General features: G+C 42.4%; 1 protein-coding gene across 5 annotated transcripts; it reads left to right on the top strand.

The window, feature by feature from the left end:
• The first annotated feature begins 29,389 nt into the window (after positions 1-29,389).
• On the top strand, positions 29,390-143,809 carry PRICKLE1 (prickle planar cell polarity protein 1). 5 transcript variants are annotated; one of them, XM_044226997.1, is made up of 9 exons: positions 66,479-66,558; positions 81,633-81,693; positions 132,405-132,590; positions 134,344-134,457; positions 135,096-135,233; positions 135,838-136,041; positions 137,487-137,673; positions 138,613-139,476; positions 141,516-143,809. In XM_044226997.1, exons 3-9 carry the CDS (start codon positions 132,459-132,461, stop codon positions 142,373-142,375), a joined length of 2,499 nt encoding a protein of 832 aa, XP_044082932.1. In that variant the 5' UTR covers positions 66,479-66,558; positions 81,633-81,693; positions 132,405-132,458; the 3' UTR covers positions 142,376-143,809. The 5 variants fall into 5 exon arrangements, with proteins under 5 accessions (XP_044082934.1, XP_044082932.1, XP_044082935.1 ...); XM_044226999.1 differs by lacking the exons at positions 66,479-66,558; positions 81,633-81,693 and adding an exon at positions 29,390-29,515; XM_044227000.1 differs by lacking the exon at positions 66,479-66,558 and having other exon boundaries at positions 81,672-81,693; positions 132,408-132,590.
• The last annotated feature ends 370 nt before the right edge of the window (positions 143,810-144,179 follow it).

Below are 144,179 nucleotides of genomic sequence, written 5' to 3'. Positions count from 1 at the left end.
TATACTGTTGTTGGGGATATAGGATTTTGAGGGCAATTTGACAAAACTAACAAAAACCTTAAAATCCAATATACCCTTTGCCCCAGCAATTTAACTTTGGTGAACTAGTTTAAGCACCTAGTCACAAGGGCTCAAATGTTTTACTTTAAGGATGTTAATTATAACATTATCAATAAGAATGAAAAATTAGAACTAACATACATGGTTAATAGCAGACAAGTAGTTGAATAAATCATAATATATCAGTCCACTGAAGAGCCATGAAAATGTTGCAGACAAAGAAAAAGGAAATGACCCAGAAAGAGAAGTCCATAATATACGATCACATATTTTTGTGGGAGGAAAACATGACTGAAAGGAAAGACCATCCCAAAATAGTCACAGTGATAATCCCTTTTTAAAATTTTATATTTAATGTAATTTATATATTTTTAAATTGCTTTTTTAAATTTTGTATTCTTATTTTTGTATCTTTTTAAAGATTATTAATTATACAAGTTCCTCTACTGTTTTTTTAACATCTTAATTTTATTTTTTTCAGTGTTCCAAGATTCATTGTTTATGCACCACACCCAGTGCTCCATGCAATACATGCCCTCCTTAATACACACCCATCCCCCCACCCCTCTCCCTTCCAAAACCCTGTTTGTTTCTCAGAGTCCACAGTCTCTCATGCTTCGTCTCCCTTTCCGATATCCCCCAATTCACTTTTTCTTTCCTTCTAATGTCCTCCATGTTATTCCCTATGTTCCACAAGTAAGTGAAACCATATGATGATTGACTTGCTCTGCTTGACTTACTTCACTCAGCATACTCTCCTCCTGTCCCATGCATGTTGATATAAAAGTTGGGTATTCATCTTTTCTGATGAAGGCATAATACTCTGTTGTATGTATGGACCATATCTTCTTTATCCATTCATCTGTTGAAGGGTATCTTGGCTCTTTCCACAGTTTGGCGATTGTGGCCATTGCTGCTATGAACACTGGGGTACAGATGGCCCTTCTTTTCACTACATCTGTATCTTTGGGGAAAAAAACCCAGTAGTGCAGTTGCAGGATCATAGGGTAGTTCCATTTTTAATTTTTTGAGGAATCTCCACAGTTTTCCAAAGGGGCTGCACCAACTTGCATTCCCACCAACAGTGTAAGAGGGTTCCCCTTTCTCCACATCCCCTCCAACACCTGTTGTTTCCTGTCCTGTTGATTTTGGCCATTCTCTCTAGTGTAAGGTGGTATCTCGGGGTGTTTTGATTTGAATTTCCCTGATGGCTAGTGACGATGAACATTTTTTCACATGTCTGTTAGCCATTTGTATGTCTTCTTTGGAGAAGTATTTGTTCATGTCTTCTGCCCATTTTTTGACATGATTATCTGTTTTGGGGGTGTTCACTTTGAGGAGTTCTTTATAGAACAGTTTTAAAAATTGTGCTCCATTCACTGTAATGTCCTGGCTTCCTTCATGTCCCCATTGCTGCATTCACCTTGGTTTAAAATCATTTAAAACTTTTTCTGGGTGAGGACTCTGTCCTGTAGCAAGATTAAAAGAAATGGGAGACTGTTTTAAAAAAAACACACACAACTTAAAAATATATAGATATAGATATAGATATAGATATAGATATAGATAGATATATATAAAAAACATATATATATCATATTTATATATGTATCTGTCAACATTCAGAAGAAGCAGTCTGATTTTTCTGGCCTCCAAATGCTACGATTGCAGCTCTGTGCTGACTTTTGCACAACTGTCAGGTGTCCTAACTTTCTTTTAAACTTCCTACCTTGAGAAACTGTTGTAAAAGAGCAGAGTTAGATGTCAATTCAGATTATTCTAAAAAATCTCTCCTGTTTCCCACATAAAGGATGAATTTAGAGAGCCATAGGCTTTTAAGAATCCAACAAAGACTTCACTGAGTGTTGAGAGACTCTCCAAATACAGTTTATAAAAGAGTCAAAGGATCTAATTTTGAAATTCATTTGACCAGACAAAATTGAAAGAATAAAGGATATGAAACAGGGAGAAAAATATTATGGAAAATGAATTTCTTTTCATGTCATTTAAAGGAAAGTTTATGAATACAAATTTTTTAAAGATTTTATTTATTTGTTTGACACAGAGAGAGTACAAGCAGGGGAAGCGACAGGCATAGGGAGAGGGAGAAGCAGGCTCCCTGCAGAGCAGAGAGCCCAATGTGGAACTCGATCCCAGAACCTTGGGATCACAACCCAAGCCAAAGGCAGACACTTAACCCACCGCCACCCAGGTATCTGGAATGCAAATATTTTTAAGATTTTTATTCTTGCATTTCTTTAAGAGAGAGCTTGCAAGCAGGGGGAGGGGCAGAGAGGCAGAGAATCTTCAGCAGACTCCACACTGAGCTCAGAGCCTGACAGGGCTCCAGCTCATGACCTTGAGATCATGAACTGAGCCAAAACAAAGAGTCGGGGGCTTAACTGACTGACCCACCCAGGTGCCCCTGAATGCAAATTTTTAAAGACATAATCATATATTCCTTTTGCAAGTCATAATGAATTTTAAGGTCATCCAAACTCATTTACTTGAAGATAAAATATCACCCCAGCAACACACATGATAAGATGTCTCTGAAGGTAGAAACCCATTTCCCTAGAAATGAATTTATTTTGCAGTTAAATAGTAAATGAGGGAAGAAACAAGGCTCTATAGAAATGTTTGCTTCAGGGCCCAGATTTTAAAGTTACAGCTATTGCCTCTGAAGGAGGACTATACCTGGAAACTGAAAATAGGAGTTTGGGTCCTGGTTCTGTAATTTTTCAGCTCTATTGCCTTGGAAAAATAACTTCACCTCCCTAAATATCAAAATTTCAATCTTAAAATATGGATAAAATCGTGACAACTACACAGTTGTAAGCACAATGGCTGGTACAAATGGGCTACTCAATAAATATTTGTTAAATAATGGTATTTATGAGATTACTTTGCAAACTGTGTCAATAATAGCACTTTCTGTTACTATGGTAACAGCACCGACACACAGTACTTAGTTGTTTTTTGTGTGATCCGCCTCCGCCACCAAATGCAAGCTCCATGAAAGCAGGAATCTTCATCTTTTTTAAATCTGTTTCTTGATTGTTTTCACTTTTTGGAATTTAAAACAAGGCCATCAGGGCAGAGAAATGAAAAATGATTGTGGAAATATTTGTGTTTCAGGTTCTCTCTTCTCATATAATCTTGAAAGCCAGACAGAGGTAATCTATAGCAGAACGAGCTCCTGGCTCTGAATTATCATGCCTTAACACAGTGAATGCAATTTTTCTCTTAATAAAAATTCAGTCTTTGGGGGGAGCCTGGGTGGCTCAGTCAGTTATGCTTCTGCCTTCAGCTCAGGTAGGGGCCCTGGGATCCAGCCCCACTCCCTGCTCAGCGGGGAGTCTGCTTCTCCCTCCCCTTCTGCCCCTCCCCCTGCTTGTGCTCACTTGCACACAAGTGCTCCCTTTTTCTCTCTCTGTCAAATAAATAAAATCTTTTAAAAAATAAAGAAAGAACTTAGTTTCAGGGCCGGGGGAGGGTCTGGCTGGAAGGCCAGAGGGTCTGGGTCGGAAGATCATGCCACTCTTGATCTCAGAGCTGTGATATGAGGCCCCATATTGGGGGTAGAGATACTTAAAAATAAAATCTTAAAAAACACAAAAAAGAATTTGGTCTCGATCCCTGTAAGATGTGTTCAAACTACAGCGGTACACATCTTGTGATGAGAAACCTAGGAAAGACTTAAGATAGACCAACTTCTATTTTTCAGTGAGAAGCTGATGCCCCCTCTCCTTTAACAGAAGCTCGACGAGGGCAGGGAATTTTTCACCTAGTACGCAGCTTATAACATACCATGGTCCTTCAATAAACGGTTGTGCAAAAAGGGGTCTGGGAGATGAGCTTTCTTCTGATTAGGTTTCAGAACATACAGCTGCTCCTGGGCAGTGAAAAGAGAAGTCCATAAGAGGAGCCCAGAGTCCAAGAGACAGATACCATAATCTCAAGGTGGGAGATAGAGACAGCACGCTAAGTGCCACAAAAGAGAAATACTGCTGTATAACTGAAGAAGAGAAAATATATTGCATGTATCATTGTTAAAGAGAAGCAACAGAAGCCTGAAGGTGATGGAACCACGTTTTTTAAGCAGGCTGTCACTACTAACGTAAGAAGAACACACCCAGAAAATAAATCAGCCAATAAGAAGGATTTGGGTTTCTGTTTTTTGAAAGACTTCGCTAAAAAGGGTCAACCTGTCTCCAAGTAATTTGCTCTTGGTCACTTGGAATAACTAAACAAAGAGGGAGAAAAGGTAAAATCACATCTCCTCACTTTCTGGCCGAAAGCCGCTTGAATTTTACCTATTTCAGTCAGCAGCATTTGCCAGGAAATGAATCCCTTTTGTGCCTCAGACCAGTTCAGTTGTCTTAAGGCTTTCTTCATGTGCATTCTAACTTCGACAGATAATTAAACAGTAGGTGGAAAACTGCACTTACTGAAGTGACAAGGTACCTTTTAAAACACCTTCCAGATACCTGAAAAGCCTCTCTCATCTGAGAAGTTGAGACTTCCTCAGTTTCCCTAATTGTTGACACCTCAAGGAGGTAATTAAAGTTTGTTCTGCTCATTGCGCAGTGCTCTTAAAAAACAATGTTCCTTTCAGACTTTGAGTGTAAAAAGAACATAAAGTTGCATTTCCTTTTAAACTGAGTGCAACAGACTCCTAGTAAAGGCTCCATAGAGACTTCCTGTAAAGCAAAGAGTGTGAAAAGGCCCAGAGTTTCCTGCCACACAACAGCAACGTAGATTAAAATAAAGACCTAAATGATACACCTTGTTAACATGTGCTACAATGCTTTATCAACACTATGGAAATTGGAATGTTTTCTTTTATCCTTCTGAACTTTCCTGAAATGACTACCCAAATTCCCTTAATACATAGGCAGGAATGCACTTGGCAAGCTTTCCAGAGAGAAAAGAAAAAAGAGTTCAGCTTCGAAATTACTTGACATGATTTAATGGGAGTCTTAGAGAAAATGGAAGCCATTGGCCAAATCTCGGGCTGTGTGATTGTGAGGAGGACCTAGGTACCACAGAGGACATCAGCTGGACCCGTCACTGGTAGAAGCAAACAGGTTAGTGCAGCGTGTCAACAGCAAGTCCATACGGTGATGACTGCGAGAACAGCGAGGGGGATAAGCTGGGGTCTGGCCTCTCAGACATTTCCACTGAGGCTCGCTAAAGCCAGCTCCACCCCTCAAGTCCAAGCCAAAGCCCTATTCTCCAAAGGACGAGCAGCTTTCTCATATTAAACAAAACTCAGAGAAGCTGAGCCAAAAAAATGCTCACACAGTAAGACAGGGCTTTACCTCCAAAACTGTGTTTCAAATTTAAAATATTCTCCTAGAGATTACTTTGAACAATTAGTTATTCTTTTGGAAGATACTGTGTACTAAATATAAATGATCTTTGAAGAAAAAGAGAAAGACCGTAATTACTGAACTATCCTGGTGTTTGGACAGGAGTTGTGGCTACAAGAAAAAACAAATATGGCAACGTTGGCTGTCCCCGTCTGTGACCAGGATGTGGCAGACATACACTTTGTACCATGGTCACTCAGAGCTGCAAGTGGTCCCTTCTCGTTTTAACTTCACTGTGATTTAATGGTAAAAATTGTCATTCAGAAGGGAATGGGTGGTATGAAACCCAAAGCATCATATTTTATTTTTTGTGTAGACCCTTCTCTTCCAATTAGATGAGTAGTTGATTTCCCGACATGCCACAGGTCTCTGAGGAATCATCAATCAACTGATCGAGTGATTTTATTTTGCAATTCAGCATTTAAATAAAAATGGAAGAGGGAATTCCTCCAAGAAGTCTAAAAAATGAGCCTTGGTTAAATGATATTTGAAATAAAACACAAAAGTACTAAAACAATTCAAGTTACATCCCCCTACTCCACTTTCATCCTGACATTACAATGACTGGGGACAGGGGAAGTAATGACATGAAAAACGATGTGGAAGAACAAGCAAGAATTTGATAAAATCAGGTTATTCTTTTATTTGGACTTAGCCAGTTCATCTGCCTGATATTCTGACCTGTAGGTTTATACAAAGATTTTTTTTTTTTAAGATTTTTTATTTATTTGTCAGAGAGAGAGGGAGAGCGAGCGAGCACAGGCAGACAGAATGGCAGGCAGAGGCAAAAGCAGGCTCCCCGCCGAGCAAGGGGACGCCTGGGTGGCTCAGTTGGTTAAGCAGCTGCCTTCAGCCCAGGTCATGATCCCAGCGTCCTGGGATCGAGTTTCTTTTTTTTTTTTTTTAAAGATTTTATTTATTTATCAGTGGGGGGGGAGAGAGCGAGCACAGGCAGACAGAATGGCAGGCAGAGGCAGAGGGAGAAGCAGGCTCCCTGCCGAGCAAGGAGCCCGATGTGGGACTCGATCCCAGGACCCTGGGATCATGACCTGAGCCGAAGGCAGCTGCTTAACCAACTGAGCCACCCAGGCGTCCCATATACAAAGATTTTCTTAAAGAGAGCTGAGGTCTACTGACCAGTGCTCTAGTGCTGGAAGCAGAAATCTTTTTTCTAAAAAAGTCTGATTTGGGCCAAGGAGTACCTGTAGGATCAAGTCACAACATCTTTTAGCCTCATATAGAAAATGTAGTTAATAATTCAAACTTCACAGTGTTACGTTGAAGATTCAATAAAACAATGCATGTGAAAAATGTTTGATTAAATACAAACCATTTGGATTGGATGTTCAATTCTAAATAAGGGTCCCATTCAGTTGAAGGAAGGCTAGATTATAGCAGTCAGTTCCTCACTTCCTGCAACTTTGTCTGGGAGCCTCTTGGAAGAGGGAGAAGGGCTCAGAAGTGAGGGGTTCTGTTGGCTGAAGGGCAATGTTCAGCAAGGCGCCAAGGGCAGTGTCCTCAGATTGTCTTATAAACCAAAAATATACCTGGTACTTATTACATAGCATGCATTTTTAAAAGCATTTTGCATATATTAGCCTATTTATACCTGACAACAACCATGTAAGGCGACAGTACCAATTCGATCATCCCCATTTTACAGCTGGGCAATTGAAACAAAGATGAAAACACAAAGAGATTCAAGGTCATATGGCTATGCAGAACCAGCATGCAAACCCAAGCTCTGAGGCTCAAGAGTCTGGGTTCTTCTCACTTCTCTTGCCCCACACCAGCATGGAACAAAGAGGTCACGGCTGCTGGATGTGAGGTCTTGGGGACAAGAGGCAGTGGTGAGGCCGTGGGTCATCAGCAGTGGTAGAAGATTAAAGTGCAGAAGGAAAAAGCAGTATCAGGGCAAATTGCATTGAGCCCAGCACAGGGAGCAAGGACAGAGGCTGATACACAGGTACGGGCTGGGACAAGACATTTCATAAGGACCAGATGCTCGGTCTGTGGCCAGCAAACACCATGCTCTGCAGGTAAGGTGGGAGGAGCCCCTGCCCCACCGCCAGTAGGGCAAGGAGGAACCAGGAAGACAAAACACTACTGAAAGCAGGACAGACTCGGTGCCTTTCACCTGCAAAACCAAGTGTTTCCTTCCTTGAGGAGCATGGAGCCTGGAGACCTAGATCTATTCATGTGGGGAAAGTACATTTATAGGTTTGTATCTGCCAAGGTCCTTTACTTGATGTTCTCTTTACCTGGAATATTCTTTCCCAGATCCTTTCCCTCATCTTTCTCCCATTTTGTTCAGGTGACTGTTCAAATGTCACTCCTAGGATGACCCCCATTGTTCTCTATGCCTTTGCTCTGTGTTAATACACCAAGTACCAGCAGTAATCGCTTCACTTACCTTCTTTCCTCCAACTAGAGTGTAAGCTCTTTGAGCAGAAGTCTTGGTCTCCTCTATTGCTGCATTTTCAATGCCTAAAACTCTGCCTACTGTATGGTAGATGCTCAGTAATATTTGTTGGCTGACTGAATGCATCAGAGAGGTTCATGTCAACTCCACATACATATTTAGGCTAAGTGAGCTAGAAGGGAACTTAAAGTCCAATCTAATAAATCCGAATTTTTTTCTTTTAATCAGAATACTTTCTTCAAAGACTAAGATATAATCAGAAAACAACAACAGCTCCGCTTGAATCCTGAAAGTGAGGGAGAAGAATGTTCTAGAAAGAATTATAGAGAACTATTTGGAAAACATCTAGACCAACTGCTTTATTTTTTTAATTGAGGAAATTGAAGCCCTGAGACGTTATCTAACTCGCTGAAAAGTTACTAAGTCCAAAAGTTAGTTTTCATGAACCCCCACCTAAATGAATACTGGTTTGCAAGTTAGCTGTTTTGTACCAAGCAGAGTGCAGGTTCTGTGGAGAAGCAAGCCCCCTGTTTAGATTTCATGTGACAGTTACTCTGCCTGCAGATGCCAAGAGGCATGGAATGTTCTGAAAATTATAAATCCAGGCTCTGGGTAAAATTTTCTCCTTTTTATTAGAATGACAAAATTTGGCACATCGGCTAATGGCACGACCTGAGTTTCTTCTACCTTCTTAAGACTGCTTCCCTTACCAAGCCCTCACGTGCACACCCAGGATCTTTGCCTCATCTCTTTCTGCAGCTCAGCAATGCTCCTTTCTCCCCTGGCCCTCCCCTCCTCCAAACAATGAGGTGCTGCACATGTTCCACATCTGTCAGAATGCCCTCTGGCTACAGACTCTGAAATACTTACCCATACAGTTCTCCCTGAGCATGTGCCTGTAGTTCCTTCAATCCCTCTCTCTGTCTCTCTCTCCTTTGTGTCTGTCTGTCTGTCTGTCTCTCTCTCTCTCTCTCACACACACACACACACCCCCCACTCAGCTCATGCTATAATAGGCTTTTCCTTCAAATCTTTGGCATCTAAGTCTCCCCTCTTTTGATCTTTCCTCCTCTTCTTCTTCCACCCCCTCCCTGCTCTCCTCCTCTTTCCCCTCTCCTCCTCCCGCAGCCAGGCCTGACTCATTTGCCACTTTCCTCCATTCCATGGTTCCTGCAGATGGCAGGGGGAGTGGGACCATTGGCCATGAGTACCAAGTGATACGGTATTATGGAAAATTCTTCTCTAAATGAAACTCAGCCATCTGGCAAAACGTGTAACAAGGGGAAACCAAAATGAGAAGGAAAAAAATCCATGAAACATTTGCTCATTTCAGGTCGGGAAGGAAGATAAAAAACAGAAGATCATCTACTCAAATCCATCTAGTTAACATTGAAATATAAAGTAGAACCACTGGGATTAGTGATAGAAACACCTGTATCCCAGTCTTGTGTACATAATATTTAAATTCAGGATGTGAAAATAAGTTTTACCAGGAGACACTTGTAGGAGATAACATTTTTAATGGAGTTAGCAGGAGAGGAAATTTTCACCTCTGCCTGGTGTAATCTGTGAATTCCATTCCTGTGCCTTGATCTTCCAAAGTGAAAGTAAAAACTATGCTAAGATTTTTCTTTAGTTTCCTTGTTATTTTCTAAAAAAATATTTCAATGTCAAAATAAAAAATTATCTAGCATTTATTCTTTATATCCATATTCTAAATACTCTGATTTTTAAATATTCTACTCATGTAACCTTCAATCAGAACAGAAGGTCAAAGGATAGAGTTAGAAACATAATATATTCTTTCTCATAAAAACTATACATCAACCACAATGAAGATTTTTCCACTTTATCTTCAACTGAGACAGAATTTTGGCACAAAGCAGAGAAAGAATGTGCTTTATGAAAAACAGACAATGCTGACTTTTCCATAACTTGGCTCTATCAAGTAGAAAGTTATTTTCTAGAAATGAAAATACAAGACCATTTATGTTTGAATAACAATCGTATTTGAAATCACTTCATAATTGGGATGTGAATTATCTATGTCAAAAGTGGGGGGAAGGGGGTGCTGATTATCAAAAGACCTTCAAGCCTCTCTTAGTTCCCCCACTATGCAAATAACATGACAATACGCAAATTTTAAAACATCCTAACTGGTCCTTCAAAACCAAATCATTCCTGGCTCCTAACAACGGTATGTGTTCTATGGAGGGATCCAAGATTTAACATTTGATCTTCCCAGGAGAACTGGGATCTTTCTGTTGGGCACACATTTCACATATACGAAATTTCAAACTTGGACTCTTGTCTTTTAAAATCTTATTTCTCTCCTGACTGTAGCTACATCAGTCTCTTTACTGTTTGTTGTCACGGGCTCTTATCTCCAACGTCTCACACATACCACAGAGTTTCCCTCAAGGAGAGAGTCTGTGACTATGAATGAAAAAGAGAAGAAACCCCCTGTTTCCCACCTTGATGATGGACTGCTTGTTGACATGTTTCTCCCTTCCTCCCTCTTTATCTGTTCTTGGCATAGTGGCAATGCCAGCTGAATCCTGGGTCAGGAAATGTGGAATAGTTGAGATTCTTTTGATTAGAAGCAACAAGAAAGCCTCACACTTGCTCTGGCAAAAAAAAAAAAAAAAAAAGAAGAAGAAGAAGAAGAAGAAGAAAGAAGGTGGGGGAAGGAGGAGGAAAAGTAGTGAGAGATTTACCATTAAGATACAGAGGTGATTCACACAACCCAAGGATAGGAATGTGGCCAGGCATAAGGAAGAATGAACAGGAATGGAAAAATGGTCAGAATGTGTCCAACTCTCCTCTTCTGTATCATCTTAACCTGCTACTTTGTCCACTGGATGAATATAAAATGGTCACCCATAGCTCCCAAGTTAAAATATTAAGTTTCCAGTTTCTCAGAGACTCTTCCTCAGAATCCCACGGAAAGGGTTCAGATTGGCCCACCGCACAGCCTTGACCTAATGAGTGTTGGCCAGTAAGGCCAGGGTTACATTGCCGTAGATCTCCAGGAAGCCCGCCATTCCCAAGGGGTGACTGAATGGTGATTCACTGGGTAGACACCAGAGAGTCACCAGCTGGTGACTGAACCAAGACACTAACCAGGAAACGGGGGTGAAATGACAGGAAAAGGAAACTGGCATTTGAACCATTAGAAAAATGTATCTGTGACAGGGCATCCAGAGGTGTAAACCACATGAAACCCCAATACAACAGAAAGATTAAACGTGTAACTTGGGTGACCCATAAGGAAGCACTTCTCATCTTTTTTCAAAAATTCCCAAGAAAATGATCCCACTGAATTACAGCTGACATAGAGTCAGGCCTGTTAAACTGAAGATTTTGTTTTAAACTTGGTGTGAGAGTAGGGGTCAGTGAGGAGGAGGGTGGGAGTAAAGGGCAGCTTGTGGAGAAAACATCCGAGTGAGGTGGAGTTGTGCCCTGGAGACCGAAGGAGGGGGAACTTCTCCCTCAGGCCCTCAGGGAGCCTCTGTCATCAGCAGCACGGGCTTCGGTTCACCTCAGTCTGCTTCTTTGGCTGTGGTCCCATCTGCCTAAAGTAGCAGCAGTTAAAGACCAGGCTCTCGGTAAAGACATTTAACATCTCCCAGACCCAGAATGCAGCGCCCTGGGTGTTGTAAGTTCCTGCATGTCTGTTCCATATCACCACAGCAACAGAGTCTCCTAAATAGAAAGGAGATGTTGAGAAAATGAAGGGTCTTTGCAAAGGTGAAGGACAGTGTGACATGTGACACAAGGCTGTCACCTCGTATGAGCATTACCTAAGAGATCATTGTAGGCTGAAACACAGCAGCCTGAACCCAGTTGCGTAAAAGGATAGGGTCTTGTGGGTAGGACCTTTTTAAAGTTAGGAGTGGCCTTAGAATGTCTCTGGGAACCAACACGCGATCTAAAAATGTATACTTAATGTCTAGTAAACATAGTTCTGTCCCAGAACGCTAATGTCTAAAATTAGAGCAATTGAACAAGAAGCCAGCGTTCAGCACACAGTACGGAGAACTTAGCTTTGGGCAGGCCGGCCGCATCCATGTGACCTGTTGCGTGGGCCCAGGAGGGACGCTGCAGTGTCACCTTCTTTCTCTCTGTCCCAGCAGACCCTCGTGCCCCATGGGAAGGACGGCAGCAACAACAGAATCTTCCCTCTGTACCTCTCTTCTCCCCTCTTAGAAGCTTCAGTTGTAACAGGAAGTGTTATTTCAGAGAACCGGAGTGGAAGAAAGCTAACTCAATGGAGACAGAGCAAGCATGAGTCCATTTATAATAGAGGAATGATGTTGCTGACTTTCTGTTCAGAGCAAAAGTCTACAGGTGATATTCCTAGTCAACTTGGTAATGCAAAGCATGCTTTAGAGATCATGGGAACTCCCACCAAAGGAAGGTGAACTTCATGGGCTTACTTGACTTCTTGCTCAAGATTTTCCCTAAGGCCCTAGAATCAATTTCTCTCCAAAGGGAGTACTGGCTGTACTGGATGTAGAGCCTTGTTCAATACCTACAAGATAAATAGATATATAAGTATATCTACTTATCCTATCTCTGGGGAATATCAGTGTTAGCAAAATCCAAAGAGGCTTTTTATCCAAGAAACAGTCCTTCAATCAGTCTGTCTTTCACTGATTTATCTAATACCATTTTTAAAAAGACTGGTATCTACTATGTCCCAGGCACTGTACTAGATGTTGGCAATGTGACAACAAATAAGAAAGACATAGACAGTACTCTCAAGGGGCTTTCAGTGGGTGGAGGAAAAACAGGGATAGAAACAATGTACAATATTCCTAACTAGAAGCCTCTTTCACTGCAACCCTGCCTAATATTCCTAACCCTACCGAGCAGTGTGTGGCATATTTTCCACCCACCCTGCACAGACAAAAGTTGGAAAAAATGACTTTTTCTGATCACGAAATTATAAAATATCAAGATAAAACATCACCCAAAATATAAGGAAAATGGAGCAGAGAAGGATAAAGAGTGACTAAATTACCGTCCGCAGAGAGAAGAGTTGCAGGTCCCAGAAGGTTGCAGGTCACAGAAGCACCAAGAGATGAAACGTAATTTCATTCACAAAGGAAATGTGTAAGATAGAAATAGTAAGTTTTAGCAATGAAGCACATGTCTAAGAGCCTGGATGTGGGACTAGAGTAAAGAACAGTCAAACAAGCAATCCTAAACCACAACCTGGATGGTACTACTCCCTTAATTGAAAATCATCCTTGGAGGGTGGCAATCATTTTGCAATGTACAAATGTATCAAATTGACAGGTTGTACACCTTAACCTTACACAAGGTTACATGTCAATTATATCTCAATAATGCTGGAGGGAAAAAGTAAAAATAACTAAAAATCTCCCTTGGCTCCTCGTTGCCCATGCAACAGAATTTAAGCACACATACTCACATAAACAGTTCATGCATTCATTCAGCAGAACCTACATATGCTATGTAGCGATCTAGGCAATGCGAATGCAAGGCTTTGATTGCTGCCCTGAAGATTCTCAGTCCAAATGAGAACATGGGTTAAAAAAATAACTGTGATATAATGTCCTCAGAGCCATCATCATATTTACATACAATGTATCATGAAAGCACAATGAACAGAAAGCTAAATCCTTTTCAGGGCAAAAGGGAAATAAGACTTTAGACAGAATGGATATTCACATAGAGACTTGAAGGATAAATGGGAATTCTTAAAGAGAGGAAGAAAAGGCAAGACAGCAAATTAGGTAAAGCAAAGGGAATGAAGCATGGTTTTGCTTATTCTTTTTATGGAATTATCCAGTCAGCCAGCCAACTCAGTCAAGGAGGCTATGCCTGTCTACACAGCCTGCACTGGGCAAGTAAAACTCTGGGCTTTAAGAAATTAGTTTTTCTAGGAATGTATTCATGTTCCAGCCTTTGCCTCTTTGGAGAAGATTTCTCAAAAGTATTATCCAAAAGAGCAGAAGACTGTGTAACCTCTGACGATAATGAGTTGTGTATACCTATGCAGGTTAAAATATTACCAATGTATTTATTGTGTGGTTACTTTTTAATCCAAAAATCCAGGGTGTTTTTAATAAAAAGTGAAAGGAAAAGTTGGCCATTATCTAAGTGAGCTGATATACGTACAGATAATCTTTATTACATAAGCAAAAAGAGATAATTTGGCAATAATTGAGTAATTTAGGCTGTGTACATAACTGAATGGTAAGATTTACTGATTCAGCGAAAGTATTTCAGGTGCCAGATTTGGTGCCAAATCATTGAAGAGACCCAGCTGTCCCTCAGAGAGCATGCATGCTAGGGAGACAGACAGATAATAAATAGGAATGAAAGTAATCACAAGTGCCAGGAAGGGAACGCAGAGCAATGTAATCAGCAGGGAGGTGCTTTGCTCCTGGTAAGCAATACTTCAGCAAAGATCTGAAAAGGAGACTAAATCATTTGTACTCTTAGAGCCAGATGTTCATTTGGGCCTCCACATGGATTAAATTAATAACTACAGTATAAAAGGGGAAAGAATGCATTTTGAAGCTGGGTGCACGAAATCTGAGCTTTGACCGCTTTGGGCCAGTTACTTCTCATTTCTGGGCACCTGCTTCCTCCTCTGCAATTTGGCCATAAGAATACACACTTACCTGAGCCACTGCTGGAACCAAAAGAAGAAAATAGAAGAATGGTCAGATCTGTTGCTCTATAACTCATTTCTATCACCCAGCAACCCCGGAACGTAGGTAACATCATTATTCCCATTTTACAGATGAGAAAGCAGAGAACATAAATTAGAACTGAGGTTTCGATGAGGGCAGTCTGACTGCAGATCCCATGCTTTTTAAACTCTACATTATGCTGCTCCTGTATTCGCGCTCTGTATTCATGCCTAGCAGTCAGGGCTCAGTTTGTCTTCTTCCCTTCACTTTGGACTAATACAGTTTTAGAAAACAGAAACCCTTTTACAAATCTCCATACTAAGAAAATAATGTATGAGGGGCGCCTGGGTGGCTCAGTGGGTTAAAGCCTCTGCCTTCCTCTCAGGATCCCAGGGTCCTGGGATTGAGCCCCACATTGGGTTCTCTGCTCAGCAGGGAGCCTGCTTCCTCCTCTCTCTCTCTGCCTGCCTGTCTGCCTACTTGTGATTTCTGTCTGTCAAATAAATAAATAAAATATTTTTAAAAAGAGAAAGAGAATAAAGTATGAAAATAAAGAATTAGCTAAGGAATCCTCATCACTGATCTCCCTGATACGAGGAAGTGGAGATGCAACGTGGGGGGTTTAGGGAGTAGGAAAAGAATAAATGAAACAAGATGGTATCGGGAGGGAGACAAACCATAAGAGACTCTTAATCTCACAAAACAAACTGAGGGTTGGGGGATAGGGAGAGGGTGATGGGGTTATAGACATTGGGGAGGGTATGTGCTATGGTGAGTGCTGTGAAGTGTGTAAACCTGGCGATTCACAGACCTGGACCCCTGGGGCTAATAATACATTATATGTTTATAAAAATTTTTTTAAAATATTTTAAAAAATCCTCATCACTACTAAAGAACATTAAAAAATGTTTAGTGTTAATGTCCAATAAATGTATCATATAGCCATAAAAATGGTTGTAAAAGATTAAACAGCATGAAGAAATGTTCATTATATATTAACTGAAAAGCAAGTTTCACTTGGCCAGTGTGATCAATTTTTGTAATATATGTATGCCCAGGAATAAAAGGCCAGAAAATACACTTTTTAAGATTTTATTTATTTATTCAACACAGAGAGAGAAACCGAGCACAAGCAGGCAGAGCCACGGAGGGAAGGAGAAGCAGGCTCTCCTCCCCTTATGACCTGAGCCAAAGGCGGATGCTTAACTGACTGAGCCAACCAGGCGCCCAGGGAAAATACATTTTCTTTGTACTTTTCTAGATCTTTCAGATTTTTTATAATGGACATGTTCTTTCAGTACAAGAGAAACAATAGAATGGAAGTGATCAACACACTACTCCTGTTAGAATGGTCTGTTCATCTTTGTTTATTCATATAATATTTTTCCTTGTGGAATAATCCTTCCCTTAACAAAGATAAAGCATTCCAACGATACACCGCATTGTCTGAAGGTTAGAGACCAGAGCGGATAAATATAGACTACACTGGCATTTGTACCCTCCCCAGTTCGGCCGCAATAGGACCCCTCTCCTCGAAAGCCCCTCAAGTTCATTGCTTTCCCCACGAAGGATCTTATCCATCCCTCGGACGCAACACAAGGGGCAGTCCAAATGTGCGTTTCTCTGATAGGAGGAGCATCGGGTTCCTTGACACTTAAAACAGTTAAAGCGCTCATCTTTAATGTGGAGCAGAGCTGGGGAATGGGTTGTTGGAATTAGGCATGTTAATTTAGCGGCCGTCCTAGCACCGTGAGGAAATCGGACCTCATTTTATCTGACTTTAACTGGAAATCTCATCAGCATTCCTCCGACTGCAGCTGCAAATGATACCTTTATGCTTCGAGAGCCCCGTAGCACACTAACCTATAAAACAGATAAATGAGAGGAAGCATTTCTGCCTCACACGGAAAAAGATGCTTTGCTTTACAAAAGATTCACCTCGGGGCTTTTTTAATAGATGGACCCCTGTGAACAGCTGTTTATTTGTTTACAGGTCATTAACTATTTGGCTGAAAAACCCGCTGAGGCCAGGGTGGGTTCAAGAGCCAGTGACGCTGTAAACTAGAGATCAATTAAACGCGGAAACAGAGCTTTCCGGTGGAGAATCCCACCCTCTTTTTCCTGGCCTGTGTGTGGGAAGGAGCCGCTAGAGAGCCAAGAAAAGACAGGACAGATTAGGAAGAAAGTGATTTTGGTGTAGTTCTGAGAAAGCTACGAGGGGTATTTGCATGTAGTGGGGGAGGGAGAAGAGGAAGGGCAGGAGGGACAGACACGGAGGTGGCTCCCCCAGACCTCAGTGGGAGGCCGGTCCCTTAGGCTCTTCCTGGTGGCTGAGTCTTTGTTGCTCCCGGCAGGACTGCAGTGGGAGGAGCTGTGAATTACAGATCCCGGTCAATGCCCGGCTCTGCTGGGGAGGCTTTGCAACAAGAGCTCTTGTTTTGCAGATCCAGAACAGTCCCTAAGACCCATCTTCAGCCAGAGAAGAAGGGCCCTAAGAAAGATCAGTTGCGGGGGCACCTGGGTGGCTCAGTGGGTTAAGCCTCTGCCTTCGGCTCAGGTCATGATCTCAGGGTCCTGGGATCCAGCCTCACATCGGGCTCTCTGCTCGGCAGGGAGCCTGCTTTCCTCCTCTCTCTCTGCCTGCCTCTCTGCCTACTTGTGATCTCTGTCTGTCAAATAAATAAATAAAATCTTTAAAAAAAAAAAAAAGAAAGAAAGAACGAAAGATCAGTTGCGGGGACTCTTCAACCCCTACTGTAATTAACAGGTCCTGATTTTTTTTAAAAATCTGTCACTCCATTCAACCATTAAAAGCAAACATGAGATACAGTCAGTTTTCCTTCTCTCATTTCCTCTAAATCCCATGCCAACTTGAGCTTTGTCCTCAACAGACCTGGGTCTCACGGTCTATCATCCCCCCTGGAAAGCTGGCTGGGTTTAGGTTTAACCACTCAACCGTTGCTTTCTGTTTCACTTAATGAAAAATTTAATTTTTCTGGCAATTATTGATCTGATGTCAGTCCTTCATTCTACGGGCAATGATTTATGGCCAGATTGCATGATGTGCATTGATCCAAGGCTTTTAATACTCCTTTACGGTGCTTATTTTCCTACTAGTCTGAGAATCAGAGCTGGCGGGATCGCTTTCTGACGGCCATAGCATCACTCTCAGGGACACCTACCGGAGTCAACCAAAAGCTCCCCTTAGTTTCACTAGTACCATGGACTCCTTGGTACCAGCTCCAAATCCAATCCCACTCTGACCACGGGAAGATAAGGATCCTTGTTATGCTGATTGAAGGGCACAACTTCTGCATTCCAGGACTGGCCTCTAAAAGCAGCTGAACCTGCTGACCAATTACTGTGTAGAAGAACAGCTAACCAGTAATTATGTTACACCAAACTCGGCTCTTGTTAGACGCACGTCCCATATAAACGAATAACAGCAAACAGTTGTATCCGAAAGAGTTCCCCCATTCAGTTAAACAGGGATTCATTGAGGGGCTGAATTATCTTGGAACCAAATCAGGTTGTAGTCCTGTTTAAAATTAAACATGATTCAGGAGTTAAATCAAGATTCCCCGAGGGCACAGATAAATGGGGTTTGGGGTGACTGCTTCCCTCAGAACACTCCAGGCCGGAGTCTTCTTGTTTTGTTTTTAATGGACTAGAATTTTAGAAATTCAGCTAAATGTTTCCTTAAATTCTTAAACAGATGCATAGATCAGAAATCAGAAACTCCTTTACATTGTCCATGGATGTTACTGAGTTTATTGTCCATTATTTTACTCAAGAGCCTTTGTGTAGATATCCTTTGGACAAATCTCTTTAAAAGATTACGATTCTCCTCCCTCCAAAAAAAAAAAAAAAAAAAAAAAGCAAGCCTTTCTTTTGTGATAAACCTTGATCCTTGAAGGTTTTCCAAATTGTCATATTTCCTACTTTATCTTGGCAGCTAGAAAATAGAGCACCTGGCAGGGAAGCCTGGGTGGCTAGGGGAAGGGGTGAGAGAGAGCTGTTTTTATTGTGTACCTATGTACATGTTTCACCTTTTGAATTTTGAAACCTATGCATGTATGATCTATCAAAAAAAATTAATAAAATTCCAGCAAGATGGAACAATGGCAACTAAGAAGACTCTTCTTTAATTTGCTATTATTCTCTTACTAGATTGTTTTGCTTTGTTTATTTTTATACTAGCCTTATATGGCAAAATTCAAAGTTAATAATTCTTATTGGAATTAGACTAAATAAATATGCAAATACATACATACCCCACACCCATACACAAAGTCACACATTCCAGTCCTAGGCTGAAAGATCCCTAGAAAGCTGCTACTCCCATCCCCTGACCTGATGAATGGGAAGGACAGGCCAGAGAAGATTTGTACTGTCTCCAGAACCCATAGCCCCATAATTCCCAGTCCCTTGCCCTTTCATTGACATCGAATATACATTGCAAATCAACCAAAACGATGACTTGCTTTATAAAAGTACTACTGCATACCACTTGGAAAAGCCTAATAATTGCAAAAGCGAAAGCTATCTCCGAGAACTAGTTTTCATCTTTATAGGAAAATGAAATGAGCCCAGATATGTATTTTTTTTCTCCTGCAGTGCTATTTATATTCAGCAACTTGTGTTACTTTGAGGGAAAGGACATTAGTTTTGTCAGTTTCTGCTCTCCTGGTTCCTCCCTCGCCATCCCCAGAAGCTAAAACATAAACCCCTTCAGGCAGCACCCAGTGTCCTTCAGAGTCCTACTTTCCAGCCTGGACCGTCAGCTCTCCACACGACTGCCCATTTTCTACCATGCCAAACTACTTCTGGGCTCCTGCACATGCCCTTTCCTAGGGTGTTTGCTTGCATCTGTACACACTGCCCCCTCTGAGGGACACTGCTCTTCCACCGAAAGCACCCCTCCCCGGGAATTCTTGGGGGGATGACTCAATGTCACTTCCTTGAAAACACTCACCTGACCTCCCAGGTGTCATTAGCCGCTCCTTCCTTTGCTCTCCTGCTCCCAATAACATTTTCCAGAGGCCTCTCTCTGTTGGGTGAATATTAATGACATTTGTCTCCCTAATAAAAGTGTAAGCTCCAAGGGTCTTTTCCATAGTTGTCTCCCCATTGACTGCCTAGCACTGTGCTTAGCATACAGTAGGTGATCAATAACTGTTCTCAGAAGGAAAAAGTGGGAGAGAGGGAGGAAGGGAAGCCAGCATTTGGGGATGCAAACAGAAAAAAGCCAGCCTGTATGTTCACCTTTGATCGTTGTCAAGGAATAGAACATTTCCACAATGGCTAGTGGGCCCGGAGTTAGGTGCTTACAAAGAAACTTAGAAAACCATGCAACATGGACCTTGAGTAGGAAAGCAAGCAGATATACTCCTTGCTGCCTTGTTCTCTTCGTTCTTTTAAGACTGATGCCTGAGAGCTACTCTTGGTGGAGCATTCCCTTCCACTCACATAAAGGCAGGGATGTATTTGTATTAGCCTTTGGTATTGAGCGAATGTCTTAGAATATACTTACATAATAGTTATGATACACACAACTGAGAACAGTACTTATAAGCCCATGATTTGTGCCTCAAATTCGTTTTACTGGCCAGCCCCTCATCTCTTCACTTTACTGAATGACAACAGTTTCTCCACCTGGGGACAAAAAGAAAAAAGTACAAGTCTGACAGCTGCGTTCTAATCCCCACGGTGCCACGTGATGGTGAGCACATTTTTTTTTTTCTCTTTCTCATCAGTTTCTTGCTCTATCAAATGAGACATTGGAACTAACAGCCTGTCCTAGATCTAAAACCTATGATTTTGCATCTCTAGGGTACATCAAGAATATGGAACTACATGCTTAATAAATATGAGTAATCGACCAATATTGGTTGCATTTAGAGAGTCCAGGCACAGTCTCAAATTCATAGGCATATGTGAGGGATATAAAGCAATTTTGGAAATGACCCTGCCCTCAAAGGGCCAATAACCTAATCAGAACTTTGAAACACACAAAGCATGCCAAATGTCATAAAAGCAAACATGCAAAATGCCAGATGAGGAGGAGAGACAGTAAAAACTTTGACACCACACAGCTGGTATGTTAGCAAACCTCACTCACAGCAGACATGGGAGAGGAAGAACCACAGAAGTACTCTGGACAATAGCTTCTCCAACTTCTGATGCTCATAAATCAGTGAGTCATCATGGTTTACTGTTGGATCTTTTATTTTATTTTTTTTTAAAGATTTTATTTGTTTATTTGACAGACAGAGATCACAAGTAGACAGAGAGGCGGGTAGAGAGAAAGAGAGAGGGAAGCAGGCTCCCCGCTGAGCAGAGAGCCCGATGTGGGACTCGATCCCAGGACCCCGAGATCATGACCTGAGCCGAAGGCAGCGGCTTAACCCACTGAGCCACCCAGGCGCCCATACTGTTGGATCTTTTAAATCAATTTCAGCATCAAATTTAAACAGGGGAAAGAAAAGAAAATGCAGTCCTCCAGTATGAACCCTCCAGACCTTAATAAAAGTCATGTCAGTAATAGTAACGATAGCAATGACTTGCCGAATGCCAGTCACTGGGTCCGCCAATGGGCACTTGCACTACAAAGAATCAAATGACTCAACTCTGTCTCCAGTGACTTTGCTCCCACGTAGAGTGCTTCCCTGACAGACTCATCCCCCTCCACTGTGGGGAGAGAACAGGATCAGTGTATTCCTGCCATGACTGTGACCAGAACTTCTTTTCCTTTGGTTCTGTTTTCAGAGCCACCTCTCCATTCTCCTCCTTACACTTGGCAGCCACACACCTTTCCTGATTCTTGCAGCAAATCCATGAGGGAAGCCATAAACGTCCTACTGTATTCAGGTCTCTGGCAGGCTCCACTGACCGGACTGCCTGCCTATTCTAACCAATGTAATGAGAATAAGAGCTACAGCCGCTTCCAGACAAACTTCGATTTCAGATTAGACAAGATTTCATGCAACTTACAAATACAGAAGTTTTTGTGTCCTGCGGAAGCATGGGCCGGGATCTCACCATCTTGAGTCATCCCCTTGGCGAAAATATACTCCTGATTCTTTGAGTTCATTTTCAGCTGCTTTCTCGGTGGGGCATTCATTTTTTCTTTCCCTCATATTGAATTATCCTGCTTTGATGGCTGAAATAGTACTTTTTAGCAAGAGTGGGTTGTAACTCTGCAACTCTGTAAAAAAGGATTAAGTGCGTTGATTTGCTTGGCACCCTAATTTCCTCTGTTTCTCTGTAAGGCTCCTTAAACTTCATTATTACACAATGTAGAAAGCTAAATTAAAAGAGAAATTCCCTGTCAGTTAACTCACCCTGAAAATTAAAATATTACCGTTTGATTATTGGTTTAGTCTCCCATTTGCCTTTTAACCTAATAGAGTTAGTAAACTAATTTCCTTTATACATTTCACTCCGTCACATCGTGAGTGACACATTATTCTGCTAATGCTTTTAGACAGTAATGTAGAGGGGAGTGTGCTGTAGTCACAAGGGAAGCACGCTAACATGAAAGGCTAATTTCCAGACCCATGACTGGCTCTCACTCACCAGAAAACCACATCCTGGAGCAGGGTGCTAGCCTGGGAGCCAGTTCCCAAGGGGGTCATGGAATGTGTCTCCAAGTTGCTCCCGCTATCCTACCATGTGACTCCGTGTCTGGATTTTCAGAGTGGGTGAGCACAAGGCAATAGTTTCCTTTGTTGTTGTTGTTGTTGTTGTTTTCTGCTCATGGACGCGGCATGTAGGTATCATTCCCCATCTTCCCCCTTCCCATCTTCAACTCCAGAAGAAGATGGACTAGAAGTACAGCAATCTCTGTTTGAAAGTTGTTCCTTTTGTATATTTATAGCCCATAACCACAGGATTGAGCATGTCATTTTTTTTCCCCTTCGGCTTGCTTGAGTTTTGTTTTATTTTAATGCCCCACAAATTCTGGGCTCGGGGTGGGAGTTGGGGGTTGGGTTGGCGGGGCATGAGTAGGAGTTAAGGAATTATTTAAACTCTGACATCTGGGAATTCCTGCCCCAGACAAAGCATGAGGGAGGGGAAAAGCTAATTCAGACATTGCAGGTCATTCTTGAAGATATTTATGGAACGCCATGTGCTATCTATAGGAAATCTCCAAGCCTACTGCCAAAAGAATAGGCAACAGTCTGAAGCAGGAATTGCTACTTTTTATAAAATGGAGAGAATATGTCAGGAAGCCTAAGATCTAGAGTCTGAGAAGCCGAGGATTGATTTTAATCCTCCTCCAGTGATTCAGCTAAACGTTCCAAAGTTCCTTTCAGATGAAAAGAGAGAAAATAAGTCACCATTTAACTCAAGATATTTCCAGAAAGGTCATTAGAAGCCGCCATGTCACTCTCTTTAGTTTTCATAAGCTGTCAGAGAGAATAAATTAGTTGTGAGTGTCTCTACATTGCGCAAAGAATATTTGAAATAAAACAGGGTTAAAAGCTGTGAGCAAAAGGACATTTATTTTTCTTCTTTCTCTCAAACTCACAGGTATGTAAAATTGATAATGTCCGGTTTGAAATATAAATAAGGAAGACAGAAACAGAGAACCAAAATACACAAACACCAAGCTATTCTCCAGTCCCAGCCTCTCTATTTTGGGGTTGGAGGTCCAATTAATCTTGCTCCCAAAGCTGGTATCTGCTCTGGGCTCCTCCAAGCAGCAGCTCTGCCTCCCTCATGTGCAGATAGCGCTGGATTTCACCCTGCTTTCTTATCTGGCCACTGGGACTCTGGTCTACCCTTGAACTCCAGCTGCCTCTTCCTGGGAGGTTAGACCCCGCCGCTAAACTCAAGTTGCCACGTCACCTAGCCCACTGCCTCCCCATCTAGGGCTGTCTCTACAGCCCAAAAATCTGTCCCTGAGTTCCTTCAGACTGTGGACCACACTAGCCTTGGCTGGATGGCTTTAGGGATGGGCTGACCAGCCCTCTCCATCCCCACCTCACTCCTTCCTTTGCCCCCTTCATTGGGGCCCAGGAGTCACTTGTCATTTCATGTATATTGTGTCTATTCTGTTCCAGTGACTGTGCAAGGCACTAGAGGTACAACATTGGATTAGGCAGAACGCCGCCCCCAAGGAACAGACTAGTAGAAAAGACAACAGGGGCACCTTGGTGGCTCAGTCAGTTGGGCATCTGAGTCTATTTTGGCTCATATCATGATCTCGGGGGTCGTGGGATGGTACTCTGCATGGGGTTCTGTGCTGGGAATGGAGCCTGCTGAGGATTCTCTCCTTCCCTCTCCCTCTGCCCCTCCCCTTTCCATCTCTCTCTCTTTCTCTCTTTCCAAAAAAAAAAAAAAAAAAAAGAAGAAGAAGAAGAAGAAAGAAAAGTGGACCCCAACCCCGCATTCTCCTCCCACTCATTTTTGAGGTGGTCTTGGATTCTGGCACATGTCCTGGGTCAGGTTTCACAAGAGATGGTCAGTTTGACTCAGTTAACTGTTAAAACCTATAATCCCTTTTTAAATGAGCAACATAGAATGGTCGAGTATTACTGAGGAATAATCATTTCAGGATCACTACTGGCCAAACTCCCAAAAGCCTGGTGCACATTTATAGAGGATTGCCTGGAGGGCATGCAGATTAGCACTTTATAGAACTACTGTCAACTGTGGGACTTCGTGAGGTCCCTGAGGCCCACCCGTCAGGACATGTGAGGGCCTCCAGCAAACCTCTCCTTTAGGGGTTTGATAGAACTATGAGGGGTCCATGAAAAACAGTTTTTCCTGGGGAGTCTAAAATTTAGCAGAAGAGGATAGGTACTACTCTGTTCTTGAAATGCCCTCTTCTTTTGAGTTCTTTAACACCCTTTTCTCCCTAGCTCCTTCCTGTATCTTTAGCTTCTTCTTAGTCATTTTTCAAGGTTACTCTCTGTTGACGTCCAAAGCTGAAACCATGGTCTTCCCCTACCAAAGCTTATTCATGACCCAGCCTCTGTCCATGTCTCTAGGCTCTTCCAAGCCTCCATCATCACTCTCCCCTTAAACCCCAACCTGCAGCCAGACTGGACATCTTTCGGTTTCTCAGATTCACCATACTTGCCCTCAGACCCTCACTTTTACACAAGATGTTTCCCTTCACCTAAATTGCTTGAACACTGACACAAGTGCGTGCAAACGCCTATAGGCACACGCACGCACGCACATGCAACTTTCCTTAGGTTAGTTCACCCTTCAGATGCCTCTTCTTCCAGGAAGATTTCCCTGACCCTACCTCTGTCCCTCCCAACTCTAGGGCTTACCCCTGTTGTGCACTACTAGAATGCTCTGGATTACTAACTTCTCTGTAATTGTGACACACTCCGAAATATCTATCACGAAGTGAAGTGAATTCAGTTTCCCCTTCTGAAAAATGAATTTTCTGAAAAGTGAACTGAGGGATGTCCTCTCAGAAACAGCCCCAAGAAACACATTGTTGTGTGCTCCGCAAAGATGTTGTCGAGGATGTTGTGTATCATTTGTCTGGAGCCGCCTTCATGATGACCTGGAGTGGGTGCTTCTTTCCATTCTTTGATTTAGTAGTATTGGGCGTTTCTCCTGAAAGGAGTATTTTTTTATCTTAGAGATGTTTTCAATTGTGTAACAATTCTGTTACCCTATTGGCTGCTATAAACCTAAGAATTAAATTGTGTCCCACTCTTTATGGAGTTAATTTTATGAATTTGTCTCCTTTCTGTTTCTCATTTTATACTTACTTTCAAATGAAAATTTCAAGCGAACTTGCTGTATGTTATTGCTGTTTAATTTTAAATGGCTTTAAATCTTTTTGGAATAAGGTCAGGTATAACTGATCAAATAAACAAATGACGGGATAAAAGGGTAGAAAGTTGAACAGAGAAAAGTAGCCTCCAAATGGTGATACCAGTTAGTATTTTTTAATTGCAAGTCACTTAAGCCCCAGACTTGCTGAAAAGATAACAACAAATATCAATTTTATCTGAAACCTTCAGTGGTAGTTTGTTTTCATGCAGAGTTCAATCCAGGGGCTCAAAGAAGATCCATAGGGATAGAGACTTTGTTTGGTTTTACTGTTGAATTTCCAGCAAAGAGATCACTGGTATATAAATACTAAATAGGTATTCATTCGTTGAATTTGTTGCTGTGAAATTTCTAAAAGTTCCTGCAAAAGTTCCCGACTTGGGTCACATGCCCATCCCTGGACTAGTTTTGATCAGGAGGATCCAGACCTCTAGTTTTCCAGGGCTGGGTACCCATGGGCCCGGGATAAGTCTCCAAGGAAACCATGGGCACTGACAGTGGGGAAAAGTGGTTCCCCAAAGAAAATCTGGGGTATTACAAAGGAGAAATAGATGCTAGGCAGGCAAAACAACAATATGCATTTCAATGGACCATCAAAAACGTGATGTTTAGATTGAATTGTAAAGGATAAGCAGGAATTAGCTAATAAAGAGGGCAGTTATCAGCAGGTAACATTCTAGGTATGTTCAAAGCACAAGAGGCATAAAATAGCTTGACGCTTTCCAAGAACTGTAAATTGTTTAATATGGTTAGAGCAAACAAGGGTGGGGACCAGCGGGAAAATAAACTGGAGAGATAGAGTACAAATATGACGGACCTTTTAGGCTAATCCAAGGAGGGTGTGCTCAATCTAGAAAGCCCCGGGTAGGGATTTCCTAGGAAAACCGATGTAGGATTTCTAGCAAAGGAACATGCCTTATAGCTAAGCCTGTGACCCCCATTCAAGGGTCAAAACGATTTGCCCTGGAAACACTGCGTGGAACTGAGTCTTCAGGTCAGGGAAAGAATCCCCATTGTGGGCAAACACAGGGAACAGTGACCAAGCAAAGCCTAGCAATCAAACAGACAGATTCAGAGCCTGCCAACATTGTCGGTCTTGCTTTTTTAAGGTTCAAGCTACAAAGACTCTATCTACCTCCAAACAAGATGACATACTGAGGTACTAGGAGGGGACCACCTCAACAGATGAATGTCTGAAGGACACAATTCAGTGCATAAAGCTATTATTTTAAAAAAATATATATCATTTGTTACCAAGGCTTTAAAACAAAAGTGAACATGCCCTAAGTAAATTTATTTAAGTATGGTACCATATTGGTTTGTAAAGGCAAAGTAACACCAGTAATATAAAAGACCCAGAAGCAACCCAGTGGTCCGCAATGAAACATGCTTTTTTTAGATTAAATTTTAAAATTGTTCTTTTCTACCTTGCAGGATTTCCTATGGAGGCAGGTGTAGAGAAGGGTGGCTATGGCATTATATAAATTTTCCATGTAGTGAGTCTTTTCTGCACACCTAGCATTCAGTCCTCTTTGTATCTATCTCTCTGAGGTAGCTATTACTCTCCTCATTTGCAAATGAAGAAACTAAGAATCATCTCAAGATTAACGACATTCTCCTGGGCTACATTTAGTAAGGAGAGGGGCTGAGATTTGAATTCAGACCTCTCTCACTGCCCATCGTCACACGCACCACCCAAAGTAATGTTATGAGAGTCCTGGTTGAAGACCAAGCATTCGCATTTGCACTGGATCCCAAAGATGCTGCCCAGCTCACTGTCCAGAAAGGAAATAAGCCTCTGAAGGGAACAATAGTGGATTCCCTACTGTGCCCAACATGTTTGATGCTCAGTAAACAAAACCTTTGTGGCATCGTCACAGAGTTGTAAGTCCTCTGATAACAGATTCATTTCTTATCATAAGAAAGTAACACTTTCTCCAATTATCAGGGAGGTGCAAGTGCAGGCTTTATAAATATTCTCTCCATGGGCTTCTTCATACCAGTTCTGCCTGCTGCAAATGCCTGCTGGTCCACTGAGGAGGACTTCCTCATGAAGATGCTGCTGGGTGATGCTCCGTCCTCAACTGATTCTACTTCACCTCTTTGTTTAGTTTGTTGGGGAACTGCTTTCGCTTGAAGGTCTTGACTGAGAGACTAGGCAGACACTCACAGATATTAACAAAGAGAGTGGACTCTGCCCTTAAACCTACTCATTTTACTACCTCCATGGGTGAAATCAATCACGTTGTCAATCTTCTTGGGCAGTTCTGGAGGTTAGACAGAAGCTAAAAGTTTATAGCTTCATAGAAGCATTTGTAACCATGGCAAGATAAACAGGCAATACTTAAAAGGCTAACTCCAATAAAATGCTGAGGAGCTGGACAGCCTAGGTTGTGTTTCCTCAGATTCCCATCAGTTACAAACACCAAAAGCAAGTGGAGTTATTTCAAAACCCACAGCCTTGTTTCCTGAGTGATCTGTGCTCAGAGATCAGAAACCCAGCCTGTGTATCTAGAAGGGAGAGAGTTTCTGTAGTGCCAGAGATGTGAGTCAGACTTGGAATTACAGGGCACAGGGCCAAGGTGAAACATTTCCCTAGATTTGCTCTGTTTCCTCCTCCCTTTGCCTTTAGATGTTATTTCCTTACGTCCTCTTTTTTGACTCTATTTTTTTGCTGAGTATTTCCTTGCTTCACTTCCAATGAAAATCGAAGAAACTCTGAAAAATTCTGAGATGGGCAGTTTTGATTTTTTTAAAAGGAATAAAAAATGGTTCTTACACACACACACACACACTCCTCTCCTGGAGGATGATACAGTATCCTAGAGGGTTGTGAAAGCTGTCCACAGATCAGGGAAGCTCCAGCTTCACAGAGACACCTGTCGTGTTGGGGTTAGCAGCTGCCGTCGGGTCTGCCCTCTGCGTCCTGGGAGGAAATTGTACCCACACGGTGTGTGCCTTCACTGATCTGGAACTGGAAATGGCGACAGGTTCTAAGGCAACACGAATATCACGGCACAACTTTCAAACAGGCCGAGTCCCAGTTCATCCTGGGAGAACGTGCCTGAGAGCCCAACCCTGGGAATCGGGCAGAGAGAAAACCTGGAGAGTCGCTGGCCAGCGGAAAAAACGATCGTCGTGATCAAATTAACAGTGTGAACACGACTTTAAGTAAGCCCTGCTAACTTGGGTCAGGCTCTGGACATCGAGGGTGGGCTGAGGTTCTCCAACGCACTCCCTACAGTTGAAGGTTTTCTTGGAGATGCTGGGACCGTCGAGGAGGGGACGGGAAGGAACTAGACGCAGCCTGTAGGATTACACGAGATAGGACGGAGTCCAAGTGGGTCCCCAGCGGGGCGAGGCGCGCAGGAAGGGATCGAAGAGTTTAATTAACTACCTTCCCCCCCAGCACACACACACCAAGTGAAAAGAGACCCACAAAGGCGATCCCCGAACCGTTTGATCAGAGGAAATTGGGTTTGTCTTTCCCCCCACTTCACCCTTCCTGTCTTTCAATCTATCAGGATTGTTGGTTAAAAAAAGGGGGGGAGGGAGCAAAAAGTCGGGGGCGGGACAGAGGAGACGACCGAGCAGCTCTTGAGAACCTGGGCTGCGCCTGGGTGAACTTCGTCTTGCAGATAACCCGCCCCTCGCTCGGCTCCGCCGGCTGCTCAGCCCGCTGGTCCGGCCCAGCTCGCCACCCGCCCGCACGCCCTGCCTCGCCGCCCCGCGCCCGCGTGCCCGCCGGAGCCCGGCAGGGACCTGGCGGTTCGGGGCCGAGCCGGGGTGCGCGTGGGCGCGCGCGCCGAGCGGCCTGGATCCCGCGGCGGCGTCCGCGCTCCGCGTTTTCGCTCCCGCCGGGCCCCGGAGGCCGAGGGCGGGGTGCGCGGCGGCGCCGCGGCGCGGGGCTCGGGAATCCGAGCGCACTCCGCCTGCAGCCCGCTGTGAGCGCCGCCTCTCGCGGCCGCCGCCGCCCGACAGCGCGCCCCGGAACATGCCAGCCTCGCGCCTCCCGCGCTGACTTCCCCGAGGGGCGCCGCGGTCCGCACGGCGACTGGCCGGGCTCTCGATGCTTCGCTCGCTGCCCGCCCTCGCCCACCCCTGACGCGGCGGACCGCAGCTCCGCAGACCTGCCGCGGCGCGGAGGACCGTCCAGCCGACTTCTCGCTCCCTCGCGCGGGGTGAGTGGCAGCCCGGCCCTCGCCGGCTCTGCAGAGGGGCTGCGGCGCGGCAGTGGGGGGCGAGCGCCGCAGGGGAAGGGCCGGGCGCCTAGGGTGTCGCTGCGGGGTGCCTGTGACACCCAGACCGGGAGGGCAGAGCAGAAAATAAGGGAGAAGGGCAGAATCGGTTGGTTGGGCTGTGTAGACACTGAAAGCGGATACGGAGCTGCAACACCAAGAGGGCTTCAGATAGGCTGGCTGCCCGCGTGGCTCCTGTTTGCTGCATCACAACCAACTCTTCCCTTGATTCTCTTCTGCGTGCAACCCCGTTCGGTGGCCCCGGAGTTGGGGCGATGAGGGACGCAGGGAAGCGAGGGTGCGTTGGCATGTGTCCGCCGCTTAGGATCGCCTGTCACCTACTGGCGTCCGGAGGCAGGGAGGGTGCTCCGGAACGCGCTGCGGAAAGGGCCGATTGCTTTTTGGCAGGGGTGCATTAGCTCCCCCGCCCCCTCCCGCCCCGACAAAGGTGTTTTCTGCATGTAGCACGTATGTGGAAAAGAAGGGGAGCGTCTTCCTCCCTTTAGGCAGAAAAAGTTGGAGAAACTGGGCATGGTAATAATTAGCAGGACTGGGACTCAGGATGCAGCAGAAAGCTGTTAAATTTTCATTGCCCTCTAAGAAAAAACAAACGACATCGCCAGTGACGCTCGGCAGTGTCATATTATTTCGGGGACTTTGGAAAAATTGCCCACAGATTGTCTTCAGTAGGCTGAAGACTGAGGCGGGGGTGGGGGAGGATGGCCGGCAGCACACGGAGTGCCGGCTTGCCTAAGGAGGATTCGGAATCACAACCCAAACATATTTGGTTGCTGCTTTTAGAAAGAGTATGGAAGACAGATCTGGGCCATGAACCAGGTGAAGAATACACCCGGGAACCTGCCGGAAGGGGATCGTGCTCAGAGGAGTTCATATCTATTTGTGCTATAAAGAGCAGGCATGCATCTATGACTTTTAGGATGGATTTTATGAAGGACAGCTTCTACTCGACCAAATTGTATGTGAGCACGCCTTGCCGTTGTGTGTACCTCCTCCTCTTAACCAGGACTTCAGAAGGCTGTGCCTGCAGCAGCTGGCCTTATGTAATTGATGTGATTCACCATCAGATATTTTTTTAACGTACTTTCGAAGGAAAGAGAACTTCTCTCTGCCCCTTCAGACAGGCCCAAGGTGTAGACCGGCAAGGGTTGCTGAATGTTTGCCCTGGTCCGGCTCCAGATGTGTGAGCTCAGCTGTTGCCTGTCACTTAGGTGACAACTGGCCTTTTCCCACTAAGCCTTTGCTGTCTCCATTCTCCTCAGTGAAGTGTCAGTGTTCCGCCGCCTTCTATTATCAAGAGTGGACTGCAGCCCCTTGGGAGGCGGCGGTCTTATTTGACCATCCTCAACAATATGTGTTTTCAGACTCTAGGAAGGAGGGGGAAAATCCCATGACAGCAAGATAGATACATTTTGAATTGAGCACCAACTTAATCCAAAGATTTTGCTTTAATCAAGACAGCTCTGGAAGGATGACGCAATATTTGTCAAGCCTTTTTCCCTGGAACAATATTTACTCCCACCAAGGGATTTTAAACTTAAACAGCAGCCATTTATCTTGCTGTCTGGTGGGGCCGGGTTCAGTTTGCCTCCAATGTGGTTCTAGCCTAGGTGGCTGGGTTTGGCCTGGGACAGGAATCTGTCATTGTAGCCCAGCTGGAGCTTGAAGAAAGCAAAATACAGCACCTGCTGGTACCAGAGGGTTTCTAAATGCCATCAACTGGCGAGTCAGGAAACACAGAAGGAGATATTTTACAAGCCCTACCAGAAATGTTTATACAAAGGATTTAAAGGTTAACAATGCATGTGCTCCACATATTAAAACCAAAGGTTCTAGAAATAAATGGACATTACCCACAGTTAAGAGTCAGCTCACTTGCTGATGAACTCAAAAATCTGTTTTAATAAGTCATGGCTAACAATACTGACTCATTCTTGCAAATAAACCTAGGAAAGAAGGAAGGAAGGATGGAGGGAAGGAAGGAGGGAGGAAGAGAAGAAGGAGGGGCAGAGGGGAGGAGGGGGAGGGAAGGGGGGAAAACTGGATGGTGCACAGAGGGTAGCCATGTTGATGTGAGCAAATAGGTTTGGGAAGTTCATTTTCCCATCCTTTTTTTTTTTTTTTTTTTTTAAAGATTTATTTATTTATTTATTTGACATACAGAAATCACAAGTAGGCAGAGAGGCAGGCAGAGAGAGAGGAGAGAGAGGAAAAAGCAGGCTCCCCGCTGAGCAGAGAGCCCTATGCGGGGCTCCATCCCAGGACCCTGGGATCATGACCCGAGCAGAAGGCAGAGGCTTCAACCCACTGAGCCACCCAGGCACCCCCATTTTTCCATCCTTAATGTGGTACTTAGTGTTGATTTTTCACTGAGTGACCCTCTTGGTTTACAGGTTTTCTCAAAAGAAGAGTGATATGTCAACTAAAATGACAGAATCAATCAGTTCTGCTAGCAATACCAATGAAACCTAAAAAGTTTATCATGTTTTAGTAAGTTCCATGGAACCACCATTTGTCTCTATAATAAAGGGGATTGCAGTGAGTCAGCTTTGGTCATGCAAATAAAATCTGGTATCATCTGGGAAGAAAAAAAAAACTACTTAAGGGGTTAATAGCTAACTATTAAGTTTAGAGTCAGATGTGGATAAAAGTATGGTTGCTACTAATACCCTCTCCTATGATGGTTCTGAAAAGACACAAAAGAAAAGAAAAAAGGTTAAAATTTGAGGTTTCTCTAATGAAGGATTTTTAAAAAGTTAGCTGAAATCTGTTTTTAAAGGTCACATTGTACAATAATTTTTCTAAAAAGTTTTATAATTACTTGAAAGCAAAACATAAAAGTTGAATATTAGGAGTGAGTGTTCATAGTACTCATGAAATGAAATAAGAATCTTTAAAAATTACTTTCTAGTCATTAAGTAACTTTTAATGGCCTATATCTGTAGTTTGTGTTTTCCAATATTATGGGGAAATGATTTTCAGAGAAAAAATATCATAACCAGTATTCTAGTTGATTGCAGTTAATTTCCTGGTTAAAGTAGTTCATAAAAGGGAATTTTTCTTCTTGAAGAAGGGAAGTAATTTAAAAAGTCAAAGTGATTCTCATCTGTGCATAAAAATGTTAAAGATGCCACTGGACCAGGATAGGTTCTGTCTTCTTGGAAAAGTAGTTCTCTTTTTTTCTCCTCATTTTATATTAAATAATATCAGTTGTTTAACTCTTAGGAGTGTGAGAATATTCAGTTTGCTTAAATCCCCATGTAATTATTCCCTAATAAAGAGGAGTTAGGGAGGTGAGTGAATTGCATTTCTTGGTTGGTTGGTTGGTTGGTTGGTATTTTAAGGGACCATTAGTGCTTTTTCTTCTGGTCACAGAATAAAGTGTTTCCATATTGTGCGCTAATATCTTTGGAAGGCTGGTGTGAGAGCAAACACGTTGGGAGAAGAAAGTACAATAATCTGGGTGCCAAGTCCTGCGTTGTTGCAGTTCCTCGAAACCTCAGGCAGCTTATGGAGCCAGCGCTGCAGAACAGAATTCCAGGGACAGAAATGGCACCAGGGAACCGCAGCAGCACCCACCTCCCCCACCCCCCACTTCTGGACTTCCCCAATCTCACATACATGCAAGTGCACCTCCTCAGCTCCCCCAGTAACCGAGGTCCAGGAGGATAACACTGGTGTCGGTGAGGACCCTTGGGAGCCAGGGAAGAGGTCTGGCCTCAGAGTCCTTGGGGGATCCAGTGAAGCCTGGCCTTCCCTCATTCCCCTCTCTCCTGAAGCAGGGATGGTGGTAGGAGACCCACTTTGCAAGTTGGAGTACGCTGATGTCATGACACTTCTGGCGCGGAGATATGACAGAAGAATCAGATCACTTTCCAGTGTGCCAGAATGACACAATTTTTCCAAGAGCCAGTCCTGAGCCAAGGGTCCACTGGCACAATATTTCCAGTTACTGAGAGGGGATCAAAACCTCTCAAAGAAAATGTAATAATTCTTCTTGTGTCTCTGTTTTGTTCTCTTGTTTAGACTGAACCCTAAATGCGTTTTGGTCCCTTTTGAAGGGACCTCTGTAGGAACAAGAATGAGTGCCCAGCCTGAACTGATCAGAGCTTTCCACCTTCATTTCCCTAGAAAAAGAGATTTTCAATTTAAAATACAAATAAAAATGTCAGCAAAGCAGATGCCAGTGTAAACATTTTAAAAACGTAAAGCTGTAAACTAGCAGGCAGCTGTCATTTATCTTTATTTAACTCCCTCCTTACCCCCCCTGCGCCCCCCCCCCACACTGTCCATAAGTTTGGTCCTAAGTGATCCCACTGACCAGTTAAACTACAGTTGCATTTTTCTCACTGGTGGATTTGAGGTAAACTCTTGGGAGAGATGCCTTTCATTTCTAGTGGATTGCACTTCAGAAAGAAAAAAAAAGTTAAGGCTGTGTTATTTCAGTTGTTCGAGTACTGAAGTCACACACTCCACAGAGTTTTGTCCCGATTGCTGATTTATAGCACCCACCAGCTTTTGCTTTGTGTATGCTCCCCTGTTTCCTTCTCTTCTCACTGGGTCTCTGGAAAGAAAGATTTGTCAATAATGCAGTGGAAATACTGCAGTCAGATGCAGACCCATAAGCAGACACCTCAGTGCAGTGAGCTCTCACTCAGCTGCCCTTCTTTTATCTGAGGCACAGATCCCACAGCTCGCAATTATGGTCTTTGACTTTGGTAACAATTCTGTTTGAAATGTTTCCAATTACACACAATATTGGCGGCATGTAGCAGCTGCATGCCAAAAAGCATTTCGAAGCATGTTCCAAGAATCAGGCTGTGATTGCTTTTAATTTAAATAAAGGCTATTTGGTTTCCTGTGAAGTTTTTTATACCACCACCACCCCCATTTTTGTTGCCTTTAAAAAAAAAAGTCTGATATAAAGTAGACACCACTTCCATGATATAGTATTCTCCCAGGTTTTCTGGAATGGCCTTTGGGTTTGAGCAAGCATAACTGAACTGTTCATTAAAGGAAGTTTTAAAGAAACATCGTATAGTAGTTTGGATCTTCCCAAAGAATAAGAGGGGGAAGGGTTATCTGATTGCATATTGTAAGTGGCTAACGTTTTCACGTTCCTACCCCCCTCACCTCCTTCCTTAGCAATCTGTCATTATAATTATCTTTTTAGGTCACTGGAGACTATATGATACATTGTCCTTTCTTCAGATTCTTCTATTTTACTTTTGTGAGCCCATGATCATGTGTTAAAAACACATTAAGGGAGTAGAGAGAGATCAATAAGAATATTCTTTAAAGGGGTTGGGGGAGACCAGCAAATAATTCCACCATTCTGTAGCCACCAAACCCTTGAGCTCGGCCCCCCCTCTGTGGGCTTGAAATTTCTGAACACTGAAACCTTTTAAAAATGGTAGTGGTTTAAATCTTTTAATAGCTACCAGGTACACTTGACTTATTAAATCTGAAAATAAGAAAATATACACTCTCAGGACTTGGAGTGAAGGGATTGGTTACAAGACTGGGGAGTTCTGTTTCCAGGCTGGTTTGTTGGCCCATTTGAAACATAACACCTAGAGCTAGAGGGTATCCAGTAACTGAGGTGCTAAGATGGTCCTAATTAAGGTGTTTTCACATAGGCTCTTTCAATCCTGGTAAAAAACATCCTATAGAGTATAGTGCTTCTTTGGGTTGAACAGTAGTTGACTTGCATAAATGCCAACATCTCTTCTGGCATTTCTGGAAATCTTCCATAGTGTAATAAATAGTGCTGTATAATCCAAATTTGTAAATGCCATGTTTCATGTAGCCCCTGTAGAGACAGCTGAAATTAACCCAGGCTGCTAGGAATCATTGAGATCGAGGAGGTTAGGTTACTGCCTCAATCCAGGGTACTATCACCAAGGAATGATAGTGGAGGTCTTTGATCCAATGCAGGAGGTGCGAGGGTAGGCTCAGTATAGCAGTGCCCTGGGGAGAAGTGCTCACCAACTGATGCTTAGACTTGTCCTTTATCCTTGCAAACTGTCTTTCAATTAAGCCAACCTTCTTAGAGAAAATTTGCTCAGCTCGAGGTAAAATGAGGTCTATGTTGCTTTACCAGCTGAGCACCCCAGCCTGCCAGATACTTGCCCCACCCAGGCCCATTGCTATAGTGACAAAGCCCACAGTAACTATGGCTGAAATAGAAAGGCTATTAAAACCCTTTTCTATATTGGCCACCTCCACCGCCCTAGTTAAAATGCTGTCTTCTGGGTGCGCAAGCACACAGAATTTGCACACAAATACAAATGTATACACACCATTCTTTCAGTCTAAAAATAGGAAACTGCTTTAAACCATGTTACAGTTTCACCAAAAGCATTTGCACTTCTTTTTTCCCCCTTTTATCTCCCTGATAAGCAAATAATACGGTAATCTTCTGAAGACACTCATGACTTATTAGCTGTAATTGATATTTCCAGCTATGTTATTTACATACTTGAATAATCTAAGTTCCTTAGTTAGGATCTGGAAAAGAGCTAGATAGTGTGGCATTTTGTTTTGTTTTAAAACATCAGTTCCAAACAATTTAGGGAACGGTTAGATTTTATGTGAGAAGACTGCTTAGTGCTCGAGTGTTGAAATACTTGCTATAATGTGTGTCAAAAAAAAGACAGCATTTTAAATTCTTCCGTGACTATGTAATTAATAAGTATGTTTGGTGCTTGAAGTGTGTGCATGTTACATAATTTTTAGAAAGAGATAAAGTTAGGTCTGAAGTACATTAGAGAATCACAGATGTTTCTTGTAAGAAAATACATATGCTTCAGAGGAATTTTGAACTGCTTTCTGATGCTTAGCTTTGTTCATTGCAAGGATCATATGAATAATTTCATTGAGTTCTTTAGTTCTTATTTACACAAGCCTCAAGAAAGGAGCTGAAGTGATAAATAACTTGCTTCCCTCACCTCGTTCTAAAATGTTTTAGCCTTTTATGTTTTTGTGAATGTGAAGGGAGGGAATAAAATATACAGAGAAGATGTTTGTGTTTAACTAACTTAATCATAGAAGTTCTCTTTGTGGGCCTTCTATAAGCTTAAACAGCTTGCCAGGCTAATAGCCAAAAACATGTCCTTAAGTACTGCCAAACGTGTTAAAAGCAGACCAGGCTTTCTTCATATTGAGGTATTAGAAACCTTTTTTTTTTTTTAAACCTTCTGAATTTTAAGGAGTAAGCCAGAAAAATCATTCTCTTTTTCTCTGCCTCCTTACCATGAAAACCAAAATTATGATTCATTGCAGTGCTGAAATGAGAAACTGATAAGAATGATATTTATTTGATAAGGGTTTTTTTGTTTTTTGTTTGTTTGTTTTTAGAGATTTTTATTTATTTATTTGAGAGAGAAAGACCCAGCAAGAGAGGAAACACAAGCAGGGAAAGTGGGAGAGGGAGAAGCAGGCTACCCTGCCAAGCAGGGAGCCCCATCCCAGGACCCTGGGATCATGACCTGAGCCAAAGGCAGCCACTTAACCACTGAGCCACCCAGGTGTCCCTGTTTGAGAGTGTTTTAAACTAGCTTGACTTGGCTGTTTAAGGAGGAAGCAACGAGGTTACTGTGGTGTGTGATGGTTTTTTGTTGTTGTTGTTGTTGTTAATTAATTATGTTTGTGTTGACCATAGACACTGGCTTTTTACTTTGGTTCAGTAACTTTTAGAAAGTGTTGGTCCGTTTTATCCTGTTTCTTCTTGAGCAGAGCTTCAAGAGTAGATAGAGGTGATATGGCATAATACTGCAGAAAAAGACAGTTTTTCTGTAGTCTTTTTCTGAAAATCAGAAAAATTGGACTGCAGTATAGCTGTGTGATTTTGGGTGAGCCTCTCAACCTCTCTGGGCCTCAATTTCCTCACATATAAGTGAGGGAATTAGGTTAGATCAGTATATATTAAGCAAAGGTTTGAATCCTAAACACCTATGGGACTTTTTCAAAATACAACTACGCAGAGATTTTCAGGCAGTGGCTCTTGGGTGGGGTCTTGCATATTTAGCTTGGAAAACCTTCTTTGGTAATCCGAAGCACAGCTGTGCTTAAGAGCCACTAAATTAGATGATCTCTAAGATTTCCTTCTGATTCTAAAATGTTATGCTTCTAATCCTATGAGGCTGAACTAAATTTCCCTCCTTCTTTCCTTTCTTCCTCCTTCCTTTCCGCACCTCCATGTTTATTCCTAACGTTGCTGTCCAAAATGTATACACATCATTCTAACCCATTTCCAGGAATATCTGTGTTCCACTCTTGTAAATAGATGGTAATTAATGTGAGGGAGGGACCACGTTTGTTCACCATTGTGTACCCAGTGCCTAACACAGTGCCTGGCCCATGGTAGATGCTCCACAAATATAGAGAGCCCAAGAAGTCTCCTGACATCTTGAAAATGTAGTATAGTGTTTTCAAATAATATCCCCAATATGCTTTTCGTCAACCTTTTGGATAACTTTCCAAATTTAACACAGTGGATATAATTGTTCATCTGGAAAGCAGCATAATGAATACATATTTCCCCTATGTGTCCAGACTTTGGGGATACTCCATAGTGTATTGATTGCTTATCTGTGTTTTTTGTTTTTTGTTTGAAATCAGATTAACAACTGATTTCATTGCTTTTAAATTCAGAAGTACAGAAGTAACAAGTGTTGGTGAGGATGTGGGGAAAAAGGAAATTTGGTGCATTCTTGGTGGGAGTGTAAGTTGGTACAGCTGCTGTGGAAAACAGTAGAAGAGTCCTAAAAAAATTACAAATAGAAATGCCATATGATCCAGATCCAATTCCCCTCCTGGGTATTTATTTACCCAAAGAAAACAAAAACACAGATTCGAAAAGATGTATGTGTACACTCCTGTGTTGATTGCAGCATTATTTACAATAGCCACGATATGGAAGCAACCTTAGTGTCTATCAATAGGTGAGTGGGTAAGGAAGGGGTGTGTGTGTGTGTGTGTGTATGTGTGTGTGTGTTTAAAATGTATAATATAAATAATGGAATATCACTGAGCCATAGAAAAGGATGAAAGTGTACCATTTATGACAATATGATTGGACCTAGAGGGTATTATGCTAAGCGAAATGAATCAGGCTGAGAAAGACAAATACCATATGATTTCATTCATATATGGAATCTAGAAAAACAAATGAGTAAATACACAAAAAGCAGAGTCAGATAAATAGAACAAACTGATGATTGTTAAAAAGTGGGTGACGGGAAATGGGAGATGACAGACTTCCAGCTCTGGAATGAATAAGTCACAGGAATCAAAGGCGTGGCCTAGGGAACAGAGTCAGTGATATCCTCATAGAACTGTATGGGGACAGATGTGGTAGCTACACTCCTGGGGAGCACAGCAAAACATACAGAGAAGTTGAAAAACTAAGTTGTACACCTGAAACTAATGTAACATTGTGTGTCAGCTATTCCAGATTCACAACACAATTTAATCAAAAAATAGTAAGGGGGAAATAAACAAAATAAATTCAGAGGTACTTCTGAAAAGGTATCTGGAGGTTGGAAAAAAAAAGTGCATATTATTTAAAAGTGTAATTCACTTTCTGTTAAAAAAAACAGTTTATCTTATGAAAGACATAGTTGTTTTCCGTGTGGCCTTATGTTTGGGTGCATGTATGTGTTGAATGAGTGAATGAATGTCTAGTTTTCTGTGGTTCTCTTAATATGGGTCAGTTTAAGAAATACAACCCAACCATTATCACCATAAAGGTTTCAGAGCTTCTCTGACAAATTCACAACTTCATTACAATTTTAAGTCTTATTTTTAAATATTTTTAATTACAAAGGTTAAAATTAAAAAGAGGGCAGTTGGGTAGCTCAGTGGGTTAAGCCTCTGCCTTCTGATCTCAGGGTCCTGGGATTGAGCCTGGTGTCTGGCTCTCTGCTTAGTGGGGAGCCTGCTTCCCCCCTCCCCCCCCCCCCGCCCAGCCTGCCTCTCTGCCTACTTGTGATCACTCTCTCTGTCAAATAAATAAATCAATAAATCTTAAAATGTTTTTAATAAATTCTTATCAAGACAGATTTCTTAATAATATTTGATTAAGCCCTTTGTCCTTTTTAACAAAAGAGAAATGCCAATTCCCATTTTTTTGATTAGTGAAGTAAGCTAGCTAATTATAACTTTTTTATGGCCAACAGTTATTTTGATCTTTTTATAGACATGATTCCATATCATATTTTATGATACTCTACATATACAGAGGTTCTTGTCCAAACTATATATATATTTTTTATTATAGAGAAGATAAATTAGAGAGTCTCAATAAAGTGTGATAAGCACACTCTGTTTTTCTCAAATAACTGTGATGCCTCTGAAAGTTTTGTTATCAAGCATTGATAATTCAATAAGAATAATTGATAATAAATAATAAAAGTTTATAGGGCGCCTAGGTGGCTCAGTGGGTTAAGCCGCTGCCTTCGGCTCAGGTCATGATCTCAGGGTCCTGGGATCGAGTCCCGCATCGGGCTCCCTGCTCAGCAGGGAGCCTGCTTTCTCCTCTCTCTCTCTGCCTGCCTCTCTGCCTACTTGTGATCTCTCTCTGTCAAATAAATAAATAAAAATAGTAAAAGTTTATAACAAATTTTTGGTTGCGTAGTTTTATAAAAGTTGATCAAAAAAGTTTATTGTCCATTTTGTTTCTTTGCTTTTTCTTTTTCAGTCTTTGAAAATTTGGATTATTTCCTATCATTATCCATTGTTACCATTACTATAGAACATAGAGTAAATGAAAAGAACTTAAATCAGTCAGTATCACTACTGGCTGTTTCTATATAGCACAAACAAAATAAATTTATACTTACCTCTTACTTGATATTTTTTGTTGTTAGATGTTGCCTTTCTTGTGGGTGGGGTTTTCCTCTATTTTATTTTTAATTAAAATGGGAGGACTTTAAAAACTCACCTTTTTTTTTTTCAAGATTTTTTTTTTTTTTTAAGATTTTATTTATTTATTTGTCAGAGAGAGAGCGAGCGAGAGCGAGCACAGGCAGACAGAGTGGCAGGCAGAGTCAGAGGGAGAAGCAGGCTCCCTGCAGAGCAAGGAGCCCGATGTGGGACTCGATCCCAGGACACTGGGATCATGACCTGAGCCGAAGGCAGCTGCTTAACCAACTGCGCCACCCAGGCACCCCAAGATTTTATTTTTTTAATTGACAGAGAGATAGAGTGTACAAGTAAGCAGAGCGGCAGGCAGAGGGAAAGAGTGAAGCAGGCTCCCTTGCTGAGCAGGGAGCCTGATGCGGGGCTTGATCCCAGGACCCTGGAATCTTGACCTGAGCTGAAGGCAGCCGTTTCACCAACTGAGCCACCCAGGTACCTCAAAACTCACCATTTTAAAACCTGGGTGACTGTCCAGTTTCCTTTGAACTTTCACTGTATAGGCATGACCAGTAACAAAATCAGCTACTCCAGCTCTTTTTTTCCCACTGTATGCCCATTGCCAAATCAAATAATCAGGACTCAGAGTGGAAATTTCTACCTGCATTATCTACTTGGGTTGTTTGCACAGTGCAACTGGAAAACTCTCTTAGTCATTAAGTGAAGAGATACTGTGAGGCCTTTTAGTCAGAAAAAAGATTAAGCTGTAGCTAAACAGGGTTTAAGGATCATTGGAGAGAAATTGAGAGCTGGTGCAAAGTATTGTATAAAGCTTTATTATTTATAGATTTCACTTTCCTGATGTTTCACAGCGAATCTCCTTGTTTGACTAGACTTGACAAGCTAATAGAAAAGGACAAGTGTAGGTTTTTCCACGTGGGATCATAACTCTTTGCATCATTTCAGATCTCTGCTCAGAAGTCATCTGATACCAGGGAAGCCTTCCCTAGTCACCGTGTATAAAACAGCAGCACTCTTGCCTGCCCAGCCATCACCCGGCACCTCTGAGACCTCCTCACCCTGCCTTACTGTCCTCCGTAGCACTTACCCACTATCAGACAGAAACTTACTGTGGCTGGCTGCTCCATGAAGTCTCTGCTGTCCACTGCCTTATCCTCAGTCTTAGAGGCACATAGAAGGTGCTTATTAAATAAATTCCTGCAGAATGAATGACTGCAAAAACACAGGGAGCTAGCTGTGCTTCAAATGGGGAGACCCCCTTCTAATCTAAGAGTGGATTGCTCAGCAAGTTAGAGAGCTTTATGCTCGTATTCTCATTCTTATAATGAAATTAGCAGGTGGCTACCCTTGTTGTACAGGGTTGTGGACCGTTTTCTTGTTTCTGCTTTTGTTTTTATTTTGTGGACTGTTTTAATGTTACATATAAATAAAGACAAATATAACCCAGTATTCTGTTTTTGGCTGAGTGAAAATTTTCAGAACAAACATTTTTCCTGTGTGTTGTTTGAGTCTGTGTAGGTTTTTTGTTTTGTTTTCTTTTTGCAGCTAAAGTAAAGTTTCTGAGCTGTTTCCTTTCTTAACTGAATAAAGCCAAAGGAACATGATAAGAGTATGAGGAAAAAGGCAGGTAGAATACCACTCTTCCCCCACCCCCCATAAAGTGATCAATGAAGTGTAATCAAATAGCAGACTTTAGCTATATTAATAGAAGATTGAATATTTGTAGCAGGGAAGCTATGTGACCCCTCTTCATAATATATCCATACTACTTAATAACCTTTACCAAAAATAGAAGCATTATCTTCAAACAAATTTGTGCTGTTTCCTTGTATGTTAAAACAAGGGTAGTGGCCCATCTTTCACTCAAGAAATCCTCTGGCTTAAATTGCAGAGGTGAAAAAGCTAATCCTTTAAGTGATTTCAACTAGTTTACTTGGAAACCTGGTTGCTTAAAATTATTATTTTAATGTCTCACCTTCCAGGGCTAAATAGGCAGTAGGTCAAGTTTCCTTTTAAGGAGTAGAGCCCACTTATTTGTCCAGAAGTTATTATGTTTTAACTGGGGGGTCTTTACTGATAATAAGATTAATACCTCAAACAGACACAAAGCAGTTGTAAATTCATCTCATTTATCTTTGCTGCATCTGTGTGAAGGTTTAACCAAGGTTTTCCCAATTTACTGTTGAAGGAGCTGCTTGTTAGTTCAAGATGTACCTTCCTAAGGATCTTTGGCTTGGCAGTTCCTAAATAAATGAACGTTTGTAGTTCACTTTTCAGGGGAAGGAAGGAAAAGGAAGGAAAGAAAGCAAAGAAAAGAAAGGGGGAAATAAGCAAACATTGTGACTGATGATATTTTGTTGTTTTGTAAATATTGCTGTTTATTTTCATCTTTTGGGGGCAGAGTATGACCCTGTGTGTGCATAGAGGGGGGAGGAGGGGCAGATGGAGGGAGATTTTTTTTTTTAAAGATTTTATTTATTTATTTGACAGAGAGAGATCACAAGTAGGCAGAGAAGCAGGCAGAGAGAGAGAGAGGAGGAAGCAGGCTCCCTGCTGAGCAGAGAGCCCGATGTGGGACTCGATCCCAGGATCCCGAGATCATGACCTGAGCTGAAGGCAGCGGCTTAACCCACTGAGCCACCCAGGTGCCCGGGGAGATTTTTTTTAAAAGATTTTATTTATTTGAGACGGAATTACCAGTTGGGGGGGTGGGCAGAGGTGGAGAGAGAGAGAGAAGCAGACTCCGTGCTGAGCAGGAAGCCTGATGTGGGGGCTTGATCCCAGAACCTGGAGATCTGACCTGAGTCAAAGGCAAACCCACTGAGCCACCCAGGCCCTTCTTGGGGGAGAGAGAATCTTAAGCAAGCTCCACACTCAGCGTGGAGCCCAGCGGGGTGGGGACTTGATCTCACAACACAGAGATCATGACCTGAGCCCACATTAAGAGTCAGTTGCTTAACCAACTGAGCCACCCAAGCACCCCTATGTTCATTCTGTATTAAATGCTTTTAGGTAATTATAGCCTCTCCTGCCACTAACTTGCATGTGATCTTGGATAAGTCACTTAATTTTCTGGACTTTTTAGCCACTCTGTGCCTCAGTTTCCTCAATTATAAAAGGAGGGTCCTAATGAATTTTTAGTCTCAAAATTCCCTAATTCTAAAATACTGTATTTGGAGGCTGTAACTTCAAGGGGAGGATTGATAATAAATTGGAGTAGATACATTTTTTTATCATTAATTATCCCTACCTAAGATCCTGGCTAGAATTATTTTAACAGTTAACTCAAAATTATTCATATTAGCCAGGTGAAACTTTAAAAATAGATTTCCTTATTCATGATTCCGTGTGGGCAGTTCAAAATTCAACAATAGTTATATTTTAAAGACCTCAGAGAACGTATACGTCCCTTACCAAAACTCTGATTTAATAGGTTTTATTATAGTTTAATATGAGGAATTTAAAAAATATAGTAATGTTAAGAGCAAATTATTAATCTAATATAGTTCCAACAATGGCATGCTTATGTTCACACTAAAAATTGGAAATGTGAGCACTGTGTTTCTGCATGGAAATGTGGAAAACTTGTAAAGTGGAACTCAAAGTAGCATGATTCCTTATGTAATCACATTGTGATTATAACTTTTTCTTAACATGTGTGTGTCCATTGACCAAACTGGAATTAATTTAAGGAGGTTTAGAAAGGGTTTACTGGAAAATAAAAAGAGCCTAACATCCATTTTAGTGGCATTCTCATATTTTTTGAAACCATAATAATATTCTTTTCCTCCCCACTCTCCAAATAAAAGCTGGTGAAAATACGCAGCAAGTGGTGAAACTCTTTCAGTGTTAATCTTAAATACTACATGTTGCTGTATATCACCTTACCTGTTGGCCTGGGTGTTCCATTTTTACAGCACTGTGATTAATTAACTCGGTAACTTTTAAGCAAATTCTTAGGGCCTTGGATCTCATTCACATTCTAATTAGGCTGAGCCCGCAGTTACAAATGGCCCATGGGGAAGTAGTCTAGCATCTGTATTATATCTGAGAAGATGGAGTTCATGAATTGTTCAGATGAACGTGGCAATGAGCCGTGGCACATCTCTTGACAGGGTTGGAAGGGGCTATGAAGGGCTGTTCTAATAGGAAGGACTGTCTATATAAATGTGACATTAATAATCACCAGTTTGAATCTGGGTCACTTCAGCCATGACTCCAAGATCAAACGCCATCAGCTGGTAATGAGTGTGTGAAAGAACCATTGTTTAATGACACCTTTGTGGGCCTTCCCAGCAGCCTCTTAGAGGGTGGCCCAGAAATATACCCTGGTTTGGGAGGCTGGCCCTCCTGGTTGCAGAGAGGTCTTGGGAATAGTTCATGCTGGTTTCTACTGTTCTGGCTCCTAAATCGGATGTACAGAACCTTTCCCCTTCTGCCTCTTTCCCTGACTTGTATATATTGGCTTCCAGGTGATGGTAGCTCTTTCGCATATTGTGTCTTTTTTTTACCCTAGTCTCTGAAAGTAAAGAGAAATGGCATTGACAAATACATATTAACCATTTCACATGAACTTTTTTTTTGTTTGAACCATTTTTGTTTTTTTGTTTTTGTTTTTGTTTTCAGAAAAATAAGAAATGTGTTTTTTTGTTTGAACCATTTTTGTTTCAATGTGGGGCATCATTTGCATTTCAGCACACCTCTGTGGACCTCTGTGGACCTCCGTGGACCTCCACAGACCTCTGCGGTTCGCTGGGCACTGGGTTAGGCTGTGAAAGTACACGCATCCAGTAGGGATGGTTCTCGTTGACGGAGCTCGCGGCCGTGTAGGGAAGGAAGGCACACTGAAGCTCTTCCCTGTGAAACGCGGCGGTAGAGGCAGGAACAGAGAAGCATCCTGGGTGTAACAGCAGGACTGAGGCGAGGGCGGAAGGCACGGGTCCTGGGCGGCTTATTAAGGAAGGCTTCAGAAAGGGGGAGATGGCTGAGCTGGATGTTAATGATGGAAGAGGACTGGGCCGTGCCGTTCGGATTGGAGAGTGTGACTCATTCTGGGCAGAAGGAAGAGTGGGGGCAAAGGCAGGAACCATGATACTCCAAGGATTGCGAGTCTTTATATGTGGTCTTAAGGTTAATTACGCTCCTGGTCATGCACTCAGTGTCCCCTTTATGGAATCTCAGTCAGAAGTAAGAGATCGATTTGACAACTTTAATTGGGAATCCCATCTTTCTCCTCTGTGGTTGATTTTGCTTCTGAGTAAGGTGTATTTCCCTGGCTGGCCTACCAGGTAGTTACACCCTGCCTTTCCTTGTTATGTTGGTGCAATCTACATTTATTTACTCTTCATTTTCACTGCCAGGTTTCCATCTGAGCCTCAAGTGTTTAGACAACATTATATAATGAGATTGTACTTTTATGACATTAGCTTTAAGTACTGTAAGACTTTTCCGTGAAAGCTAGTGGTTGGGGGTACGGGGAAGAGCCCTGAATGTCACCAAGTGGCCTCCAGATGTGTTCTCTTGTGTTGGTATCTCTGTTTTCGTAAGAACTTTTTTTAAGCTTAAAAAAAAATCTTACCAAGCAGAAAGAGCAGACAATAGACTCATAGAGAATGAACTATTTTCTTCATTTCCTGATTGTTTTCTTGAACTTCTGTTTTAAACATTATGATTCAGCTGAAAAAAAAAAATCCATCACATTATACTCTCCTTTTAAAAGCAAAGCATGTATGTTTGTTTTTCAAAGATAAACTCACGTTTTAGGTTGGAAGGTTCCACTGTGTGTCAACATGGGGTTCTTCAATATGGTGACATAAAAATTATGATTTAGCATCTTTTAGTATTTCTCCCATCTAATTGTTAATCAGTATGTTTTCAGGCAGTCTGGCATGTGATAAATATTTTGTAGCATATGCAGCTGAACATGCCAATTTCAAAGGTCTTTACAAGCTTTAATTAATTTTCACAACAACCAGACGCACTCGGCTTTATTGATGGGAAACCCACAGACAGTGGAGTTAAGAGCATTGCCTGGATTCCTCTAGCAAAATGGTTTTCCAGCTTTTTGTCTGATAGGTGAACCCTTTTCTCAAACACAAGATAGTCTGAAACGCCAACCTAAAAAGTAGGGAGGTCGAAAAAGGTTTTGTTCTAGGACTGCCAAATTTATCAAACTAAGGAAACACCTAAGATGCCTGGCTAATTTGAATTTCAGATAAACAATGAATACTTTTTAGTATAAGTGTGTCCCAAATACTGCATGTCCTTAAAGCCATTATTGGTGGTTTATCTGAAATGTACATTGAAGCAGACATCATGTGTTTCACCTGGTAGCTCATAACTACACTCCCAGTGCCTCGTCTCCTCCACAGCCGGGGGGTGGGGGTGGGGGGTTGTTGAGCCCCCAGTTCCTTGAAGATGGTTTGAAAAAATCTTTACCAGTGCTGAGAGAGAATTAATATTATGTTTTCATTCTCAGTCAAAATTTAGGGAGTAGTATCCCTTCAAAGGCTGTCTTAGGAGCCCCTGGGTGGCTCAGTGAGTTGAGCACCCGACACTTGATCTTAGCTCAGGTCTTGATCTCAGGGTCGTGAGTTGAAGCCCTGTGTTGAGCTCCACATGGGGCTGTGGAGCCAACTTAAAAATGAAGTGAAAGCTATCTTAATTTTGGGAGGAGAGAGAGAGAGAGAGAGCAGGCACACTTAAGCAGAGTGGGGTACAGAGGGAGAGGGAGAGAGGGAATCTTAAGCAGGCTCTATGCCCAGCAAGCCAGGAGCTGTTTGTGGGGCTCCCTCCCAGGACCCTGAGATTGTGACCGGAGCTGAAATCAAGAGTCCGTCGTTTAGCCAGCCAAGCCAACCAGGTGCCCCAAATGAAGGCTATCTTAGAGAATCTCCATGATGATGCCTCTCCTACAACACACGATGATTGTAACGATCATTGCCCTTGCTTTGTATTTCTTAGTTTTCTAGAATAAAATAGTTTCCAGTCTTTGGGAGCCATGTCTGTTAAGTCACCTGTTTGTAGACACCAACAGTTGGACTGCCGTGAGTAAGGAGGCCTGATGGTGTCATCAGAATTTCAGGTGGGCCAAATAGAATCAGTGAAGAGAAGAATGGGTGGGAGCTCTTGGGTGTGATTCTGCAGCACCCCGGGGAGAGGTGTCTCGAATGGGCTTATCCTTGTCTTTTGGTTGGTGTGTATATTTGGGTGGTCTTGGGTTAAGGATATTACCCATTAAAATAATTCAGTCATTTTACTCAAATATGATAGAGCAGCCCTTGGATATCACTTTTCTTTCTCAAGCTGACTGCCCCACAGAATATTAGTTTTTCAATTATTGTATTTCTCAGTGTAAGTGAGTACTGTCTAATTAGTGATCAGAAACCACTGACTTCGTTTAGGGCGGTGCAACCCTCTGCTGCCCCAGCGACTCCTTGGAGGGCCCCCTCCCTGGGTCTGTGGGACTTGGCTGTGAGGCCCTGCATGGGTGTCCTCTTGACTCCAGGTATTTGTTTTGTATTTGCAAAATGTTACTAGTGGTCAGATTAAGAATGAGTATGGTTTTTTTTTTGTCCCGTTTTCAACTTTTCCAAAATTGGTGCTGTGTTACTTTTAAAAATAAGAAAAATAAGTGTTAGTGATATAATTTAACATTACTCAAAGAAAAAAAGCCCATAAACAGTGATTCTACGTCTAAATGTTCCAAAGTAGAGATGAAGACGATCGGGTTTATAGAAAAAAATTTTTAAGCTTTATTTATTTGAGAGAGGGAGAGAGAAAGTGCATGTGAGTGTGGTGGGGGAGGGGCAGAGGGAGAGAGAAACTCAGACAGAAACCTCACTGAGATGGGAGCCCAACCCAGGACTCCATTCCAGGACCCCAGGATCAGGACCTGAGCTGAAACCAAGAGTCAGACACTCAACTGACTGCACAACTCAGGTGCCCCAGTAATTCTTTTTAATTTGCAAATGCTTATATATTTTGAAAGTTAATTGTAATGTAAAATCTACCCAAACTATTTACACTTAGAGTTTATCTCTCATTCATTCATTCATTGATTCAACTAGTACTTATTTTGTTAAAGATTTTTATTTACTTATTAGAGAGAGGGAGAGAGAGCCAGAGCGAGCACACAAGCAGAGGAAGCGTCAGGCAGAGGGAGAAACGGGCTCTGCGCTGAGCAAGAAGCCCTATGCGGGAATCGATCTCAGAACCCCGAAATCATGCCCTGAGCCAAAGGCAGATGCTTAACTGATTGAGCCACCTAGGTGTCCCTCAGCTAATACTTACTGAAAAAGCATACTAATAGACCTAATTCCTATATATCACAAGAAAAGGGGGGTGGTGGAAGGAAGGAAATGGGGTGAGGGTCCAAAGATAAGACCTCGTGATTGGCATCCTTATTATGTAACTGAGCCAAGCTGGGGGAAACCAGGTAAACCTGAAATAGGGAGAAAAGATGTTTGGCCCCAATTAACAAATGAGCCCTCTGATGCTCAGTGAGGTGAGTGTGACTTCTGTGAACCTCCGTGTCACCCTCAGAACACAAAGGCCCAGGCCGCCCCAGCGACTCTTAGGTCTTCATATTCTTGTGCCATAACCCCAAGCTTTCGTCCTGGGAGCTGGATCTGACACCCCATCCGAATCCCTGCTCATTTCCAAACACAAGGCCGGCGACGGGAGGTTCACCTGCTTGTCCCCAGCAGTTTCGGACACAGCCTGGATTTGTGCTGCACGGCTCGCCTTCCCTTAGGCTGGTTCCAGGGATTTGTTTTGTTTTTTTTTTTTTAAGATTTTATTTATTTATTTGACAGAGAGAGATCACAAGTAGGCAGAGAGGCAGTCAGAGAGAGAGAGAGGAGGAAGCAGGCTCCCTGCTGAGCAGAAAGCCCGATGCGGGACTCGATCCCAGGACCCCAAGATCATGACCTGAGCCGAAGGCAGCGGCTTAACCCACTGAGCCACCCAGGCGCCCCCAGGGATTTGTTTTTAATCAACTATATAGCATAAGCTACAGGGACATTTTCTTTTTTCTATTCGCTTCTTTTTTAATTCTCTTGGAGGAAATAGTCTGTAATTTTTTTTCTTAGAATACCACTTCAGGGGCGCCTGGGTGGCTCAGTGGGTTAAAGCCTCTGCCTTCAGCTCAGGTCATGATCCCAGGGTCCTGGGATTGAGCCCTACATCGGGCTCTCTGCTCAGCGGGGAGCCTGCTTCCTCCTCTCTCTCTGCCAGTTTCTTTGCCTATTTGTGATCTCTGTCAAATAAATAAATAAAATCTTTAAAAAAAAAAATACCACTTCATAACATCTCTTAAACTGGTCTTTCTTTCTTTTTTTTTTAACTCTGAAACTTACACTGAATTTATAATATGAAAAGCCCCAAAGCCCAAAATATTAGTCTTTCTTTTCTTTATAATATTAACACATGCAAAAATCAAGCCATTCATTATGTTTACCTCCTTTTACGGTCAAATAGGCTACATTGTTCTCTACATTTCCCCATGGCCAGATGAAGGTGGAATTTAAGAGGCCCTGTGAGGGGGATTTGCATGATAAAAGCTAGGAAATTAAAGGTTTTGTACTTGCTAGAACGACCTTGGGGGTCAAGGGTAAATTCACACAAACTACTGCATATTAAATTAAACTGAGTTGTTGTTGATATTAGTATGTAAATGTGAAAATAATCTCCCAATATACAAAATAGTTACTTTAAAATAAAGCTAAATATCTTTTTCTTTTGACTATATGTGTTAAAGTTTATATAATAATTTTCAAGACCATACCGAGCATGGCGTTTTTCATTTGTTAAGATGCGCATTTGCATTTGGAAATCTGAAATGAATATAAAACGCTTAACCTTCCATTTTTCTTATGCATAAACTAGGTGTCTTCTAGAAGGGAAATAGGAGTGCCATTCAGAATTGCCTAATCATAAGTGTGTGACTTGTTGGAATCAGATAAATATCTTGATCAGTTAAGCTGCTGGAATGTTATCGAAAAGTAGTACAGCTTCTTTCATACGTTAGGACTCCTGTGAATTTTATCACAAAGTCATTTCATACCCCATTTGGAAGGCAGCCACTTAAGCGTGGAACATGACAATTGTTTAACAGTGCATAGTAAAAGTTAAATAATTTATGACTCATGGAAGAGAACTGTATCCAATTGAACTTCCATGGTAATTCAGGTAGGTGGACATAACCACCCAGGTGTCTTGGAACTATTCCAAGGCTAATGAGCTCACAAGGCTGAAGCCTCCTTTGCTGTGCCTCCCTTGTTAATTTACTTGTCCATTAGCCCAGTGCCCCCTAACATCTTGCTGGGACATTGATTTTACATGGATTCCCAAAGGAATGCCTTGGGTCACGCAGGGAGTATCTAGTCTATAGCAGGTGTCCCTGAGAGACTCTGATTCAGAATCTGTGCTGCTCAGCTGATGATACAGTCTTTCAGCCATGCTAGTCAGGGCAGAATTTCCAATGCCACGCTGCTCGTCTTAAACACAGACCTCGGTCGAGGTCCCCATTATTGTTCCATCTGTTCCTGGGATTACATCAGCACAAAGGGTTAATTTGTCTTGTTTTTTGGGGGGGGGGGTCATGTTTAATTGCATAGGTCAGCAAAAGATGATAAATGACTGCTTTTTAATTTCAAGTCTCTGCCTCACTTGTTCTCTAAGACAGATGAGCAGTACAATCAATTTCCTTAATCGGCACAGCTGGTACCATAGAGTGACGCATAGGCTGAAAAACGTTACCGCTGTTGAAAACCCGAGTTAACCAGTCCAGAAAATAAACTATAGAATATCCTTAAACTGAAAGGCTCCTGCATCCTGCGGGAAGAAAGGAGGCACTAGATGGCAGTGTTAAACTTGAAATGACCTTTCCGCTCTTAAATGTATTACCTAAAAGCAGTTGCTTCTCTTTCACATGAACTTGGATTTGAACTCTACTTTATACAACTTGCAAATCTAAAGGCATTATGAAGTTTAATGTCACCTTATAGAATTTTGTTTTTGAAATTAAAAACGATAAAGGCTTTTTGCTGAATTGATTTATTGACTGGGTTATTTTAATGCCTGTTTCAACTTCAGAAAGCTTTTTTAGACTTTAAATGCTAGGGGAGGGGCGCTTGGGTGGTTCTGGGTTAAGCCTCTGCTTTTGGCTTAGGTCATGGGATCAGGACCCTGAGTCGCACCGGGCTCCCTGCTGGAGCCTGCTTCCCCACTTCTCTGCCTGCCTCTCTGCTTACTTGTGATCTCTCTCTGTGTGTCAAATAAAAAAATAGAATCTTAAAAAAAAATAAATAAAAGCTAGGGGGAAAAATGATCATTTATTCATAGGGTGGAAAATTATGCAGCTGTTAAAAATGAAAGTACGAAGGTAAAGTTGTATGACCAGATATTCAGGATATATTTAAGTGGAAGAAGCAGATGATAATAAAGTAGGGTGTGCTCACTCTTTGGGGGGAAAAATGAATATTCCTCTGTGTTAGTGTTTGTATATCTGGTTGGTCTCTAGAAGATGAAGTTATGGATTTTTTCTTTCTGCTTTCTATTTTTCTACCAAAAGCTGTATTTTTTCTGGAGTTCAATGGGATCCTGAAAATGCACACATTAGAGAAAAATTGCCTTCCTGACCTAAGTTGAACTTCTTTTTTTTTTTTTTTTAAAGATTTTATTTTATTTATTTGACAGAGAGAGATCACAAGCAGGCAAAGAGAGAGAGAGGAGGAAGCAGGCTCCCTGCGGAGCAGAGAGCCCGATGCGGGACTCGATCCCAGGACCCTGAGATCATGACCTGAGCCGAAGGCAGCGGCTTAACCCACTGAGCCACCCAGGCGCCCTAAGTTGAACTTCTTGAGGAACCTTAGTATCACTTCATTTCTTCCCCATATTTGCCACTCCTGTGTGCTTTTTCATGTTGTACATTAATATTTACCTGTGGGATTTTTGTCATTTAAAATAATGCAAAAAATAATAAAAACAAGTTCCTCATGTGCCAAAGCATAGTAAAAATGCTACTATATGTAGTAGCACATTGTATACAGATATCAAGGATGGTTTATATGTTCAATTTGTTTTTCTTTAGTTTCATCTCCAGGTGAGCGCTTACTGGACCCCATTCCATCCACAGTGAACATTCATTATACACCAAAGATGTACAAGTCACATATTATCAGAAGTTATAAATACTAGGTTGTAAGGATGGAGACGATGAAGGTTTGCAGGGGTTAAAATGAATTTCTCTTTGTGCTGTTCCTCATCTGCGTGTTTGTGTGTGTGCAGTGTGTTCAAAGAGGAAGGCATTCCCCGCCTAAAGATGGTAACCGCCACGCTTCTGACCTGTCTCAGACATTGATGTCTCTGGGAATTAATGTTCCATTATAAGATAGAGAAAAGTATGATAAAAAAAATAATTGAAATATCTCTATTTATTTTTGAGATTTTATTTATTTTCTTGAGAGAGAAAGAGAAGGAGAGAAAGCACGAGCAAGGGGAGCAGGAGAGGGAGAAGCAGGCTCCTCACTGAGTAGGGAGCCCTATGATGCGGGGCCCGATCCCGGGACCTCAGGATCATGACCTGAGCTGAAGGCAGATGACTAAGCCACCCAGGCGCCCCTTGAAATACCTTTTAAGTTAACAACAACAATACACCAAAATTTAAATTCCATTTGGGAAATAACCCAGGAACAGTCTGGCAAGACCGAAAATTTCTATACCACATTGTACCCTAACAGTTTTTATAACGAAAGCCCAAAAAGTATAGCTCTATTCAGAAGGGGTCAGCGTAGACTTTGGGGGGGGGGCATTGGAGACTGTTAAAGAGCGTATCTTACCCTTAATAGAATTCCGACACAGAATATGTATTCCATACGTATTTTTCTATCAATCAGTTTTGTCCGTCAGGAGAATTTTTAGTGCGCAGTACATCATTTGGATTGATGATCTCTACATCCTAAATGTAAACGACTTTAGAGAAGAGTTTTAGTGAAGTCTAAATCTCTTGAACATTTTGTTAAGGTATGTTGGTCCCCCATGAGGCCAGTTAGTTCCACGGCAATTACGATCATGGGGTATTATGTGCAACTGCCAAATCACGGACCTCTGCCTCTGAAACTAAGAACGCACTCTATGCTAACTGATTGAATTTAAAATAACAAATTTTCAAAGTAATCTTTAAATAGTAATGGTAATCTCTGCTCTCGTAGACGGAGTTGGACTAGTAGCATACCCTTTGGCCAAGATGGTGCGTGGATCCTTCCAACCCGCTCAGCCTCTGTTCTGCATTGCAGTGCTGGACACATAATTCATCTTTTTATATTTTATGTTCCGCATCCTGAAATTTGAGGTCCTGAAAGAAAGCAGTTGTAAGTTACTTGTGTGTCTGTTTTTAAAATCAAGCCTACACGAGGGCTCAAAAGGTTTTTTACTTGAGGAGTCAATAAATGTTTACTGTGAAAAACCAAGTTTTAAGGACTGTATCAACCCCAGGGAGAAGCACTGTCTAGTTCTTCATGTTTGGGTGCCTGGCTGAAAACAATACAAAATGTTTGCTGGATGGAGAGACAGAAACAGAGAGGGAAGTTCTTAAGTCCAAAGAAAACTTGAGAGTTGAAGACTGCTTTACACCCATTCTTCTTCACTCCTGGTAACAAACTGTGGGTTAGCTATGTAATTTTCTAAAGAAGCAAACTCCAAGAGGTTGAGAGGCTCCCGCACAGTTCACGGATGTTAGCATCACACTCGGGGCCAGGCCGTCTCACACAGGTCCACACACCCCATCCCCGCTGAGATCAACACGTACAGAGTCGCACCGAGATGCCCACTGTCTCAGAGCCCCCTCCTCCTCCAGCCACTCTTTGTGCCGTTGTCCCTCCTCCAGTCCTCTCCACCATCTGCATCTGTCCCTCTAGGTTAATAGCCTCAAAACCACATAGGTAATCAAGCTAGAAACCTCGGAGTTACCCAGACTGCTTGTCTTCTTTCACATTCATTCAGCTCCAAGTCCTGTCTAATTTGTCTTCTGGACATTTCTGGGACCAGCCATCCTCTGCTCTCTGGGGTTCTATCTTTTGTCTTAGTTCACTAATCCACCACCCAGGCTTCTGGCCTCCAGGCTTGCCCCCTTCACCCGGCAATGGTGATCTAACTAAAATGAAAATCTGATTATGCCGCGCTTTGTTCAAACTGTGCTTCCCCTCTCAGCCCTCCGTGACCTGGCTCTCAGGTACCCTTTCCAGAGTTTTCCGCTGGGCTCTCCCTTGCTTTTAACTATGCAGTAACAGGGGCTGGGTTAGAAGTTCCCCATATCTGGCTTTAGTTGTCTCTTTCCAGAAGAGAGCTACATTTTTTTCCTTCCTCTTTCCTAGCCCCCTGTCCCTTATTCTGGTCCATTTTTGGTGAACAAGGTCATAGAATCAGCCTTTAATGCCTGGGACTTGGAAAAAAGCTATCCAGAGCATAGTCATAGCCCATCCCTGAGTACTTATTGGTCTGTCCTTCTCCAGAACCTTCCCTTAACCAGCCTCTGGGATCCTGAGGTCAGCCCTGGTTTAAAAAAGGGGGAAAAAAGAACCAACTGGAAAAACTGGCTATGAGTGAAAAGCACTTTGCAAAAAAAACAGGTGTAAACAAATGTATAGGACAAATGGATAAAACCGCAGGATTGGCCCGGGGTGGGGTGGGGTTGGGGGGGCAGGGGACTGGCTGCTTTGGTTGCTGGGGGCAGTGAACCCCTAACAAAGGTTCCCTTTTGGTTTATCTCCTCTCTGCCCCTTTGATCCCATTGTCCCATCGTACATTCCGTGCCACTTTCTGTAGTGTCTGTTCCTCTTAGTCTTTAGGACTTTTGAAAAAGCACCACTTTGGGATGATAGAGTGGTAGAAGGGGACAGTTACTTCCATGTCCTTGTTCTCCTCCCCAAAATGTACCCTCCCCTTCTAGATAGAAGTATTTCCTGAAGTCTTTGGTTCTTAAGGTGACCCCGAACCTTTCCTTCCACCCACTGCTCTCCCCTCTCTTCAGCTTGCCTGGCTGATGAGTTTGGAGGAAACTATCTTAAAGCTTTCATTGTCGATGGCCATCCCTTGGACCTTACCCATAGTCCTGGAGTGTCGGCCGATTGTTCTCTCACCACACCTGGAGCTGCTGTTCCAGAAGTCTGGTGATAGTATTGGCAGCTCAGATTTCAGTGAATCTGGGAATCCCAATTAAGATATTAATTAACATTTGTATTTGCCCTTGACTGCACTGAGGCAGATGTTTGTGAATATTTTTAAACATCCGGATACCTGTGTTAACTCCTTTTTGGATTCTTTGTTCACTTTCATTTGCTAGAGCTGGTGTTCTTGCCCCCAAATAAAATGTATTTAAATAAATGCAAATTAAGTTTCAGTTAATCCCTTTTGCAATAATTGAATTACTGTGCTTTATTATAGGTGACATTGAGCTCTCCATTTGGATACATTACAGTAAATGTATCCTTTTGCTTTTGTTTACATTCCAGTAGGACTTTGGAATCTGAATTTGTCTTAAATTGACACACACACCCCCAATTTAAAGCCTCTTACAATGAACCCTTCTGAAGCTGTTTCTTTGAATACTTCAGTGAAGTTTGGGAAATACTGGTATTCCTAGATTTAAAAGTATGACCTCAAGAAAGATTTCAGTGATGCTTTGGAAAGGGACATTTTTCACAGCAGGAGAAGGTTGACATGATGAGTCCAATTTCCTTGATGTTCCTTCAGTTAAGAAATGGTTCCATATTTAGGGTGACTATATACATTCTGGTTTATACCCATTATCACAACGTAATTATTAATTGCATTCTAAAAGTGTCCTGGTTTGCACGATAAATTATGTGTTCTCCCTGTCTGTATTGTATTTATCAAACAGCTGATTTGGGGGGCTCTGTAATTAAGTTTTGCAAAGAAATACCAAAAAAGAAATTACTAGGCTTTTAAAAGTGCCAATATTTATGTAGTTTGAGAAAAAAGCAGTCAGTATTCTTACTCATCCTGCTTGAATGTGGCTTGCCAGAGGCAAGTTTCCATTTGTGGCAATAACTCAGCTCTTTATCTTCCAGAACCATGAAATTGTCCTGATCACTATTTAAAATTTTCAATTAAATCTGCTAAAATTTGAATGTGAGCTCTGTCTTTGCTGGCAATCCAGTATTTCTGAGCAATAATCTCCAACTGTCTTGGCAATAAAGTTTGTTCCCCTTTCTAGGAAGCATTTCTTCTCTTTTCCTTCTGCAGTTTAGGATAGCAAAGCCATTTATGAGGACATTCACATTGCTTCTCCATATTACGCAATTGATATTTCGATTTTATCTCTGTGTATCTGCCTGCAGGTCTCTTGCCTTGCTTGGTCCTTGTCTGTTTGTTATCGAACCCTTACATCTTGGATTTTTCCTACATTTATTCATTCCTTTATTCATTTCTCATTTCTTTCACGGCCAGTTCTCACTTTTTCTTTTCTTACCTGTTTATAACATCTCTTCCAGAGGTTCTTTATTTTGCAACTCACTGCCAATAGTACTATATCAAGCTGATCTCAAGTACATTAGCAGCTTTTCTTAACTTTCTTTAGTGCTACTATGTAAATAGTATTTCAGTCTGCCTTGTAAAAAAGGTTATCAATATATTTTACATCCCTGGGGTGCCTCACAGCTCAGTCAGTGGAACATGTGGCTCTTGATCTTGGGGTTGTGAGTTTGAGCCCCACACTGGGTATAGAGATTACTTTTAAAAAAATTTTTTAAATAAAATTTAAGAAAATATGTATTTTTTTACATCCTTCCATTCCATTGTCTTTTACGTAATCTCTAGTGAGGTTTCCCTCCCCTTTCTAATCTCTCCCTTTGTGATACTACCATGATGGCATATATGCTTGAATTTTCCAATACAAAGAATGAGATTATCTTTGCCTTTTGATTGATTTGAAAACCAGTGAAACATTATACTTTCACCTTTTCGGCTTGCAGCAGCCACACATAATAGTTCAGTGACTGTGACAAATTCCCATCTTAGAGATGACTTTTCGTAGTTACTGTCCATAAACAGTGAGTCCTTATCATTAAAAACAAACCTCTGAAATGGAAAATAAGATCACTTTCATTTCACACCGTGATAAAGCCTTTCGTGAGGCTTTATAACGTGGGTTTTAGCCTGCCATTGGCAACTATCCGGGGGCTTCTAAAAATAAGACTTTTATTTATTTATTTTTTTTTTTTAAGATTTTTTTTTAATTTTATTTATTTGAGAGAGAGAGACAGTGAGAGAGAGCATGAGCGAGGAGAAGGTCAGAGAGCGAAGCAGACTCCCCATGGAGCTGGGAGCCTGATGTGGGACTCGATCCCGGGACTCCAGGATCACGCCCTGAGCCAGAGGCAGTCGTCCAACCAACTGCGCCACCCAGGCGTCCCTAAAAATAAGACTTTTAAATCTAAACAAAATGAGCTCAGTAATTCTTGGACAGAATGATATAAGTGACCCTTATACAGAAGATAACGCTTTTGATTTGAAAACACACGTCCACCGAAAGTAGACGCCATCGGGGAGCTACTCTCTGACTGTGTGTTACAGAATCTGTACTGTGGGTCGAATAGAGGAGAAAAACTGCCCTGGAAGAACTCGGGTGGGGGTGATGGGAAAGAGCAGTAGAAGAGAGAAGGTCAGAGAAGTGACCGCGAGTGGTGGGAAAGGACCTTGTTCCTGAAAAATGCCATTTGTCTGCCCGAGACTTTTCTATTGTGCTATAATTTTTCTAAATGCGTCTTTCCCTCACAAACACACACAAAAGGAAAACAGAATAAAGGCTATTACTAAATATATAGTCCCTTTGTTGGCTCGGTGTCCAACACCCTGCTCTGGCAAGAGGACAGTTTATTATCAGTGGTAGGCATTTGAAGGATGTGGGTTTGATAAAGTGTAACCCCTAAGCCACTTCCCTAACATGATCTTTCTAATATCTTCAAAAAGTTTCTGGGGCTTATCTCGTTCTAATCTTGTCTGGCAAAGTGACAAATGCCTCAGGGAACTGGGAAGGATATAACCTGTCTTCAGAGATTTATAGCAGTGCAGGCATCACAAATCCTGTAAGACATTTTTGTTCTTTGGGGGGCTAGAATTCTATTAATAGTTTTGATATTATTAATACAAGTTAGCAGACTTACGACTGGTTATCAGAGCAGCCAAGAGCACATGTGTTTTTCACACGAAGCTGGTGCTTTTGTTCTGCCAAGATTAAGGGGTGTGTTTTCCAGAATCACATGCACATGCATTTTTGCCTAACCTTGGCGAGCAGCGGTGGCCCTGTGTAAGCTGCCTGTCCGGGGCTGGGGATCCTGGCTTCAGCCATGGCACAGCATAGATGTAACGAAATAGCTGCCTCGTCCAGAATAAAATATAAAAATAATAAATGCTTGCCCTCCATGGAAAACTGGATCACTTATTCTCTCTCACTCTTGGTCTCTGACGTGATATCTACACTCTCCACCAAATAGTCCCAGACAATAGAAATAGTATAAATAAGTTTGAATACTGAGTTTCAAGATTCAGAATATATAAATGTCCAGTGATTTCCCCCTTTTATCTGTGGTATCCAGAAATATAATTCTCCCCCTTAAGTTTGAAGAGCTTCCTCCTGTTCCCTTCTTTTCCAGTGAGGATGGAATGATTGGTTAGCTCATTACTTTTGTGAAGTAGTGTTCAGGGCACATGGATAAAATTATTTTACTTGCCTGCCCTTTGTGGAGTGTATAAAGCCCTTCAGTACAGGCCCCAACTTTCACCGCTGGAATGTAGTGCTGCTCCCCACCCCCCACCCCCCCCCCCCCGCCCCCCCCACCCCACCTCCCCGCCCTACTGTGGACACATGATAAAGATGGCTTTAATTAAGGTCAGTGCAATCAGGTAAGATTGGTACCAGAACCGAGGGCAGGCCGTTTGTTGTCTGTACCTAAAGAAAGAGAGACCAGGTTGTTTCCCTTCATGTAAGTAAGTTTTATTTTGGTAAATTTTAATTAGGAAGGTGTGTTTAAGTATCAAAATAACTTTTCTGAATATAAGATCTCTGACTGCAGGTGGCTGGCTCAGCCAGTGGAGTATGTGGCTCTTCATCTTGAGGTTGTGAATTTGAGCCCCACCTGGGGCATAGCAATTACTTAATTAAAATAGAAATAAAAAGAAAATAAATTAAAAAAGAAAAAGAAGAGAAAAAAGATCTCTGACAGCTCAGACGGCAGTTTGAAATGAGATAGGATGGTAATGACAAGGAAGAAAACATGATTTCTTTGTAGGAGTTTTGGTGCTAGCCTCGCACTTCACAGATGCCTGAACTCATTGTCCTCTGATTTTTTTGTGGTGGGGGAGGTGGGAGGTAGAAGCGCTCCTTTTTCAAACTTCTTACTGCTCCCAGCTTCTTAATTTTCTACAGAAATTTACCCTCTTCTATTGCAGCCTAAAAGCTAGACCTTCTTACAAATGAGAAATGTATACAGCCAATCATGCAATTGAGAACACCTGGTTAAATGTCAGATTAAAAATGTCAGGTTAAAAAAATTTTTTCTGCCATTTTGCCAGCTGTTTCACTAAGAAAATTAATTAAATTAAATTTTAATTAAATTAAAATAAATTAATTAATTAAAATAAAAATTAATTTAATGTACTTGGACTTCCAGTGCTGTGTTCTGCCTCCTGTATGTAGCTTCTCTTGGCTGTAGTTTATACACTAATATATATATATATATATATATATATATATATATATATGTATGGCTCTTGATCTCAGGGCTGAGATATCATATATCTATATCTATATCAGAACTATATATAGGGGCGCCTGGGTGCCTCAGTGGGTCAGGCCTCTGCCTTCAGGTCAGGTCATGGTCTCAGGGTCTTGGGATTTAGCCCCCCCATCCGGCTCTCTGCTTAGCAGGGAGCCTGCTTCCCCCTCTGCCTGCCTCTCTGCCTACTTGTGATATCTCTCTCTTTCTGTCAAAGAAATCAACAAAATCTTAAAAAAAAAAACTATATGTATATGTAGCTGATACATATGTATATAGATGTATATATATATGGCTCTTGCATGGGAAAATGAGGTCCTTTAAAAGGAGATAAGCTCCTACAAACTAAGAAATACCGCTTTATTACTTTCTGTAAGATGACTTCTAAAACCCAATGTTCCTTTGTAGCTTAGTGACCCAACAGCAAGGGTGGAGCTTGTCCCCGCAAGCTCGGGATCCAGCTCCCACTCCTGGCTGGCATCTGCTGGTCCCAGGTAGAGCCGGCTAGGGGACCCAGACAAGCAGCGTCCTGTTGGAGACCTTCACTGCATTTTCCACAACAGCATTGGAATTTTCCTAAGGCAGTTTCACATCTGGAATTTTAAAGAAAGTTTGCCCTTCCATAAAATGGCAGTAAATCTTAGGAAACATTGTGCCTTTTTTGTTTTAATTAACCTGGCATTTCTCTTACTAAACTATTAACAAATTATTGGTTATTCCCTCCCTTTTTTACCCTTCATGTTAATAATGGACAAAGAGAAGAATTATGAAATGCTCTTTTGTGTGTTACTTTTGAATGAAGGTGGCATTCATATTTTACAGGGTGTCTCTTAGATTTCTTACTTAAGAATATATATAAACTAATCTAAGGCATCAATAGTACATTTTATTGATGTGAAATAGAATTATTCTATTATGCAAATGTGGAGTTTGTAGGATTAAACAGTATTGAAACACATTTCCGCTGAGCGGCTTGTGTCTTGTCTGACCTGCCTTTATCTAATTTTTAGAGACACTGTCTTTGAAAACCTGATTGGAAGGCTGTCATCGCTACAATATGCCAATTACTAAGCATGTGAATTGTCTCTCTAAAAGCCAATTTTAATGACTTCAGCCTGCTATTAGAATAGTCTAATCAAATTCTGAACGTGACAGTTTCTTGTTTTAAAATGTCAAAGCTGTTCACTTTTTGACTGAAGAAATTGTGATGACTTTGGAATGAGTATTTTAGCGTGTGTTTGAGGAACCTTTTTTATACAGAAAGAGAAAAATTTTACATGGTTACATAAAACAGTCATGAAACCTAGAATTTTGATTTGCCAGCTTTGTAAAAACAAGATGCCTCCCACAGAAACCTCACATTTGCAGTAACTCAAGTGTTCTACGAATTGCGCCTGACAGGTAACATAAGGCTAGATCTAGTCCTTCCAATGCCTAAAGCAACTTTTAAACAAATATGGGCATTTTTAAAAATAGAGCATTTGCAGAAAGGAAGAGGAGACTGTGTGAACAGGTGCTGTAAAATCTGGAGTTGTATTTATTATTTCGATTATTGATTTGCCCCCCAGTTTCGAGGGAAGCATCTGGGAGGGAGGGATAATCACAAACTAGAGCTCATCCCCTGCTCCAAGCAACAGAGATCTGAGCTACTTGAATTTGCAAGTTATTTAGAATTTGAAATGCATTTTCCCAAACAATGTGACCAATTTCAGTTCACTTGCTTCCTTCATTTGTCTCTTCCTTTAACCATCAGCTTATTGGGTTGTTCCTCATTCCGGGCACTGTTCCCAGGCTGGTCCACAAAAGGTTAAGGTAGAATGCATATATTTGGAATAAACATTTTATTTAAAAAGCATCCAACCATTGTCTTAAAGGCTTAACCTGGTGCAGCTAGGACAAGGTCTCTGGTCCCTGGGCCTGGAATTTAACAGCCTGTTTTGGAGTGCGTCCTGCACCGAGTATAAGCTCTGGGAAGGCAGGACAGTATTTCCTTCTAGACTGGGGACCTGGCACATTGCAGATGCTTAGAAATATTTGCTAAACATCTGAATCCTTCTTTGAAGCCCAGACTGCAGTCATGTACAGTAGAAAATTAAGAAGCCAGGTTTAACTGTAGAGACTTCTCGGCTAATTATAGAAGTCACTTGTTCCGTCATTTAGTAAAGATGGATTGAGGCTCTGCTTCATGCCAGACCCTGTCTGAATAAGGGTCGGGATGCGAGAGCGCAGACCTGGGCCCGGACTGCGGGTCTGAACCCTGGCTGCCACACTTGCTGGCTGGATGATCTCAAGCAGTTCACTTACCCTCTTCCGTGAAGTGGGGCAACAATAATCTTTCCCTGCAAGGGTGGTTATAAGGAATTGCTTCTAGATTGCTTTCTAGAATGAATTGCTTTCTAGATTGTGCGCAGGCCCTGTACGGGTCTTCGTTATCACTGTTGTGGCTGTGGTGGCGATGGCCGTCAGGAAGAGCAAAGACCAGGCATGTGGGGGGATGGGGATGCAGCTGGACAGAAAGGAGGACGCTATCGTTCCCATCTGGGGGCTTCTTCCTCTGGTCGGGGAAGCCAATGAACCCTTTGAAGCTGGGGGAGGGTGGAGATGAAGTCATTGGCTTTTTGTCTGTGCCAAGGCTAGAGAACTGCATTTAAGGACCTCAGGAAGCAATTGTCTAGGGCACCCTTGTAAGTGACCATCTTGTTCATCTTATTGAACATTATCAATAAGGCTTTATATCTGAATCCCAGAAAAGAATATTGATTGCATTCAGGAACTGAGTGGGGTGGTAAATGTTTGCTTACCTTTAAAGTGGAATTAAGAGATACATAATATCTCAGACTTACCTTCAGGTTATTTGAAAAGAAACTCAAATTTGGAGATTAAATACTGAAGGGTATCATTCTTTTTACTCCCTGGGCTCTTTAGAATAATGGAAGGCTTATATGCATTGGTACTAGGGGTACGGTTATTGCTAATTATGAGTAATCAAGTAGAATTTGAAGAAGATGCTATATAGAAATAATAAATAGAATAGTAGTAAATCATCCTAGAAGGATTCTAGAGAGACCATTTTAAAGCTGTTCTTTAGTAAATAAAGTTCATTTCCTATTGTTAAGATATTTGGAATGCATTATAACTTACAAATATTCATTTGTTACAGAAATGAATTTTGAAATTGAATTACAATGAACAAATGAATTACACATAACTTAGAAATACTCATTTGTTACACAAACTTACAAATATTCATTTGTTACACAAACATTTAATTTCACAATTAAATGTTAAACCATAAAAAACCATAATGAGAAAAATCTCAACCCTGAGCTCTTTTCTCATTTGAAACTTGACAAAACATTGGAAATAATTATTTTGGGGTTTCCTTGTTTAAATTAGTTACATAAACTCAAGTTAGGTATATCTTGTGAAAGATATTAAACTTTAGAGGTAGGAATAAAACAAGAAATAAAAGAAACGTTGCTAAACTGATTTTATACTCCCACATAAAGATTTTTGCTTTCCACATCTTTAAACACAATAATACTATTTAAATCCAGGGGGGGGAAATGTATTTGGGCTTAAGTTTATTCTATTTTCCTCTACATTCACCTGGAATTTGTATATTCTGCAAGAATTTGGAGATTTTTTTTTTAACCACCCACCAAAAGTGGTTAACTTTTAAACTGACATCATCCCATCTACGTGTCTGAATTGCCTACCTAGTAAGGTACTCGGAGTTAGTTAAAAAAATAAATAAATAAAATAAAATAAAATTTCTAGGTCTATTATGTTTTCTTCAAACTAGAGGGATTTTCATGGTTTTTTTTTTTTTTAAGATTTTATGTATTTATTTATTTGACAGAGATCACAGAGAGGCAGGCAGAGAGAGAGAGGGAAGCAGGCTCCCCGCTGAGCAGAGAGCCCACCGTGGGGCTCCATCCCAGGACCCTGAGATCATGACCTGAGCAGAAGGCAGAGGCTTTAACCCACTGAGCTGCCCAGGCGCCCTGGAATTTTCATATTAATTCCCATTATTGCCAAGTGCCTTAGGGAAAGAGTGCTGAAGGGAACTCGAACCTAGGTTTTAGAGGAAAGTCTATGTTTTAAAACCTCCACCGTGAACTTGGATTTGTGGCATCAATAATTGATTCCTTTTATTCTCTTGGTTTTGGCTAAACATCTTGTATAAACTTGAAATTTTCTTTTTTTTAAAAGATTTACTTATTTACTTTAGGGAGTGTTCATGGGGGGCGCAGAGGGAGAAGGAGAGGGAGGCAAAGAAGCAGATACCTCACTGAGCACAGAGTCTACTGCCAGCGCTGGATTTCATGACTCTGAGAACATGACCTGGGCCAAAACCAAGAGTTGGGCTCCTAACTGACTGAGCCACCCAGGCAACCCGGAATTCTCTTCTTTTAATAGGAATTTGGCTCGCCTCATGTGATGCTTGTACTGTTATACAGCCTGCTGCTTCCTCCCTGGGATAACTTGCTTACAGTTAAGGAGTCTGGAGGGTCACGGAGAGGTCACCTCTCACCGTTGGAACACATCAGCGTCCTCTTCTGGATTCCTCTGTAAAAGAGAATTAGGGAAATACACATTTCCACCGTTTTCTTGGAAATCGCATCTTCTCGAAGCACAGTTTTGGTCATTTTTTAGAGTGTTCCACTTAATTCTGAGCTTTTCCACTTAAAGATTATCAGTTATTTTACCTTTTTGCTCATTTCTGTTTTCTAATTTCTTTACAGTAAGAATGATAGGTACTGTGTAAATGAGCACTTACTACATGCAAGGGCTTATGTGCATTCTCTTTTAATATTCACAGTAATAAGCAAAATGAGTTCAGTTCTAAGACCCTTTATAGCATCAGCTTACTTAATGCTTACCACAATTCAATGGGGATTTTTATGATCCCCATTTTTCGAAGGAGGGAACTGAGGCAGACATTCCGTGACTTGCCTGATGGTCACTCATGGAAAGTGGCAGAACCAGGCTTGAACCCAGGTGGTCCAGCTGTCCAACCCACTCCCTTAAAAGCTGAGCTGTGGCACATTTTGCTCGGTCATGTCCGGATTGCCTGCTACTACCTATATTTTACTGGGGCTGAAAGAGGTTTAACTAACTGGCCCATGATGACAGAGCTGGGGAGATACCCAGATCCCCATGGTTCTAGAGCACAGATACCTTGCAATAATGTATTACAATGGACTTGTTTGGAAAAAGAAAGAAGAAAGAAATTGGGGGAGGCCGACAGACACTCATATTCTGACACCACTTCCCTGTTTGCCATAAAATCGTTGTGTTTCCTCAGCTTTACAATGGGGTGTTTACAGACGTTCCTGTTTGAGAACTGTGGCTGCCACTGCTGGCCACTGCCTGAGCCCAGCTCTTCTAACATCCTCCACTCCTTTTCCAGAGAGGAGAAAGGATGCCTCCTTCCCGGGACTGATGCCTCTGTTGCTGGTGGTCCCTCGGGAATTTTCGTGATTTCTGTGACTTTCCCGCTAGTCCCTACAACGGGGTTGGCCATACTGTAACTCACATTTGTGGGGCTAAGGAAGATCTCGGCTGGTATCTCTCATCCTGTGCTCGCTTCGGCAGCACATATACTAAAATTGGTATCTCTCATGCTTCACAAAACAACTCTTTCTCACCCACATGCCATTCTGTAGGTTAAGGACCCTTGTAAGAACCAGTTAAACGTTACGGAACCCGAGTGGGGAGTTTTCGGTGGGCTGGGGTGGCGTGGATCGGCTACTTCTTACCGACTGGTTTTAAAAAATTCAAAATCTTGCATTGCGTTGGATAAAAACCGCATGGTCTCTGCCTGTGAAATTCTCCCGAGCCCTAGCACTGGACCCGTCCCAACGCAGACAGTCGACTGGCCTCTTTTCCGAAGGGAGGATGTCCAAATAAACATCTCCTCCCCCCTTGGGCCACACACGGAGAGAAGAAAGGGACGGGAGCTGTTGGCCCTAATGCATGTGTTTCTCTTCGCTCTGCCCTCCTCCGTCTTTATTTATTTGCCACCAGACAGAGGTGGCGCCCTTATTCCTCACAGGTGGATCAATATTTACAGCCACTGAGGGGCGACGTTGGTTCCCCCCTCTGTTCTGTAGGCTGCTGTGTAACAAAAGCTGCCTGTGTTTCTGGGGCTCTTCCCAGCTGCTAGCAGAGCTGCCGTTAGAATTACCCGAACTGAGCGATGACCGGTTCAAAGGAATTCTGTTTGGAGCGCCCACAGCCATCTTCCTGTTTGCTGGGAAAGGAAAATAACCCGGCGACACGCAGGTAGGAGACCCAGAAGGCGGATATGTGGTTTATGGTAGACGTTTATTTCCCCCATCTTTATATTTTTCTCATGATCGCCTCAACGTTCTGATGTGTGATCACCACCGTCTATACAATTATAGTTATTTAGCCTCTGGAAGTTGAAAATTGAAGGTTGCATAGGTGCATATTAACAAGGGTGGTGCTGATAAATAAGAAATTGGGGCAGCTGATCACAACAGTGTTTTTAAATTAATGAATGCGATTGGCTTTAATTATAAAAAAAAATACATATGTCTAGCAGGCTTCCTCAATAAGCCTCTTTTTATGCTGACTGTGGCACATTTTTCCTCAAATAATTGTAGAGCTCAGCTTTATCATTAAGCAGATGGTTTCTATTAATTCCCAAGGAAAGTAAATGATTGCAATTTACCAAATACTCAAAACTCGAAGATTTTGGAGTTCAGTCCTATGACTTCAGGCATGACTCTGTGTGCCATCCTTTTTTTCAAGGGATGCAGAGGTGAGGAGCCCTTCTGACAATTTCATAATGTCTCCCATTTTAAATAAGGGCTTTGAAAGTCATTTTGAACATCCTCAAAGCTGAATTAGAGCTAAATCCCTGTTGCCTGGCTGGTTCTAAATTTCTGTAGTGTTTTTGGTCTCTGTTTTCATTGTTTTGTTGGTGGAGAAGGGGTTGAAAATGTTGTAGATAAATTTGAGTGCCAGCTGGGAAGAGTTAAAAAAAAAAAACTCTGAAAATGCAGGCAGTGCCACAGAGGTTATTTCTTTTAATCAAATGCTACGTTGATGCTTTGCCCTATTGGACAACACGTGTGAGATCATTTCACTGGCAGTTTCAAAGAAAAGATAGACTCGTGGAGAATATCTCCATGCAAGTCCGCCCCATTAAAAAAACTAATTTTTGCAGGGGAATTCTTCAGACTTGTTGATTTTAACAATACTATTGATTCCTTTCTTCATTTTAAAGTTGAGTAATTTGCTCACCAAATTCTGGCTTGGGTGGGTTACCGTGTCCGGGGGCCTAGGGCTAGAAGGAGAAAGGACCGTGTTCCTGATTCCAAGGACTCACGAAGCAGGTAAACCAAGGCAGTTCTATGAGCTATGCAGACGGGCAGCGCCTCAGGACCTGGGCGGGTGTCAAGGAAGAATCAGGACTGACATAGCACTACAGCTGAGACTACAAGGATGACTAGAAGCTTCCAGGTTGTAGGCACGGTGGTGAGGGAAGAGTGTGTCAGAGGGCCCCCAAGGTAGGGTAGGCACAGGGACCTCTCAGGTAATTAGAAGATGCCAGAATGCAAATTTTAAGGGCAGAGTGTTGGAAGCTCAGGTCAGACTGGTTGGCTAAGGTCGGCTAATGACGCCCTTTCTGTCTTGCTAAGAGGAGTTAAGATTTTAATCCTAGAGGTGATACTCTTTGAGGCAGCATCCAGAGAAAAGGTAGATTAGAGAAGGTGAGACGAGACTGGGGAGATGAGTAAGTAGTTTGTGGCCAAACCGAAGGAAGAGAGAGCTAAGGAGTCTGTGGTGACTTTTTTAGGTTTCTGGTTTGGATAGCTGTTGGAGGAGGCATGCGCCCTCTGTGAGAAAGGGACTGCGGGAGGAGAAAGCAGAGGGTGCCTCTGAGTCACTGAGAGTTGACGGTCATTTTGCAGGGGGAGGGGTGGAGGGGGAGGGGGGTACACATGGTCCCAGAGCGTAAAGGAGACCTGTGGCTTTGAGCCATGGTAGGCCCTGACCTGAGAGCTCGGAGCCTGGCTCATGGAGGTGTAGAAAGACAGGCTTACCAGCCACGGATATTTTACCCCTGGGCTTTTTAACGGTTCTGTACTCACACAAACCCCTTCCATGTGGATTCTGCAATAGTGTGTGTGGCGTATGCTCTTACCCCCACCAAACTTCAGTAGTACCCTTGGTGCTGCCCCACGTACCTGGGAACGCCAGGAAGTCGGGGCCACTGGGGTGGGCCCAAGCCCTTCACTGATGGTGCTCCTTGGATTTCTAACCGAGCTTCCTACGGGGGGAGGCAGCCCTTATCTAGAGAGTTCAAGCTCTCTCCCTTCTTCTTTCTTTGTTTATTTAAGATTTTTTATTTGTTTGTCAGAGAGAGAGAGAGCATCCAGCAGGGGGAGTGGGAGGCAGAGGGGAAAGCCGGCTCCCTACTGAACAAGGAGCTCAACGCAGGACTCGATCCCAGAACCCTGGGATCATGACCTGAGCCGAAGGCAGAGATACCCAACCGACTAAGTCAGCCAGACGTCCCTCTCTCCCGTCTTACACACCAAATCTCAGAACCATCTGAGATGCAGTTCTGCAGCCTTATCATTAGTTTAAACTGGAGCTGGAGCTGGGACAGGACAACACGTTCTGTCTGAAATAACGACCTTCGCCTCCCTTACCTCCTCTGCAAATACCGCCTTTCTAACCCTGCCCACCCCGTCGCTTTTTGGCCACCGGCCCTGAAAGCGGGTGTGCTGGCTCCTTGGAAGTCAATCTTTTGCACCCCTTATTTGTCACTTAGCTTTTACGGCCTTACACAGGAAGTCATTCTGGTGTGTACGGACACCTTACACTTTTTCTGGATTGAACTCTCCTTATGGAGTTAGCCGATACTATCCTCTTTGCTTCCCCTACTCTGTCTTTTATGGTATGATTATGTGCTTAAGAAGCACATAATAAATATTTCCGTGTGAAGATATGAGGGGGTCTTAAAGATATAGGATGCATTTTTTTCTACTACATAGACTGCGAGTGTTTAACATTGATTTTCCTCTCTTACAAATTGAAATTTTCAGTTATAAACATAGCTGCCTTTAGTTGACAGCTAGTGTTACTAATCTGAGAACCATGGAAGTATGAAAACATTATCCAATGTCCAGCTTTTCATCTGAATTGGCCTAATCATAACAGCTAATGTTACTCGAGCATCACGTATGTTAGCTTTAATATAGCATACATGGTATTTTATTAAAGACAGGTCTTTAAAAATAACATCATGAGTTGGGTGCATTTTTTTCCCTCCATTTTACAGATGGGGAACATGGGCCTCAGAGAAGGTAAGGAAACTGCCCACAGACACACAGCTATGAAGAGGCAAAACAGTGATGTGTGTCCAGCTGGGGGTCCACTCCAACTTCAAAGCCTGGGGTGGTATCCACTGAAGAGTGCTCAGGCTCTTGTGTGTCCATTGCATTCCATAATCTGCCCAGGAACCCTCTGGAAACCTATTGCTAGCTTATGTACAGATGATTACATCTATCTGGCTCCCAAGCCCTTGCTCTGTCAACTGTATACCATTTCCTCTTATTAGCACTTGCTGGGAAAATGCCTCTGGTGCGGATTTGAGGTAGCTCCTAAGAACCTTCCCATTCTAAGATTCTAGATAGATAAAAGCTAGATAGATCCGGGAAATACCATGACAGGGAAAGAAATTATTCCAGCTACGGAAAGTAACCTGCTCTAGATTGCTTTTGTTAGTGAGACTGCATGAATCCTTGGAACCTGCAGCTGATTATAAGGAACAAAATCAAACATGTAGGTTTTATTTTGTCAGGCTACTATAATCAAAATGGCTCATTTGAATTCCTTTCTTTTCCCTTCTTGCAAAAGTGTTGAAATGCAATGAAAGTGAGGGGCCTGAAGACTAAGCAACTAAACAAAGAAATAGAGTTCTTAGAATATTTATCAAACAACATCATTTAGCCAGTAAATTTAAGAGTTTTATTGCCTTGCTAGAAAACTCGATGCTCACTGCAGTTGGCTTCAGAAATTCTAGAGTACTAAGTGGAAGATTCACTGCTTGAAAGGGTTCCAAGTGAAGAAGAATATTTTTCTCAAATATTCCCGAAAGCTGGCTAGTACAGGGTCTGCAGCAAGTCAGGTGAAAAGTTCCTTCCATGGTATGAATCTGTTTTTATTTAACTTGTATTAATGTCCACTACTCCCATTTTGCCTCTATGTAACATAGTTTTGTCTGTGATTGATTACCAGTCCATTTCAAATTTATGTATACTGTGATTTAATTAACCTTACCCTTAAGCAATGTATTTTGAGACATATTAATGAGGTGGGAGTCTTTTCAGAGTTTTCATAATTTTATATGTCCTTTTTTTTTTGTCTTGGTATCAAACTTTGAAGTTCTACAAGGGAAAAGGCTGAGTTCTGAGCCTATAGGACTCCAAGGAAGATCTCCCATATATTTTTAAGCCTGTTTACTCCTTAATGTTTAGAAAAGATTACTTTCTTAAACCTAAATTTCTCTTTTCTCTACTGCTGAATAAGAATTTACTTGAGGGGCGCCTGGGTGGCTCAGTGGGTTAAAGCCTCTGTCTTTGGCTCAGTTCATGGTCCTGGGTCCTGGGATCGAGCTCCGAATCGGACCCTCAGCTCAGCAGGGAACCTGCCTCCCTCTCTCTCTCTGCCTGCCTCTCTGCCTACTTGTGCTCTCTGTCTGTCAGAAAAATAAATAAAATCTTAAAAAAAAAAAAAGAAAGAAAAAGAATTTACTTGAAAAATAGTTTTTGGCTATAGAAATGCTTTACAGAGTCATTGAAATTAGTTTCATGATGGTCCTTTAAAAATATTTTAATATGTTGAATTTTAATGTTTTCCAAGAACATAGCAAAACAAGATACAACTAGCCAATTTAATGTATGTGACTTTCAGAGATTATGTATTTCTCCAGCCTTCTGCTCAGTGCATACTTGCTATGAGAAACTGCAGAATGAATCCTGGCTTTGTGCGTTTGGGTCTCCATGTCATTCATTCAGTGACAATCAACGAATATCTTTAAAACCTCCTAACTGTGCTAGTTGCTGTCAGAATTCAGTGTGTTAGCCCTAGGAATTTATACCTATTTCTCCTCCAAAGCAAGACACAGGAAAAACAGCTCATCCTCATCTATTGTAATGGGAAGTCAAAATAATGACTAGAAATTTTAAATTATCTAGACATATGGAGGTAAATATCAGAAGGAATTAAGGGAAATAAGGGTTAAAAGTGATTGACTCCAGGGGCACCTCGGGGGCTCAGCTGGTTAAGTTTCTGCCTTCAGCTCAGGTCATGATCTCAGGGTCCTGGGGTCAAGCCCCTTGTGGAGGGCTCCCTGCTCAGCGGGGAGCTTGCTTTTCCCTCTCCCTCCCCCCCCACCCCCTTCCCTCCATGTTCTCTCTCTTACTCTTGCATTCTCTTTCTCTCTCAAATAAATGAATAAAATACTTAAAAGAAAAAGTGTTAATTCTGGTAACCAGACTACTACTGTTTGTGTTGTAAGCCTTTTTTTTTTTTAAAGATTTTATTTATTTATTTGACAGAGCTCACAAGTAGGCAGAGAGGCAGGCAGAGAGAGAGGAGGAAGCAGGCTCCCCGCTGAGCAGAGAGCCCCATGTGGGGCTCGATCCCAGGACCCTGAAATCATGACCTGAGCCGAAGGCAGAGGTTTGTTTTTTTTTTTTTTCCAATTTATTTATTTTCAGAAAAACATTATTCATTATTTTTTCACCACACCCAGTGCTCCATGCAAGCCGTGCCCTCTATAATACTCACCACCTGGTACCCCAACCTCCCACCCCCCCACCACTTCAAACCCCTCAGACTGTTTTTCAGAGTCCATAGTCTCTCATGGTTCACCTCCCCTTCCAATTTACCCAAATTCCCTACTCCTCTCTAACGCCCCTTGTCCTCCATGCTATTGGTTATGCTCCACAAATAAGTGAAACCATATGATAATTGACTCTCTCTGCTTGACTTATTTCACTCAGCATAATCTCTTCCAGTCCCGTCCATGTTGCTACAAAAGTTGGGTATTCATCCTTTCTGATGGAGGCATAATACTCCATAGTGTATAGGGACCACATCTTCCTTATCCATTCATCCATTGAAGGGCATCTTGGTTCTTTCCATAGTTTGGCGACTGTGGCCATTGCTGCTATAAACATTGGCGTACAGATGGCCCTTCTTTTCACGACATCTGTATCTTTGGGGTAAATACCCAGGAGTGCAATCAAAATCAAAAGCTTCTGCACAGCAAAGGAAACAGTCAAAAAAACAAAGAGGCAACCCACGGAATGGGAGAAGATATTTGCAAATGACAGTACAGACAAAAGGTTGATATCCAGGATCTATAATGAACTCCTCAAACTCAACCCACACGAAACAGACAAACACATCAAAAAATGGGCAGAAGATATGAACAGACACTTCTCCAATCAAGAAATACAAATGGCTATCAGACACATGAAAAAATGCTCATCATCATTAGCCCTCAGGGAGATTCAAATTAAAACCACATTGAGATACCACCTTACACCAGTTAGAATGGCCAAAATTAACAAAACGGGAAACAACATGTGTTGGAGAGGATGTGGAGAAAGGGGGACCCTCTTACACTGTTGGTGGGAATGCAAGTTGGTGCAGCCTCTTTGGAGAACAGTGTGGAGATTCCTCAAGAAATTAAAAATAGAGCTTCCCTATGACCCTGCAATTGCACGAAGGCAGAGGTTTAACCCACTGAGCCACCCAGGCGCCCCTGTTGTAAGCCTTTTACTGCTATTTTAGTCTTAAAAACAATTGCATATATATTACTTTAAACAAAAAAAAGTTAACACATAATTTATCTTACCAGAGTTAGCATTGTTCTTAGAGTACTGGGTAGAGATTGAATCCCATCCTTATCCTGATGCAATCACCTGTTTAGCAAGGGTCTACCATCTTACTTGGAAAGTAGAGTAATTCCAACTTTACCTGGAGTTAGGCCCATGAACGTAACCTTGGGGGACAAGAGTGGGGAGATTTTGCCTCACTGGATTCGCAGCCCAAATAATGAATGTTGCAGAAGGATTGTGGTTGGTAGACTGTAAATACGACATAAAGAATAACAATGACAATAGGAAAGATTATTGAGGAATAGGATATTCACACAATACCAAAAAATTACATCTACTAACCATTAGTAAAGGGGAAAAAAATCCCTTGGAATAGAGACTTCTGATGCTCACCAATTTAATCAAGTGATTTCTCCTAAATTCAGTGGTAATGGGACAGTCTGATATGTCCTTTGTTGTGAAGGAATATGAAGTATATAACATCACCCATGACATCTTTTTTCCAAGAATGTTTAACCTAATGTAATCAGCAGGAGATAGAAGGGCTCACAGAATATGGTAACAGTCAGTATAAGGAAACAACCAAATGTAGAACATGGGCCCTTCTATGAGACAACTGTTCTGACTCTTCAAAAGTCATTGTCATTTGGCTAAAAAAAAAAAAAACACAACAACAACAAAATGGGGCTGCTATTCTAGACTGAAAAGACTGAAGAGACCTTGTGACCAACCGTTAATGGGTTCCAGCTAGGAGGGGGGAAAGCTGCTAGTGAACCATTTGTAAAAAAATGGAACATTTCAAACAGAGGCTTTGAAAACCCGAGTTTTGTAACCTTACCTGCTTTGATAGTGTTGACAAAACCAAGAGCCACAAGAGCCCTATCTTGGTGAAATCTAGCCATGTCATAGGTTCTCGGTGCTCCCCTCTCTGTGACTTTCCTCACACTCTGCCCATGAAACAACGGGGGCCGTAGCTTCCAGAGTGGCCTCCTAGGAGATTGCTACTGTTCCCTGGACATGCCATCTTCCTCTCAGTGCTTCATTTCCTTGGTGGTGTAAAATAACTACACCAATGACAGGAGGCTGATGATAGGAGTTTGACCAGCCTTTGGGACTGTTGCTGAGACCACTGGCTCTTCTCCCCAGTGAGGAAAATGGTTCTTGCTTGACCTCGGTCATTTCTACTCTCAGTAAGAAAAGAGAGGTGTTGGCACAATTCTTGTAGAGGCAACAACCAAACTAGATAATTAAAGACAAAAACAATCCTCTTTTTGACCTGAATAAGTACAAAATTTCCTCTGTACAATGTAAATTATACATTTAGTTGCCAACTGCTACTTTGTTCTGGGTTGTCCAGCTCTTACTTCACCAACTCCATGACTTAGCTATCTTCTAGAAGAGTATGTCTTATGTTGTTGACTATATCTGGATATTAATATGTGTCTTGAAATTGTACTTCAGTGTCTGAATTATTATTTTTTACTTATTTTGTAAGTTGGTAGCTCTTCATCCTCTTCACCTGTTTTCCCTGTCCTCCACCCCCTTCCCTCTGGGGGAAGCTTTTCTCTGTATTTATGAGTGTGTTTCTGTTTTGTGTTGTTTTATTTTAGATTCCATATGTAAGTGAAATCATCATATTTGTCTTTCTTTGTCTGACTTATTTCACATAGTTAATACCCTCTAGGTCCATCCATGTTGTCATAAGTGACAATATCTCATTCCTTTTTATGGCTGAGTAATATTCTGTTGTATATATATACCACATCTTCTTTATCCATTCATCTATTGATGGACACTTGGGTTGCTTCCATTTCTTGACCATTGTAAATAATGCTGCAATAAACATAGGGTGCATATGTTTTCAAATTAGTGTTTTCATTCTCTTTGGGTAAATACTCAGAAGTGGAATTACTGGATCATATGATATTTTCACTTTTCATTTTTTGAAAGACTTTCGTACTGGTTTCCATCAATTTATACAGGGTTTCCTTTTCTCCATATCCTTGCCAGTACTTGTTATTTCTTGTCTCTTTGATTCTAGCCAGTCTGACTAGGTCTAAGGTGATATCTCATTTTGGTTTTGAATTGTATTTCTCTGATGATTACTGATGTTGGACACCTTTTCATGTGTGTCTATTTGCCATCTATATCTCTTCTTTGGAAAAAGGTCTATTCGGATCCTCTGCCCATTTTAATATCAGATTATTCACTTTTTTAATGTTGAGTTGTATGAGTTCTTTATATGTTTTGTTGTTAATGCCTTACTAAATATATAATTTGCAAATATCTTCTCCCATTCAGTGGGTTCCCTTTTCATTTTGTCGGTTTCCTTTGCCTGAGGAGAGGTATCCAGAAAAATGTTGCTAAGGCCTATGTCCAAAAGATCACCACCTACATTTTTTTTTTTTTTTTTAGTTCTGTGGTTCCAGGTCTTACATTTAGGTTTTTAATCTCTTTCTTGTTAATTTTGTGTATGGTGTAAGAAAGTGATCCGGTTTCATTCATTTGCATGGAGGTGTCCAACTTTCCCACCACCATTTATTGAACAGACTTTTTTCTCCTATAGTGTATTCTGGCCTCCTTTGTCATAGATTAATTGGCCATATGAGCATGAGTTTATTTCTAGGCTCTCTATCCTGTCCCATTGACGTGTATGTCTGTTTTTGTGTCAGTACCGTACTGTTTTTATTACTGTATCTTTGTCCTGTATCTTGAACTCTGGGATTGTGATATCTCCAGCTTTGTTCTTTCTCAAGATTGCTCTGGCAAATCAAATCCATACAAATTTTAGGATTACTCCTTGTAGTTATGTGAAAAATACTGTTGGTATTTTGATAGGGATTTTGTTAAATCTGTAGATTGTTTGGGATATGTTGACAGATTTAATTCTTCTAGTCCATGAGCATGGAATATCTTTCCATTTGTTTGTTCTTATCAATTTGGATGGCTTTTATTTCTTTTTCTTCTCTGAATGCTGTCGATAGAACTTCTAAAACTATGTTGGATAAAACTGATGAGAGTGGACATCCTTTTCTTATTCCAGATTTTAGAGTAAAAGCTTTTTAATTTTTCATCATTGAGTCTGTGTGTACTTGTCATATATGGCCTTTATTATGTTGGTGTGTTCCCTGTTCCCTCTATACTCACTTTGTTAAGAGTTGTTGAATTATTTTATCTCTGAGATAAAATAATCTAGAGAATGATTCTGAACAAAGAGATAATATACTTGTTTTTAAAAAACAAATCCCCAAACACCTCTTTCATATCTTAAATACATATTTTGTATTTCTTAAGGGAAGATTTCTAAATACAAACACAAACTAAAGGGTCTTAAAGGGGCATAATCGGGGTGAAAGAAAATATTTCATTGCCACTGAGCTCTGATAAATCATTTCTAGATCTAATAGAAATAATTAACATTCATTTAACACTGACTGCTAAGTACTTGCTTATTGCAGTAAATGTTTTATATAAGATCAGTATTGCAACCTTAGTCTCATTCCCACTTTATAGATGAAAAAACTGCATCTTAAAGAGGTAGCTCACTTCCTCAAGCCCACATGGTGAGGGGGTTGAGTGGAGAACCAGTATGCAGGCAGCAACTCCAGCCCCAAGTTCTCACCTATCCGCCTGCCTGCCGGCCTCTTTCTGTCAGAGCTGTCTGCTCTCCTCCTGAGGGAAAAAAAAATACTGTCATTGAGTTACCTTCCCAAAGTGACAAGAGAGTTTGGGAACCTCAGCACAAACTTGCACTGGCTTAGGTTATGTAGCAAAAAGAAAAGTACTGATTTAACTCTTAAAATATTTCCATCTTATAATTTGTCAAACAAGATCTTAAACAAAAACAGGGAGGTTCGTGATGTATACACAGTATAATCCTGATGAACTTGACGAGGTGGAGTGACTTTATGTTGTATTAATCGTGGTTGATTTTCTCCTCACATCGGCTAGAATGCCAACTGGAAGAGATATCAAATATTCTTCTGTAGGACATTGGATTGTAATTAAAGAGCTCTGTTCCACTGCTTCTTTAACTTTCTCTGAAGTCCAAAATCAAAACCAGAACTCTAGCATACTTGACATTTCTTTCAGTCTTGTGCATTAATAAAACTCTTTTTCTTGTTGCTTTGTAAGGAACACATTTAGAAAGGCACAAAGGGCTCTTATTTCCTTGGAAACTGAATGCATAAATATGTGACTTTTAAACACAAAAATGACTGACCTTTTAAACCTAACTACAAGGTTCTTAATTAATAACTGATTACATATAGTGATTACTGAGATTTCTGGAAAAATGGACAATTCTGATAGAAAACTATGGTAAGAATTTACAGAGGTGTTTGCTCATACCGCCACAACTGTCAGCTGTTCCATAAAAAAGGTTGCTGACTATTTTCAGGGTAGGATGTATGGTCTCAGTAACATAAAGGCACACTTAAAATTTCTGATTGCATTGTTTTCTAAGTATTTTAATCATTTTCTAATTTTGAGATAAAGCTTGGCTATTCAATTGTTTGTCATGATAAGAGACTATTTGGTGTCCATTCTGCTATCAAATATACATTATATATTTTTCTCAACTCTTTCATAAATTATTTTCAGTATATATGCTGTAACAGAATTTATAGTTCATTTTAAAGCCATCAAAAAAGAGGAATTCCCATGTGTTTTCTTGAAATTGACCAGTATCTTATTTTTAAGAAATTGAAGGCATTCAATTGAAGGATAGAGACCTAATGTCTTAAGAAAAAAAAAAAAAGTGTATTTATATGTAACACTGAAGCAGTCTGTGCCAAACATCATGTACCTGTAGACAGGAAAACTGACTCTCAGGCATCCCTGAAGTCTGTGGTCCATGATGAGAAATGTGAAGAAGAACTTAAGGTGTTCTCTTGTAAGGAGTTTAAAACCTAATTGGGAAGACAAAAAATCGTATGCACTAAACTATTAGACACTAACACTTGCAGTATTCACTGTGATACTGAGCTGGAACCTTAATACTCCATAGATCACTTGGAGCAGTCCTGCTTGGAGCTTATTAGGACAGAGAATCTCAGACCGCACCCCTGACCTACTGTATCAGAATCGGCATCCTAGCAAGATCCCCAGGTGAATACCATGCATGTTAAAGTGTGAGAAACACTGAGCTAGAATAATGCAAGCAGAGTGTTTTAGACCCTGCAGCATTGTCCAATAGAACTTTCTCCAATGATGGAAATAGTCTTTTTTTTTTTTTTTTTTGGCCATCCAGTGTGATAGCCACTAGCTTATATGGCTTCTGAGCATTCGAAATGTAGGTAGTGCAGCTGAGGCACTAAATTTTTAATTCCAAATCTAAATTTAAACAGTGGCCTGGGGCTAGTGGCTACCATTTTGGGCAGTGCAGGAGGAGAACACTGGATTAAGAATCAAAAGATAAAATACTGTTTCAACACACTCTGCCTACTGTATGGAGCACCTTTTCATCTGTAGATGATTGCTTGGATTAGGTGATCTCACAGTTTTTATTTTAGTGTAACTGTCACAGCACTGTTTCCGTGGGAAGAACGCTTCTTCGAAACAGCCAAGTCTCGACACGCCATTTTTAGAGTACATTCTGGGCAGAGTCATCAAGGCAGGAAGGAATGAAAGATGGATTTACTAATTAGTGGCTCCACAAAGGAGGAGAGCGTGGTTTGATCATCAGCACATATGAAATATTCAGAAAATGTCTTGTCCCCTGTTGTATCCCTAAGGCGCAGTTCACTGAGACATGGCAAACACTCTCTAAATACTTGTTGCCTGAATGAATAGGATGGTTAAATGAATACTCAGATAACCAAACGGAGTTGTTTCTCAAGTCCCTTAGCGTTGGTCTGTATTACAGGGGTTTTGTTTTATTCTGTTTTCTTTCTTGTTCCTTTGTAAATTTGTTTAAGAATAGTCTCCCCTCGGGCCCCAGCTAGAGGAAAACAGAGACAAATCAGTGGCATATTTGTGTTGAGGGGGGTGTTTTAATTTAACAGCATCCCAAGAAAGATCTTTATGTTGAGATTTTGTAAATATAAGAAGTGAAAAGAGGGGCGCCTGGCTGGCTCAGTTGGTGGAGCTCTTGATCTTAGGCTGATGAGTTCCAGCTCCGTATTAGGTGTGGAGATTAACATAAATCTTAAAAAATAAAAAAGAAGAAAAACAAAAGAACTCTACAGGTGGATACATATAATTTTACCACTTGATTTAAGGGCATTGCTAATCATATGTATACTTACCAGTACCCCCACGGCCACTAAAAATGGGTTAAATTTGCCATGATTTGGGCATGAAACTTCATGAGTCTTGCTAGCAGACAGGCCAGAGAGGTACACAGGTGCATACCACATATGGAAGAGATTTGAGAGATGAAAGGGTGGGCAAGAGAATAGGAAGAGGTAGAAGGAGACAGTGATGAGCTCAGGGGCCACTGAAGCAACCTGCCCATTTGTGGGCCCACGGGAGCTGGTGGCATCTCAGCCGGATACACAGGATTCAGGAACTTGGGAGCGGGGGTCTTCTGCACATGTGTTCAGGGATTCAGGAGAGAGGATTGAGCAAGTTTGCAGGGCCCAATGAAGAACTCCCAGTGCTGAGGACTGGGGCACGCAAGAGGGAGGGAGGCAGGATGCCAGAGCTCTTGCTTAGTTCCTGGGCACTGGAGCCTGAGCTTGGGAGGTTGGCAAATGTCCAATCTCACTAAGGAGATTGCTGGATGTAGGACCAATCTGGGGAAAATACAGTCACTGGTGAGGAGGAGACGTTAGCCACAGGGATCTCAGGCTGGGAAAGGCCAAGGAAAGTTCCCAGAGCTGATGTGGTTTTACAGCAGCTGGAGGTGTTGTTGATACTGGCCCTCTTGTGGTGTCCCTCCTTAACATTCTGTCCTCAGTTTCCTGTGTTGATTTCTTTCTTTGGCAGCTTCATTTCTGGAAACAGACTGGAGTGCATTCCGATCCCCTTAGTTCCAGTTCTTAAGTCTTTCTGCTCGTGGGACAGCTGCTAATGCTGAGCGTTCATCTTTCGGATCTCCTTATCTTTTGACCTCTGCAGGATCAAGCCTTTCATTATATAGTTCAGTGGAAGAGACTTCTGTCTAGACCAGAGAACCAAGAGATTTCTTTTTTTTTTTTTTAATATTTTATTTTATTTATTTGACAGAGAGAGATCACAAGTAGGTAGAGAGGCAGGCAGAGAGAGAGAGAGAGAGGAGGAAGCAGGCTCCCTGCTGAGCAGAGAGCCCGATGCGGGACTCGATCCCAGGACCCTGAGATCATGACCTGAGCCGAAGGCAGCGGCTTAACCCACTGAGCCACCCAGGCGCCCCAAGAGATTTCTTTTTAACTGAGTGCTGATTTTACTGCACTGTGTTCAGTGTGTAGGTATATTATCATGCAGGCATGCTAACCTGTGTGTCCTGCCCCTGCCCTCTAGAGTAGCTGATGGGCTCCCGGGAGGAAAGCGGCCATGTTTGTCAGGATCGTCCTGCCCCTAGCGCAAGTATGGCACAACTCAAGCAGCCAGTAAGCATGTGTTGACCAGGCTGTATGCACCTGCATTTCTATATCGTTAGCTGCCTGCCTCCAAGGAGGACGAAAAGCGGTTCCACTCCAACCACTGGCTTGCTCAGACAGTTTTTCCAAAGGCCATAAAATTGGGGATCTTTCTGGCCACCTTCCTGCCATGTTGGCTAAGACTGGCCTTACTTTGACCATAATTTCTGTCTACTCTGCTCTGCCTCCGATCCATAGCGGGTCCCTTCTGGTTGAAAATCCAAGTCAAAATGGCTTCTCTGAGGAAGAGAATTTGTTGGTTCATTCAACTGAAAAGTTTAGAAGTCAAGATTGCTTTGAGCATGTTTGAATCCATGCGCTCCGTGATTCTGAAAGACGCCGTCTCTTCATCTCTAGGCATATTTTCCTCCTGTCCTGGTTCATTCTTAGCCCGCCTTGTCCAGCACGGAGGCAGGTGTGCACTCCAGCCGCTGTAACGATATAGCTCCCTCAGTAGTTCAGGAAAGCCCCAGCGTGAGCTCACAGGCCATCAGTCATACCACCTCTGAACCAGTTGCTGGCCAAGGGAATGGAATGTTCCAGTTGCCTTGCTTTGAAGGGTCATGTGCTCTGTTTTGAGGCCAGCAGTGGGGTTTGCCCCACTAAAACCACCAAAGAGTGAGAGTGGGGGAGGCATGTGTTTCCAAAGAAAATTGTTTTTACTAGGAAAAAGGAAAATGGATGTTAGGAGGACAAAACCCATAGATATACACATTTCATAGATATATACAAATATACACATTTCTTTGTCCTTCCTCTGTGGTTTAGATGTGAGTAAATTTGGTCTTTAATGTCCATAAGGTAGATCTATCCTTCTGGAAATACAAATCTCAGTTTCTTTTTTGTTTTGTTTTGTTTTGTTTTTCTTCCAGTATCCTCTTTGAAAAAGCTGTTCCTTTCCCCACAGCTCTGGGAGCAGCAGACAACAGGGTATAACACGTGGAAGGAGTGACAATCCAACGAACAGGGTAAGAACTCTGCCTAGTGTCCGCAGCTCCCAGCCCTGCCCTTTATAAGTCATGTCCCTCCAGACAAGTTACTAACCTCTCAGGCACTTAATAATAGTTACCCCAAAGAGCTGCTGTAAGGAGTTAATCTGTTATTATGTCTAAAGCTTTCAGCCTATGTCTGGCTTATTGAAAATGCTTACTACATTTTCTCTGTCGCTCCTGTCATTAATAATCATAATAAAAGCCACGGCTAGCAAACTGTTGGCACCCATGGGCCGAAATGGCTCCGGCATTCTTCCCTTACAGTACCAGCCAACACTGGGGTTCCTGAACTCACCTGAGCCTCCATCCACCCTGGGTCAACACGTGCATCCCTGGGGGGAAGTGTTTCTTCCCACAGGCTACCTGGCATCCGTCAGGTCTCCTCAGTGGGTTTGTCCTTTGTCAATGGAGAGGGCTTTCCTGACTACCCCTCATCTTCTGCCAAGTTCTGACCTACTGTTTTCTTTTTCTTTTTTAAGATTTTATTTATTTATTTGGCAGAGAGAGAGAGAAAGAGAATGAGCAGGGGGAAGGGGCAGAGGCAGAGGGAGAAGGAGGCTTCCCGCTGAGCAGGGAGCCCAACATGGGGTTTGATCCAGGACCCTGAAATCATGACCTGAGCCCAGGCAGATGCTTCACCAACCCAGCCACCCAGGTTCCCCTGACCTATTATTTTCTTTCACAGCTCCCTCTTCTTTTCCTTTATTGTCCTTACCACAATCTGTCATTATTTTTGTATTTTTGTGTACTTCTACGCACCCAGAGTCCCACTTTATGCAGTAAGTAGAAGCTAAGTCAATATTTCTCCAAGAAATAAGTTAACATCAAATGGTTTTTGCTTCAGGGTCACGGGAACTTGGTGGAGGAGACAGTGAGGGACGCCAGCATAGCAGACAGTGCACAGCTGGGGATGGGGGAATATTGAGACAGAAGGCTGAAGAAAGGTAGGCTAGTTTTTCTGAAGAGCCGTGTGTGTGTGTGTGTGTGTGTGTGTGTGTGTCATGGGGAGGAGGAACACGGTGAAGAAGGTCAGTCGGACGAGATCTCCACCGTGTCAGGAGGATGCTGGGCATGCAACATCCGCTTCAGCTTAGTCTCACTTTTTCCAAGTGGATTTTGTCAGTGTTTAGCGTCTTTGCCAGTTTTATGTATTTTCTCCTTTTTTGTACAATTTGGGAATATGAGGAGGTGCAGGTCATGTTGCCTATTTATTACACCATTCCCCAAGTGCTTTGAATGGGAACTTTATAAATAATGGCTATTTATAATTGTTGTCTAGACCTCACAAACAGTTATTTAACAGGCAATGAAATAATTTACTCACAGTTCTTATACTATAATTACACACACCACATTTAAGGGGCAAATGTTAGGGCTTGTGCTGAAAATATAACTTGTTCGTAGTGGTGAATGATTCTCTATGGAGAATGAAATTTGTATTCACTAGTATGAAATACAGAACAAATTCACTTTTCAGGGGTTGCATTCTTAGAGGGGAAGGGCTAAAGTCATAAACTTAATCAATCTAATCAATGCTGATGGAAAGGTATTAAAAGAGTCATTTATGAACTTCAAAATAATACAGGTTATTGTCAAACATGTAGAAAATACAGGAAAAGAAAAAAAAAAAGAGAACAACCATAATCCTGCTTTCCAGAATAACACTAAACATTTTGGTATATACCCTTTTGTGCTTTTTTTCTCCTACTCATGAATTTTTCAGGCATACAATTCAAATCATACTGTACATATGTCATATAATGTTTTTTTAAATTTTAATATATTATTAATGATTTTCTAGGCCTAAACATTGTCTGTAGCTGCACTGTTCAGTGCTGCAACCACGGGAAACATGGGTTGTTGAGCACTAGAATGGTGTGAGTAGGTAGAGTTAAGATGTTCTATAAATATAGGAGTATCGCCGTCCAGCAGCGATAATAACGACCCTCCGCCTGGTTGGGTTTCAAAAAAGAGCCATTTATTTCCTATGGCCATCGCTTATATAGGGGAGCTAAGCCAATCAGCATAGACAGCGATATGCATCCACCAGTCTTAAGCTTGTTACCAAGTACCCACAGCATAGCAATAGTTCAACACCCAATAGATAGTACTTCCTGTTTACAATCAGTCACTCTAGATACACCTTCTGGCAAATCGCCAGGCACCTTTTTGCAAAGCTCTGCGGTTGACGGATCTCCGGGCCCCTGGAGCATCCGCCCTCGACATAGGAGTTTTATAGTTTTCAAAGTTTTCAAAGGTAGTACAGAAAGGAGAATATCTCATTAATTTTCCTATTGATTATATGTTGCAATATTGGGTTAAGTAAAATATACTAATAATTTAATTTCACTTGTTTGTTTTAGCTTTTTTAAATGTGCCTACTGGAAAATTTAAAGTTAAAATACTCATGTTCTCTTTCTCTTGTTCAGCTCTGGTTCTGTGGCATCATTTTATAGGTGTATGACTTTATATTACATGAATATAATTATTTAACCAATTCTTGATTGGTTCCATTACACTGAATCTTCAGGTTGCTTCCTATTTTTTAGTACTAAAGTTACTTTCTGAACACCCTGTATGTGAATCTTCTTGCATATCTCTGATTGTTACCTTAGGATTTACTGCTAGAGGTGGTAGAATTGCTGGACGAGCGGAAATTTTTTTTTTTAAAGATTTTATTTGTTTATTTGACAGACAGAGATCACAAGTAGGCAGAGAGGGAGGCAGAGAGAGAGAGGAGGAAGCAGGCTCCCTGCTGAGCAGAGAGCCCGATACGGGACTCGATCCCAGGACCCTGAGATCATGACCTGAGCCAAAGGCAGCGGCTTAACCCACTGAGCCACCCAGGCGCCCGAGCGGAAATTTTTAAATGAGAGATGATGTTACAAAGAAATGAAGAAATAAGAAATAAAAGGGTTGCCTGAGGGGCTCAGTCAGTTAGTTAAGTGTCTGCCTTCGGGGTCAGGTCATGATCCCAGAGTCCTGGGATCGATTGAGTCCCACATCAGCCTCTGTGTTCAGTGGGGAGCCTGCTTCTCTCTCTGCCCCTCCCGCTGCTCCTGTGATCTGTGCTGTCTCTTTCTTTCTCTCTCAAATATATAAATCAAGGGAGGGGAGTGGGGGGGGGTAAGGAAGGAGTAATGCTTTTGCTTCTTATTAGTTATAATTTTCCTTGTAGAGAAAGATATGATTCTGGTCATTAGCAGTTGCTCATTTTACATTGACTCAAAAATGCCTGTAACAACTCTATTCAAATTAATTTAATTTAGCTGTGACTAAACTTTTGAAAAGCCTGCTCTAAATTTTCATGGTTTATGTGAATTCTAAAGTATTAAGGGCTAGAATTCAGCATTATACTCCCTCCTAAATTAAAATGCATTCACTTTAGGTTGTTGATTGTAGACCTAACTGAAAAGGAAAAGATACACAATGTATACATTTTGAAACCTTTCTGATTTGTCTTTGTAATATTACCGTGGGGTGGGGGTGAGCTTAAAAGATCATTTATCTGGGGTGCCTGGGTGGCTCAGTGGGTTGGGCCGCTGCCTTCGGCTCGGGTCATGATTTCAGGCTCCTCGGATCGAGCCCCACATCGGGCTCTCTGCTCTGCGGGGAGCCTGCTTCCTCCTCTCTGCCTGCTTCCTCCTCTCTGCCTGCCTCTCTGCCTATTTGTGATCTCTGTCTGTCAAATAAATAAATAAATAAAATATTTTTTTTAAAAAAAAGATCATTTATCTGAGGTCCAGTGTATTTGATTTATTATTTTGCATAAACACTATTTAACACTATTTGTCACTGTATATTAAAAAAACAAAGCCTTGGGGTGCCTGGGTGGCTCAGTGGGTTAAGCCGCTGCCTTCGGCTCAGGTCATGATCTCAGTGTCCTGGGATCGAGTCCCGCATCGGGCTCTCTGCTCAGCAGGGAGCCTGCTTCCCTCTCTCTCTCTCTGCCTGCCTCTCCATCTACTTGTGATTTCTCTCTGTCAAATAAATACATAAAATCTTAAAAAAAAAAAAAAGCCTTAGGATATTTAGCTCTAGAGCATATATTTGATGAACACAGTTGTACTTTTCTTGTAATATTAACTGGATAAAATACACTGACATTTTTGCATCATGTGGCCAATAGAGACTCTGTTAAGCCCTCCTTCCTTCCTTCCTTCGGATTATTGTATTTTGTATTTTTCTTAGGTATCTCAGGGATCCTAAGGAAAAATGTCAGAAACCTTCAGGAGTTGCTGAACCCTCTTCCTCATCCCCTGAGTATTATTGAAGAAAATGCCAGTTCAAGAACTAGAGCTTATGTTTGATTCAATAACTTAATATTGTTGAGGATTTATTGAACCAGATAGTGACTGGGATATAATTTAGGGGGAATGATTCATGCCATTCTAAAGTATAAGATGGAGAGTTTCTGGTTCTCTGTCAATGTTTCATTTAAAATAATAAATAACGGGGGTGCCTGGGTGGCTTAGTTGGTTAAGCATCTGCCTTCCACTCAGGTCATGATCCTTCCACTCAGGTCCTGGGATCAAGCCCCACATCAGGTTCCCTGCTCAGTGGGGAGCCTGCTTCTCCCTCCTCTCTGGTCCCCCTTGCTCATGCTTTCTCTCTCACTCTGTGTCAACTAAATAAAATCTTTAAAATAAAATAACAAATTACATTGTCCACTATTGGAAGAAGAAAGAAAAATCCATAATGTAATCCAATTTGGTAAATTCTTCCTTTTTCCTAAGTATGTGTCTAAAGAATGAAGAATCAGCCTTCCCACCTCTTAGCAGAAATGCCAAGCTGGATTTTTCTCCTTATGAGTGAGAACAGAAGACTAATTTTCAATAGAAGAGTATTCAGAACCACACACACGAAAATAACTAAGTCCTAAAGATAATGTTGTATGACAGTCTATCATCTATACGTTTGGGATTATTATTTACTTGCTTTGTTTTATCCTCCCCTGGAGTAGTTAATCATCCAAAAAAAAATATTTACAAAGCTCTTTTATTTCTAATTTGCAGTAAGATTTTCCCATCTTTGCCATCTGACTGAGAAAGAGGGTCCTTCCCTTTATTAATTTCAGAATGTGTCTTCAGTGAACACCAGCTACATCCTTCATGATCTGCCTCTCAGTTAATACACATTCAGTGCAGAATATTACAGAGTGGGATAGGTTTTCATTTCAGATCAGATATAGGCGGTAGATGTGAGATGACCTGGCTTCTGTAATAATTCACATTAAAAAATTTTTTTTTAATTTTTAAAAAAAAATTTTTTAAATTTTTTTGAGACCGAGTAATGGAGAGACAGAGACCATGAGAGAGAATGAGCAGGGGTGGGGGTGTGGTAGGGGATGGAGCAGAGGTAGAGGGAGAAGGAGCCCGATGAGGGCTCAATGCAGGGCTCGATCCCTGGACCCCAGGATCATGACCTGAGCTGAAGGCAGCCACTTAACCGACTGAGCCATCCAGGCGCCCCTCAGAATCACATCTTACGTGATACCCTGTGTTGGCATTTGAAATAAAAGAGTAACGTTTTGAAATAAAACGTTACTCTTTTATTTCAAGCAAACAAGTAGTGAAGTACAAAAGCTTCATCCTTTCTCTTCCTCCAGCTTGGAAGCAGATGAGCAGCTGCCATTTTTGCCTATTAGAAGTATGAAAAAAGAATTTAAAAGGTCGTTCATTTAGATTTCTTTTAACTTGTGTATATAATTAATAGCTTAGTTTAATTCGGTATTAAACCTTTGCCATCTGCAGGATTATCATGTGCTGGTGACATGAAAGTTGCATAGGAACAGGTTTAATTGAGTAATGAAGACTATAGAAAATGCTTCCAGAGAAATATTTTGACTACAAATAAAATCAAAGTAAAATATCTAGTTTTGAAGGGCTAGGTATTTTTCCTAATTTAAAAAAAAAAAGACCTGCCATTTATTTTAGTGTAATTTTGTAAACGTTTCCATGTGTAATGCCACAGAGCAAAAAGTCTAAATCTAACACATTTGTTCACTACAAAGACAGAGGGGCTGTTTCTAGCAGGGGGAATCGAGAGGCAGAGTCATCTCTTAGTTTCCACCTGATTTATCTGAGGTGTTAGAAAAGGACTCTTCCCAACCGGGAGGATGGAGAAGAAGTTGCGCAGTCCTTTTTCAAACTTAAACAGCACAGCTCCCCCACACATTTATCACACAGCTCACATCTCCACCTCAGGGATGTGGTGATTATTTCTTGATGTCGTTCACACGTTCAATAGATTTTTTTTAAAAAAAAATCTTATTTTTTTCATAGCAGTTTGAGGTTCACCGCCGACTTTAAAGTACAGGGATGTCCTATATCCGTTCTGCCCCCACACCCACACCCACAGTCAGCATCCCTCACTAAAGCAAGACATTGGTTACAGCTGAGGAACCCCCACGGACACACTGTCACCCCCCATGTCTGTAGTTTCCACTGGAGTTCACTCTGGGGCTGTACATTCTCTGGGTTTAAGTGTGCAATGACATGTATCCGTCATTAGAGTATCACACAGAATTTTTTCACTGCCCTCAAAATCCTCTGTGGTCTGCCTGTTCATCCCTCCCCTCAAGTCCCTGGCAACCTCTGATCTTCCTACTGTCTCTGTACTTTTGTCTTTTCTGTAGTGTCACGCAGTTGGGATCATAGAGTAGGTAGCCTTTTCAGATTGGCTTCTTTCACTTAGTAAGGTGCATTTTGGTTTCCTCCATGTCTTTTCATGGCTTCATAGCTCCTTTCTTTTAGTTCTGATTCGCAGCAGCAATGATCTGAGATTCCCAGCAGCAAGGATCTGAGAGCTCCTGCTCCACATTCTTACCAGCACTTGTTGTCAGTGTTCTGGATTGGGGCCATTCTAAGAGCTGTGTCAGTGGATAGTTTCTGAGCATGGACTATAGGATAGCAAATGGAGTTTAGCTGTTGGGGCACTGGGGGTGGTGCTCAGTCGGTTAAGCATCCGACTCCTGATTTTGGCTCAGGTCATGATCTCAGGGTCGTGTCATCAAGCCCAGAGTCGGGCTACACACTCAGCTTAATCTGCTTGAGATTCTCCCTCTGTCCCTCTTCCTGCTCGCTTTCAAATCAATCAATCAATCAATCAATCAGTCACATTTTTTTAAAAAACTAAGTAAAAAAACAAAAACAAATGGAGTTTAGCTGTTACACAGTAGTCCAACCTTATCCACAGGGGATATATTCCAAGACTTTGATAGATTCCTGAAACCATGGATAGGATCAAACCCTAGGTATACTATTTTTTCCGGCACATACCTACCTAGGATAAAGTTTAAGTTATAAATTGGGGACAGTATGAGATTAACAATAATAACTAATAATAAAACTGACCAATTATAATAACATACCATAATGAGTTATATAAATGTGGTCTCTGTCAAAATGTCTCATTGTACTGTCCTCACCCTTCTTGAGATGATAGATGATAAAGTGAGGTGAAGGACCTAGGCTCTGTGATGCAGTGTGAGGCTACTGTCGACCCTCGGGCGATGTGTCACAAGGAGGACCATCTGCTTCTGGACCCTGCTGACCATGGGTAGTGGAAATCACAGGAAGTGAGATCGCAAATGAGGGGAGAATGTTGTTTTTCAAACATTTCTGAATACATCAAATTGTGCCTCGTTGATAGAATATAAAAATTTCTGGCAAATCAAAATTGTAATACAAGCATCTAAAATTTTCAAACTACCTAAGATCTGAAAAATGATTGTTTTATTATGAAATGACATCTAAAGGTAGATGTAAAGGCAGGCTGTCCTACATTCTTTTCTTTTTAAACATGAAGACTTCTTGTAGATGTTCCATTTTTCTCAAAATCTAAGAGCCCTCTTGACACAAGTATTTTTCCTTGCTATAGTTGAGACTTATGCACAAATTTAGTGTTCCCATATACCTTTGAGAAAACTTGAACTTTATTCTTTTTGTTTAATTGCTTTATGGCAAAAGGTACTAAAAACTTAGACATGAAATAGTATGGCATATGTATAAAATATGTAATAGATTTTATATCATTAGATACAGAATTAGTAACCATTTTTTCCCAACATAAATACTTCTTGATCATGTCCTATTTATTTTATAAATTTTCTTTAATTTCTAGCATTTTTTTAAAGATTTTATTTATTTATTTGACAGACAGACATCACAAGTAGGCAGAGAGAGAGAGGGGTAAGCAGGCTTCCCACCAAGCAGAGAGCCCGATGCAGGGCTTGATCCCAGGACCCCAGGACCATGACCTGAGCCGAAGGCAGAGACTTTAACCCACTGAGCCACCCATGTGCCCCTCTAACATTTTCTTTTTTAAGAAAAATTTTTATTTGGGGCGCCTGGGTGGCTCAGTGGGTTAAAGCCTCTGCTTTCGGCTCAGGTCATGATCCCAGGGTCCTGGGATCGAGCCCCACATCGGGCTCTCTGCTCAGCGGGGAGCCTGCTTCCTCCTCTCTCTGCCTGCCTCTCTGCCTACTTGTGATCTCTGTCTGTCAAATAAATAAATAAAATCTTTTAAAAAAAAAAAAAGAAAAATTTTTATTTATTTAGTTGAGAAAGAGAGTATGAGTGGGAGGAGGGGCAGGGGGATAGGGACAAGCAGACTCCCCACTGAGCAGGGAGCCTGACACAGGGCTCAATCCCAGGACCCCAAGATCATGACCTGAGCCAAAGTCAGGTGCTTAATGGGCTGAGCCAGCCAAGCGCGCCTCTTCTTCATCTCCATTTTATAAATGAAGAAGTCAAGACGCAGGAGGAGTCAGAAGATTCAGGTGATTTTTTTTTTTTTTTTTTTTGAGACACCGTCCACTCCTTTATTCACTTTCTGCTTAACAAAGCCAATGAATAGCTGTTAATTATTAAGTGCCCTCTCTGTGCCAGACCCAAACTAGGTCTTGGGGGACTCCCAGTGAAGTTTGAATAATTGTTGTTACTGTGAACCAGGCTTTTAGAAGTGCTTCCTCGCGTTGCCTGCTAAGTGAATCTTGAGTTCCATCTTGACTTTCACCATGGAAAGAGGGGAGAAGGAGAAGTATACCCTTAGATTCTACACTTCCTTATGGCCCCACGTGACTTCTCTTCTCCTTTCTTCATTGATTTAGTCACCTAAATGTATAGCAATGGTGCTTGTCCTCAGCTTGACATTGGACACATTATCTTTGACTGTCACTCCTGCGTCACCTCAAGCACTGTAAGCTATTGGTTCTACCTGGGAAGTGCTCTTCAAATCATCCTGTCATTCCACCCTACTTAAGGCACCATCACCCATCATGTCACAGCTTCCTAAGTGGTCTTTCTATACTCCTGACCCATTTTCTATACTGTGACCATGGTCACTGTGCTAGAAGGCAATTTTGATCATGGCTTGGCCCTGCCAGAACATGCCAGTAGGTCACTACTCAGCAGAGTTCACCAGCAAGGCCCTAGCAGAGTGGTCCCAGCCCACTCCTGCAGGCATCTCTATCCACCATTTTTGCATTTGTGCCCATGGAACCTCTTTACCTCTCCAGGTAGGAAAATGCCCAGATTTGTCCTCCTTGTTCCTAACAGACCTTTCTATCAGTCTTTCGCCCTGTACATTAACTGCTCATCTTCCAATTCAGTTCCAGTGTCCTCTTGAGGCTTCTCCTGATTCTCTCAACAGTTTGTCTTCTGTCCTCTGACCCCTGTAACATTGCACAAGATTATAATAGTGCCTCTCCCCTACCAGATTATCTGTATTTAAATACAGATCTGTTTTTTGAAATTATTTTTGTCACTTAGGGTCTAGGAAAGTGCTGAGAAATATATGTGAATGCATCTCAGGCCTGAGTTTTTGCCCGCATATCCCACCAATTGAGTTCAGCCTGGATCAGAGGTTTCATTAAGATATGACCACCTGGGGGGGCACCTGGGTGGCTCAGTGGGTTAAGCCTCTGCCTTTGGCTCAGGTCATGATCTCAGAGTCCTAGGATCGAGCCCCGCATCGGGCTCCCTGGTCAGCGGGGAGCCTGCTTCTCCCTCTGTCTCTGCCTGCCTCTCTGCCTACTTGTCTGCCTACTCTTTTTCTGTCAAATAAATAAGTAGAATCTTTAAAAAAAAAAAAAAAAAGATATGACCATCTTGGCTCAGTCGGTTAAGTGTCTAACTCTTGGTTTCAGGTCAGGTCATGATCTGAGGGTTGTGAGATTGAGCCCTGGGTTGGGCTCCTTGCTAAGCAGGGAGTCTGCTAGGGATTCTCTTCCTCTCCCTCTGCCCACCCATCACCTCTAAGATAAATAAATAAATCTTTAAAAGAAGATATGATCATCTTGGTTTTGCACTGTATTTGTTAGCATTTTAAAATCCTAGAGGACTCTGCTGCATGTTTCCATATACTTAAGATCCCATAACTCTGTTTCAAACAGAAGACAGCTTAAATGCTTTGCACTGTGTTGTCGGGAAGAGGTGTTCTGTCCCTCCTTATCCTTGGTAATGGACTTGGTGTACTGGTAATAATGACATTTCACATCCATTGAGCAAATAATGTGGTAGGCATAGTGGTTTATGAACTATCAACAACTTTATGACGTAGGTGCTATTATTGTCCCCATCTTAGACAACAGAAAATGAAGGCAGGGGAGGTGACATAACTAGTGAGTGGCAAAGCTGCCATATGAACCAAGTCTCAGTGATTCCGGAACACATCTCCTTAACCACCATGCCTCACTATCTTTCAAACAAACATCTATTCTAAAAAGGATCATAACTGATACAGGAGAATTTTAAGATAAATTTTAAAAATTTAATAATGCTATTATTGACACTTTTTACTCAGTGGCTTAACTTTGGTTCTTCTGTTATTTTAGGAATACTTTAAATCTATTGAATTAGTAGAAAGATTATGGAAAAAAAATCAAGATCCCATAGCTAAAATTCGGGTGCTTGCACTTACTGGTCCCTTGTTTTTCTAAAATATACAGTGCTCTAGAGTAGCTTTGATTTTCATACTCAAACACTCTATACAAAACACATTTTAGAGAGCTTCTGTATTATAGATGTACTTGCTGTTTCAAATTACATGTATTGCATAGATCATTTTGGTGGAAATAAAATTAGCTTAAAGATAGGAAGTGCCTTTGATTAGCTCAATGAAGCCATGGTCAATTCAATTAAAGTGTTAAAATATATTTCAGAGGAAAAAATGTTTAGGGTCATAAATTAATTCAACCCAGTTGTTCCTAACCACTTACCATTTACCTGGGAATGGGCCCTGTGTTTGGTACTTTGAAGATAAATGTTATTTACAAAATGCCTAGTTAATAAAAACTTGCTTCAGAATGCTATGTTTGACATCAAAGATCTTTATTCTGAACTTTGTGGTTGACAAGGTTTAATTTTGTTTAAGTATGGGATAGGAGAGTCTTACTGGATAAGTTTGCATATAGATAAAAGTTACAGGCTTATCCAAATCACCTGTTCTGTGTTTATAGCTGTATTTCCACCTGTACTACATAATGTGACCCTAGATTTTTACCCTTTAATACACCTAGAGGGCTTGTATTTATAATTGGGCATTTCTTGAGCCATCTGAAACACTGAGTATGTGAAAGATGTGTGTGAAAATCCATTGTTCCTCTTAGTGTCCCTCCTTTTCTTTTTGGTTGTTTGAAGACTCCAGAGAGGTGGCGAATATCAACTTAATCATTTCCGACAAAGTTGGGAACAAATGCCCTAGCCTGAAAAATAGTTTGTTGAAATATGACCCCACTGTAAAGTAGCACGAAAAGACCCAGTTCCCCATATCTTGTTCAAACTTCAAGAGTTGGCCCTGTACTCATTGGGCTTGAAGAAAATTTGGAAAATCGGCATTTGGGTTAACATTTAAATGCCTATTCCAAGTTTAAAGGTGACTTAAAAACTCTTAGAATCAACTTAAAAACTCTTAGAATCAACTTTTTTTTTATTCTCAGAGGGTTGTTTTTTTTTTTAACTAATATGAACTGCTTTGGGGTAGTCCTCCTGTTAAAGTCCTTCTATTAAAGTGGCCAGGGATAAAATGGACAGAGGAACAACAAAGCTTGCTTTCTTCAAGGGAGTTCACTGAAAATTGCTTGATCCCTTAAGATCAAATTTATGTAATATATCCGCTTTAAAAATAACTGCCAATTCCTTGCTTTAAAGAAAGATTCTCTTTGCTAATGGGAAAAAACAAAACGTTGTCCAGCCAACAAAGTAGCAAAACTCACTTGATGCACTGGTGGGTTTCCCGGGGCAGAATGCCACTGGCAGGGCTAAGGAAAGGAGTATGAATGTGACCAAGGCCATCTTAGCTTCAGAGGTACACAGCTCTTATTTTCAAAATTTTAGAATATTTTTTTACTGTATGTTACATTTATTAAAACAAGATAGAGATAAATACCCTTTCTCTTGGCACATTTAGGTGGTAATTCTGTGGCTTGCGCTGTGATATAATTTGGAAACCAGATTTACAATACCTAACTTGCAAATTTCAAGGCTAAGATACAGCCTGAATTATATGAGAAGAAAAAAGAAATCGTCAAATTTGAGCCACTTTGTTCTGGTCTTACTATAAATGGACGATAGTCCACATAATAATGTGAAATAATTCCACGTTATTCTAGTTGGATAAGTGAAGTAGAAAGTGGCAGTCCTAAAAATCCGTCATTTCACTTGAAGTATTGATACAACTAAAACCAAATTAGCTTGTTCTCAGAGTAATTGTCTTACTTGTCATTGTTTATATGGATACAGTCTTCATAGGAGACGTTTTTCAGTGCTGAGAGAAATGGGACAGATTTCAAGAGCATTTCTGCTAAATTTTGCCTGGTTGTTTAATTTCTGCTGTTACCACCCCCCCCCTTTTTTAAAGATTTTATTTATTTTTTTGACAGAGAGCTACATAGCAAGACAAGGAACACAAGCAGAGGAAGTGGAGTGGGAGAGGGAGAAGCAGGCTTCCAGCAAAGCAGGGAGCCTGATGCCCAGCTCAATCCCAGGACCCTGGGATCATGACCTGAGCAGAAGGCAGACATTCAATGACTGAGCCACTCAGGCACCCTTGCTGTTACCACTTTTTTGTTTTTAAGGTTTTATTCTATTATTTATCTGACAGAGAAAGAGAGATCACAAGTAGGCAGAGAGGCAGGTGAGGGGTGGGGTGGGAAGCAGGCTCCCTGCGGAGCAGAGAGCCGGGTGTGAGCCTTGATCCCAGGACCCTGAGACCATGACCTGAGCCGAGGGCAGAGGATTTAACCCACTAAGCCACCCAGGCGCCCATAACTGTTACCACTTTTAACTAGATTTTGTTCACAACCATTTTGAGATTGAATTACCTTTTAATTTTTTTAATTACCTTTTAATTTTAAATGTATTTCCTTCACCCATTAAATGTATAATTAGTAAAGAAATATAATTTTTTCAAAATAAGCTTTTAATATGTTTACTCTCATATTTTGACTTTTAATTATATAACTTATATTTATATTAATACACTAGAAATTACCTTGATGGATTTTAAGGTTTATCTTTAATTCATTTGTCCTTCTCTCAGTAGATGTCAATACATACCATGACATTACATCTGATTCGGATTGAGCACATACTGAAATTTCTTTAAAGCTTCTGTTCAGATTTGTAATACCTTACTATTGTTAAGCACCCAAATTCAATCAATAGTTTGACGCTCTGCCTAAATTAAAGAACTTTTTAAAATTAAAAATATTTCAAATTGAAAATGTACTGTTAATGTAGATAACACATGAACTAAGGGGAAGCCTCAATCAAATTAAAACAATATAAAGAGCCCTTTGCCTTTGACCTTGTTCATACTATCTCCCCACTGTGCTAAGTGCTTTCCATGCATCATCTCATTTAATCCCCCTCCCAAGGTGGTGAAGGAAATTTGACATTTGGATTGCATAGTTGAGGAAACATTGACATTTCCATTGCATACTTGAGGAAACAGAGGCTAAGAGAAAGTGAAATGATGGGCTCCCCATCATGAAGTTGGTAAATGGGAGAGTTAGCATTCTAACTATCCTCCTGCGAAGTCCACTATGTGTTAATAGTCTCATGGCCATCATCTGCCAAGGTCCTGCATGTTTCTTTTCCATAGTTCAGGTTCTGTTGGACGAGCATGGTGAGGGGTTCAGTGGCCCATGTGCAATAGGGACCTCATCCGTGTTCCTGTGGAAATTCCATACAGTTTCCTTACTTCAGTGAGTACACATACTCCATAGATCTGGTGACCCGTAGATTCGGGTGACCTTATATTTTGTCATCCAAACCTGGACAGTTGAGAGGGTGGGAGAGGGTGCTGTCAGTAACTGCCTGAAAAACAGACACCAGCTAAGATGTTCCGGAGCCACATGGGACTGATGGTTACCCAACATAAAGCAGCGGTGGTGGGAAGGGGGACCACTTCAGCAGGAGGGGCAGGCGGTGTTGCGGTCTGAAATACGGTATGCTGGACTCCTGCTCCTGGGAGGGACAAGGGAGATGAGAAATGATGGCTGAGGTCAGAATTTCTCAGCTGTTCTTTAAAGCGTATGCCTGTGTTGCTAAACACATAGGTCTTCCATTGATGGCATCTGAATTGCTATATAAAGTCACTGTTGGATTAAAACACTCAAAGCCATGGGTCAGAGTTCAGCTTTGTTTTTAAGGTGCCTAACTTCACTCCACCCCTTTTAGCTACTCCTTCTACAGATGCTTCCTCACCTGGTTTAGAATTACAGAGCCTACTTTGGTGTAAAAGTTCATCCAGATATGGATTAATCCAAAGAATAGGTCACTTTACTAAGTGTAAGAATGCTATCTTGTTAACCTTCACAACCACGGATCAATATTTGCTCACCCAGATCAGAGAAGGGGGATGGCATTGATTAAGGACATTGGGCCACAAAGGTCTGAAATAGGTCTTCTATTTTTTTTTTTTTAATATCTTCTATTTGTTAAAAGCCGAAAGCTAGTTCTAAAAATTCAGTAAATACCTATTAACCAACAGTAGAGGCAACAGTTTAGTTCCCTGGAAAACACTGTGAGAAAAATGCTATTAAGAATTTATCACATGGGGCTCCTGGGTGGCTCAGTGGTTAAGCCGCTGCCTTTGGCTCAGGTCATGATTTCAGGGTCCTGGGATCGAGTCCTGCATCGGGCTCTCTGCTCAGCAGGGAGCCTGCTTCCCTTCCTCTCTCTCTGCTTGCTTCTCTGCCTACTTGTGATCTCTTTCTGTCAAATAAATAAATAAATAATCTTTAAAAAAAAAAAAAAGAATTTATCACATGGGGCACCTGGTGGCTCAGTCGGTTAAGCATCTGACTCTTGATTTCTGGCTCAGGCCATGATCTCCGCGTTATGAGATCAAGCCCCAAGTCGGGATCCACACAGGGCATGGAGTCGGCTTAAGATTCTGTCTCCCTCTCCCTCTCCCTCTGATACTTCATGCTGGGAAAAAAAAGAATTTGTTACATGGAAGATATTTTTCAGTATTAACGATGATAATGATTACTCATTGAGGGTCGTGTACCACAACAGAGAAATGATGTAACCCTTCTTTCAACATTTTGGATCTGACTTTCCCAAATAAAGCAGAGAATTACTGATTATGAAGCCACAGTGCATTTCATGGGAGACATAGGGATTTTGTGTGTGTCATCCTCTTACTGCCTATAGCGACGACATCACAAAGTAGATGCTACTGTTGCCCCTGTTTTAGAGACTAGGAAATGGAGGGTAGCACAACCGGCAAAGAGCAGAGCTGTTCAATGAACCAAGACTGGAAGGTTATCTTGTGAATAAGAATAACGTTTCATTTATCAGAGGCTCCCCTTCTGATAAATGATAAAACCAACATGATTGCTGGCTTTTTGAGAAACAGAAGATGTATTATTCCTGCCTCAGCCAGAAGATGACTGCCACATACATTTCAAGATATTTAACTAGATAATGTTAAATATAGTTTGGTTTTAGATAAAAATAGGATTTAAAAAATAGGATTAAAATTCATCTTATAACTTTTATATTGGTGAATTCAATAGGACTTTAGTTTTAAAATTGGAAGACAGATGCAAGGACAAATATAGGAAAATTAAGGACACTGAGCTATTTTTAACACTTTCAAATTGAGATGGCAGCTGTTGTTAGTGTCAGAACTTAAATAACTTTGCTTCGTTAAAAAATAAATCCACAACATATGGATTTCAGCATGTTGTATACTTATTGTTTGTGCTTATTAGGAAAAGACACTCTGGTTGAAAAAATGAGAAATTCTCCAGGGTGCAGAAAATCAGTCTCATTAGAAGGCAAGCAATTATAGTGTTATCAAAAATGTTTGATGCTTTTAATTTAGCCAATATCTACAGTAAAACTAGTTTTCATGCTAATGAAATGAAAGCGTGGTATTAGACTGAGCTTTAAATTCTCTTATTTTTAGAATTACAAGCTCAAATCCAGAAGAGACTTCCTGAGACTTTTTAATTCCCACCCCAAACTCCAGAAATTCATGTCTGTCTGGTGTGCGGAAAGAAATCCATCTACGATAGAAAAAACACCCTTCAGACTACCAAAGAAAATACCCCACTCTTCTTAAGTGCCTGGTTAAGTATTGAAGGCTGCATTTGCCTTTTATCAACTGAAATTCCTCTCCTCTCCCTTCAGACTAAGACCTCAGGGGCTGCAAGGTGTCCTTGAGTCTGAAGGAGGCAAGTGAGCCTGGTGGCTGGAGATGGAACCAGCCCGTGGAAGAAATGAAACAAGGAACTCTGGTTAAGATAACAGATTGGATATACACATTTGGCTCTATCCTCTTTCAAAATTTCACTGAAATGACAGTAAAGAAATTATTTTTAAAAGGAGATGACCCACACAGGTGAGAAGCATGGGGAAGAAGAAGATAACAAGTTTGGAGGCTGAAAAGGGGAGAATTAGTAGTAACTGACTTAGAGGACCTAAGAAGGTAGATCCTAATAGAGAAGTGAAGAAAGTTGAGAAGCAACCTAAGTTATACCACAGAACTCCCAAAGGCTCAAGAAGTCTCATGCTTAGGTGAAGGTAGAACAGAGGCTGTCTTCTTGTGAGGCAGTGGAGGGAGGGGTACCTAACCAAAACCAGAGCAGTCGGGTAGCAGGCCTCCTCCACATTGTCCATCCAGGTTTCACCCTTTAGACAGGAAGGCCTTCTCTGGAGAATCTGGTCAGCGGAATAGGGGGTAAAGATGACACAAAACTAAAGATACTGACTTTGGGAATTCCCCAAAGAAACAGCCCAAGCTGTATTATCTTAGTTTAGAGTGAAGACAGAATTGAAAGTCTCCCTTTCCCAGTCCCCATTCTCCAGCTTGCAATCAGATTTTCAGTGAAATATGAACAGATAGGGACACCTGGTGGCTTAGTGGGTTAAGCATCTGCCTTTGGCTCAGGTCATGATCTCAGGGTCCTGGGATCGAGTCCCACATCAGGCTCTTTGCTTAGCTGGGGGTCTGCTTCTCCCTCTGCCTGTGGTCACTCTCTCTCTGCTTTGGAGAAATAAATAAAATCTTAAAATGTGAACAGATACCCAAGGATCATCAGACATTGGAAGAGATATCTAATATGAAATGAGTAGAGAGAGATAATAGATAATTTAAGGAGAAATCCCCTTAAATGTATACTTAATATCATCTGAGAAAGGAGACTATATTGTACCCAGTAAACAAGAACAGAATGCTACAAATAAGGAAACTTCATGGGCAAACAAAGGAGCGCTTAGAAATTTAAAATGAGAGGGGCGCCTGGGTGGCTTAGTGGGTTAAGCCTCTGTCTTTGGCTCAGGTCATGATCTCAGAATCCTGGGATCAAGCCCTGCACTGGGCTCTCTGCTCTGCAGGGAGCCTGCTTCTCCCTCCCTCTCTGCCTGCCTCTCTTCCTACTTGTGTTCTCTCTGTCAAATAAATTTTAAAAAAAGAAAGAAAAATTTAAAATGGAAACCATTCACTGGAAATCTTGGAAGCAACAGTGGTAGGAAATTTCCTAGAAAGTAAAAAACACTGAGAAATGCAAGACAGGAGAAAAAAGGTGAGAAAATTAGAAGTCTGGTTTAGGGAACTAGCATCTAAATAGGAGGAGAAAATGAAGGAAAGGATATTATCAAAGAGATAATTCCATACATTTTCCAAACTGTAAGACATGGATTTCTGGATTGAGAAGCTCACCAAATCCCTAGTGCAGTGTTTGAAAAGAGGCACATTTTAGAGTTAATTTTAGAATACAAGGGGCATAAAAGGTTTTATACCCTTCCACAGAGGAAAAAACAAACAGGTTTCATGTAAAATATGAAAAATCACAATGACAACACTAAAAGGTAGAGGAGACAGCAGAGCAGTACCTCCAGAATTCTCAGGAGAAATCAGTTCAGGCTTAGAATTCATTAGTCTGCCAAAGCATCAGTTGAGGTTAAAGGCACATAAATGGAAAAGTGGGCCTGCAAGGTGTTAAGAAGTTAACCGCCCATGAAAGGGACATGGGATAGAGTGAGGGTGGAAGTTAATAGAAAATGTGTGTTTTTAATAAGAAGAAAGAAGCGTGGCACCTGGGTGGCTCATTCGGTTAAGGGTCTGACTCTTGATTTTGACTCAGGTCATGATCTCAGGGTCAGGAGATGGAGCCCTGAGTCAGGCTCTGTGTTGGGTGTGGGGCCTGCTTGGGATTCTTTCTCTCCCTCTGCCCCTCTCCCTGCTCATGCGCGCTTTCTCATAAATAAATAAATCCATAAATCTAAAAAAGGAGGAAAAGAAAGAGAAAGAAATCAAAGTAGTAATCTGTCTTCTATCTAGAATAAGTGCAAATAAACAGTAAAAGAATCAGTACAAAGAGATGAACGTGGTTGCTTTGGGGAAGCAAAACAGGAGAGAAACGAGACTGATGTTTTTTCGGAACAAGCTTTTTAGAATTGTTTGGCTTTTAAACCACGTGCCTGCCTAATTTCAGCATGAAATTTCAGTGTAAATTCAGCTGTGAAACTAAATTTTAACAAATGGAATCGGCCAGGATGGGCAAAGACTGTTCTCATTTTATTTTAGGAATGTGGATCTTTCAATTTGATAAGTCCTTTGACAATAAGTAATAGATAAATTTTTCAGATTTAATTTGAGCTCATCAGCCCTCGGATTTCCCAAGGTGTTAATATTGGTCTGCAGGTGTTAGTGAAAGCATTCTTTGTGGCAGTAATTAAGCGGTATTTGGATAACCATTTCTTATGGGAACGCTGACAAGAGATTCAGGGGAAGAAAAAAAAAATTGAGGGTCTTTCTTCTCCTGCCGAAGAACCATGAGATAAGAGAACTATCTGGTGGGGGAATCTAATGGTTTCCTGGAGCACACAGAGGGAGATATGAAATGCAGAAAATAAAGGGTTCTTAAATCCCAGAATAGAAGACATAGTTTCGGTTGCTGCAACGTGAAACTAATTGCTTTTATTAGATCATTAATGTTTCATGATTTGGGGATATATTCGTATACCATGCAACTGTTGGACTATTTTATTGCAATGATGACGCCTCAAAGGATTTTGAAAAGCAACAAATGCATTTTGTAACGGTTATAGTCTAGGGGTACTGCAGATACTAAATTGAATAGCTTCCTAATAGATAATGAGATCGTAACCGTGTTTTGTGGTGTAATAATTTTTTTAGAGACACATTAAAGCTTTGACCAAGAGAGAGGCGTTAAAAACGAGGAAAGCGTTGCAGATATATAAACATCTACAGGGAGTAGACCATGAATCACTGCAGGGCCAAGAGCGGCTCGTACTGTCCTTTATACCCCAATGCCCAGCACAGCTGCTAACAGGCATTTACGTAACAAATACTAATTGAGTAGCTATTACGCACCGGGTTCGGGAGCGACATCAATGCACAAAATGGATAGAAATCCTTTTGTCCGTGGAGCCAGCACACCTCGTGGTGCAGGAGGCCAGGGGCCAGGGGCCAGGATCAAACAACGCGATCACGTAAAATAATCATCTGGCCAATGGGGGAGGTGCTCAATCACTCAGGAGAACCAGCAGAGCAGTGCGACGCCCAGAGAGGGCGGGGGAGGCACTGTAAATACGGTGGCCGCTTCACAGGTTCACTAAAATGTCGAAATTCTTTCTTGACCATAAAAGATGCATCCAACTCTCTGGGGACTTTGTCCGAACCTTTTATTTGGTTTATAGGGGGACCATCTTACTGGGCATTCAGCACCTCGTTAGGGTTGAAGCAGAGACAGGAACCTCCGAAGAACCAAAGCAGGGACACTCAGCCCCAGTGAGGGGAGCGTGGTGGAACGAAGGAGAAGCAGGCAGATTCTAGTTGCCTAGACCTCACAAGTCTTTTGGGGCCTTAGCAATCTGCCAAGCTCTTTGCAATGTACAAAGGATTCCCTATAATCATAGGAGGTTGTTTGCTTGTTTTTAAAACACCCTTGGCATCCCAGAGTGTACAAAGCACAGGCACTTGCTTTGAAATATAAAGAAAGCCTTATAACTTAACCTTTGATCCCGAAGAAATCCCCATTTAGCCTCCTTTTCCCCAGTTAGTGTCCCGTTTCCTGCATGGAGGTGCCTGAGTTTCTTTGAAATAATCCTATTTATATATGTCTCTAATACACATCTCCCCGAATAGGCTGGGGAATCTCAAAGGTCAGCTTTTAAATCATTTTCACAGATACTGGATTTCCATACCTTTTCCCCCAGGGACCCTGATTTGGGAAAATAGGCATTTGTTTCTAATTTTCAGGGAAGTCAGACAAACAAAGCCAACAGGTCAGAGCCTCCCCCACAAGGCCAGACCCTCAGAGGGAATTCAAGAAATTCTTCTTTCTGTTAACCTCACAACTGCAGACTTTCCCTTTGCATCTTGCAAGCCAGTATCTCTTAATCTGATTTTTATCACCACCTGCAAAATCCACATGGACACCTGAAGATTATTCTGGGTTATCTGTGGGCATATTTCTTTCTTTGCCTGTCTCTTTTTCTAACTGTGTGCTGAGGACACAACCCCTGAAGCTGAAATGCATCCCCCACCTCACTACCCCACCCCCGCCACCTAACCCTGGTGATGAGACCCTTGTCTTTTGAGAACACAGTGTATGGAGTAAATGGTGCTTGAACTGAAGATTTCCCCTGGCTTTATTGGTGAAGACAGAGAGTCCTTGAGTATCCTGCAAGCACAGTGCCCTTGACTATGCTGCCTGGCCTTTGTTGTGCGATGAGCTGTTGGAACGTGTGTGTAAACATCCCAGTGAGGGGCAAACTCAGAGCATCCCCTGTGCAGTGCCTGCTGCTTTTGAAGCATCTGGTGATGGTACCATTGTCATGCCCGTCGGAGGCTTCCTTTGTTCTACAATGGCAAGGCTCTGAGGAGCCAGCTGATAAGACTTGGGACCCTGGTGTGAAACTGACCCTTTGAACTAGGAAGGATCCTTTCAGATAAGCAGGCCCTGGCATTTTTATCACACAACTTTTTCTTAGCGCTCTTAACGGAGCAGGTTAGTGTCATTGCTAGACACGTAAGGAAAGGTTTTTTAGGTTCTTGGGCAATGACACGGTGACATAGGACACAGGCTATGGACCCTTTTCTTACAGAAATGCGGGCCTTGCAAGGATCCACCTCAATACAGATTTTTGGGAAAACAGCGTCGATTCCGGGGATTCATTTGTTTACCATTTAAAAAATTAGTTACACCAGGAACGAAATACAGATGAAACCCAGTTTGAGAATTTTTCAAGAAAAAGTTATGCTTTCCAATGAAAAATGATTCTGATTATCTTTCAAACCGAAAGGCATGAGTTATTTCTTAGGAAAGGTCATTGGTAGAAGGGGAAGCAGAAAAAAATAGAACAAATGTTGGTCATTTTTTAATTGACATTCTAATGTCCTCAGTGTTCCACATCTTGGATATTCTCGTAAAATTAATTGCATTCACCATTCAGCCATTCAGCCACTCAACAAACCTTCATCCATCCTTTTCTGCCTGGCAGATGTTGGGCTAATTCCCGGGTATAGGACTGAGCAAAGCAGTCATAGTCTCCAACCTCAGAAGTCTTCCAGCCCAAAAGAGACCACAGACATTGCGCAAATAATTAAGGGGTGAACAGAATATAGTAGGAAAGTGACAGGTGCTGTGGGAACATTCTTTTTGAGTCCCTTAGAACTTTATTCTGGTGTGTGCTTTAAAGAAAGAATTTCACTTTCCTTTTTCATTGGTTCTGTGAGAGTTTCCATGTTTTATGTTCAAGTTTGCTTTCCATCTTTTCCTTCATGTTAGCCTAAATGCGTCTCTAGACAGTTTCCCAAAATAGAATTTTCCATTTCAGACTAAGGAGTTGCAGATGAGTTAGAGAATTTAGGGTACATGACTGGGAACTTTGATTTGAAGTTCTATATACTTTCTAAACCCCGAAGAGACAAAAAAGGGTTGATGTGGCTTCTCAGACTTCCAGGTCCGTCTCTGTCTGTGGTCTTCTCGGTGAGAGCGACAGCCACCGCCAGCAGCCTTCTGCCTTCAAAGGGAGTGAGTGCAATTGCTTTTACTTCACCCCTCTGAGGTGTAGCAGTGAATTTTAAAATAGCCTCTTGGTTTAAAATGGCCTCCTGTGTATACAGCTGACCTCCATTCTTAGCTTTTCTAAATGAAGGAAAGCAGAGAATTACAGGATATCACAGTCAAAAGACCTCAGAGATCATCTACCATTTTGTGGCTGAGAACTGAGGCCCAGAGGGGTCAAGGTCTTCCAAGCAGTTGTCAGCAGAGGCAGGAGTACGGTGACAAGCCCTGTGCTCCTTTCCATCCCAGACTCAAGAGTGGAGTGCCATAGCCTCCCTAGGGCCCTGAAAGTGCACCCAGTCCCCCTCTGAATAATCCTTTTCCTTTTCTAATGCTAGGGTACGTCTCTGCCCAATTGTGTTTGAAGGCAGACAACTCTAAGATAATTCCCAGTTGTTTAACCTAGAACAAATTTCTCTCCCTGTTGTTTTTCTTTTAAACAAACAACAAACAGTAAAGCTATTTATAATAGCTTTCTAAAAAATAAATACATAAAGCTCTGAAGAATAAAGCTATTTATGCAACCAGTCTGTATCAATGAGATCCATTGACGGATTTCACATTTCTAATTTGGCATATGTTATATACCTACATCTAAAACTGTTGAGCCCAGACCAATAAAGGTTATCCTGAAAACTGTAGTAAGGATTACAGATTTATTACCACTTGACTTTTTTTTCCCCCCAAACAGAAGCTCATTTGTGGGAATTACATTACACATAATGTTCAGACATACTTCAGTTTTAAGCCAAAAAAGTTCAAGGTAATGGTACAGGATATTCTAACAGGAAAATATGTTGTGCTAAGATTATTGCCATATAATAAACTTCATAGTGCCCTTAAGCAGTATGAGTGTGGAGGATCCTTTATAAAAATACTTAGTCCAGGGCCAGCATTCCACCCCCTTCCCTCTTTCCTTTTCCCTCCCTCAGAGCCACATTCTCCAAACTTTTCTTTTTCCACTATATCCAGTACAAAAGAAGGACTATTATCATTTAATGTTTTTTTTTAAATTGTAAAAAGTGTTCTCAATCATCATTAAAACATACCTTCACTTTCATTTGTTTATACAGTTAACTTTTATAAAACCCCAAAGTGACAAATGGATGGATTAATTCAAAGAGATTGACATAATTGCATTTCATACCCTGGTAAAAATCACACGGGAACAGGAATTGTAATCTAATCCTACTGTGTATCCTCAAATATGTAGTTACCGTGTTCTCTGGCTAATGAGGAAAAAGTAATACTGTCAATACTGCGATTCAGCCTGGCGATAAGCTTATGTACCATCTATCACGTGACTAGCCGTAGTCATCTTCTCTTTCTCCGCATTAAATCAACGCAGATGTGCTGGCTTTCAAAATACCCGTCAGCATCATTGACATTCCGCTTCCCGCTCAGCCCAGCCAGACACAACCTTCGCTGATGTGATGTGGTGTGATGGGGAAGGGATGTTAGTTCCTCCTGAAGTCTTCCTTACCATAATATAATAATAGCTGCCGAAAATTCTCCCATGCAATAAAGCAGTTAACCGGTGGACAACAGTGAATTTACATCAGTGGGAACAGCGTTTCTCAAAAGCTTCTGGAAAGTGCAGTTCATGTATAGACAATGTGCTGAAAATACAAAATCTATGCATAATCAAAATTAAGTGTTGCATTTCCTCAAAATACTGGGTTTAAATATTAGATGTGGGGGCACCTGGGTGGCTCAGTTGGTTAAGCGACTGCCTTTGGCTCAGGTCATAGATCCCAGAGTCCCAGGATCAAGTCCTGCATCGGGCTCCCTGCTCAGTGGGGAGCCTGCTTCTTCCTCGCCTCCCTGCTCCTGCCTCTCTCACTATCTCTGTCTCTGTCTCTCTCCAATAAATAAATAAATCTTCAAAAAAAATATTAGAATGTGGAATGGCTTTACATTTCTCATGGTTTTAAATACTCATGAGAAACCATAGTTTTCAAAGGCTCTGTGGATTAAAACCAGCAGCACAGCCACACCAAAAGAATAGTTGCCCTTAATATAATCAAAGAGAAGTTAACTTTCACTTAAAAAAAGACATCTTAACTGAAGTGGGTCACATCCCTAAAATGGCATTTATCCTTTCAGAACTTTTCGTGAAAGAGATCTGAGGCTCACTCGTCCCCACGACTGCTTCCCGGGCAGTACCAAAGACCTTATGGGGCCCAACTAGAATCTTCTGTTGACTATTCAATGAAAACTTAAAGTAGCTCTTCATTCTCATTCCACAAATTTACCGTTATCTCAGGAAAGCTAGCTAACCAAAGTGGTGTCCTATAGTTCAGTGGTTCCTAACCTAGTTACAAATTGCAATTACCTAGGGAGACAGTACGAAAAGCAGATTTCTGGCCCCTAACTCTGACTTACTGAATCAAAATTCATAGGGCTCTGTGGTCCAGGCATCTGTATATTTTTTTAAAATATTCTTTTGAGAGAGAGAGAAAGAGAGAGCACCCAAGCTGGGTAGGAAGGGTCAGAGGGAGAGAGAGAGAGAGTCTTTTTTTTTTTTTTAGATTTTATTTATTTATTTCACAGAGAGAGATCACAAGTAGGCAGAGAGGCAGGCAGAGAGAGAGGAAGAAGCAGGCTCCCTGCTGAGCAGAGAGCCCGATGCGGGACTCGATCCCAGGACCCTGAGATCATGACCTGAGCCGAAGGCAGCGGCTTAACCCACTGAGCCACCCAGGCGCCCCAAGAGAGAGAGAATCCTAAACAGGCTCCACACCCAATGCAGAGCCCCATGCTGGCTTGATCTCACAACCCCAAAATCATGACCTCAGCCAAAATCCAGAGTCAGCCACTTAACCAGTTGAGGCCCCCAGGTGCCCTGCTGTGTACACTGTAAGGCTTTGCAGAAGGTCGCCAGCCAGCTCGGTATCAGTTGCTGTTCCACCACCAGTGGTGCGGATAACCTAATTCCCATCCATAATATCTAATACAAGCGCTCTTGCCCCATTCTACAAGCAGGATTTTTAGTCCATTGAATAGACAGTTTTGGAGTATCCGGGCAGGACAAGACAGTCCCACCTTCACTAGGAATTACTGGCCTGCAGCCTACAAAACACACACACCCAAATCCAAATCCATCTGTCCCCATGCATACACGGTTGGGGTGGACCCTTGGCAGTCATGCAGTCATGTTGACTTCTCACCCCAAAGCTTGGGAGGTGGCCGTTTTTTAACCCATAAACCGAGGAGCCACCGGGTTCTGTTTTGCAGGCACTTAAGGGTTAACCAGAAAGAAGCAGAGAAAGAAAACGGGGAAGAATATTGTTTAGACATCTGAGGGACTCCATTTCTGAACCGGGGCCACTTTCAGAGGCTCAGCCACATTCCTGCCGTGTGCTTTCTGAGACACTTCTGTATCCTTCCAGTAAACTACCCCTCCCCACCCTCTGCCTCCTCAAATCAGTTTGGTTTCCGTTATTTGCAGCCCTAAAGTCCTCACGAATCCAAACCTCATTCAGTATTTTCCACACAGTCCAGGTCTCATCCGCATAGCTCCCTCTCCCTCACGTCCCTGCCCAGCTCGGATGCCCCCCAATGGGGGAAGCACCCGTCTGTGGAATCTGTTCCAGAGTGACTGTTCATGTTTCTGCCCACTCAGTGTGCTTTTTTGGAGGCAGGTACCCTTTTGTTCCTCGTCAGGATATTCTCCTTAAAGACACTTGAATTATTACAGAGTGGTTTTCCCACTCTGCCCACCAAATTTCCCTGAACGAGAGGTTTGCTCTCCTGGCACCACTCCCAGGACTCCTGTCCAGGAGACGTGCCTCTGAGCTGATCCTGGCTCTGTTTTCAGAAACCTGCGTTCAAGTACTGCCATCCCTTGCTTTTTAAGTACCGTCATCTTGTATGATGTAGACTTTTCCTTAGACCCCACTTTTCTTTACATCTCCTTTCCCTTTATGGAAAACCATCAACAGAACTGATATTTCAGTGGGATTAGTTTGGGGACTTCTAAAATCCACGTGTGATTTTTGCTAGGAAGTGGGGTTTTGTTTCTGGTTTTTTGCCATGGACTCAGAATTTAAACTAGATGTGTGTCTCAAACCTCTTCTTCCCCAAGAATCCCCTGTGTCACATCGTTAACCAGAACTCCCTTTTGAATTACAAGCAGGTAGGTGATGGGAGGTCCCTGGAGAGGGATTTGTGCCGGTTGTAGGAACCTAGCCTTCTTCTCTTTATTCAGTGAGTTGAGGGAAGATATGAAGACGTTGTTGGGGTCAATCGGAGATGCCCACAGCTGAGATTTACCCGGAAGCTGGGAATATTCTGATATGTTTTGATTCCAGGCTTTCACATTTCCTATGAGTATAAAACCCAGAAGAAAAATGAGCTTGCACGATTTCCGTTACTTTTAATTTATTTTTAGTTGTCTAGTCCTTTCCTCAGAACAGGTAATGAAGTCAGGGGCTCTTACTATTTTGTTCTGTATGTCAGCGCCTCATGAAAGAGCCGTGAACAGACCATCTCTTGTGATGCTATTGTTAAGGCCTGTTCTCCTTTCTCAGTCATTAAGATCTGCATTGTGATCATCGGTTGGGGAAAATTCCAGGGGTTTTAGTGTGTCTTAATTTCTTTACTACCCAACACTCCAAAGAATCTGTCCCCTGTGGAAAATGAGTGTGAGGGAAGTCTGGACATGCTCATCCCAGGTGGGAATAGCTCAGCCCAGGACTTTACTAGATAAGTAACAGGTGTGAAGTGTTGTCAAAAGGCTCTTCTCTTTGACAGCTGAATTGAGCCATAAAATTTTTGAATAATTTATGCACGTCTGTGGAAGCCCAGATATAGATTGTTAATCCAGGGTTCAGAATGTACTAGTGTGGATTTCACAGTGAAATCCTTCAAGTTAATTTTCCATCATGTCTCTTATCAGATTGCCTCATTAAACCGAAATCTTGTAAACTATTGTCCATGGTCTTAACATCTTCTGTTTGCTTCAGAGTTTATCGTAATCATATGTTTCCAGTTTATATTTTAAAATATTACAAGATGGCCAAGACTGGGGTTAAGAGATCTTTAAAACATCTTTAATTTCAGTTAACTGCTAAGTTGCATACTCTTCTTGGAAGCTGGATTTTTTCCCTCCTCCAAAAAAAGAAAAAAAAAGAAAGAAAGAGAAAAGGCAAAAGCAACATGTGGTTTGTTACATTCATTGCTCTTCTTAGCCTGTTTTACATTAGGAGGTTATGGAAACCGAAGACTAAAGGTCCATAAAGAAAACCTTACAGGGAAGGAAAGAAATAGAGAAAAGAGACATCTGAAACTTGGCCCTTTTCCCCCATTTGCCCTAAAAATACATTCCAGTGCACAATGTAGGTCCCTGATAGTTGGGAATAGAAAGGAGCAGAGAGGCAAATAATGTTTTTAAAATCATACTTTTTAAGAACCATGGTGAAGCAGTCCCTATATTTTGCCTTTAAGAACTATCTAGGATGTGAGACAATCTGGGGAAAAATTTACAAAACTGTATATGTCCACTCACTCATTTCCAGACCAGTCTGTAAAGGAATTGTTGGTTCCTCAAAACAGAGACTGCCACCAGGAATCTACCCAGTGACGGTGGTGGCTGCCCTACCTGTAGGCAGAGTTCTGGGACTAATGCGGCAGAACCCCCAGCTCACTCTCTCCTAATTTCTCCTGGCAGTGTTGATGGTAACAATGAATAGTATCCTTACAATGCCCAGAAAATGTGCAGTCTAGCTAGTGCACTAGTGGTCATCTGGAATTCTTTCTTCCCCTTATAATTCTACTGTAAAATAAATTGTATTACGCAGCATCAAAATCATAATGCCGAGATGTTCCTATTACAGACTTTCAAGAATTCCAAATATTTATGTATGCCATCCTCATATTTATCCTCCCTAAGAACTTTCTTAATTAAGCATGAGGAAACAGAGTGGCATTTTTCGTAGATTTTAATATGCCTGATTGTGCAAAAAAAAAAAAAAAAAAAAAAAGGGTGCACTTCATAAAAGGTCTTCCTAGGGATCAGACAGTAGCATGTTTGAAAGTCATTTTAGAGTTTCTTGGAAAGACAAGGAAATGTTCGTAAGTGTCGCTCACACTAGAATGTGCCCTCCTCTTCCATCTTTGTCATCTTGGCTCCACTTGAAGAGGTTGTCTAACCCTGTCACGGGATTCTTTCCAAAAAACGTTTGACTCTTCCAGTCTTAAGAACATGCTATTTCATAAAACTATCTTCTATGATCCTTTCAATCCTCACTGAATTGCTCTCCCTTTCAAATGTACTTTTCCAAAAGGAAGAGAGAAGCATTTCAAAGATTCCTAGATTTCAAAGATTCCTTGTTGGAATCGATTGAAACGGAAGCGAAAGATTCAGAAATGGTGGGGAAGGGGAATGTGATTTGGCTTATTACATAGGCCACAAGGCAGTCCGCATTCTGAAACCGGAACTAGCATTTGAGTGAAGTAAAAATGTTTGCCCCTCAGAAGGAAGCAGATTGTCTTTACAGACCTCTGTGATGTAATATGAGTCCTAATCGTCTCCTATTATCTGGGCTTCTCTGCAAGAAATCCTTGTTGGGGGACATATTGGAAATTAGAATCACCCAGAAATGCTGCCAGACAGATTAATAATTCTATGGTCTTCATTTTTCATTTGCTGCAACTGAACTGAAGGACCTTAGTGGAAAAAAAAAAAAAATTGGGGTGCTTGGGTGGCTCAGTTGGCTAAGTGTCTGCCTTTGGCTCAGGACATGATCCCAGGGTCTTGGGATCGAGCCCCGCATCAGGCTCCTGGGATCGAGCCCCGCATCAGGCTCCCTGCTCAGCCTGAAGTCTGCTTCTCCTTCTCCCTCTGCCCCTCCCCCCTGCTTGCTCTGTCTGTCTCTCTCTCTCAAATAAATAAATAAGGTCTTTAAAAAAAATACACACACATACATACATATCATAATGTATTATGGTTCTGGGAGTTGCAGTGTAATCAGTTTTGTCTGACAAGTTGATTAATGGCCGCTTTACTTCAGTGCCGTTGCCTTGAGGATGCTGTGTCACCCACCGACTTAGAAACTGAACCATTCTTGTGGCTTGTTCTTCGTTCCAGCATCATCTGCCTTTAAGTGGAGGGGGTGATGGTGGGGCTGCTGAGCCCATCCGAGAATGAAAACCTCATTTGCATGAGAGCTTAGTACGCCCTGGGACTGGTGGTGACTGATAGGGCAACAGAGCCGCTGTTATGGGGATGATCTTCAGAAACAGGCCAGTTTTGTTGTACGTGGACAATAAGATGACGTTATATCTGTAGAAATTAAAATGGCGTAGTGAACTGCTTCAAAAAGCTGATGGTCTCCTTTGTCTGATGATCTCCAAGGTTGGGGGCTGGGGGATTCTCCCTCTTTTGAGGCACACAACTCTTTGGTCCTAGGGACCAGCAAAGCTAAGACGTTCATTGAGCTCTCCTTGGACTGGCAGTTATGGCTTCATTTCTCCCCAGAATAGCATGGTACTTAAAACTTCTACAATTTTCTTCCTCCTTTCTGATGATGTTGCTGGGGGACAAGCTGGGGAAAACAAAGCGTTTTATTTTGCTATTTCTAAGAAGCGCTGCTTTAAAAAAACAAATAACAGAATGGTTTAAGACGATCGGGTTTGAGGTCAGACCAGGTTTTGAATCCAGGCTCTTGTACTAACTCTCTGAGGATCTGAGGGATTGAGGGCAGGTTGCCTTACTTTTCTGTTTTGTAACATGAAGAATCTGAGATCTATCGGATGCTGTTGCAAGGATTTTTAAAAAGATACTGGTACAGGATTTAGCACAGTGCCCAGCAAAATGAGTGCTCTTGTTACAGCTGCTATAAGGATAATAATAATAATGAGGTTCATTTATCATGATGATGTTCTTCCCCATATATAATCACAGAAAATGTAGTCACATCATTGTATGTGTCTGATATACACATACAGATGACATACAGTTCTCATACTTGACTCCTCATTCTACCCAGATTCCACCACGGTCTTGAAGCTAACCGAATTCACCGAAAGGCAGACCCTATACCAGGTGCTCAGTGAAATGCTAGAAGGCACGACTCTCTTTTCCTAAAGTGGGTTTAGGCTGTTTGCAGCCTCCAGTTCCACCGAGACCTCAGTTTCATCCCTGACAAACAGCTTCTTCACCGTGATCATCTTGGGGGAGAACACACCCATCTTTTCCTTTGACATTCCCGGTTTTCTTCTCTTTCTCTATCAGCCAATCATACCTTTGCCTGGGATTGTGTTTTGTCTCCGACTAACCTAACTTCCGGTTTCATCACTCTGCACACCCCAAGGCTGACGTTACAGATTGCCTATCACTTTACATTGATTTTTGTGTCTTAAAAATTCCTCTTCGGCGTGGTCCACGGCATGCTGTTAATGATTTGATTGTGTCTTAAAGGTTGGGGTGTGAAGCAGTGTGCATGGGTGTTGGATCCAGCCATGGGACCGCAGCCCAGGCCACTCAGGGCTGTGGTGCTTCTGCATCTGACTGGAGAGGGGTCTGCTCCTGGAGCCCCTCTTTCTGCACCTGGCCAAAATTAACTTTACTTAAACCAATATCCACCCCAGCAAGTCGTCTGTACTATGCTCTGTTCTGTGACATAAAAGAAGGGGGCAGACGCTGCTCTCCAGAAGCCTCTCATCTAGAAATGGGATTACCAGACTCAAAATTCTGACAATTTGGGAGAGGCTATCCTGTTTGTCATGACCTCTGTTAATCCAGCAACCCACCATGACTGTTTTCCCTGGACTGTTTGGGATGGGCTTGGCAGAAGGAGAATGGAAGCATTGGGGAAAGCTCTTTCCTGGAGCCAGAATCACCAGCAGGTCTGTTCCTCAAAAATCTCTCTCTTCCATATGCTATATTAACCAAAATAGTGACTGTAGTCCATCCTTACTGGAGTAGCCACTGAGTGAAAAGGAAAGCCTCTGGGTTCCTTCAAAAGCTGTGTGCACCTGAGAGGAGAATTACATCACTCCAGTGAGTAGAATCTCTGGTGGAGAAAGACAAGAAGCTGTGATTTGGGTGGAGGGACCAGCCTGAATAAGCTGGGAGTCTTAGGACTAATGGAGGGTTCGGGATCAAGGGACACACAGTGTAGAAAACCTTGGTGTACTGGGGCCTCAGGGAAGAGCAGTCCCAGGACCCAACCCAAATGAGCTCCTGAAGTCAGTTGGCCGGGCAGATCAAAGTGAGTGGCTAGATAGGGCAAAGCGTCAGGAAACAGCCTGGTAGGGTTGGAAACCCCCAGTCAGAGAGCCCAAGGTGAGGTAGTTCCGGTAGTGGTGATAGTGCTGGGGGACTCAACAGGGGCTTCAAACGGAGGGCTCTCGCCACAAAGAATTCAGGAAGGTATTGGGCAAACTATGAGGAAGGGAATTCAGAGAAGAATGAACCCAGTCACATCCATGGTGGTCAAGAGATGAGAAGATGGGGAGGGGTGAGTCGGGCTGTGTGGTACCTGCCCCCGCCAGGGGGTAGAGGGGTGGGGTTGTAGCCACAGAAGGAGGAGGGACAGAGTCAACCAGAAAAGCTTTAAAGACACAAAAATCTGTAAGTGTCCAAATTAGGGTAGGCAGGAAGGAGGGCACCCGAGTGGAGACGTTGGGCTGATTGCTTTGCAGCTTACTTGGAGTATTGGTGGCCATGGGGGGACTGGGAAGAGACAAGGAGGTAGGACATCGGTTTGGAGGTAGGTGGAGCACAGGATTAGAAATTTGAGTTTTCCAAGGAGATTTCAAGTGAGCCAGTTCTTTCCTGTCCAATCTCAGAAGCCAAAAAGAATAAATGACCTAAGTGATAAATGTCATGAGTCTACTTTAAATATTGAAACTGGATGGGGCGCCTGGGTGGCTCAGTGGGTTAAAGCCTCTGCCTTCAGCTCGAGACATGATCCCGGGGTCCTAGGATCGAGCCACATATCGGGCTCCCTGCTCGGTGGGGAGCCTGCTTCCCCCTTTCTCCCTCTGCCTGCCTCTCTGCCTACTTGTGGTCCCTCTCTGTCAAAATAAAAAAATAAATAATCTTTTAAAAAATTAAAAAAAAATACTGAAACTGGAAAATTTAACCTCAAATCAGTTGACACACTTTTTAAAAAATCTAAATAAAAATGAAAACAACATCCTGATCGTTGAGATAGAAAAAGGATACTTAGTATGTACAAGGTCTGTGTCAGGTTCTGTGGAGAATCCAATGTGCACAAGACACTCCACAAATATTTACTGAGAATCCCTTATGTACCAAGCAAAGTGTCTAATACACCAGGACTGTGTATCTATCACTGAAGAGCACAGACAGGCTCCCTGGCCTTCGCCCCTCCACGATTCAGTGTAAACTCAGTGTTGAAGAGACCACAGCTGCAAGCGTAAAGGAGAAAGGAGATACTAAAAGTAACTTGTAATAAAAGACAGTTACTCATCTAGAACTATGTGATTCGGGACCAATAGAACAATTTGAAATGCAGATCCTGTCCCTGGCACGGTCTAATTAAAGCTTGCCAACCAGTCTCCTCTACAAATCACCTCGTTTAAATTCCCACGGCTGCAGAAAGGGACTTGGGATCTCAGATAAGATAAAGAAATGTTATGGAAAGCTTTGCTGACCTTTTTCTTTTCGGCAAGAGGCTTCTGGCTGCTTGAGCTAATTCTTTGCTGACACCTCTCTAGGAACACCTTGATTGCTTACAGCACACAGTAACGGTGTTAAAAGCTGGCATGCCTTTGTTGGTCCGCTTTCTCCCTTGTGGAGGGTCAACCGTTTTAGGTGGTGGAGCATTTAAAGAGTGTAAGAAAATACACAGGTGAGCAAAATAGCTTTGCACATGTAGTTCATGAAATAAAGCAGCCAACACTCCGCAATTTTAAAGTTTAAGACAAAGCAATACCTATTATTGAGATGTTCTGTATAAAGCACGAACGACTAGATTGAAGACCCCGACTTCCCATACCAAGGTGATTTTCAGTGCCATCTTGACCTCTGTAGTAGTGGCTGGGTAGTTCTTCCAGCCTGAAAATCACGTTCCTGATCCTTTCACAGGCATGGACCCTGAGCTCTTTCACAGTAGAGGATGTAAGTACTATGTTTAAAAGGTGAATATCAACAGGAAGATAAAGGATGAGCCTTGAAATGTAAATCCTGGGGCACCTGGGTGGCTCAGTCGGTTGAACATCCAGCTCCTGTGGGATTGGGTTCATTGGGGAGTCTGCTTCTCTCCCTCTCTCCACCACCCTCAAATAAACAAAGGAAGGAAGGGAGGGAAGGAGGAAGGAAGGAAAACCCTGGGCGGCTGGCTGGCTGGACTGGTAGAGCCTGTGACTCTTGATCTCTGGGTCATGAGTTACAACCCCATGTTGGATGTGGAGATTAAAAAAAAAAAAGAAAGAAAGAAAAATGTAAATCCTTGGTCTCCCCTGGGCCATGAGAAGTTTTTGCTATCTCAAGTTAAAGCTTACATCAGGGCTAAACTTTTGGTTGTCTTTCAAGTGAACTATGGGAACGCTGATTCACTTAGGAAGGTTCTCACCCCATCTGCCACCCTGACCTCCAGCAGAGACACTGGGCGGCCACAAGTCCAGTTCCTTCACCCTCAGACTCACTGTCTTGTCTTCTCTGCCCTCGAATACTGAGGCAGCTTCTAAGCTCTTTCCATTTAGTTTCTCTGCACAGCACTCTGCCCTCCCTCTAATTAGGCCATAGATACAATCATGTCTCTCTTCCCTGCTTTAACTTAGGTGGTTTCCGTAGCCCCCAGAGTAGCGTAGAGGTCCTGCCTTCCTTTGGGCACAGTCTCCAGCCCCTCCCTTCTATCTTCCTGTCCTTCTGTCACATTTATCATAGTTTACAAAGAGCTGCTCACTCTTCTCAAGTTTGATTGGCTCAGTCCTGTTTTCCACCCAGCGCTACTCCAAGAATTACTGTGATCAAGTTCTTCTAATCCTTAAAGCCCCGGATCAAAACTTCTCCCACCTGCCCACTTCCCTGATCTTTACCTCCTAGCCAGAATTGATTGATCAGCATTTCCTTATTCCTGGATTATAATTTTAACCATGCCTCTACTGTAGTAGAATCATAATGTATCATGGTTTATGTATTTTGAAAAATGAAATTACTTTCCCCACTCATCTTGTATATTTTTCTGAGCCTTTTGGAAATAAACTAAGATATAAATAGAAAGTGAAATTTTCAATATGAACTCCTTACCTTAAGGGGAAGGTCTAGGTCTAACAATGCTGCCCTTCAACACGTATTTTTGGAATCAACGAAAGAATATCAGTGAATCAAGTGAATAATCAGGGATAATCAAGTGATAATCAGTGAATATCAGCTCGAGCATCTCCCGAGCTAATACATCTGACTCCTTGCAAATGTGGGACTGGTATACCCCTTCCCAAAGCACTAGAAATAAATGCAGTGAAGATTTTACTATTAAAGTTCAAGACTGAGAGGAAGATACAGGGAGAGGAATTATGTGTTCATGTATTTTTCCATGTCAACTATTAATTAAATCAGGAGCATCACCTTCTACCTCTGAAATTTTCTTCCTCATATTGATATTATAGTGTATTCTCTTAATTGTTTCTTAAACTGTAGAAATTTTATCTGATCATTATAAATAGAAAAAAGGTATAAATGATATGAAAATACATTTATTTTACAAATATAAATTAAAAAGTGACTGTTTCCTATAATCTGCCTTCCCCTAGAAAACATATTAACGGGGGCACCTGGGTGGGTCAGTCAGTTAAGCATCTGCCTGCCTTTGGCTTGGGTCATGATCCTTGGGTCCTGGGATTGAGCCCTGCGTCAGGCTCTCTGCTCAGCAGGGAGCAGGCTTCTCCCTCTGCCTCTCCCCCTGCTTGTGCTCTCTGTCAGATAAATAAATAAAATTTAAAAAAAGAAAATATATTTAGGTTTAGTATTTATATTCTTCTAAATAGTTTTGCTAGTCATATACTAGCTTATGTATTATTCTAACAATGTGATCATACTATATATTGGGTTTTGAATCTTAATATATCTTGGATACTATTAGATCTCTCAATAATTATTGTGTAGATCTCTCAATAATTATTGGAAGATTTATTCTTTATTCCATAACATTTTGGTAGTTTTTCAGTAGTGAAGTCTTAAGAATGTGCATATTAAACCACAGAAGTAGAGAAAGGTGAAGAACTTAAGTCACGGTGCTTGAATATTAGTGTAATTATCTGTCCATGAAAAATAACAAACACTTCCCGGGGTGTGAAGTGGTATTCCAGAAAAGCTGGGAGGACTGGGGTGGGCGAAGACAGCTGCTGGTGTTTACTAGAAGTTATAGCCCTGGGCAAGAGGGAAACGAAAGCACCTGACTCCCAGTGCTCCCCCTCCGGCTTGGACTATAGACTCAAGACATCTTAACTGGAAACGCCTATCTGGCATTCGTGTCCTAGCCAGCTACTGAGTTTTAAGAGGCTCAGAAAATACTAGAACTGGTGGAGCCTCCAGGAGCACTACTTTGAGGTGAGGAAGCCTGAGGGATCGACCTGAATGAATGGGGGGTGGGGGGTGAGGGTAGAAAAGGTATTGCGGGGGGGGGGTTTGGGGGGCGGTGTTTGGGAAGAAGCCAACCCAGAGCTGCAACAAAGCAGCTTCCCTTCATCTGTTCCTACCCTGAGATTCTTTTTTTTTTTTTAAAGATTTTATTTATTTATTTGACAGAGACAGATCACAAGTAGGCAGAGAGGCAGAGAGAGAGAGAGGGAAGCAGGCTCCCTGCTGAGCAGAGAGCCCGATGCGGGACTCGATTCCAGGACCCTGAGATCATGACCTGAGCCGAAGGCAGCGGCTTAACCCACTGAGCCACCCAGGCGTCCCCTACCCTGAGATTCTTGAGTTAAAAAAAAAAAAGGATTCTAACCGCTGACCTCGCCCAAAACACTAGCACTTTTAGAAACTAAGAAAACGGATACCTTAGAGAAGTGATGTATCCCAATGTCAGGGCGAGCGTGATTGACAAAGAACAGACGGGTCAGTCTCCTCCCTGCGAGCCCCGAGCCTCTGGGTACTTCGCTGGGAGGAGTCAGGTCACTCCCGGAGGCCCGTATGGGTGGGGGAGGGCACAGACAGCTGAGAGGACTGAAGTAGTAAATCTAAGGAGGGACTGGGTGCAGAAAATGTTAAAGAACCAGTGCTCTCTAATCACATTGCTTTAAATGTAATCAAAGGGCGAAGAAAGTAATTGGAGGCCTAGAAAAGTAACCCTGTTATAAACACGTAATGCCTGGGAACTCTAGGAAGAACCGGCATCTGCCTCGGGGCCCTTCCCTGGGGTGCTACCGGCTCAGCTCAGGGTAACTAGAACTTGCAGGTGTGCAGGAACCCACTGGGGTGTATTGCCCAATCTGAGGTTCAACAGCAATGTTTAAAATGAACAAGAAAAAGAAACCATTTTATGTAGCCCTTCCGTGGTAACAAATCTGGTAACAAGCATAATGAATTATGATTATTCCTCTGGATCTCATTTTTTTTTCTAAATCCAGACAAGATGTAGGATGCTGCAGGTTATTGTCCACTCTACTGTCTATCAGTATAAATTCGTGATTTTTTTTAAAAGTTCTTTTCATTAGAGATTATATACTACATACAGGTGTATTTTGAGATTCTTCTGGTTACCTGTCTGTATAGTCAGAGCAGCCAAACTACTGTCCTAGACTGTGCTGCACCTGAAGAGGGAAGCTTAACGTTATTATTGCAACTGACCGTCCGATTTATTCACTGAGGTGTCACTTGAACGTTAGAGCCCTTGATCTCTTTCTTCTGTTCAGAAACTCCAAGACAGCCGATCACTTAAATAGACTCCTCCTAGAGTCCTGGTATTTACATACAAATTCTTCCCAATGTCTGAGACCAAGAGCAACTCTTACCCTTAAAAACTAAAAAGCAGGTCTCTTTTACAAATGAAAAAAACAGAGGCAAGGAAAAGACCTCAAGGTCACCACATACAAACCACAGGAGAACCAAGAAATAGCACCAAGGTTTGCTTTCTGTTTTGTATTTTATCTCTTTCTTCCAGATCCAGGAGAGCTGGCAGGCATTTGAGAAAGTGCTGCCTCTTTATTTCTTTGCCCTTGGCATTTTTCTGGTTTTCTAGTATAGTCTCCAGTAGGACGGAGCAGTTCAGGATGCTTTTAGGTGAGAAACAGGCTTACTTGTCCACGTGTGGTGTATCTACGAGGGCCTGAGAAGAACATCCAAAACCCATTTGCTAATTTGACTCATGTTGATTGAGTGTGTCTGCTATGTGCCGGGGAAGATTCTAGGTGCTGAGACTATGGCAGAATCCCCAAAGTCTCCGCCTTCTGGAGGAGGAGAAAGACAGCAATCATGAACTAACAGACCCATCGGGTCAAGCAAAGCTAAGAGCTATGAAGACACGTAGTACAAACCAGAGGGAGAGGTGATCTGGGGGGTTAGGAGGGCTGGATAAGGCCCCTCCTGAGGAGGTTGCAGGAGAGCAGAGACCAGGACCGGGTGAGGAAGCCAAGTCCTGTGAATTTCTGGGCTTCCTTTCTCAGCTTCCCCTCAAGTGTGATCTGCAAGCAATGAATATTCCACCTGAGTGAAACAAAAGGATGCTGGCTGGGGGCCTTGCTCCGCATCCTGCCTAAATTCACCCTTGACAATAACAATGCCTTTCAGACCCTATGAAAGTCTGCTGCATTTAGATTGAACATCAGTGGAAAGCTTTTTAACGCTCTCCAAAGTGCTTCATCGAGACAAACACGGACAATAGGCAATAAAGCTGACAGTACCTGTTGAAATTGTAACAAACAAGTAACTGCCTTCAAGGAATCATGCTTAAAATGGCTGTAATACTGATGAGTGTTGCTATGGTTTGTCCTTTGGGAGGGTTCTGTGGCCTTGGCTGTGCTCCTTTAAAAGGTATTTCTAATAGGATCCACCTGGCCCAACAGCATCCGTCCTCTGATACTCCCTTTATCATAATGGTATCATAATTGAGGATTTTACTTAAGTCCATCCCTGCAAATTCTGTCCTCTAGATACTGTTCAGTGGATGACTTTCCTGAGGAAGTCCATACAGAATGAAATAGGAAAAAGGAAATCTGACCGAGGCCTTCATGGTTAATTTCACAGGTCCACAGAGGAAAGTGGTAACCTTGAAAGCCCCCTGCCCGCCCTCCCTCCCACAAGTCCCCACACAGTCTGAAGGCCAGGGGAGCTCTACCTTGCAACTGTTTAGGAACCGTCTTCAAAACCGGTATCCGTATTGGCCAACAGAGAGCCTATTTGAATTACAAATCCCGTTGTTTGAATCCGTGTTTCCGAATTAGTCTACCAGCAGAGACACAAATTTTTGTCTCTGCCACTTTAAAACCATCGCTTAAAAAAAAGGAGCTTCTCCTCAGCCGCTTCTCCTCTCTTTAAGGCAGAGATAACAGAAACTGGCCAGTTATTTACTTAACTGCTCCATTTATGGCAACTTGTTTGTGTATTTTTAACTCACAGTTACAATGAGCTATTGTTGAGTTGCATACTGTCGAAACATATATATTACAAAGCACTCCCAAGGAATCCTGATGGAGGATTTTTTTTTTTTTAACCTAAAGGTAGGATGCCTGAGGAACTGGTGACCATTTCAAGTTGCTTTTATTTAATGGCACTTTATAAAGGGACAAAATCCTTACATTTTTAATTATGGAGTCTTTTTTCTCTCCCCTCCCTTGGCATTTTTATCACCTTGTGACAAAGGAGGCTATTGTAGACATTGAAATCTGTAGTTCAGAAGAGATGGGTGCCTCAGGTGCTGGTTGTACTGATCTATCATTTCTTTTTTGGCAAGCTTTGAGGCCCTGTTTTTGCTTCTCTTGGTTTTTTCTGTAGATAACTAATGCCAAACTTCACTTTCTCTCAGTGTACCTAGGAATCAGCTCAAAACCAAGATTAGCCTTAAGTATGAGGCATGTTCTTGTGTCTGAATAATGATATGGAGTTCACCTGTTCATAAAAATGCTTATTCATGCACTCCATTAAGTGTGTCCCTTGACCTGGCACCTTTTCTTTTGCTGTTATTTACCGATAAAAATAAACCTCCTGCTCTAAGCAGTAGGAATCACTGCGAAATGCAAAAGCCCTAAGAGGAGAATTCATATGTTAATGAGCCCTTCCAAGTGAGAACTTGGTTAAACGTGCCATTTGCTGACATCATGTTTATGGGGCTGAGTGGAGATGATTTCTTTAAGAGGTGGCCTTGCATAATTCTCCCAGCGTTTTGTGGCCCGCGCGTGCACCTGCGGGAGGGGGAAGTTTACATAAGCGTCCTGGGGTATTTGCATCTCAGCCGCTCCTCTCACTAGGGCTCCTGGGAATGGAGCGGGCGGACGGAGGTAAGGTGCTCCAGCCGCGAGGCTGGCCAAGTGGGTGGGTAACTTTTCGAGGAATCGTGTGCGCGCAGGACCTCGTGGAGACCTGCCAGGGGCACGGTCAGCAGTGACAGTTCCTGGAAAGCGGGCGGCCGCGAGATCAGGCTGGGCAGGCGCCTCCTGTGGACGGGAGCCGGGTGCCCCGCGGGGCTGGGACTGCGAGCCGGGCGGCCGGTGGGCCGCGCTCCTAGGAGGGTAGGAGCCGCAGGAAGCGAAATGGTTACTTTTTAAAATGCAGGCTCTGGTTACTTTTTGAAGAGCGCCGGCCCCGGGCGCAGAGGGGACGCAGCGACTATTTTCTCCCTGGTGGATGGTTCTGGAGAAACGCAGCGCTGGGGTGTGGGGGATGCGGTGGCCTGGACGAGGCGACTTACACACGGGGGAGCCGAGTCGGCGACGCCGGCGGGGACGGAGGGTCTCCGGGGAGCTGAAGGACCTTTTGCCGGGCCCCCCACAGCTGGTTAGGGGGCTGCAGCGGGTGAGGACCGCGGCGTTGCACCGAAAGGGGTTTGAGGGGGGTTGCGGGTGTGTGTGCGTGGGATGGGGGTGCATCACGGCCGAGCGGGGGCTGCCGGCAGCAACCCCCCCCCACACCCGTTGGGCGGGGCAGGCGCTGAGCCCCAACCGGGGGGGTGGCACGTCCCGCCACGGTTTACCAGGGGCCCTGCGCACGCAACCCGCGCCTCCGTCCCCGCCCTGCTAGGGTCTCCGGAAACGGGTGGGTGAGGGTGACCCGGGGGGCACCCAGTCCTCTTTTCCTTCGGGAACCACCTCGCGCCGGGGTACGCGGAGCGGTTCCGCGGATTCGCGGACCGCGGCGGGCGCCGGGAGGGGCTGCAGGCCGCGCTCGGCCCCGCAGCCGCAGGTGGGGAGCCGCTGTCTGCCCCGGGGGCTTGATGGCAGCGGGGCGACGGCGACTGAACGCCGAGGGCTGCGGGGGTGCGCCCCGTGCGCCCGCGGGGAGGGGGCTTCTCGTCGGAAGTTGGGGGAGACGAGGAGACACGGCCGTTCAGTAGCGCCGTCCAGCCGCGGGGCGAGTGCTCTTCCTCCGAGGGGGCGCTGCGCAGAGGCGGCGCGAGGCTTTCCCCTGGAGCTGGGTGAGGGGACTCACGGGCGACTGTACCGTCCCCCTGGGGAAGGGAGGAGCTGTGCTCTGCGGCCTCGCGTCGGCGCCCAGGAAGGACTCGCTTCCAGCCGCTGGGTCTGGGGCTCGGCTTCTGGGTGCGGAAGGGGGCGGCGGGGGGCAGTCTAGGAATGGGCCGGGGGTCCGGTCCCTCCCGCGGCCCAGGGCGCCCCCTTGCGGCCCGAGCGGAGGGTCGGGCTTTGCGGGGCGCCGACGGCTGCTCTAAGGAGGTCTCTCTCCTGCGGGCGGGCCTGGGTTGACCCAGCGGAACCCCGACAGCCGTCCCTCGCAGCCCTGTCTAGAATTAGCCTGCCGCGTTTTCCCCGAGAAGGGTGGCATCCTTTCCCTCCGGCTCCCCTCCGACCCCTTCTTAAAAAGCTCGGGATTTCACATTAATCTGTGTCCGTATAAACCAGGCTATGTGTGGAATTTGTTTTTACAACTCGAGTCTTGTGACTTCTCAAACACTTTCTTGAAGTGTTTTCTCTGGAAACTTGTTTCAAATGAGTGCTGTAAGTTTCACAAAGAGGGGTGTTGTTCAAGAGCCAACAGGTGACGGGGTGAAACCCGAGTCTGTGTGTACATTGGAGTCAAGTCTGGCTGCCGTTTCCTTGGGCCGCCGTTGAAACTAGAAATTCAGAAAATCAATAGGAGCCTGACTGGAACACGATTTGCGAAAATATCTGCGTCCCCCGTTATGGAAAATAACTGGTTCGTTAGCGCAGTGCCTTGCGTGGTCCGCCGCACACCCCAGCGTGCGTTTGGGGTTTTGTCTGTATAGGCCGGTTTACAGCCAAAAAACCTGACCCCAAAAGCATCGCTCCTCTGGCAGAGGACCATGCTTTGTCATCATGTTTCCTCCTTTTGTTAAGCAGTCTGTCTTACTGTCGCGGAATGTATTTGTGCATGAAATTAGAACGCTTTGAAACCCCGCAGAGTTGCACATTTCCTCTTGGAAAAATGGATAGCTTCTTGGCAATTGGATGGTACATGACAGGCCACTCAGCTGTTGGAAAATGTACAAGTTGGACGGAGGTTTACCTGGAAAATACAGAAAATGCCAGGGGGCACATGGCCTAATGCCACTAATTGCTGGTATGAAGTACTTTTAGCAAAAGAATCTTTCATTAGGCAATGCCTTTGGATACCTTTATTGTGTTTTTATTTTGCAGTTATCTCTGCAGTTCATTTCAATGTAAATAAAACTGAATTGGGCTCTGAACTTCTGTCTTTAGCAGACTCTGAGTGCTCTTTGAGTGTGTGTGAGAAAGCTTTAAAGAGATAACAGGTCAGGGTCTCTACTATGAAATCCAAACCTTGGTTATCATAGTTTTGATACCTATGGTGATTACAGGTCTCTGGCTTTTTAAAAAAAATACCTATATCCATAGGGTTGTATGTGTTGTGTGTTGTGAAGAATAGAAGTGTTACAGGATTTTGTATTGACAAGTTAGTCTGTGGTTAAATTTAATTCACCTGCATATTTAGCCTGACAGAGTTAGAGTAGCTCTTGAATGGGTATGTGTGATCTGCATCTTCTGTGTGCTAAGGCCTTGTTAACAAGCAGTTTAACAAAGAAGTTGTTAAGCAGTTTGTGGCCCACAGAATGACGCTTAGCAGCAGGGGACCCCTAGAGAATGTTAGCCCAACTGACTTCACAAATCGGTATCTCTCCTGGGTTTTGGTGATCAAAGGATTTCTGACTTCCCTGGGCAGGTTCACACAAGAAGTACCTTTTCATAGGGATCCTGCAATGCCACAGTAATCTTCCCGTAGGAACTAGCGTGGAATTTGGAGAAAGTATTTTTAATTAGGGGTATGACCTTGGACTTCATGTTCAATGGCAGGCACTGAAAATTATTGTTTTCTATTTGCATGATTTTGATTTGGCTTGGTGACTTTGTCCAAGAAAATGATTAATAATGGGAACCAGACCAGAACTGATGTATAGTTATAATGTCAGTTATGTATCTGATTGAACTCCTTCTTCTCAACCCCCTTTAATCCTTATTCCCCTCTCTTTAATCCTTATTCCCCTCTGACTTGCCTATGTCGTATTTCCATTTTAGTGCATCGTCTTTCAGTCACATAAGACTCAAGACTGTCTTTGACCCAGTTTCCCCCTTTCCTGTTGGTTCCTTTTACTTTATCTCCCCAAGCCACCATGTTTAGGCTCTCTTAATAGGAGTGGACTAAAAGGGCCCTCCTAGGTTCCTGTTCTATTTCCTGACCATCCCTGTTGTATTAATTCTCTTTGAGACCATCGGTGGCACTCTGTTCACATGCCCTTTGTCTCTTCCTGTCACCTTATGAGAGTTAAGCACAAAGTCTCCTGCCTGATGTGTCTAATTCTTGACAATGGCATTCGGTGCTCCTGTTGCCTTCTGTTGTTGCTTCTGTCTTCCAGCGAAACTCTTGACTCTTCTCTGCCTCTGGACCTTCATATACTGTGCTGACTTACTAAGCTTTGTAGGGAAAAATAGTAAAGGCTCATTTATGGCAAGGTATACGGCAAGGTCAATCAAAATAGTAATCCTTAGCTGTCCTGGATGCAGCCTATAGCACAGCAGAAAGTAAGTGATTCTTAAATGACCAGAATAGCATAGCAAAATAATAAAGCTGCTTTTAATTTGCAAAATACCTTCACATATTGTACGTTATCTTATTTAACCAGTGATTACTGTACTCACAGAAGGAATGTGTAAGCCTTTGTTCATAGCATAATGATTCTATATACTTTTACCCTTGATCTTAGCCAAAAGGCCGAGAAGCGATTCTGTATACTCTGTATACTTTTAAACAAATTTTTTCAAATTGTAGTTGCCTAATTTGCAGAACATAAAACAAATTAAAAGATTTGGAGGTTGCTGGTTGTGGGCAAAGAGAAAAGGCTACTTACTTAATAAGCAGCAGGAATTAAAAAATCAGTCATGACAGTAGGGAGGGAAAAACATATAAAAAGTTTGTCAGCCATCTTAAATCCATGAGTGTGGGGCCATGTGATTCCAGACAGAAGCTTTTCATTGAAAGAGAGCTCTAACCTTACTTTCTAGTGGAGGAATTCCGTTCCCAGGTCACACCCAGCTGGATGGCTGGATTAGATTCCTGAAGCCTGTGTTCTTTCTACTGTTCACTTTCTACTGAGGATGAAAGCAAATTATCAGCCAAAGGCTAAATCACATACAGTACACACATAGCACCACTCAAGAAAGCAAGGAATTGTATAACAGAATTTGGAAATACTCTTGTCATCATGGATACATTTTTTTTTTTTTTAAGTTCTAGTGTGTAATTGAATAAATTCAATTGCCTCTTTTTTGTATTTCCTGGAATCGTTCAGTAATGGCCTTTAACTATGGGGATGAATGAATAAATGGAATAAATTAATCTGGAAGTAAATTTCATGAGGAACTCCTCCTTACATCACGGTGTTGGATAAATAAGGCCATGTTCTGACAAGTTGACAAGGATCAGCTTATAGCCAGTCATATATTGGGTTCTCACAATTGTTGCTTTGCCTAAGACACCTGGAAATACCCTGGTGTGTAGACCCTTACGCACCATGTGTGTCTCTGGGTGGGTGTGGGCTCACACACATGCACACAAGCTCGTACTGGAGATTTTATGGAGGGACTGGTTAGAAGCTGATTCTAAGAGATCTGGGAATGGAGGCTAATAGTTTGTCAAAATTGTTTGCCCTTCAAAAGGTTAGACAACCTCCTGACCTCAAAAAGAAGATGAAATTCACATGTCAACCTTGTTTTGTTAATAAACAGTTGTTCTTATTCTGGATGTTGCTGATCAGCTTCAAGAAAATGTTCCCACTATTTAACAGTGGAAGTAATAATGCCAACTGACACATGTCGATACTAACTAATTCTTTATATTCATGCAGTTCCTTTCTTCCAAACTTTCCCATACTGGGGCACCTGGGTGGCTCAGTGGATTAAGCCTCTGCCTTCGGCTTAGGTCATGATCTCAGGGTCTTAGGATCGAGTCCCGCATCCGGCTCTCTGCTCGGCAAGGAGTCTGCTTCCCCCTCTCTCTCTGTCTGTCTCTCTGCCTGCTTGTGATCTCTCTCTCTGTTAAATAAATAAAAAATCTTAAAAAACAAACAAACAAAAAAACTTTCCCATACTTATACTATCTTCGAAAGAAAAATAGTTGCCGTAAGATAAGACCTCATGATCTCTGACTTGGGAGAGGTCTGAAGGCTTCAGGGCTGAGTTTACTGAATGCTGAAGCCCCAGATCCTATTCCCTAAGTATTGCTCTAGCCCTTGGGTCAGATGTTCTCTTGACAATTATATGATGATTGAGAAGTCCTACACCTGCAAGCTGTTTGTCTTTGAGTCTTTTTACATGGTGAGAAGTAGCTGTTTAACTGTTTTGAAGGAAAGAGGGAGAAAAGGGATAAAGGAGGGAAATGAAACTCTTCCACCGTCTGTTTGGCTGCGCGGAGCACCCCCAGGATAATCCTTGTCTTTCTAAGAAAAAAGTATCTCATTTCTCTCTGTCCAATCTCAGGCTTCTTTCTCCCTTTCCTTGTGTCCATGCTCTTTTCTTCTGCCATTCATTTCTCTCCTAGATTCTTCTAACTGGCTTTTAGTCTTCTCTTCAAATTGTGTCTGCAAGGACCTCCTAACCTGTTCTGATTTGGTTCAGATTCCTGCGCGCTGCGCTGACCTCGGTGACATCTTTGACTATGCCGGTAGCTCTTAAAGGTGCCGCTTCCTCTGCACGTTTCCTTAAGGCTCGGACTCTGAAACCTAAATAGACCCATTCCTGAAAACTGTTTTACTTTTTTCCCTGCATGATGAGACTTCTTAACATCCAGAATTACAAAGAGACATTGGCGAGGTGGGGCCTCTACTGATTCATTTCCCAAGGAGGGGCAAACCTAGCACAGAATTGGTTCTTACATGTCATTCACATATGATTAAGTTCATTCAGTTAAATTACAGCATTTCAAGAACAGGAAGTAAACCTGCCTCACAATAACCACAGAATACTAAGCTATTTTGGCTTTTTATTCTATTTATTTAGAGCATCTAACATGGTGTCTTGCCCACAGGTTTTTTTTTTTTTTTAATAAATATTTTTAAAATACCATGTTTAGTTTAGCTAGGTTAGGTAAGAGAATATAAAAATACACACTCCCAAATGGTTCCCATAAAATCATGTGTAGTGTTTGTGATCATGAGGAGGAGGAAGATGATAAAAGGAATGAAGCAATATGTAAACAGTTGATGAGTCTGGGTGAAAGCTCCATAGGAGTCCCTTACTCTCCCATCTTTTCTGAAATTTGAAATTACATCAAAATACAAATTCACAAAAATAAAGTACAAAATTAATAAAGGACGGGGCACAGGACAGGGCCACTCTTGTGCATCTAAGTGTGGGTCTGCGAAAAAAACAAATCTTGAGAAAGTTTCTCTGTCATAATCCCAGCTCTGAGCAGCTCTATTCCCATTATAATCCAGTTCATTTGTATATCTGATTTGGGTCCTTACATCACGTGACCAACCTAAAATGACAAGGCCTAGAAATGAAATTTAATGATGTTTCTCTGTTAGATCCAATTCCTGGTTTCGTGTTTGGTCTAATAGGGGGAATTTTGGCAGATGAGACATAACCGCATTCACGTGTCACCAGGAAGCCCCTACTCATGACCCAGAGCATAAGTAATGTCCAGGTTCCCCTCTCGTCGTGTCGTCAAAGCACATACCCTACAGTAGTGTACATGCCTAGAGTAAGAGTTAGTGGTGGGGGCAAGTTTATCATTTTTATAACTTTAACATTTAAAAAAATGCAGGAACCATGCTAAGCAGTCACCTGCTTTCCTATGACGCAGTACAAGATGATGATACACTCAAGAATCTGAGGGTCTCTGGACAAGTCATTTTTAAACAGAAAAGAAAAAGCCGTATTCAAATTTGTGTGTTCTCAAGTAAAGAAGTAGCAGCTAGTGGCAATGTAGTGTCTCTCACTACAGCCTGGTGAGTGAAGGTCATGCTGTGTCACTTTTCTTTTTCTAATTTTTTTTTTTTTTTTTTGTCCTCTCTGAGACCTTGCTAACGAATGGAATGTTTTGTCATTTTAAGTTACTGTCTCCTGATACAAAGCAAACAAAGGCCTTCTCCGGAGAACAGATTCTGAATCAACAGCTCATGGGGCCGGCCGTTGAATTTTTATAATCCTTCTTGCCTGTGTGCTCACTTTGCCTGCTCTGGGCCATGCGGCCTGTCCCCCCACGATCCGTCATGTGTCACGGCTGTGGCGCAGGCACACGGCTAAGATGGTGGCAAAAAAGGGAACTTGTCCTATCGGGTTCCACCTTAGGAGGTAGCGATGGGTAAGGGTTTAAGATCACAGGCCAGTTCTAAGGCCACTGCTTGTTAACTGACCTTCAGACAGTTGTCCTGTGGCAGATCGTTGTGGGCTCAGTTTCCCCTCTCTGTGAATCGAGATACACCCTCTTCGGGCTGCTTGATACGGGGATTAAACATCAGAACACAAATCGTGCCAGGCCGGGCACAGAGGAGTAAGGTAGCTGTCAGAGCACCAACAGATGAATCCAGGAACCTTGCCTGGGATAACAAGGACTTTGTCTCTTACGTTCCTCCAGTTGGACCCTTCATGTTGTTAGTGGACAGCAGTCCTCCGTGTAGACTGTGGAGAGGCTGGGATGAATATGGGGAGGGCAGGCTTGAAGCGTGGCCAGCCCTCTAGGTGATTGGGAGGAGGTAGACTGTGTCATCTAGTGCTCATGTTGATTTACCTTGATTAGGAGAGTAATTGTACTTTTTTTTTTTTCAAAAGGCTAATCAAGGAATACAGCTAAGGAATACAGCTGTAAAAGGGATTCAGATCTTTGGTAATCTGCATCTTTGTGCTAGTTTGGAAAAATCCATGATTTTGTCTTAATTTGTGGTGTTTTTTCTTGTTTTATAATATGGTGACATTTAATTTTTAGGTTCTATTTAAAATCTGTGTTCTTCGTGGGGTGCCTGGGTGGCTCAGTGGGTTAAGGCCTCTGCCTTTGGCTCAGGTCATGATCACAGGGTCCTGGGATCGAGCCCCGCATCGGGCTCTCTGCTCAGCAGGGAGCCTGCTTCCCCTCCCCTCTCTCTCTGCCTGCCTCTCTGCCTACTTGTGATCTCATTCTGTCAAATAAAAAAATTTTAAAAATCTTAAAATCTATGTTCTTCGTAAGTTTCTGCAGAACAGGTACTGTAGTGTCTCCTTCCTCAGCCAGGTTTGGCAAGGACCAAATGAACATATTTCAAGATTCAGGTTAAAATTACATTGAAGTCCGGCCCTCCTTCTCTCCTGGTGGGGTTTTTGGGTTACTAATTAAGTTCTTAAACTCTAGTTCTCTTCTTTTGACATGTGGGAGTTGCTTTTTCTAAAACAAAAGGGAAAGACTAGATCCAAGAAATTTTCTGACTTTCATTAACACATCCCTTTTTACTGAGGACTAAGGAATGTGCCTTAGTTTAGAGAGCCTTTCTTAAGTCAAGATGGGAATGAATTGCACCTGTGTGAAATGACGACTTATTTAAAAGATCATAACCTCCCAGTGATAGTGGAGGAAATGAGGTCATCTTTACTTTTTGTTCAGCATGAAGGAGTTAAATCTTTAGTTGGAATCATATCTAACTACCGTGTGACATCGCTCCTTCTTCTACTAAAGATTGTGGGCATTGGGTGTTTGGCCTTCCATTTGTTGACTATTACAAGTTTAATTTCTTACGTCCTTTAACTTATAAAAGGGGAACCATATGTTTTAATAATCAGGTTGTGATAGGTAACACATTCTGGTACTGTAAGTAGAGTTGCGTTTGACATAGTAGATGAAAAAGGGCTTGGTCTCAGGCTTCACTGCCTTTCCTACTCGTTTCAGCAGGTGAGAGAATTTTTTAAGGCAGAACAACTTTTGGAAGTCTGAGGAGTTAGACTGCACTCTGGCTTTTAGCTGTGTGACCTTGGGCAAGTCACTTCCCTTCCTGCAGCCTTGTTTTCTTTAAACCGGGGTCAAACTAATCATGTATACTTTTTCTCGTGAGGGGAAAGGGGCAGGTATAAAGTTGCGTTCTGAAAGCTGATTCTGAAAGTCTTGTGTCTCTTTTTTCCTTGGTGCCTTGGGATGAGGGAGGACGTTAAGAATCAGAAGACACTTAACAAGGAACTTCAGTGCTGCTAACACAGTTCCTGGGCTCTCGGGCAGGGACACTTGTGTTGACACCTTTTACAGCCCTTCCCTCTGAGGAAGACTGTTCATCCAGAACTAGGTTACATTGCCCAGGAGCTGGCTGCTAGCATGTCAGACACATGGTAGGTACTGTGTAATTTTTCAGTGAGTGCCTGGTAGTAATGCAGTTCAACACTAATGGGCACCTCACTGGATTTTATTTTTGCCTTGTGCTTGGATTCAGTACCTTCTGTTGAAGGAACTCATTAATGAACTATTTGGCTGACTCTAGCCCATTGATAGTGAAGGCTTTGGATTGAACGTACTATAGAAGGATTTAACTGCTCTTTCCACTCATTGAGTAAACTCATTTTGCTGTCTCTTGAAACTTGATCAGAACCCGGAAACCCAAGCGGTCTGCCCCCATGGACCCATTCTGCACACGGAGCGGTGCCTCTTGAGAACACTGACTAGAAACCCGGCAAGTGGGGTGGCGTTCTCTGGAGCCATTTTTCATGGCCCACAGCGCGGGCGAGGCAGGGAGAGGTGCAGGCCCTCACACTTCTTTCTTCGACTCCTAGGACTTCACAAGGATTTCATTTGTGGGAAAGTTAGACAGTCAGCAAAGCCGTTTTCTTGAGAACATTTCTAATGAATAGTGTGTTAGAAGCACTTTTTATTTTTTTTATTTTTTAAAAATTTTTTTTTAATTTAAAAGGTTTTATTTATTTATATGATAGAGATCACACGTAGGCAGAGAGGCAGGCAGAGAGAGAGAGAGGAAGCAGGCTCCCCGTTGAGCAGAGAGCCCGATGCGGGGCTTGATCCCAGGACACTGGGATCATGACCTGAGCCGAAGGCAGAGGCTTTAACCCACTGAGCCACTCAGGCGCTCCTAGAGGCACTTTTTAAAGGCAACTGGAACTAAGCTAGTTTGGGGAGCATTTTCTGAAATGCTGAGTCGTGAAGGGGGCTGTTTCCAAATTGTGGCCCTAGATTTTTTTTTTTTTTCAAGATTTTTTATTTATTTATTTGACAGACAGAGATCACAAGTAGGCAGAGAGGCAGGCGGGGGTGGGGGGGGAGCAGGCTCCCTGCTGAGCAGAGAGCCCGATGCGGGACTCGATCCCAGGACCCTGAGATCATGACCTGAGCCGAAGGCAGAGGCTTAACCACTGAGCCACCCAGGTACCCCTTAAATTGTGGCCCTAGATTTTAAGTTTCAGTGGGCCTGAGTGTTGTGAGGGTGGTGACACCAGTAATTCGGTTACTTTCTCTAGGCCCAGCTGTGTTTAAACAACATTCAGTAAAAGTTCTTGGAGGGTAAGAATAGTGCCTTTGGGTTTTAATTTGTTTTTTCTTGTGTGTCCACAGCAGCCATTGTTTGATGTCCTGTGACTGAGAAACCGGCCTCTTCACTTGATTCTTATGCCTTTGGAGATGGAGCCCAAAATGAGCAAACTCGCCTTTGGGTGTCAGAGGAGCTCCACGTCGGACGATGACTCTGGCTGCGCGTTGGAGGAGTATGCCTGGGTGCCCCCAGGCCTCAGACCAGAGCAGGTGAGAACTGCTTGTCCTGTGTGTTCTGTTTTCCAAGGGGATATAAGACTTTTAAGAATTGCTTTAAAAAAAATTATATATATACATACATACATACACACTGACATGCTACCCGTCTCAGTCCTTACATACTCTTTGGGTAGTATAAATTTTTGCCTTTCAAGATCATCCTTAATTTCTTTTTTTTTTTTTTTAAGATTTTATTTATTTATTTGACAGAGATCACAAGTAGGCAGAGAGGCAGGCAGAGAGGAGGAAGCAGGCTCCCCGCTGAGCAGAGAGCCCGATGCAGGGTTCGATCCCCCTGGGATCGTGACCCAAGCCAAAGTCAGAGGCTTTAACCCACTGAGCCACCCAGGCGCCCCATCATCCTTAATTTCTTGATGAAAGTTTTCAGTCCTTTGGACTCCTGAATCCAGAAGCCCTCCAGTTATGCTATTTTTGCTCATGAATGACCTCCAGAGCGCTGGTCATGCATTTGTTACGTGGCTGTCTGACATGTATATTCGGAGAATGAGAGGAACTTAACCTTTGAAAAAACAGTAACAACAGAAAGGTAATGAAAGAGGAACATTTCCATGTTCTCAGCTGCGCTTTTGCTTTGGAACAGAAGAAATACAGAGCTGTAAGAAACCATCTGAAGTATTACTGCTTAGACATTGGATCTTTGATAACCTGACACATAAAATAACAATACAGACAATGCACAAAATTAGCTGCCCCCTCCCCCCCCACTTCACACTGTGTTGCACATTTTTTTAAGTGTATGCATATTTTTCTTTTCTCGATAGCCTTATAATGATGAGCTTATTAAACACTGATGGTGACAGATACTCTTATAAGGGTGAAGCCATAGTTTTGAAGTAACAGGTGCAGGTTGGGTGTGTGGTTGCTCCTGACTTATGGTGAGGAACTCTTCTGAGAATCGCGGCTCCTGATTCACGCTGGGCCTGCCCCGTGCTGATGTAGCTGCTGCTCCGTGGGTCCTTCTAACTGGAAAGGCTTCTGTGGCCGATACAATGGGGAGAGAGGGCAGCGGGCTGGCCCCCGGGTTAGGAAAGCTGTATTTTGACAAACTGCTCACTAGGAGAAAACCCCCTCTTCCAGCTTTTGGAATTAACACTTAATTCCTTAAATACAACAGAAAATAAAAACCCCGAACAAAAATTGAGTCCTCCTCTCAGAGTGACCCAAGTACAGCTCAGTGTGGCTCCCCTCCAGTTTCCGTAGGGAAATGGACTTCAGGTATTTAGAAATAACACCCAGGGAAGCAAAGAAAGCTGATGCTTGGGAGAACCTGATAAGGGAGAGTTGACAAAGTTTAACAAACCAGCTTTTGTCTTTGTAACGTGTAACATTCAGAGAGCAGATGCAGCGTGCTTGTGGAGTGGCTGGGTTTGGGACAGTGTCACACAGCCTGTGTGGTCATCGGCGGCATTCCCCTGCACTGTTTCTTGGCTGACCCTTGGGAGACTGGCTGAGGAATAGTAGCATTAACTGTGCACATTGTATGGTGCATCATTTATGATGCTCCTAATTGTCACTACAAATTACATTCCTGAAGAGCAATTTAGCAGCTGGGGGCTGGCTGTTCGAAGGCTTGCAGCTCTCTGCGTTGGCTCAGCTGGTCTTCTCATTAGCTGTAAGAGGCCAAGCCCTGTAGCTGAAGGGAAAGGTAACTTTTAAAGATGGAATATAAACTAAGATGTTCCCTTCCTGTATGCTGATGTCTTTCTTTCCATCTCTTCCTCAGATCCAGCTCTATTTCGCGTGTTTACCAGAGGAAAAGGTTCCTTACGTTAACAGTCCTGGAGAGAAACATCGAATTAAACAGCTTTTGTACCAGTTGCCACCACATGATAATGAGGTAAAATGACAGGAAGAAGGCTAATTAAAAAAAAAAAAAAAAGACACCCTAAACATTGAGATGCCTCTCATAAACTCTACCTCCTCATTGGCTAGGGCTCTTTGGCCTTTCTTCAGTTAAAATTTGGCTTCAGGCTACAGCTTTCCATTCTTTAAGAGAGAAAAGAGTGTCAGTGCAATAAACTTAACAACAAGTTGGTTTTTATAGTGTTTGCAGCCACCCACCACTTATCAGGAGCCTACAAATTCTTGGGATTTCCCTGCCCTTTCATCCAGAGTCCTGGCTTTCTGATAGTCCAGGCCTGCAGTTGGGTTCCTGTAGAATGTGGAGTGTGTGTGGCAAGTAATAAGTTTAAACCTTTTGTAGAAAGGTTAATGTCTTACTTTTTTTAAGTGTCTGTGATAAAAATGTAAACATTCCCTGTTTTTTTAAAAGCTAGTTCCTTCACATTGTACTTCCCCTTTTGCTAGAGAGCTGCAAGATTGGGTGTCCTTATAAAGGTGTGGTACCATTTTTAAATTGGGGATTCACGGGACACGGCAGTTCACCTTGCTTTTTCCTGAAACTCAAACTCTGGAAATGAATTGGCAAGGGGGACCGTGCGCTCCAGTGTGGGGCTTGTTTTCCTGTCTCCGAAGGTGCGGTATTGCCAGTCTCTGAGCGAGGAGGAAAAAAAAGAACTGCAGGTGTTCAGTGCTCAACGGAAGAAAGAAGCACTTGGAAGAGGAACGATCAAGCTTTTGTCCAGAGCAGTGATGCATGCCGTGTGTGAGCAGGTAGCCCTCCCGGGATGAGGAGTGCGTGGGAGTGATGTGGACAGAGTGAGCTTGGGGGTAGGTGACAGGGCTAGCACAGGCATGGGCCTCCAAAGCCTCCCCAAAATAAAAGGCAGCCTAGCTTTTTATTAAGTGGATGTTCGTGTTTATAATTCCACGCTGCTGTGTATACGTAACGGGGGGAGTCTGTCTGGCCTTACGTAAACATCGGGTGACATCCTGCCTTTCTAGGATCTCGACATGGAGGGAGGTGCAGGGGCACACCTAGCGTTCAGAACTACAGAAGCCTAATGAAGACCTTCAGACGGGCACTGGCTCAGAGCAGGGAATGTATCCTGTGAGAGGCTGGCTCAGAAAAGCGACTTAATGGAAGTTGGGTGAAAACATTCCTCGAAACAGTCTAGTGTGGCAGATGTATCTGAGGCATGTTTGTTCCAGCTGAGAATCAGAAATAATCCAGCATTAAAGAGCTATTTAATCACCAACAGGAGGGGGCAAAAATAAAAGCTTTCTTGACAAAATGGGATTTAGTGTCAAGTGGGAAAGACTGAGAATCCAGTCATCAAAGAAGGATCATCCCAATTCCAACTCCTTTTGTTTTTAGTGTGGGTTGAAGATAAACGGAGGTGAAATTGCAGTGTTTGCCTCTCGCGCGGGCCCTGGAGTGTGCTGGCACCCTTCCTGTTTTGTCTGCTTCACCTGTAACGAGCTACTGGTCGACCTCATCTATTTTTACCAGGATGGAAAAATTCACTGTGGCAGGCACCATGCTGAACTGCTCAAACCACGGTGTTCAGCATGTGATGAGGTAAAAAAAAAAAAAAAGTTTATCCCTTAACACTGGAAAAAATGAGCTTCTAGTAAGCCAACATTCCACTGTTCACATCTAAGCAAAATAAAATATGTCCTGCTTTTGCTGTTTATTTTTAAGATAACCTTATATATTCATATAATGGAATAATATGTAGCTAATAAAGAGAAGGCAGCGGGCGTCTTCGAGCATTGATAAGTAGAATGTCCTTGATGGATTGTGAGAGGAGAAAAACAAGTTGCAAGTAGAGTGTGTGGTAGATAATCTTCTTTTTGTTAAATAAAGGGAGAAATAGATTCTGTACATATCTGTATACACACAGAAATAGTGTGGAAAGACATACACTCAGTTAACAGCGATTACCCCTGGCATGTGGAAAGGGGTGGTGGTGTGAAAGGAATTTTGTTTTTAAGCTTTTTGTTTTAAAGTCATTTTAGATTTATGGAAGAGTTAGAAAGATGACAGAGAGTTCTGTAGACCCTCCCTTCAGCTTTCCCTACTGTTAACATGATGATATATGCATCAAAACTAAGAAATTAACATTGGTCTAATACCATTAACTAAACTTCAGACTTTAGATTTCCAGTTTCTCTGCTAATGTCTCTTTTCTAGCCCAAGATCCAATCTTAGGTACCTCATTGCATTCTCTCCTCAGTCTCCTTTAATCAGTGACTGTAAACTTTTAGTGTTTACTTTTATACATTTATTTTTTTAAGTTTCTTTTTCTTTTTTTTTTTTTTAGTACTGTGCTATCTGAAATGTTTTTGAGGGGCACCTGGGTGTCTCAGTTAAGCATCTGACTTTTGGTTTCAGCTCAGGTCATGGTGGTCAGGGTCATGAGATCAATCCCTACATCGGGTCCCTGTGGAGTTTGCTTAAGACTCTCCCACCCGACCCCCTACCCCCGACCCTCCACCCCATGCTTGTGCTCTCTCTCACTCTCTCAAATCTTCAATTTTTTGAAACCAAAATTAAAGAAAATAGTCTCTAATCCGGAGATGACCATCAGGTCGAATGAAGCATTATCTATAAGTGCTGTTCACACAGTGCAGCATCTGGATAGCTGAAACTGGTGATTCTACAGACTTTTTAAATGAGTTTTCTATTAAAATACAGAACACTAAATTATTTCAATGCTAACATATTCTTTGCAAGATTATGCCATCGAAGTGTGATTGGAGGGCAAAAATATGACCAGATGAATTCTACCTAGTGTAGAAATCAATGTTTGTTAGGTTAAGCAGTCACTGAGTTTTTCTTTTTCATCATTTTCAATTTCTGCTCTTGCTTTGTATCTAAATTGAGTTAGATTTATGCTTGAGGCTGTAAGAAACAAGGTGAGCTAAGTGACTTGTTGAAGAGCTGCCATCTGTCAGTTGCCCAGAAAACATACAGTTAGAATACCTCGCTAAGGTTTTCTTCCTTCCTGTTCCTTTTTAAAGATAATTTTTGCTGATGAGTGCACAGAAGCCGAGGGTCGCCACTGGCACATGAAACACTTCTGCTGCCTTGAGTGCGAGACCGTCCTGGGAGGACAGAGGTACATAATGAAGGACGGACGCCCGTTCTGCTGCGGCTGCTTCGAGTCTCTGTACGCGGAGTACTGTGAGGCCTGTGGGGAGCATATCGGTGAGTGCATAGCCAGCCTACCTGCCCGGTCACATGCCCAGCAGTCTGTCTGCAAATGGCTAGTCTTTTTTTTTTTTTTTTTTTTTACTGTAACTTATATCAGTGAAATGTACAGATCGTAACTCTTTTGGTTTGTTGCGTTTTGACAAATGGATATATAGTCAGTTCTCAGTATTTGTAATAGTTGTGTTCTATAAAGTTGCCTGAATTATTGAGTACAGAACCATCGTTCCTGGGAGAAATACAGGGTTGGGTTCCCACAAGCCTCTGGTCACATTTTCATCAGCTGATCAATATATAATCTTGTTTTCAATGTATGTTTTTGTTTGAAGGCATCTTATTTAATATACGTTGATTCTTTCAAACTGACTTCCCAGCCAGTAGCACCGTAGCTCATGCCTGAATGAGTCTTCTCTAGGACACACATATTCTCTGGAAGACATAGCCCAGCCTTCTTGGGCTTAGGAACACTATCCAGCACTATGCCTGGGGGCCATTTTCAACAGGAGAATTAACAAAAAGCACAAACATGTGAAGAAAACACGATAATAGAAACTAGAAGAAAGAGAAAACAGACCCAGGCTATGTCAGTTGTTTAAAGAGCTGAGACAAAAGACAAGATGTTGCTTTGACCTAGCTGAGAACATGCTTCTCAGCTGGCTCTAATTTTTTGTCGTTCTGCATGTGCCTGCAAATTCCTTGAAAGCCCTGCAAGTGTTGATTTCGGGGTTACAAATAAATTTTAGCAAATAGGCAATTCAAAAATATGCAGTTTGCACATAATAAGAATTAACTGTGCCTGTGTGACCTACAACCCTTTCAGATACAGAACATTCCCATCACCCTTTGAGTTCCCTCATGCAAACAGTCCTGCCCATTTCTTCCTCCTTTAATTCGAGATCAAACTGTAATCTCCTCCTCTGTCCTTTTCCAAAACAGGGGTGGACCACGCCCAGATGACCTATGACGGGCGGCACTGGCACGCCACAGAAGCTTGCTTCTCTTGCGCCCAGTGCAAAGCTTCTTTGTTGGGATGTCCCTTCCTTCCCAAACAAGGCCAGATTTACTGCTCAAAAACATGCAGCCTTGGTGAAGATGTCCACGCCTCTGATTCTTCTGACTCTGCGTTTCAGTCCGCTCGGTCTAGAGACTCCAGAAGAAGTGTCCGGATGGGCAAAAGCAGTCGGTCAGCTGATCAGTGTAGACAGTCCCTTCTCTTGTCCCCTGCTCTGAACTACAAGTTTCCTGGCCTGTCAGGCAATGCGGAGGACACCCTTTCTCGGAAGTTGGATGACCTGAGTCTCTCTAGGCAGGGAGCAAGTTTTGTCAATGAAGAATTCTGGAAAGGTAGAGTGGACCATGAAACCCCAGAAGACCCTGAAGAATGGGCTGAGCATGAAGATTACATGACGCAGCTCCTCCTCAAGTTTGGTGATAAAAGCCTCTTTCAGCAGCAGCCCAATGAGATAGATATTCGAGCCAGCGAGCATTGGATATCTGATAACATGGTTAAAACCAAGACCGAGTTAAAGCAAAATAACCAGAGCCTCGCAAGTAAAAAATACCAATCTGATATGTACTGGGCACAGTCACAGGACGGACTGGGTGATTCTGCTTACGGCAGCCACCCAGGCCCTGCAAGCAGCAGAAGGCTCCAGGAGTTAGATCTGGACCACGCGGCTGCGGGCTATAACCATGAGCAAACACAGTGGTATGAAGATTCCCTGGAGTGTTTGTCAGACTTGAAACCAGAGCAAAGCGTTCGAGATTCTATGGATTCTTTGGCTTTATCTAATATCACAGGTATGTAATCTAGGGATTATGGGTATTTGGAAAAAAGAACCACTAAACAATTTATTCAGCAAACTACGGTCCAGCAGTAGGGACTATGTTATTTAAAACTGCAGACCAAGGGAAGGAGGAAGTTTACCTTAAATGCAGAACACTAACAAAACAAACATGTGCATACGTGTGTGCATCTGTAGACATTTTAACATAAGCTTTTTGAATAGGTATTGTCCATATTTTAAACAGGAGGAAATGGATTTATTTGGATAATGGAGTCTGCATCTTGTCTGAAAGATTCTGTACTCTTTGGATTGTGCTATATGAATTTCAAGATACTAAAACCAGCCTGTGTCCTTTATAAGCTCCTAGTATCTTTTATATTTTCCTGAATTGCCCTGTGACAACAGATAGCTCAAAATAGCTGAATGGTTTTTTACCCAGATTATAAAAGAACTTCACTTTGTTTCCAAAGCATATTCATATCAGTTATCTACATTTTACCCTTAACAATGATCCTGAGCTATGGAGAGTGGATATTACTTATTGAGTTTTATAAATGAAGAAACTTGAATTATCAGGAGACTAAATGCCTAAATTGACATGTGTTTTTATTTTTTTAAAAGATTTTATTTATTTGACAGAGATCACAGGTAGACAGAGAGAGAGGAAGGGAAGCAGGCTCCCTGCTGAGCAGAGAGCCTGATGCGGGGCTTGATGCCAGGACCCTGGGATCATGACCTGAGCCGAAGGCAGAGGCTTTAACCCACTGAGCCACCCAGGCGCCCCTTGATATGTGTTTTTAAAGGCAAGACTGAGCCTAGAACCCACCTTCCTGAGTGTCACATTTGCATTAAGTCTTTGGATACAAAACTATCACTGGCCCATGGCTAGCAAAGGCTGTGGCTCGTTTTATAGTCAAGCTAACAACTTCAGTCTTCTCATGAAGGTTATGGTACTGTAATACAGCAAAGGCTTTGGTGGCTGCCCCTTGCCAGGCCTAACCCTGGCAAGGAGGGAGAAGGGAGCTACATTCCTGGTTTCCGTTGACTTGTCAAAGACGAGGCCTACAACAAAGGGGAGTTGAGGAATGTGGGTGGGACGACACTCAGCATGTCCTGTTTGCCAGGACCTGTGGAAGGTATTTTAACACGTAGTATCAAAAGCAGACATCATTTGGTACACAAAGTGTTAGGGCTAAACATTCCTTGCCAATAACAGGCTGAGAAATAGGCTTCCTCTAGAAAGTAGGAAATTACGTGGTCTCCAGTGGACAGTAGTCTGCACCATGCCCGAGTCCCTTACTGCCGGCTGGGCAATATTCATTTAACTTGCCTGGGCGTTGTTAAAAAAAAAAAAAAAGGAGAGCATTATCCATTTTGAGAAAAGCTTTTTTCAAGTCCGATTAATCTGAAAGTAGCATAGTTCGTAGAGGTGAAGGGGGAAGGCTGGACGTGATGGTCCAGGTGCAGGGCCGGCCGACTTCTGGTAAAGGGCTAGACCGTACTTGTTGGAGCGCATGGTCTCTGCTGCAGCCACTCAGCTCTGCAGAAAGCAGTGGCCGATGATGCGTAAGAGAATAGGTGTGGCTGTGTTCCCATGAGACTTTATCCCCAAATAGGTTGTGAGCTGAACACGGCCCTGGTGCTGGTGTGCTGACCTCTCACCTAGGTATAGAAGGACCATAACGGTGTGGCCCCGTGGAGGCAAAGGGAAAGATTGCTTTGAGAGATGTTCAGGTGAAGTAGTCTGGTTTTCATGTATTAAGAGGCGGAAGCTTCTACATGTCATGTTCTACATACACTAATGAGACTTTTATGAAGCTTTGAAATTTGTGCTGCAAATGACAGGTGCTGTAACTATCGTCTGGCTCCCAAAGAGCTGGGCTTGTAAGAGGCTGTGCCCCTTGTACCGACAGAAGTCCGACCACCTCAGTTACGTATATATGCATGTCAGTCTTACCTGTGGGTGTTAGTCAGATATTGAAATTTGGGAGAATTTTCTTTGAAATGCTTCAAGTGGCTTGTTTGTAATAACTGTCTTGGCTTTTCTCCTAGGGGCTTCCGTGGATGGAGAAAGCAAGCCGAGACCCTCGTTGTATTCCCTGCAAAACTTTGAGGAGATGGAGGCAGAGGATTGTGAGAAAATGAGCAATATGGGGACTTTAAACTCCTCCATGTTGCACAGGAGTGCGGAGTCCTTAAAGAGTCTAAGTTCAGAGTTGTGTACAGAAAAAATCATGCCTGAGGAGAAACCGGTCCATCTGCCAGTGCTTCGAAGATCCAAGTCTCAGTCCAGACCACAGCAGGTCAAGTTTTCGGATGATGTCATCGACAACGGAAACTATGACAACATCGAAATCCGGCAGCCTCCAATGAGCGAGAGGACTCGAAGACGGGTCTACCATTTCGAAGAGAGGGGATCCAGGTCTCATCACCATCGCCGCAGGAGAAGTAGGAAGTCCCGCTCTGACAATGCTCTGAATCTTGTTACGGAACGAAAATACTCTCCCAAGGACAGACTGCGACTTTACACCCCTGATAATTATGAGAAATTTATACAGAATAAAAGTGCCCGGGAGATCCAAGCGTACATCCAGAATGCTGATCTGTACGGACAGTATGCCCACGCCACCTCCGATTACACACTGCAGAACCCGGGACTGCCCAGGTTTCTGGGACTCTACGGTGAGGACGATGATTCCTGGTGTTCCTCCACCTCCTCCTCCTCCGACTCAGAAGAAGAAGGGTATTTTCTTGGACAACCAATTCCTCAACCCCGGCCCCAGAGATATGCCTACTATACAGATGACCTTTCAAGCCCGACTTCTGCACTCCCCACTCCTCAGTTTGGTCAGAGGACAACTAAATCCAAGAAGAAAAGGGGACACAAGGGCAAAAACTGTATTATTTCTTAACCTAGTAAGCTGTGGAGATCATGTTTAAACTTTGCCATTAGCCATCTGGAATCATATCTTTTTTCTTCCATAGGAAAGTTGCTAAAATAGTTTAAAGTGCTTTGCCCATGTAAATGAGACTCCTGCTGCTGTTACAGTGTCAGATTAACATTTGGAAGGTGTGATTTCTCCAGTTTGCCCTTCTTGGATGGTGCCAGGTTGATGTGACATCTTGTGCCTGTCGGGTGCATTCCAGTTCTATGTAGCGGCTTTGGTCTCCAGTCCTCAAGAGAATCCTCCAGAAACTGTCCCGAGGTGATTGGATGGGGGTGTTGATTTTAGACAATGGAGAACTTCCGCCACCTTTGTAAAGCGATAGTGTTTGTCATTTGTCTACACCAGGTTGGCCCAGGTCCTGATCAGTCTGTCTTGTTGTGCGGCATGCACGTAGTCACACTGACCCACACAATACTGTGCATCCCATCGTACAAGACCACCTCGTCCCCTTTCAATTAGCCAGGTAAACATTGCATTGTATTTGCTCCAGCTACAGATTGAAAAAGACATTGCTATTTATAATGTAGTATTTCATAGACTTAAGTGTATTCCTAATTTAACGGTGCAAATATTAATGTACATATGTACAGTTCAGATTTTAAAGCTGATATTTTTATATCCCTGAATTGCAAGACATTTGTTACACTGCAGTGCTAGATTTGTTGGGGAACCAGAAACAGCATTTATGGATGAAATGATTGCTTGTATTTTAGTCAGGGTTTATAAGCTTAGATGGTCAAATTTATATTGCCTAGTGATGGAAAGTTCAAATTTTTTGATTTTTCAATATTAAAAAGGCTCTGTATGCATGGTGGGGCAATGTAAATACTCTTTAAAACTATGGCCCTATTAATCTTACGAGTGCTATTTATGGGTCAAGCAATGTAAACTGTATAAATGTAAAAACAAACCCATACATATCCCTGGAATATATGGTAAAAACAAGTAGAAGTTGTTTGGGTGAATGTTTTTTTCCCTTTTGGGGATGGTAGGGGGTGCCTTTCCCATTTTCAACAGAGTGGTGATTATTTCCTGGGAAGAGACCAAAACTTACAAGGATCTGCTGTATAGGGCAGAGGATTTTGTAGATTTATTTGAAGAGAGGCTATTCCTTTTTACCCCTCCCTTCTAGCTAATTTGTTGGTCTTGAACAGAAATTTTGAAAACTGGGCCTTTGGGTTATGTGTTTCCTTCAGAGGATGCTGTGCCAACTGACTACTTCAAGTTTATGAGGTTCTGTCTTGAGAGGAAATTATCTTGCAGTTGAACTAATGAGCTGATAATTTTGTTATGTGCCGTACTTGCACATATGTTTTAGTCCCAAGGTCCTAGTGTTATCTTGGACCTTTAGGAAGGTATTAAATAAATGCTTAATAAATAACAAACTACCTTTCTGAACACAGATGTTTGCAAACATATCCAGGTAACTTCCATTTTGCTCGTCTGTTTTGGCATGATTTATTTTGCCATTCTTCTACCGTTAACAGGCCACATTTGATCCCTGCAATAATCTTTTGCCCCTACTAATAGGTGGGAAATAGGACTTGAGGCATAGAGGCAAACTTGTCCATTATTTAGTGGAATGGCGAAAAGCTATGTTAGGCCTTGGGGAAGGAGGACATGAATCCAGTTGCTAGACCAGCAATCCAGCATCCTCTACACCCATCCCTAGATAGGGCAAGGCTTTGTAGCTGGGCTAGACAGAGCTCCTTCAGAAGCATGCAACAGGTGACAGCATACCTACTCAACAACTCTATAATTTCCCTGG

The sequence above is a fragment of the Neovison vison genome, chromosome 12 (genome assembly GCF_020171115.1).
Source record: "Neovison vison isolate M4711 chromosome 12, ASM_NN_V1, whole genome shotgun sequence".
Lineage (NCBI taxonomy): Eukaryota > Metazoa > Chordata > Mammalia > Carnivora > Mustelidae > Neogale > Neogale vison.
This window is presented reverse-complemented; position numbering and strand designations above follow the sequence as displayed.

What these genes read in the sequence shown, in the direction of transcription:
- PRICKLE1 (XM_044226999.1), top strand. Translation starts at nt 132,459, where the DNA reads ATGCCTTTGGAGATGGAGCCCAAAATGAGCAAACTCGCCTTTGGGTGT. An exon ending in GGCCTGTGGGGAGCATATCG is followed by an intron (nt 137,674 to 138,612) that starts GTGAGTGCATAG and finishes TTTCCAAAACAG; the next exon opens with GGGTGGACCACGCCCAGATG. An exon ending in GGCTTTATCTAATATCACAG is followed by an intron (nt 139,477 to 141,515) that starts GTATGTAATCTA and finishes CTTTTCTCCTAG; the next exon opens with GGGCTTCCGTGGATGGAGAA.